Source organism: Leptodactylus fuscus, chromosome 1, assembly GCF_031893055.1.
Source record: "Leptodactylus fuscus isolate aLepFus1 chromosome 1, aLepFus1.hap2, whole genome shotgun sequence".
In the NCBI taxonomy this organism is placed as follows: Eukaryota; Metazoa; Chordata; class Amphibia; order Anura; family Leptodactylidae; genus Leptodactylus; species Leptodactylus fuscus.
Window position 1 is genome coordinate 50,775,843 of NC_134265.1, and position 115,967 is coordinate 50,891,809.

The following is a 115,967-nucleotide window of genomic DNA, read 5'->3' on the forward strand; positions in this document are numbered from 1 at the left end:
CAAGTGCCGGGGTCCACAGAGCCTCTGGGGGCCCCCGGCACTTGCCCGCCCCAGCACTTGCCGGTCCCGATTTCAGCTCATCGGCGTCTGTCGGACGCCGATGAGCAGAATACATACGCGATTAAAGCAGGAGCTGTGACAGCTCAGCTCCTGCTTTAAACGGAGCTGCCCAGCTTCGGCGTGTGTAGGCGCGATGACGTCATCACATCGCGCCTACAATTATGTCAGTGGAGTGAGCAGAGAGAGGAGCGGCGGGGGAGCGATGGAAGAGGTAAGTGTAACTGTTTTGTGTTTAACATTAAGATGGAACATAATGAAGGCACCCATGAAACTGGGGGGCAAATGAAGGGGAGGGGGGGAACGGCATGACACTGGGGCAGATGAAGGGGGTGGGCAGAGAACGGCATGACACTGGGGCAGATGAAGGGGGGAGAGAATGGCATGAGACTGGGGCAGATTAAGGGGGGGGAGAATGGCATGACACTGGGGCAGATGAAGGGGGGGAGAATGGCATGACACTGGGGCAGATGAAGGGGGGCAGGGGAATGGCATGACACTGGGGCAGATGAAGGGGGGTGGGGAGAGAATAGCATGACACTGGGGCAGGTGAAGGGGGGAGAATGGCATAACACTGGTGCAGATGAAGGGGGTGGGGAGAGAATGGCATGACACTGGAGCAGATGAAGGGGTGGGGAGAGAACGGCATGACACTGGGGCAGATGAAGGGGGGGAATGGCATGACACTGGGGCAGATGAAGGGGGGGAACGGCATGACACTGGGGCAGATGAAGGGGGGGGACGGCATGACACTGGGGCAGAATGACATGACACTGAGGAAGATGAAGGGGGGAGAATGGCATGACACTGGGGCAGATGAGGGGGGGAACGGCATGACAATGGGGCAGAGACGGGGGGACATGAAACTGTGGGCAGTTGAAAGGGGGAGAACAGCATGAAACTGGGGACAGAGATGGAGGGGGGACATGAAACTGGGGGCAGAGGAAGGGTGTATATGAAACTGGGGGAGAGATGGGGGGAGGCATATAATTTACGGGTGACTGTAGGAGGATTATACTGTGTGGGAGCACATGAAAAATGAATGAGAATGGGTGGAGTCAACAGAAAAGTAGGCGGGGCTAAATTTGTCCCCTGACTCCCCCTTTCTCTTTTTCAAAAGTTGGGAGGTAATACATAATTGGTATGTCATAAAATAAAGTAGTTTTAAAATGGGGGGGGGGGCAGAAACTTAGGCTGTATGGGGCCCCAAAATTCCTGATGGCGGCCCTGTCTCCATCAGTCCCACAGAGATTTATCCATAGGTTAGGGGATAACACCTTTATGACTGGTGGGGATCCAATCCCAAAAACAGTGTCCAGTTTCCCTGTCCTGATGGAGTGGCGAGCCGAGCAGGCGCCTTGCTATCTCTGGCATTCCCATAGAGAATAAATAGAGAATTTGGGAACATACGTGGCCTGCAGCTCCAACAGAATGAACCCCTGGGACCTGGACCCCTGCTCTCAAGATTAATGGGGGTCCCAGCAGACAAACCGCCATTGATCATGAACTTATTCCCTATCCTATCTATAAGGGATAACTTCAAAACTTGGCTCAACCCAATGTCGTACCTAGAAACCTATGGGCCCTGGATGCAAATTCTGAACGAAGTCCCCTACCCCATCCTTATGTCATATTCTTGATACCGGCAGTCATGTGTAATGTAGCAATGTTATATAAACTTGAATGGGACAGTAAAATGCTACAAAATATGATGACGCTATATACCGGTAAGTAAAGCAAAATAATAATAAGGTACAGGCATAATAAACACAACAATATCATAGTTCAAAAATAATGTAAACAGTGATGTCACAGGACAGGGATAATAAATACAGTGATGTCACAGTACAGGGATAATAAATACAGTGATGTCACAGTATTTAGCCAAAACCAAGAGTGGATTGAGCAGAAGGGAGAAGTATAAGAACTTTCTCTATATTTTCCATTCCTTCTGTAGTCATTCTTGGTTTGGGCTCAAAAAACCCCAACAAAATTTGCAACAAAAAACGCTGCCTTTCCGCAATGTGGGGCTTTAGCCTTAGACCCCACGATGCAGAAACGCAGCTTTCTTTGTTTCAGCTTTTGCTGCAGTTTTCTTGAGCCAAACCCAGGAGTGGCTACAAAAAAAATGTGAGCTCTTCTACTTCTCTCATCTGCTCAATCCACTCCTGGGTTTAAACTCAAAAAGCAAAATGTGCAATGAATAAAGTTGCGTTTCTGCAATGTGGGGCCTCAGCCTTAAGTGGTTAAACAAACAGGGAGGGGGGGCTTCTTTTGTCACCCAATTGGCCCCAATTATGATGTGATTTCAGATTACAGATGGGTTATTATGGCAGAAGGGGTGTAAAAAGAAAAAACCCAAAATTTGGGGAAGTAAAAGGAACAAAAAAAAAAGTTGCTTTCAGAATAGACCGCCGTATATATATAGAAATTCTCCTGCCATTGGGGGCCACACGGTGGCTCAGTGGTTAGCACTGCAGCGCTGGAGTCCTGGTGTTCAAATCCCACCAAGGGCATAAAACCATCTGCAAGGAGTTTGTATGTTCTCCCCGTGTTTGCATGGATTTCCATCCCATATTCCAAAAAAGACATACTGATAGGGAAAAATGTACATTGTGAGCTCTATGTGGGGCTCACAATCTACATTAAAAAAAAAAAAAATTCTCCTGCCATAATACATCCAATATAAAATAAGATAATCCTTTAGTAGTCCCACCATGGGGAAATTTCAGTGTGTTATAGTAGCATAGTAATATAATACAGGAGGAGACACACATAAGCTGAGAAAAATACTAGGAATCCATAGCAGCTAAGGAAGAAAAGAAAGAAGGAAGACTTCAGGATCATTTAGTTCTCTGTGCAGAGTGATCTTCGCTTGGTCTGATGCAGATTAGCCTGACCACGGTTGGGAGGATGGACCTCCGATAGCACTCCTTCTCGCAAACAGTCGGTCACTTACAGTGCTGCCAAGTCCCATCAGGGTCCCATACATGGGGTGGGATTTGTTCTCCTGCATAGAGCTCACCACAGACAGTATCCTTCTGTCACCCACCACCTGTACTGGGTCCAGGGGGCTCCCCAGGACAGAGCTGGCCCTTCTGATCAGCCTGTCAAGTCTATTTCTGTCCCTGGTTGATATACTGCTCTCCCAGCAGGCCACACTGAAAAAGATGGCTGAAGCAACCACAGAGTTGAAAAAGGCCATAAGAAGTGGCCCCCGGACTCCGAAGGCCCTCAGCCTCCTGAGCAGGTAGAGTCTGCTGTGGCCCTTTCTGTGGCACTAGCACTGAGGTGCAACAATGACCCCGATCCACCTACATACTATAATACAGTAGTTTTTTACTGCATGTCACTGCCTGCTCTAGATTTCACATGTGTTTATAGGTCTCATTTATTGCTAAACTGCTACTAACTGGATGAGGGAATCCCTAGAGTACTGTGAGGATGCAGAAAGGAAAACAGGAAGGTGATGGAGGCCGTGTTCACCCCCTCATTTGTCCTGTTTCAGATTTCTACAAAGTGATATCATAGGAAAACACCCACATGTATCATGCAGAGAAGAGCATGGAAAAGGAGTTCTGCATTGTCTCTGTCTACTTGTCTTAGAGACACGGGCTCTGTTATTGACAACACATACTGAGAAAGTCAGTTTCTTGTCAAAGTTCCAACTTTTACAATTTTAAAGGGGTTTTCCAGGCTCAAACTGATTTCCACAGGATAGGCCATCAGTATATGTTCTGTTGGGGTAAATACCCAGACCCCACACAGATCATCTGTTCTAGCCACTAGTAGATGGGGAGCGGTGCAGCATTGCTACTGTATAAGTAATAGGAGCGGTGCAGCAGTCCCTTCCACTGCACAGCAGTTATTGCAGTGCCACTCCTATTACTTGCATAGGAGCGATGCTGCATGTGCTCCCCGCCCACTAGCAGCTTCCGGCACCCCAGACCGAGTCATTTTAACTGTAAGGCCAATGGTATACTTGCACCTAGCCCTATGGTAGTGGGGGCCCCCTTGGGACAGTGAAACAGACGTGTATTTACTGTCTTGCTGTTCCGGGGAATGGGGTCTGTTGCTGCCCCAACTCATCCACGTCCTCCAGACACAGATGAGTTGAATACAATGGTGAAGCAGGGAGCCCTCTGCTTCCTGCTTCACCATTCAGCCCTGTCTCTGCTCCCTATGTCCTGGAGGAGTAGGTGCAAGCTGGTGATGTCATTTACATCGCACCTATTGCTCCCTGAAGAATCTAGGACCAGAGAAGAGTAACAGGGGAGAGAAGGACAGCAGGGGAACGAGGAGAGGTGACTATAAGTTTTGTTTTTTGTTGTTTGCTTTATACAATGGGGGAAAAGTGGGGGGACATGAACCTGTCAGGGCAATCTGGGATGGTGGGGATATGAAAATGTGAGGACAACTGTAGGGGGACATTATAATATCCTGTGGATAGATAATCAGGATGAAAAGTCAGTTTGGGGCTGGAAAACCCTTGTATGGCCATGTTTATATAGTGCAGATTTTTACAGGATGTGATGCTTTTGTTTTATTGTTTTTTTTTTTTATCATAAACCCTTCCCCCCCTCCTTTATCTCTTATTGATGTCCTATATGAAGGATAGGTTATCAGTAAGGAACTGGAATACTCCTCTATAGGGTAAACTATCTTTTAAAAATTGATGACTGATTTATTAGCTTGAGATCAGCTCCTGATGTGCTTTACAGATATTGTCATTGCATTTATTATTCCCATACTGTGACATCACTGTGTGTATTATCCCTGTACTGTGACATCACTGTGTGTATTATCTCTGTACTGTGACATCACTGTGTGTATTATCCCTGTACTGTGACATCACTGTGTGTATTATCCCTGTACTGTGACATCACTGTGTGTATTATCCCTGTACTGTGACATCACTGTGTGTATTATCTCTGTACTGTGACATCACTGTGTATTATCCCTCTACTGTGACATCACTGTGTGTATTATCTCCGTACTGTGACATCACTGTGTATTATCTCTGTACTGTGACATCACTGTGTATTATCTCTGTACTGTGACATCACTGTGTGTATTATCCCTGTACTGTGACATCACTGTGTATTATCTCTGTACTGTGACATCACTGTGTATTATCTGTGTACTGTGACATCACTGTGTATTATCTCTGTACTGTGACATCACTGTGTGTATTATCTCTGTACTGTGACATCACTGTGTGTATTATCTCTGTACTGTGACATCACTGTGTATTATCTCTGTACTGTGACATCACTGTGTGTATTATCTCTGTACTGTGACATCACTGTGTGTATCATCCGTGTACTGTGACATCACTGTGTGTATTATCTCTGTACTGTGACATCACTGTGTGTATCATCCCTGTACTGTGACATCACTGTGTGTATTATCCCTGTACTGTGACATCACTGTGTGTATTATCCCTGTACTGTGACATCACTGTGTGTATTATCCCTGTACTGTGATATCACTGTGTGTATTATCCCTGTACTGTGACATCACTGTGTGTATTATCCCTGTACTGTGACATCACTGTGTATATTACCCCTGCACTGTGACATCACTGTAATAATAACTCTTATAGAGGGGTGTCCCCCAACAGGGCGCATGGACTGGGGCTGTCACAGTACTAGTTGCTGTCATGTCCTTGTCCCTTTTGCTAGACATTAGTACTGAATACGAGAAGTTCTCCTGATTCCTGCCTGAGCCCGGGGTGGCCATGAGATGACGCGAGTTCCAGCGTGCACGGTGCTATAGATGACACCATAAAGTGCCTGCACCCCCCGCACACCGCCTGGCAGGGATTCCCGGGCTACCCGCTTTCATGACTCCATGTCCCCAAACCACCAGGGACTGTCTGACTGGGAGTCTGGCGGGGGCGGGGCCGTGACGTCACGGGGCGGTGACTACCTGAGGACGCTGCTGCTGCTGCTGTTGGGGCTTCTCCTCGCGCTGCTCCCAGTGCACGTTCAATGAGAGTGGGGGAGGGAGCCCCGAGCTGTGTGCAGGAGCCGGATAACGGGAGTAGTGGACTAGTCATCCCGCCCTGGTAACCCGGGAGCTGCTTTGCATGGGTGAGTGCAATTCCTTGAAGTCTTCATTTCTCATGCACTGAGGATGAATGGATGCACAGTTCAGGGTCCTCCTGCACCCACATTATTACTGCTGTGCAACCTCCTTTCCAGCGGTTTGCAGCTGAGAAGCCTTCTCATTAACCCTTTCAGCCTCCTAGGATGCAGGCAGCACTTCTTGCATGGAGGGTTAATCAGGATGGCTGTATTAGAGACCCTGTAAACTTTTGTGTGGGACACCATGTGATGGGGAAGGGGCACTGATTCTGCCCCCTTTCTGCAATTCACTGTCATGCATGCCTGTAAGTGACTTGGGTCCCCTACTCTAAAGTGTTTCCAACCTGTTGGTTTTATGGAGGACAATTGACTTCTTATATATTGAGCGATCACCAATAATCTGACTATGATCACCGGCTGTTAACCCTTTATGCTTCACTTTGTTCCCGATCATAATTTTTAGGCATGATCAGACTTGCATTACTTATATGTATTTGTTAGTTGTGGTTGTGTTTGCAGATATTCCGACCATATTCATCTTTGCTAAGATTTTCATAACTTTCCTGATATGTTTCTATAGTAATAATATTTCACCTTCTGGGGTAAAAGTGAGTTTTGAGCTTGTGTGAATAGTTTGCATGCACATTGAGGACTCCTTGCACTGGACTGCTCTCCTTTCTTCTAGATCTTCTAGGAAAAAGGCAATAAAAGTGCAATCCAGGAGTGATTGTCTCGCCCTGCACTTTTCTCTGCATCCACCAGGGGCAGTAGAGTAGCCTCACATGGTCCTTTGCTGACAGCTGGGACAGAAGTGTGTTTCATCTTCCAGCGGTATATAATTGATGCACACAGCTCAGTATCTGCTGTATACAGTGACATATCCCCCCTGAGTACAGCCGTATGGCCTTGCACTTGAGGATTTATCATAGTTTGAGGATGAGCTCATACTCTTATAGGGCTGTGACCGAAGCCTTGGGCACATCAGACCACCCAGCCACCCATGGAGACCAGAAGAGCTGGGAATGTTACCCGGCCATTGTTCTCTGTTTGTTGTAGTTAATCCTAAACTAGAAAGTAATTGCTGACTTTGTAAAGAAATGTTTCCATTTGCAGTCTGGAGGGTAAACAGTTACTTGTGGAGTTGTGTTTTGTTACTATACAGATATCATGGGATAGATCAGAACTGCAGACCCACCATGGAAGTGTGAACATTGCTTTAGGGTATATTCACACAGCTGAGTTGCTCGGCCATGTGCCGCCTGTGATCCGTGTAAAAGTAATGCACTACATCTTCACCGACCCCATTCACCCACTAAACATAATGGGGGACGTTTAATATTCTGCGCCAAGATGGCCAAGTCCTGTAGCCATCATTCATTTATGTTTTTCATCTATAGAAACCATATTATAAATCGGCCTCCCGATTTTACTCATGGCGACTGTCAGTAGCTATAGGGTATGATCATATATGGCAGATTCGGTGCGGAATTGCCCATTAATCTGTAAAAAATTTGCACATGCAGCAGAAAGAGCCTTACTCACGTGTGTTGAGCTGAATTTTAGTTGCAGAAGTTTCGTGTGTGAATACTCACTTATATGATGTATCATGTGTGGATGTGACATGCAGTATACGGGCCATCGATGCAGTAGTCACTATTGGAGAGTGGAGACTTAATCAAACAATCCTCAGGATAGGCTAGAAATGTCTGACCGCTGAGGCCTCCAGTCAATAGTGCTCTTGCGAGAAACAATTGATCACGTCTGCTGCCGTATCATTCAAGGTCTATGTGAGCATATGCACATGGCGGTATTACATATATATGGACATATACTACTGCACAATAGATTTGTTTAAAGGGGTTAAACGTGGACTTTCAAACATACTTCCTATGGGGGTCCTCTTTCATCAGGGCCACATGACCAGCACCTATATTGTTCCATCTCCTTCCTCCTGTTCAATGTTTACTGCTATTACCTCTATTATGGGGGTTGGCAGACTAGAACATTGATATAATATAGATAATACCAGTGAGTATAGAGGAGGTGACCCTGAGTTGGAACCAGCCTAGAAATGGTGGTTCTGAAGATAAAGACCCCTGAGGAATTGTTCTAAAAAGTTCCCAATAACCCCGTTAAGGGCAGATTCACTATTTAGGATTTGCCCAGAAAGTGCTCCTCTACTTGGCTCACCTCAGTTTTTGCGCTTGGCACATTTTTAGACAGCGGAGCAGGCCAGGAACACCCCAGTCCGACTTATTCGAGAAGTCTACACCGGTCAGGAATTGAGTTCAACTGCATCTGTATTCACAAAAGGCCAGAGCCTATCGGAGAATGAATTATGACTGATATTAAGAATCATCAATCTTAATAAATTCCATCCTGTGTATCTTCAGTCTTATGCATTGTATGTCATATATTATGGAGGCATTGTATGGCAGCATACATTTAGACACCTCACTCATAGCTTTGCAATGTAGTTGCTTTCATCTATATTTCAGCATGTGATGGAATATTGGGTAGCAATGCACTATGCACATTTCTCTGTTCAGGTGGTGTTACCCTTTGACATTGCCTGAATTTTATGGGGCACTTTTATTTTGGAAGGGTTGTTTCTTTCTTTGAAGCCAAGGTTGTCCCATTTATGACTATGGACATACCCATCTTACACCCATAGATAGCTGCACTATAATGTAGATTGTTTGCCTATAAATAGGAAAACCTTCTCCACATCTGTGCAGCATTATGTGGCTCCGAGCTAGCGTTTCCATTTGCAATGACCCAAATCCTTATTGATTTCACAATCTGGCCATTTTACCTTCTCTCCCATATTAAGTAAATGGCACGGTGACATGGAGTTTTCTAGGTGGTGAGTAATGGAGTGCAGTGGGAATATGTCACTTTTTAATATGAAACTTCTGGCTTGAGCTATGGTGTTGTGTTTCTGCGAGAAAGCAGACATCATTTATAATGGCAGGGAATGAAGCGGATATTGTGCTGCTGTCTGTGAGCGCTGCGGGAAATGTTATAGGCCATGCTGTTCTCACTCCATAACTGTAGGTTCCACTTATTCTCTATGTGGAATGTTATGGAGCAGTTAGTATATGGATGGATACTGAAAAGGCTGGTTAATAATGCCCACTTATCAGTCAATACATGAAAACTAAGTGCCTAATGTGATGTAGGACCCCAAGTGTCTGGGTGGGTGGTACATATTAAAGTTACATCTGCACGAATGCCAGGGCTCAAGGTGTCCCATAACAATATTGCCCAAAGCACTGCACTGCCTCCTCCAGCTTGCTATATTCACATAACATGTCTTGGTTTCATTATTGGTGGCATATCTATAGGGTAGGTCTATCTATAGGGTAGGGTATAGGGTCTATCTATAGGGTAGGTCATCAGTGCCTCACTGCCTCCTCCGGTTTGCTATATTCACATAACATGTCTTGGTTTCATTATTGGTGGCCTATCTATAGGGTAGGTCATCAGTATAAGATAAGTGTAGGTCTGACACCTGGCGGCAGCTCTACAAATCATCTAATGCTGGATCTGCACAGTGTACGGAGCCAGCAACCACTTGGACCTTGGAACGAGCACTATAGTGTATAGGATCACCTACTTCCAGCTCTGTACACTGGGCAGATCTGGTGGCAGCACCAGCTGACTGGTGGGGATACCAGATGTCAAATTTCAACCAATATGATATTGACCATAAAGGATAGGCCTCAAGAGCTTTTTATACAGAAATGGTAATAGAAAGATCTATGGAGTGGCCAGATTGACTTGACATAGACTTAGACTTTACAGATGCCTTGGAGGATGTGTAGCTCCATACTTTGGCACATATAACCCTTTCAGTCTTCAGGATCCTCTTATTGAAGTTTTGTCTAACTTACTGCACACTAGTAGATCTGCCCTACTGTGTATATCGCTTATTGGGGCCAACTGTGGAACAAGGCACATACTATGTATCAGGGGTAGGCAACCTTTGGCACTCCATCTGTTGTAATATTACTACTCCCAGCATGCATACTTGCTCTGCTGTTCTTGGAACTCCCATGGAAGTGAATGGAGCATGTTGGGAGTTGTAGTTGCACAGCATCTGGAGAGCCAAAAGTTGCTGATCCCTGAAATAGAAAATAACACCGGCTAGTAATAGATGTACCAGTTATTGAGCAATGGCCACACTGAGGAGATAGAAGCTCAAAAATGGACAAGTGTAAGGATCTGAGCAAGTTTGAAAAGGACCAAACTGTGCTGACTGGACAATTGGGTCAGAGCATCTCTGATGTGGCAGGTCTTGTGGGGGTGTTACTTGTATATACAGTCCTATGAAAAAGTTTGGGCACCCCTATTAATCTTAATCATTTTTAGTTCTAAATATTTTGGTGTTTGCAGCAGCCATTTCAGTTTGATATATCTAATAACTGATGGACACAGTAATATTTCAGGATTGAAATGAGGTTTATTGTACTAACAGAAAATGCGCAATATGCATTAAACCAAAATTTGACCGGTGCAAAAATATGGGCACCTCAACAGAAAAGTGACATTAATATTTAGTAGATCCTCCTTTTGCAAAGATAACAGCCTCTAGTCGCTTCCTGTAGCTTTTAATCAGTTCCTGGATCCTGGATGAAGGTATTTTGGACCATTTCTTTCTACAAAACAATTCAAGTTCAGTTAAGTTTGATGGTCGCCGAACATGGACAGCCCGCTCTCAAATAATCTGAAAACAAAGATTGTTCAACATAGTTGTTCAGGGGAAGGATACAAAACGTTGTCTCAGAGATTTAACCTGTCAGTTTCCACTGTGAGGAACATAGTAAGGAAATGGAAGACCACAGGGACAGTTCTTGTTAAGCCCAGAAGTGGCAGGCCAAGAAAAATATCAGAAAGGCAGAGAAGAAGAATGGTGAGAACAGTCAAGGACAATCCACAGACCACCTCCAAAGAGCTGCAGCATCATCTTGCTGCAGATGGTGTCACTGTGCATCGGTCAACTATACAGCGCACTTTGCACAAATAGAAGCTGTATGGGAGAGTGATGAGAAAGAAGCCGTTTCTGCACGTACGCCACAAATAGAGTTGCCTGAGGTATGAAAAAGCACATTTGGACAAGGCAGCTTCATTTTGGAAACAAAAATTGAGTTGTTTGGTTATAAAAAAAGGCGTTATGCATGGCGTCCAAAAAGAAACAGCATTCCAAGAAAAACACATGCTACCCACTGTAAAATTTGGTGGAGGTTCCATCATGCTTTGGGGCTGTGTGGCCAATGCCGGCATCGGGAATCTTGTTAAAGTTGAGAGTCGCATGGATTCCACTCAGTATCAGCAGATTCTTGAGAATAATGTTCAAGAATCAGTGACGAAGTTGAAGTTACGCTGGGGATGGATATTTCAGCAAGACAATGATCCAAAACACCGCTCCAAATCCTCAGGCATTCATGCAGAGGAACAATTACAATGTTCTGGAATGGCCATCCCAGTCCCCAGACCTGAATATCATTGAACATCTGTGGGATGATTTGAAGCGGGCTGTCCTTGCTCGGCGACCATCAAACTTAACTGAACTTGAATTGTTTGTCCAAAATACCTTTATCCAGGATCCAGGAACTGATTAAAAGCTACAGGAAGCGACTAGAGGCTGTTATCTTTGCAAAAGGAGGATCTACTAAATATTAATGTCACTTTTCTGTTGAGGTGCCCATACTTTTGCACCGGTCAAATTTTGGTTTAATGCATATTGCGCATTTTCTGTTAGTACAATAAACCTCATTTCAATCCTGAAATATTACTGTGTCCATCAGTTATTAGATATATCAAACTGAAATGGCTGTTGCAAATACCAAAATATTTAGAACTAAAAATGATTAAGATTAATAGGGGTGCCCAAACTTTTTCATAGGACTGTAGTGCTTAGTACCAGGGCATAACTTGAGTGGGTACAATCGTATCCAGGCAAGGAGTCGAGGGTGCTGTAAGATATCTCTTTCCAACAGGAGGAGGCCGGTACATTTTCACCAAAGGCAGCAATGACACCAGGACATGTTATGTGAATATAGCTGTCCGGAGGAGGCAGTGCAATGCTCTGAGCAATACTGGGCAATATCAAGTTTTGGGCAACCCCTGTTATCCTTAGGATCAAGATGTGACTGAATAACCATGTTATTATGGTTTATGAAGATCAAGAACTAAAAAAAAATAGTAGAATTTGCCTTTACTAAATTTCTGAGAATTTTCTTTGGGCAATCTCTCTCCTCTGAGCTGTTCCTCCACCAATAAGGCTAGGGCTACATTGCAACTATGGGCGCAACCAAAGTTGTCGTGGCCAAAATAGTCATGTCATCCTGAGACTCCTTCACTTTTGTAAGTTATTAGTGAATGTTGCAACATTGTCGCAAAACCAAAAATTTAGTTTTTCGGCCCTCTGGACACAGTGTGACTCCATTTCCTTTGCATTAGTGAATGAGTCACAGGGCAACACTGTGCAGTGACCTCTTCACTGCTGACCGAGCACAGCGCTGTACATTGTCTGACGGCTGTGCTTGTTACTGCAACTCAGTTAATTAAATGGGACTGAGCTGCTGCATGGCCATGTGACCAAAGGATCTTCAAATACAGGGTAGGCAGTGGTCCTAGATGTTGGACTTTATTGATCAACATCATAGTCCCGGAAAACCCCTTTAATAGTCCAATTTTAGGCAATCTTTGTCAAATGTTTCTTTAAGGGATTTAGATGCAATTGTAATCACATGGAAAATCTGTCCTTCCAAACAGTATGTCATCAGATATATATTTTGATGACTTGATGGAAAGCGGGACTGTACGGAGGAGATGATGAAAGCTTTTTCCACTTGGGTAATATTAGCTGCGGCCATGATGAAGTGCTGCGGCCATTGATTATGTAGCCTGTTAACCCTCTGTCTGCTGGGGCTGTGCTCTGCCAGGACGCTTTCTGATACAGTCATATACAGCTTTTATTGACTTAGTTCCAGATATAGAGATGCTAGTCACGTAGGCTAAGTATCATATGGGTATTGGCTAAAATTAAGCTGGCCATACACATAAGACAGCTGTCGGACGACCTCCCACCTTGTGCTTGTATATTTTAGTGCAAAGGAGAAAAGCCAGACATCCCCTGACAGTGGGAAAACAAAGAATCAGCCATGTTGAATTCCACCATGACCCATTCTTGTTTTCCTAAACCTCTATCAATAGAGGACATCCGACCTCCTCCTAGGTCGCAGATTGTACACATGGGAAAATGGATCCATCTGCCGCCCGTGCCCTCCATGGACCCATTCATTTCCAGCAGTGAAATAAACAGGAACAGGGCCTGTTCTGAATGTTGCCCCTGCCCATGCCCCATCATCCTGATCTCTAATAATACACTGGTGTATTTAAGGCGCCATAAAAAATAATGGGTTAGTCTGCACACTGACAAAGCTGCTTAATTGAATACCAAGTATAGCGCTGTATGTTGCATAATGGCTGATCTTGGTATTGCAACTTGGCCACATTCTTTTGAATGGGACTGAACTGCAAATGGTTTTTGTTTTGTTTTTTTGAACTGTAATTTTTATTGAATGGATTTTTATAAAATACAATATAACAAAAGAGTTGAAAACATAAAAAACATGAACGTGAAGCAATGCACATACTCTCAAGTAGACTGGGAATGTATACACATCACAAAAAACCTGAGAGTGGAAATGAGGGGGTGGGGGAGGAAGGGAAGGGGAAGGAGTCAGAGACCATTCAAAATAGAGTATGCATCCCAAGATGACCATATAGCCTGGAACCCCTCAACAGTATGGTTAAGTGTGGCCGTCAAGTTCTCCATACTACGGACATCCTTAACTCGGGCTACAAGATCAGAACCAGAGGGAGGAGAGGCACTCTTGCATCGGAGAGCAATGAGCGTTTTGGCTGCGGTACAGAGATATAGAAACAATTTAGAGCTCTGTTTACCCAGATGAGCAGGGGGAAGATTGAGGAGATAGATGAGGGGTCTTTAAACATCTGATCTTTGAGGGTCTTGGTTGTCGGAGGGCTGGCAGCATATTAGCCCAGCCCTGCAGATAGATGGGTTATGAATATCTCCTGAGTCATATAGTGTTTTCCCCTTGTGAGTCGGCCCCTCCATTCTTGAGATATTGCTGTACTTGTTTGTATGCAAATCAGTTCTATGGAACAATGAGGATATTGCCGCTTACTGCTTTGGTGCAATAGAAACAGCCTTGTTGCTCCAAATGGCTCATTTCCATCCTGACAAAATATGATGATATATGGCGTCCCCAATGCTGCGAGAGAACTCTCCAGCGCCGCCTCCATCTTCTTCAGAAATGTCCTCTTCATGCGTCTTCTTCTGGCTCAGGCTTCAAACTTCTAGGTTTCGGGCAAAGCCGACTGCGCATGCCCGCCAGCCACAAGAAAATGGGCACTTACAATACTGCGTAAGCGGCCATTTTCTTGTGGCCGGCGGGCAAGTGCAGTCGGCTTTGTCCAGGCCTGAGGCCTAGAAGTTTGAAGCCTGCACCAGAAGAAGACGCGTGAAGACCCCATTCCTGAAGAAGATGGAGGCGGCGCTGGAGAGTTCTCTATCAGCATTGGGGAAGCCCCTAGTGCTGTGTGAGCGCTGGGGCCCGCCCCCAGTGCTGCGAGAGAACTAATTTGCATACCTGCAAAAAATGGGATTTATACCGAACGGCGGCGCGGAGAAGACATCTAAAGTTAGGAGAAAATTAGCCTTTCTTAAGGCTGTTCGGACGTGTTAATGAGAAAAATTGAGTTTTCATGATAGGATCCCTTTAAATATGTCCATATTACTATGTTTAACCATAGGATACCCTATGGCCCATAGAGAGTACCTACAGCGCTGGACCTTGTGTACATAGAAATAGAGAAAATGGCTTTCTCAAAGTATAACTTGTATACATACATAAGACAAGGTCCAATTTTTTTGAGGCAAGTCTGAGGAAAACAATGGCAACAATACAGTATATTTCTGGAATTATTTACTTCTGTTATACATCTCTTCTTCCGTTCTATCAGATGCCATAGATACTTATTATGTTTATAGTCCCTCTGGTTTGTCATTGGCGTGGTCAGTGTCCTGTCACGTCTGTCTCTATAAATTACAAGTGTGACTCCATTGTGTTTTTACCTTTAAAATGCCTTAAAGCTCCGAGTAATAACCTCTGACCTCCGAGTAATAACCTCTGACCTCCGCTACTTCAGGTTAATTCATGCACGAAATAAACAAAGTGCTTTAAAGTAGGGGGCCTGAGGTTTTAAGGGTCACATTTGTGTTTAAAAGTCCCACTTGTCATCCACTAAGTGAAGGCTGTAGTCACACCGGATTAACCCATCATGTACTGAAAAGTGATCAATGGTAAAGTGGAAAATAGTTGTTGACGTATGTAAATGTGCGAGGCCTTTAATACAATGAGGCTATTAATAAGAGCTAGAGGAGCTGTCCATCACAACCTGTCAAGTCTCTGCATTTGTTTCATGGATTTCTTGGAAAGACTGAAAGTGAATGTCCACCCTTGAGAACTGCTTTTTTTTATTTGAATAAGCTCAAATTCTGTTCTTATTCAGCTCTTAAAGGGGTTTCTTGGGACTGAACTATTTATGACCTTTCCTCAGGATAGCCTATCAATATCTGATTGTGGTGGTCCAGTACTCGGGTGAGTACTGTGACCTCTTCACCGAATACCATATCATATTGCATAGGACCTGTGCTTGGTGTTGCAGCTTGGCCCTATTCACTTGAATGGGACTGAGCTGCAACTGTAGCATGTGATTGATAAATGTGATGACATTGGCACAAAGAAGTCCTCGGCACTTACTAAAGCAATTGATCTGTGGGGTCCCATGTAGTGAAACTCCATCGATCAGATATGAATAAATTATGCTACAGGTAGGTCATCAGTATTACAGTCCTAGAGGCAGATTAGGAATGAACCATTAATAATTATACATTGATTTCAATAGACAGTATGACATAAGTTCCCATATCGTCCTTCCCTTCTAGTGGTGACTGCAGACAGCCGCCATATTACATTTTAGCCTATGTCTGTACAAGGATTTGCAGCTCTGGTGCCAACACGGTGGCTCAGTGATTAGCACTACAGCATTGCAGCGCTGGAGCCCTGGGTTTGAATTCCACCAGGAACAACATCTGCAAGGAGTTTGTATGTTCTCCCCGTGTTTGTGTGAATTTCCATCCCATACTCCAAAGACATACTGATAGGGAAAAATGTACATTGTGATCCCAATATGGAGCTCACAATCTACATTTAAAAAAAAAAAAAAAAAAAAAGGATTTGCAGCTCTGCATCAGAAAAACAAGGCGCAGACTGCTATGAAGATGTAGTAAGACATTAATTGGTTTCTAGACCTCCAAATGTCCTCATGATAACAACCAGAGACTTTCAGTCTGTTTGGTTGCCCCACTGTATTATAGGTATGTATCCCACAAGTTCATAGCCTCCGAAAACCTCGGCTCAAGCGCTCTCATCAATGTTTATTTGTTTTTTTACCCATCTCACTTTATGTGACCAGTTCTGACAATGTCTTTTTATTGTTGTCTTTTTGATGTATGCTGTTTTTGGATACCTCCACTATAAAATGTGTCATTATGGGATGCATGCGCTTTTGACCCCACCACTCCCTGCATTCCCCACTATTTTATTGCAGTAGTTTTCACAAGTATTGCATAATATTTTTTTATTAGTAGTTTTACCCCATGCGGCCCTCACATGATGCATGAGTCTATTAATTTGTCAGGGATCTCCCATTGTCTCAGGGTATGTGTCCTTCTCCTCCAGGCCGGGAAATCTGGATTAACATGTACAAATAAATACACCCGCTGATGCAGACTTTTAATGGCTTTGCTATGATGTGCGGAGTGATCTTCAGCTTTTCACATTATGTCAGGGGTTTTATGGCGGTGTTTGCTTTTGTTTTTCTAATGGTGACAGTCATTTCCTTTCTTAGAAAGAGGTTTTCACCATTTTTCCATAAGCGCTTTTAAAACCACATGTGTTTCATGGTAAGTCAGGACATGCATGTGCATAAATTGTACATTTTACAGATGTGACGTTGCCCTTAGGGTGTGTTCACGCAGCGTTTTTTTATACGTTGAATCCTCTCCCTTCCATTGTGTTTTGATAGAAGATGGTGACTGACACTTTATTCATCACATTTGACTACATTTGCGTGGTCTTAGTCCCAGGAACAGCCCTGTGGTTGACCTTATTGGCTGGGTCTAATAAATGTGCTGACCCCTGGCGAAAAGCCAACACTTCCAATATTTCTTGGTCTGACACCAATAGATTTCATAATCAGCTGTTTAACAATCATGGGACACATGGCCTGTTTGCTGCTCAGTCCCGTTCAAGTTAATGGGGAACCAATGTGCAATGTATGATGCTGGGTCAGGTTTTTGGTGAAAAGGTCGCAGTACTCATCCAAACCATGCAGTCATGGGTGTTGGACCCTTGCCAATCTTCAACTGATGGCCTATCCATAATCTTGGAAAGCCCCTTCAGGATGAAGCCCCACGTTGCAAAAACGATTTGTCATGTAGTGTGCAGTACACATCCAGCCTTTTACCTTGTGCGATCTGACCATGTGCACTTGCGTCTTGCACAGATGTGAATTTCCAGTGTATTTTCTTCACCCTTGGCCTGAGCGCTCCTTTATGGACGAGGACCTGTGGGCATTACTACATTCCCTATAATAAATACATATTGATGGATAATCTGTATATTAATAGGAAACAGGTTCCCTACAGGTGGTGTGACTTGTACGCGCCTCCTATACACCTGACTATGTGGACACTTTCTGAGAGCATTGTATATGTACATATCTTTACTGTGGGATCAGCTGGGGTGGAGGCCGTCCGCCTTTCATGTGATACTTAAGTAGACAGACAATCGGCAGGCAGAATCTCCCGCTGACAGGCCAATGAGTGATGGCTGCTGTGTTTGCACTTTTTTCTGACAGTCTGTCGGGAATAGTCATAGAAAATTCCAGCAGGATCGCTCCTTGTAAACTGCACAAACCATTATTGTAAATTGATTTTAGATATTGATTTTGTATAATAAATCAGCTGATTGTTATGATTTCTTCCAAAGTTGTCCAATACTGTATCTTTTAATATAACATATCAATAGCCATGATTTTATTTTTTATATATACGGGCAACCACATCAGGGAATCCCGGTTCTCAATATAGGATGGCTATGGCTCTCTAGCCACAGGGACTGTGTATGGCCATCCAAGATTTGTGCACAAAGCTATAAGAGGCTGAAAGTCAGATGTACCACAATTTTTTGGGATCTATGGAGCCTGGGTTGGTAAGTTGTTAAAATGTTGATAGCCAAATAGAAATGTAATAGGACTGTATTCATTAAAGGGATCTCCTATCATTGAGAATGAATTTTTTGTCCCTAACACGCCGGAATAGCCTTAAGAAAGGCTATTCTTCTCCTACATTTAGATGTCTTCTCCGCGCCAGCGTTCCGTAGAAATACCGTTTTTTGCGAGGCCACAAGAAAAATGGGCGCTTACACAGTAAGTAAGCAGCCGCTTACTTACTGTGTAAGCGGCCATTTTCTTGTGGCATGTGGGCTGCGAGAGAACTCATTTGCATACCAGCGAAAACTGGCTTTTCTACGGAACAGCAGCGCGGAGAAGACATCTAAAGGTAGGAGATGAATAGCCTTTCTTAAGGCTATTCCGACGTGTTAGGGACAAAAAATTCATTCTCAATGATAGGATCCCTTTAAAAGAAGACAGATAAAATTACCTATAAAAAGTTGGTTTAATTCAATTGATCTTGTGATTTAGGCTGATACCCCACGTTGCGGAAACACAGTTTGTTTGTTTTTTCTTGTTGCATTGTTTTGAGCCAAAGTCAGGAGTTGATTGAGCAAAAGGTAGAAGTATAAGAGCTTTCTATATATTTCCTATCCTTTTTGTAACCATTCTTGGATTTGGCTCAAAAAACCGCAGCAAAATCTGCAACAAAAAAAAGCTGTGTTTCCTCGATGTGAGGCCTTGGCCTCAGGGTATGTCCACACATGGCAAAACCCTGGACATAATCTGAGACAGAACTTGCTTTATTTATGGAAATATCACAGATTTCACCATAAACATTGTAAAGGGTGAAATCCATGGTGGATATCGCAAGCGTAAATTAATGTTCTGTGGACAACTGCATCCCCCCCCCCCCCGGCCCCCTGTGTTCTGCGCATGCTTTTAATTCACAGAAGGCTGGTTGCAGCATGGTCGTCTGCTACCGGTCTTATGGTCATCTTTACGTCTCATGCACATGACCACATTATTTATATATATTCCATAGCACAGTGCAGCAATTTTCATCTCTTTCACATAATTTGAGTCTCAGTTTCCAATAGGGGCTCACTATGTTAAGTTCCTGATCTTAGCACTCGTTCACGTCTGTCCCACATGGGGACCCCCTTGAACAGACTAGCGAACACATTGGCAAGCGGTGTGCAGTGAAAGTACACGGACACTATATACTATAATGGGGTCCGTGTGCTTTTCGCACGGTCTCTGCTCGAGTCATGCAGACAGGAAAGTAGATCATGAACTACTTTCCTGTCCGCATGTTCTGTAAAGAAACCGTGCGTAAAGCACACGGACCCCATTATATAGTCTATGGGGTCCGTGTGCTTTCACTGCACACCGCTTGCCAATGCGTTCGGTAGTCCGTTCGGAAGGGTCCTCATGCGGACTCCCCCGAAAGGAATACTGACGCAGATGTGAACGAGACGTAAGTTCACAGGAGGTCAAACTTCATGGACTGGGTTCTGCTGACAGACTCCTTTAACATCATAAAGTAGGTAATAGACTAATATTGAGTGCCTGTGAAAAATGCTGTGTATATATTCTATATTATTTCTGTAGAGTTCTACTTTAGTTTCTCCGTATACTCACATTACTAATTATAAATAATGTCATTCCTCTCTAATTGAAGACGTGATCCCAGGCCAGATCCTGACTAATCCAACATGAGATCACTTCTCTCCATAACACATGAACCCATGCCCATTTTAAAGTGCACTTAAAAACCAGCCTGAGACGGATCAATAACCTCACGCTGACAATAAAAGTAATCACTAACACTTTGTATGTTTGGTTTTGATGACTAGTTTACATTATGGACTTCATTTTGTTACGGCCATCACTTGTTGGCTCGGTTCCTGGGGCTGAGATCTTCTGCTTACTGCACAGAAGTGACAAGAGGGAAATATATACTGCTGTAGATGAGCTGGGACGTCTGGTTGATATATGTATATGTGCAAGATATTTTTATAGAGTACAGTGTGTTACATCCGCACAGACTGTTGGAAAAAAAAGTGCAAGAAAAAAAATGCATCTTTTACACAATGTGTGGCCTTAGCCTTAAAGGGGTTGTACCAGACGTCGGACCCTAAGTGTCCCAGGCGTCGGACCCCCATCCATCTGACACTGGAAGGTCCCCTGAGTGCCCCTTGTCAATGAAGCCCCAGTAGGCTTGCATGACATTTTCTTCATTCACTTCTGTGGGACTACCAGAGATTGCAGTCCTGATAGCCACATAGCAGTGAATGGAGCACCCGTTATACAAGTGCACTGGTGCTTCATTCATATGGAGGAATTTTAGTCCTCTGTTCCCGTGATCCCTAGTGGTCCCAGCAGTCAAACCCCCAGCAATCTATCAGCAATGGCACAGACCCTATTTATGTTTTTCCGTGTAGCTTTTCAGGTTGCAACGTCTTATCTTGGATCCTTCACATTGCCGCTGGGTCAGCTTTTCTCTTTTTTTTTTTTTGTACAGCACGTTGGAATGTGGCGGAGCTATAAAGTCACAATACATTTTTGTTCTTCTCTCTCCATGCATATTTAGCCTATTCTACCTCAGCCAGAAATATTATAATAGTGTCCTAGAGAGGGCTGTGAACTTGGAGCTAGGAATGTCACTTGTAGAGTTAAAACAGGAAACTGCTGGAATTCCCATTCCCATTGTGTCTTCTGTGTACTGAGGGGCTGGGGGTGTTATTGGGCAGTGAATCACCCAGATACGCACTAGTGAGTGTAGACACATTCATCTGAGCAATGTCTAGAGGTGGACATTGACTATTGCATGTCCTTGTCAATTTCTTGCGTGTTCTGTAGGTGAACTAGTCGTTCTTGTATATCACTTGTAGTAATTCTATACAATGTTAATGTATTTCCCAAAACTGCAAATTCAATATACAATATATTGTTTATTTTTACCATTCTGCAATGTATTTTTTTTTTTGTTTTATTGCATTTTTGTGTATATACTTTCAGAAAAACACTGTTGCCAGTTAAAAGTCACTGGTGCATACCCACACTCCTCCCCTACAATGCCATGGGTGGATATTAGGATGCTATACAAGCCCCAAGGCCCTGGTAGTATACATTCAATAGGAAGTCAGTTTACGCCATACAGTATGTAAATCCACTGGAGTACAAGAAAGCATTGCAAAGGGGGCAGCTAACCCTCTATTGCTGAATTTGCATTGCAATTCATAGAGACATGGGCAGCCCCTGGGAATTCCTCTTTGGAAATCCTTATGAAAGTTTTCTATAGAAACTCAACAGTATTTAGAAAAGCAGATGGGGCTTATATTGTAAAGCGTTTTCTGGGATAATTAGAAAGTAACTGGGAGTCAGGAATGGGGTATAATACAGAAAGGAGATGATATTTACCTACCCCTATGCTTAGATGTCTGGCCTCAACAATCACAAGTTGGATACTAGTGATGTATCAGTATCCCGCATGTGACTGGACCATCATTGGCCTCAATCACCTAAGCCCATGCACTTACAACCCTTGCTGTCTAAGGACTTGAGAAAATTGGGGTGCGTCCGCAGCGTCTATTTTCCTGCACTGTGGAGATGGGATTCGCTAGAATCCCATCCACTATACAGTGACCGTAAAACTGCAGCGTTTATGCCATGTAGGGCCCCAGCCTTAAAGGGTTTTCCTTGTATTAGTAACAAGCTATTTGGAATTGTTCAGTACATGGTGGCCTCCCATACTCGGCTGCTTGCAGCCCAGGAAGGCTCCTACAGCAATCGGTGTATGTTCGTTCTGTCTGTTTTATATGTGGGTACCCTCGTAGTATACCACTTTCCTGACCTTGGCTAACCTATCCTGGTCTGAAATGGAAGTCTCTACTCTATAGCCTAATATAGAAGGCCTACATAGTAAATTTGCTCTATTGTTTTATGTTAGAATATTTTGCTGTGCTATAAATAAAGGGGATGTATGATATTAAGCATCTTATTGTTTCCCTTTAGCACAGTATTAACCATTACAACATGTTCCATCTGCTGCTAATATATTCACAGACAAAATATGCTTTATACGCTTTGTAATGACATTTTATTGAATAGTTGCCTTTTTATTTGGAACGTTCCTTCTGAAGGTATTTCCATATTGTGTTTCCAAACCTTTGCCTCCTCTTCCACTGTTGGTGTAGCTGCCGCCTGTCCATCATGGCCTTGTGTGTTCTCTGAGGGTGGTATGCTATGTCCACTTGTTATGATACCCAAGACTCCAGCTAGTGAGAAGACCGCTAATGCCCCTGCCATATATTTAGAGAAGGTGTAGATTTGCACCTCCTGCTGAAGTGAAGGGCGTGACCCATCTGTGATTACAGGATGTTGTTTTTTGGGCCCCGGTGATGATTTGTTTAAATTTGGATCCCAGACTTTGCTTCATTTCCTTTCAACTCTTCCTGACCTGCTAAAGCAATGGTCCACCATGTCAGCTTGTATGGCCTAGTCTCTAATGACTGTGACTGCTTCAAGGGATTGCTCAGCTAAAAAAACTGCTCAGAATGGGTTAAAATAATAGAAGAAGTCATACTCCCCTTGATGATTCCCCACCGCTCATTTACCTTTGTTCTCCAACGCTTTCACTAAGGGATAAAACTTAGAAGTTTTACGTTCATGTAACAAATGTTAGGCAACCTCTTTGACTCAAAAACATGGCTGCTTTCTTCTTCTCCAAAAGTGACCTGGGCTGGACGTATCCAGGAGCCAGGTACATGGGGCACCCAGAAATGGTACAACTAGCACCCTTATTTCTACTGAGGTGTATAAACTTTTGCATTGCTGCGCCATAGTGATTTCTGGAGAGGCCTATGTCCCGTAAAGGGGTGTTCCAGGCTAGGTAATGATACACTCCGCTTAGTAGGGCAAAGGGGGAGGATATGATAATGTGCTGTCCTGACAAGAAGAAGGATGAGGTGTATTGAATTTTTATCCTAAAATCTATTGTCTAGGGGGCAGTTTGATAGCCCTCTTATACATATGTAGATTATTAATGGCATGCACAGAAATTATATATGATCATCATTCACCACCTCCATGAACTCTATCACTTGGCATCCTTGAGTAGATTCCACTCCACTGATTCCAGCACAGTTGGAATTATTTCTCAAACCCCCCCCCCCCCACCACCACCACCATTCCTGAGCAATAATTTTTGTAAGTTTCAGCATCAGATTTACTAATTACACTTTCTACCATGCAGCCAAGGACCTCCCACCTGACAGTCTACAGTCTAATTAGCATATTGAAACTAACCACAGTTGATGCTCAGGAAATGCGAGAAGGTGGTGAACGGTCCTTACGAAGAGTGGATTTTCATGTGCCTGACTGATAAAATTCTCAGCACATTAGAGTACAAACTAATTGGAAGAGATTTTAGAAATCTCATCCTTGTGTTTCAGAAGATCTTCACTAGGTAAGAGAAGTATGATGTGGATTTTCATTGATACTTTGTGGTTATGAAATTATGGGTGAAATTTCCATTAGTCAAAAACCATTTAGAAAATTCAAAAACAACAAGGCTCTGTTCACACAATGGATCCCATTATAAATCTGTAGGGTCAAGCGGGCACTGGTGGTGTCATGTGATCTTCTATCCCATATAGGAGTATGGGAAGAAACCGGAGTACCCAAAGGAAACTCTCCCAAACACGGGGAGACCATACAAGCTCCTTGCAGGGTGTAGACCGGCCGGTATCCGTCCATTGTTATATTCTTGTTTCATAACTTGTGTTCCTGAGTTAGGAAAACATTTTTTGCATAAAAAGTTTAACTCCCCCAAGTCACAATAAAAAGCGATCACGATCTTTAAAATGTAATTGGATCGGACAAGAATTATTGCGGACAGGGAAGCGTTCTTCTAGTGACTTCTACCAGTTTAATTAAATTTTAGGATTTTAGTTTTTCCACTTTCTTTGCCTCAAGCAGCAAAAACAATTGATGCACGGAGCCAGCTGCTCATTCTGTTATAAGGTCTATATTTCTGTTGGCTTTTATGTTGTTTCTTTCCTTTTACAGTCATTGGAAAACAGAATGGGCGCAGTAACTCATGCCGTGCGCTTTATGAACCGAGCTTTTGTAGGATTTGCTGTAAAAATCTTTAAAATGATATAACAAGTCCGAGGCACATACTTATAGAATTACGTAGACATATGTAAAGGATGGCTGTTACAATAATGCCGATTATAAAAGTGTCTGCTGATATAATATAACACCTATGTAATGTGAATATTTTTGGAAATTTTATGACAGGTGAGATCATGATCATGGGGCACCTTGTTGAGCTTTTTAGTGATTGTGTCTCTATAGAGTTCCCATATATGTTTAGTGTTACGTTTTGCTAATGACGGTGTGAACCCCTGGATTACCGCCAGTAGTGAGCGCTCCATGTGAATAAAGCAATGATAGTCATGTTGGGCACCATTACCCGTTATTTCTTTGGGAAAGACTCACCCAATGGTTGGAGCCATAGGAATCAGACGCATTCTCTACCCTATGGTTAGTGGATGTGGCATTCGTGGTAAAACCCCTTTGATCTTCCATTTTCTCGCTGCTTAGTCTGGTCTACATAGGCATCTCTTAGGATATTAAAGGAGTTTTCCTTGTAAGTGATGGGATATTGTTATAATATGCATGGGGGCCTCCAATGCTGGACTCCTAGGTTCAAATCTGACCAAGGACAACATCTGCCTGGAGTACGTATGTCCTTCCATATTTACCTGGCTTTCCTCTAGGTTCTCCAGTTTCCTCCACACTCCAAAGACATACTGATAGGTAGCTTTGGTTCTGAAGGATCAGCAACCCTTCACACCCTCATATGGATCTACTGCAGCACCCTACACAACCATGGTAGCCCTAAAATGGGACAGTGATTGACAATATCTGTGGAATGTATTGGTGCTATACAAAATAAGCCGAACAAATAACGAATAAAATGCCATTACTTACAGACATGGGAAAATTAGACTACCAGGACCACAACCGATCCAAAGAAGTAACAAACTCAAAGCTAGCTAAGCACTATGGTGCACTGGTTGTGTAGGGTGCTGCAGTAGAGCCATGTGAGGGTGGGAAGGGTTGCTGACCCTTCATTGTCCAGGACTCTTAGGTCACTCCCATCATAATTTGATGGCATATTCTAATGTTATGCAACAAAATTAAAGGATGGGAATACCCCTTTAAGTAAAATAACCAAGCAGTTTAATTGGATATATTCCTTGGGAGTGAGGGGTCTTTCTAGGCTATGATGTTAGAACGGTATCCAAAATAAATATCTCTCCGCTTCCCTGGAGCTGTGAATCTTGGATATTGGGCTGACTTTTGTTTTTCAAGGAAGTTGGCAGATTTGAGGCTTTTACACTATCTGATATTATCTAGAGGAAAAAAGTGGGAAGCTTATAAATGTATGGCTTGGCACCCGAACGGAGAATCCCCATGTCCCGTTTCATAGACAGAAAGTCTGTCCAAACGTTCATATCTCTTGTTGATTTTGAAGTGGTAAAGGCAGGAGAGGACATAAAGTAAGTGTGTAAGGTTTATGCTTAGGGCAAAGGACCTAAAAGTCCCTTTTTTACCATGTTATTGCAGAGACTGTGTTCCGTCCCTGACAAGTGACTGAGTGAGTGACTGAGCATGTGTGTCCACCAGCACTCAGATCATTAGGTGGATGTACACATTGCAGTACACTTTGAACACTAGGTGGCACTATATTATATAGGCCAATGTCATAATGTTTCTCCAATCGTTTCTTAACAGCATGCAAATAAGATAAGATAATCCTTTAATAGTCCCAATTTCAGCATGTTACAGCAGCCTAGTAATACAGATACAGGATACTACACAGTAATATATTACGGAAGTAGACACATATATGCTGAGAAGAGAAGATATACTAGGAGTCCATAGCAGATAAGGAACAGAAGAAGAAAGAAGGAAGATGTCATAGTCATATTCATTCAGTTTTCTGTGCAGAGTGATCTTCGCTTGGTCTGATGTAGATTATACAGCCTGATCGCGGTTGGAAGGAAGGACTTGCGATAGCGCTCCTTCTCACACTTGGGGTGAAGCAGACGGTCACTTACAGTGCTGTCAAGTGCCATCAAGGTCCCATACATGGGGTGGGATTTGTTCTCCAGCATGGAGGTCACCACACACAGTATACTTCTGTCACCCACCACCTGTACTGAGTCTAGGGGCTCCCCAGGACAGAGCTGGCCCTTCTGATCAGCCTGTCAAGTCTATTTCTGTCCCTGGTTGATATACTGCTCCCCCAGCAGGCCACACTGGAAAAGATGGCTGAAGCAACCACAGAGTTGAAAAAGGCCCTAAGAAGTGTCCCCTGGACTCCGAAGGCCCTCAGTCTCATAAGCAGGTAGAGTCTGCTTTGGCCCCTTCTGTGCAGCGCCTCCAGGTGATCAGCCCAGTCCAGCTTATTATTGAGGAGCACACCCAGATACTTATAGGTCCTGACTATCTCAATACATGTCCCTTGGATCTCTACCGGGGTCGGAGCACTTCTCCGTTTACTAAAGTCCACCACCATCTCCTTGGTCTTCCCAGCATTAATCCTGAGGTGGTTCTGCTGGCACCATTCAACAAAGTCCTGGTTTAAGTCTCTGTATTCCCTATCGTCGCCATCAGTGATAAGGCCGACTAAAGCAGAGTCATCGGAGTACTTCTGTAAGTAACAGCTGGATGAGTTGTGCCTAAAGTCAGCAGTGTACAGTGTGAAGAGAAATGGGGCAAACATCACTAATTTTTGATAATCTCAATCTCTCTGATGGTGGGATAACCCTTTTACATGTTATATTAGCAATTACTTAAAGGATTTGTGCAGAATTGTATCCTTACGATAGGCCAGACGTATCTGATAAAGGTGGCTGACAGCCCATCCCTGCACATATGAACTGTTCATGGGTATTACCTGCCCCAGTGCTATACAGTGTCCGGAGCCAGAAGCAGACAACACTGTGACCTGCATAGTAGTTGGGTCCATTGCTGCAGCTCAGCTCTCAGATATGCTGCTCTTCCCTTCTAATGTTAGGGCTCATACTAATGGCTCTTGTATTGGGGCACACACAGTCCCTACATCTCCATACTACAGAAGGTAGACATTTTTGCCTATATTATAGCATTCTATGAAGCATGCTTCCATATAGGATCAGAGGTATAGCAAATTACCTTCGTCGCCCCATAGACTTCTATAGGTGTTGTATTACAGCAAAGCGAATGGGGCATTTAGGGTGGAATTATTATATAACAATGACCCCCTAGTTTCTATCTAAAGGTTATTTAGTGGTGTGTAAGCAATGTAGCAGAACTATAATTGTAAGTTGTCGTTCTGAAATACATTATAGCTAAGTAGATAATGGTCGGTTACATCACTATGCTATAATGCCTGTTTCCCATGCCGGCTCGCTCACATATTTCCACCTCCTGGAGCCTTATTGAGTTGAGTGCTGGTAATCGCTTACCCTGTAGCTCGCACGCTTCCTGCTATTACAGGAAAGCTTTCATTGAGGAGGAACTAGCTGTGTCGTGCTCTATGTAATGTACTAATAGGCCATATCTGCGTTCTACCCACCATAAGGTAAGGGTTGTCTTACAGCTGTGAACTATAGGTTAAGTTGTAGACCATCTGTCATATAGCTTTATCGTTGAGTGCAAGGCAGACTATTCACCACTGCGGTAGGTTCTTACCTGTAAGTTAGCTAGGGTAAATTTGGCTGAAATGACTATGGGACCAAGAACAACTTTCACAAAGCAATGATGGTAAGCAGAAAAACTCTGAATATACCCAATGGAGGGGGAAAAGCAACACTTCTAGATGCAACAGTCACAAGAAAGTCAGAGAAACCCAACTTCAGACCACAAACAACTAAAAATGAATGGAAGACGTTGCATGCACACAAAGAATGATTGACTCTATCAATACATAAGCAATGTTTGGACTTGCATGGAGGGCTTTCCATCCAATATGTATGGTGGAGGTCTGACTTTTCCTTTGAGAGGGATAGAAGGATCAGGCAGTTATCTGTTCCCCATTGACTTCAGTGGGGTGTAGTTCCATAATAGAACCTGCTCTATAATCATCGGAACGTAACATTGGACGCCCCTTTGGGAGAGACACAACCTGCACACTAAGTTGCGTGTATGAGGCCTTTGAGTTGCTTTACTGCCCATGTTTGACCATTTATGAAGACGTTGGGGTGCGTCCAAACAGAAGAGTTGGTGGTTTGTCCTTCTGCCTCCAGTGCTCCGGAGATAACTGACAGAGTTTCTGACACCAGCTTATGTCTCTTTCCCCATTCAGAATACACGTATACTTGACTGAAACAGTGTAGCCATGTGCATGGAAGCCAACATCTATCCAATATGTATCCAAGAGGTTTTATGTGTTTTCATGGTGTCTTGTAGGATCTAAAGCTTGAGTATCAATAGGTCTTTGATTTCTCCCTTTTAGAACAAAGTACTTCTTTAGTAAGAACTATAGACCTTTTCCTGTATCTATGGGAGGCAGAAGGTAACGCAGGCTCTGTTGTACCCGCTGGAGTCCTACGTTCACATCTATACTAATCAGTCCATCTCTTTTACTACAGAAAGGAAATCTGATCTGCCGACTTCCATTTCCTTTCCCATTTGCAAAAATAAAATGACTTGGAATGGGACAAAAGTAAATTTTTCAGTTTTTGAAATGTTAAAAGCAGGAGGGAAGCCATAGGGTGTGATGTGCTGCAGCCTGATACACTCTTACAGATGCTTGTGATTACATCCTCCGCAAACCATTGTCGGAAAGCTTCATCCGATTTCCAATGGCTGTCGAGTAGCAGATGTGGAATTAGGTTTCAAACAAAGTGCGTATGTAATAGTTTACATGTGGGTAGAAACACATAACATCAGACTGGTTGTAGGGGAAAATGAACAACATGGCCACTTTATTCCTATTACAAATCAATGCAGAGTCTTACTGCGGGTCTAATCTATAAAACCTGTATGTCTTGTATGATTAACATTAGATACATCAAGTTGTGTACTTTCATGGTAGAAAAGCTAAGCTGCAGTAATCTGACTCGGCACTACACAGAGACAGGACCTATTCTTGTGCTCCATTCTCTGTATTGGTTCTGGTGCCTTTGCTTGCTGTGAACAGCTGATCAGTGAGGTACTGGGTAGTGGACCCCCACCAATCTAATACTGGTGACTTATCTTAAAGGGGTTGTCCAATTTCAGACCAATATTGAGAGACAAATGTTATTGTTTGTATAATGAGAATTTCTGCAATTTTCCAATATACTTTGTGCATCAGTTCTTCATAGTTTTCTAGATCTCTGCTTGCGGTCATTGATTCTGCTTAAACCCAGTGGATAAAAATCATTCTATGTTCATGTGATACACGGTTCACGGTCACGTGATGTGCCATCCGTGGTCATGTGATGAACTCACAGGTGCACAGCTCATTATAGTCACAGCAAAGTAATTATCTGCCCGGTAACTAGCTGTGCACCTGTGTGTTCATCATGTGACCATGTTCGTATATCACATGACCATGGACCGTATATCACATGACCATGTACCGTATATCACATGACCATGGGCCGTATATCACATGACCATGGGCCGTATAACACATGACCATGGGCTGATTTTTATCCACTGGAAGTAAACAATGAGTTGATACAGAAAGTATATTGGAGAATTGTGGAAGTTTTCATTATACAAACATACACATTAGGGAGAGTGTGTGCCTACATAGGCGTACTGAGACTTACAAGTCATTCCTGCTCCGCTAGGGATTCTGGGTAAAAAATATGCAAATCTATTCTCCAGGATGTAATTAGGAGAACAGTCCCTCTGTATGCTGCCCTCTAGAGGGCAGCCTCCTTAACATCATGCATGACTCAGTTAATAAGCCTACTAACCTGATGCGGATTTAATTGCCAAATTAGTATTTCTATTCCAAAAGGAACAGATTCCCAGCTATGGACAGTGCTGTTTTGGCCTATTGGGCCATCCTCAGCATAGCATAGGGATACTGATTTGGTAGAGTGAGAGACTATAGACCAGGGTCAGGGGATAATCATACACATTAGGGAGAGTGTATGATAATGTGTATGATTATCCCCTGACCCTGGTCTATATTCTCTCGCTCTGCCAAATCAGTATCCCTGCGCTATGCTGAGGAGGTCCAAAAGACCGAAACAGCGCTGTCCATAGCTGGGAATCTGTTCCTTTTGGAATAGAAATACTAATTTGGCAATTAAATCCGCATCATGTTAGTAGGCTTATTAACTGAGTCATGCATGATGTTAAGGAGGCTGCCCTCTAGAGGGCGGCACACAGAGTGCACTGTTCTCCTAATTACATCCTGGAGAATAGATTTGCTTATTTTATACAAACAGTAACATTTGTCTCTCAATATTGGTCTAAAACTGGACAACCCCTTTTAGGCAAGTCATCAGTACCAGATTGGTGGGGGGGTCCAATTTCTGCACATAACCTAGCTTCAGACTACATTCACACGAAGTGAATACTGGCTATGTGATGTCAGTGAATGGCGGATTTAGCAGCAGAGAGCACCTCTTCCTCCTCCGCCGTCAAAGGGACATCCAGAGCCTCGGCACCTGCAGGATCAAGAGTGTTAGTGATACCTGACAGGAACACCTCGGGTTCATCTTCGTCAGTGGGCCTCTGGGAGTAGAGGTCGCAATAGTAGTTTCTAACAACTCCCATCACTTCCTGCTTCCCCCTTTGGATGTTGCTGTCCGCATCCCTCATCTCTGTCTCTGGTGTGTGGCCTGCATGGGGTTTCCTGAAAAAGAATGAGTTACGTTTCTCACCCTTCTCCAGGTACTCCACCTTGGAACAGAAGATGACATGCTGAGCTTCTTTCTCAAAGTGCCTCTTGAGGCCCCTCTTGTCATCCGGAAGCATTTCCCTGACGTCCCAGCCGCAGCGTTCGAGGTCCATCAAGGAGCTGAGCTGACGCTGCATCCCCTTCAAGTCCCTCTTGCGCTGTGACGCCTCCTGGCATCCCTTCACCTGGAAGAAATAACGGATTTGGACTTTAACATATTCCCACCAATCAGCGACACTCCTGTAAAAGAAACGGTCATTACGTCAACACAAATAAGCATCCTGAAGTTCCTCCACTGTCTTCTGGTCTTCCTGCATGGCACAATTCAACTTACAGGAGCCTGGGCCAGGAGAAAAACCATGACCGAGAGCACCCTCGAAGAGAATGGTCCCTGTGGTCAGAGAAGAAGCGCCTTACCTGTGTGACTGACCAAGAGGTGAACACAAAGTCAATACTGGAGCGCAGTGAGCCATCTGGGTGGCACCAAATGTAGTTCACTAACTTTAATTTTGTTGGTCTGTTGTCACAGGCCGTGAAAGTATAGGCCATTTTAAGGGATCCCTCCATACACTTAAATGCATGGGGGATCTATGAAAACGGAAGCCCCTCGGATACAAGATGGCCATGAAATATGGACGTTTTTTGCTGCTGTTTTGTACCTCTTTTGTTTGATTCTAGCCTAAGACCACCACCCAATATACTGATACTAATAACTGATTTTACAGTGTTAAAATAGCTTAAATATCTTATATAACATAGGGCGGTATGCATAGTACTATAAACATCAAAGTGGAAAGTTCTTAATTTTTGGAATAAAATTGAAGGCCTTTATTTCGGAACACTAGACAGACCATCACTTTTAGTGTTTATAGCAATGTGGAATATTACCGTACCATGTGTTCAGCATTATCTTGCTCCTTCTTTTAATTTAATACCACAGTAGTTCTCATAGCCAGTAGTATTTAGGAAAAACTCTAAAATTGCCACTTTTTGTAATGAGGTCCAGAGTCGTCTGGTGCGTTGAATATAAATCTGTATCCTTATTGTCTTTTTATACATGCACTTTATTACTTGGCTTCTGAGGTAGGGTACATTATAACTAGCTATAATACGGCTCAGATTTTCAGCAGTACCTATTGTTCGTTCTGCAATGTATAATAAAGTTTAGTGGATAATATTTTTGGACGAGCGGCTTGGTAATGTGTGCTGATCACGCTGTGCACCATTAGGCGGAATGTTTTCGGAGCATTGTTTTGATTGGGTCTTTGTAAACATGGAAAGAATGCTACGTGGAAGTGTTTATAGCCTGGTTTATGGTGAGGGAAGCTTGACTTTCTGATGTTATACCATGGAACATGACCCATATGTGCTTCTTAAAAGCATGGAACAATAAAACAAAGCCAATGTTCTCAGTTTTAATGGAGTTCTTATGAGATCTGTCAATGTTTGTCTGCGTTCCTTTTATTGTATTAATGTCCATAATTGACCATTATCTTAATGGAGGTTGTAAGTCAGAACTAGCCCTAGAAGTTTACTGAATGTCCATATTGTAAGTATTGAGGAGTAAAGTGCATTTACCAATAAAATTTACAAGTCTCTTAGACTAAGACTGTAATGGAGAAGGCCCTTAAACTTAAGCTGTTGTCAGTGTACCTTATTTTGGGGGGTTACTTGAGATTGAGAATGTGCTACCTAAAATTGTATTAGGAAATCTAAGATGCCATATTATAGGTTGGGATATATACTGAGATTTGGATTGTTGTCTACCAGATCATAGGTTTTCAAACCACTGGTGGCGGGTTTAAGTTGTTCACACGGGCTTTGCATTGACTTAATGGGGTTGCCCATATAAACCTAGAGTGTATATGAAACAAAAGTCCTACTTCCTATCCCTGAAGCTCCATTGTACAGCCCTGATCCCCATTCTATCTCGGCTTCAGTTCCCGGCTAGACCGGAAGAAAAGCGGCTCACAAAATCTGAGTTATACAAATATTGAGTCTACTGATTGGTCTCAGTGGTGAAGTCAACCTCGCCACTTCCAGTGTGGTGAGCCCCAGAACTGTAGGGGGTCCACCCCACCATGGCCACTCCTGTGTTTGGTATGATTCATGGAGAACTCCTTTAGGCTAAGGCCCCACATTACAGAAAAGCTACCTTTTTGGTTGCAGATTTTTCTGTGTTTTTTTTTTAGCCAAAGCCAAGGGTGACTACAAAAAGAATGGGGAATGTATAGAAAGCTCTTATACTTCTCCCTTCCTCTCAATTCATTATGTATAGCCTTATACATTACTGAGCTCAGCGTATCCAATCCCTTTTCTCCACGACATAGGCTGAATGAACAGCGACCAAACATCCAATACACTTTAGATGGTCAGCTGGACCCAACTAAATTTGGAGGCATGGCCGATCCTGTTCCTATGTGTATGAATTGTTATAGTCCATACACATCGTGAAGATCTACAAGTCAGTACAAAGTTGAGAGTAGAATAATTTAGTAAGTCATACTATTTATTCAGAGGATGGTTTGGATTTGTAATATATAATTCATAGTATTTTGCTTGGTTGAGTTTCAGATAGCAGTATATGAGCCCCATCTCCATCGGGTTGGCTCCCCAGCGTCTTGACATTTGAGCCTTGTCAGATCTCTCATGGCTTCCTCTTTCCAAACACTCTCACTACCTTCCATGCTTAATTGGATTTTAACACTACTTCCGGCACAGTCATCTGGAAACTATTGAGAAACTTTTTTTTTTGTTTGCATAATTGCTAATTGTGGTTTAGACAGTCGGTAAGGTTTGTTATATCATTGGGACTAAAGAAATCTCATCCCACATTTTGTTTCTACACTCTCATGTGTCTGTATGTGGCTTGTTTTATTAATTGAGTCGGCTGAGTCCTCAGAACCCTGGCTACAGCAACGCTACGTTTCCCTGCAAGGCACTGGAACGTTATGGGAATATCACAATACACTACAAATGTTTCCCTACAGAAGAAAGCCAAACCGGGGGAGATTCACATTGTTATTCTTTTTATTGTTTTGTTAAATTCTGTGCAAAATTCACAATGCATTTCTATGAAGTCTAGGTGACGCTAAATTGTAGCACTGTGGCAGATTTTTTTTTCTTTACGTGGCCTGTACACCAGTTCTGATTCACATGCCATGATAAATAAGCCCCTATACATTTCCCATTCCTTTTATTTTTTGTATATGAAATTGGGCCCAGGGCATGTGTGCCAACAACAAATGGTGACATTGTTGGATACGAACATCTGACTGTTTTGGTGAAGGAAAATTAGTTTCCTAAGGATAAATTCACATGGAGCAAATCAGCATTGGTACAGAAAATACACATTGCTGGAGCTAAATCTGGAGCTAAGGCCTCGTTCACATCTGCGTTGGTATTCTGTCCGAGGGAGTCCACATGAGGACCTCCCCGAACGGAATACCAGATACAACTGCAAGCGGTGTGCTTGTGAAAGCACAGGGACTCCATAGACTATAATGGGGTCCGTGTGCTTGCCGCCAGATCTCCGCAGGGATCATGCGGACAGGAAGTAGTTCACAATCTACTTTCCTGTCCGTATGATTTGTGCGGGCAGCGCACGGCAAGCACACGGACCTCATTATAGTCTATGGGGTCCATGTGCTTTCACTGGCACACCGCTTGCAGTTGCATTCGGTATTCCGTTCAGGGGGTTCCCATGTGGACTCCCCTGGATGGAATACCAATGCAGATGTGAACGAGGCCTAAGAAATGGTCTACTGCCATGGTTTGCAGTATTGACTGGCTAATCTCTGTGTGTAGTTTTTTTTGCACTGAAAGCACAGCAAGATGGCGTCTGCAGCTTCTTTTCCCTATGATACGGTAGTATATGAACTATGGTGTGATTACCTATTGCGACTAATAAGGGACAGCAGAAAGGGTTCCTTCACATTGATATCCCCATTAAAAAGCTTTTTGGACATACCCTTAGGCCCCTTGCAATCGACCATGGTGTGGATCAGTGTGTTATCTGTGTATTTTATGGATAGCACACTGATCCATTCTTTTCTATGGGCCCGTACATATGACCGTGAGTTTTGTGCCCCGTATTTCCGTGGCTCCTATTCTTTTAATGAAAGTAACCCTGGAAGCACGGCGCGTACATGGGCGGCACATGTGAACATCACCGTGTCCCCCATCTGCAGCCCATGCTTTTAGTTCACCGCATAAGTCTTGCAGAATAGCAAAATTTAGTTTTTAACTCCTATGTAAGCAGGATATAGATCGTCTGTCTGTTTCTGCAATATCTAAAGAGCATGACTAATGTTTTGGGGATTTTCATGTTGCTGTGTATTATTTTATAAGCCGAGCATGGCTTGTTCTGTTATACTGGGCTAGTCTGTGTTTTCTATCTGTGAAAATAATAAGAAATGTTGGCTGGAAAAACTCTGCAAGATAAGCGACCTGGATGTATGAGATCTACAGAAAAGGGTCTGGACCTAAGGAGAGGCCACATGAGTGATGTCTCTAAAAACAAAAGATAAAACTGAGCTAACAAAAAACTTTATATTTATGGCTATAGTTGTCTTGGGAAATTGTCAAGGTAGAAATATTGCACTACTTTATTGAGAAATACTTGGCCAGTCAACCAAGTATAAAGCAACAGACCATGTGGAGGTAGAGATTATCATTCTAACCTATGGGACACTGGAAAGCCCAGACCGCGAGTAGAGAGGCTCATTGGATACACAAGCCATTCCCATACAGGGGTATAGCTATATGGGGTGCAGTGGTATCAGTCACTACGGGGCCCTGTGACCCCAATCCTCTGCTACACAAAATGTACTAGTGTCCTAAAAGCGCAAGGTAGGAAGGGGCCAAATCTAGGTTGTGTTTGAGAGGCCCAGCTGTGACACCAGTGAGCAAATCTTCTGCAGGATATCATATGGGAAATGTATACCTCCATGCCCTACCATATCTCCTCTAGTATCCAGGCTGGAGACACCCAACAGAATACTTTGAGCTTTTGAGGTACCTGAACGACAGAGAGCCGGACCACGGTTAAAGGGATTCTATCGTTAAAATGACATTTTTTGTCCCTAACACGTAGGTATAACCTTAAGAAAGGCTATTCTTCTCCTACCTTTAGACGTCTTCTCTGCTCCGCCGTTCCGTAGAAATCCCGTTTTTTTCCTTCAGTATGGAAATGAGGTCTCTTGCAGCACTAGGGGTGGTCCGAGGCCCAAAGACAGAGCCGACTGCACATGTGTAGAAGTTTGACCCCAGCTCAAGAAGAAGACACGGAGAGAGGCCATTCCAGACGAAGATCGAGTCGGCGCTGGAGATTTCTTTTGCAGCATTGGGGACAGCCGCAGTACCGTTTGAGCGCCCTCAGTGCTGCAAGAAAACCGGGATTGCTACCGAACGGTGGCGCGGACAACACATCTAAAGGTAGGAGACAAATCGCCTTTCTTAAGGCTATTCCTACATGTCAGGGACAAAAAATGTCATTTTAATGATAGAATCCCTTTAAAGGCGGAACTCATTGACTAAAATGGGGTCCACTGGATGTCCGCTGTTTCCAAGATAAAAGCAACGGAGAGAAAAGTCCTCCATGCAGGATTTTTCTCTCTGCCAATTTTTGCGATGGGGTCTCTGGCACAGACGTGACCCCATCCTAATACTGTAATCACTTATATACATCATCATTACTTTCACACATAGAACGTTTCGTTCCATTCCACAACTCCTTGTATTATTTATATTGTGAATGTGTATTACATTTTATATTTACATATGCTACAGATTTTTTTGCAATGAAAACAATATGGCAGATACATTGTTCATGCCTGTTATTTTGTGCATTGCAAACATTTTTTTCCCATTTTTGACTTTTTTTTCCCCTCAGCAGGATACTACATACTTAAAGGTCATGCTGATGTAGAAACAGGCTCTTCCATTTAGAGGAAGTCAGTAGGACAAGTTCAGGATAATAGTAGCACGGACGCCGTATGGTTATCTGCATCATCTGCCACATATTTCTTTTATTTGGTGTTGCAGCAAAGCCCATATGTGGAAGCGGTTAAGATCAGTATCGTCCATACAGAAGCATTTAGTGCTAGGACTTAGGCAGGATCCCTTTGTGAATGAGCTCATATGCCAGTGTTTTTATTTTATCCATGCTTTGCCTTGACACATTGCAACGTCCACATCCAGCAATAGGGCAATTGATCGAAACCATCATGTGACCACTGAATGTGAAGTGACACTAGACATCACATTACCACAATATACGTTGCGGGAATCCAATCTGCTGGGAGTTGTAGTCCAGCTAGATAGCATTAAACTATACTTAGCCATTTTTCTAACTTTGCAGATCCGTGAAATGTAATAAACAGAGGAGTTTCCTTACACATTGTTTTTGACGTGCCGTCGGAAAGGAAATCTCTTTTCCATGCCGGCTATGGCTGCGTGCTGTAATACAACCTTTTTAATGAGATGTTTGCAAATGCCATAGCAGTCTGTGTAATCCCCGGATTATCTAGGTAGGCTTCCAATGTGATACGTGGCAGATCTGCCTCTGTTTAATAGGTCATAAGGTAGCGGAGAGGATCGAAGTATTGTGACCTCAGATATATTATGTAAGGGTATAATATAATTCAAGGATTTTGTGGACTGTTTTTGTGTTACAGTTCAGCCTCTTGAGCTGCAGTACCAGACACAACCTATGGTCAAGAGTGGTGCTTTCTCTTACACAGCTGTTTAGAATCACTTTTAACTTCTTTAAATGTTGTTTTTGTTGTGTTGTAGATTGGACCATCCTATAAGCACTTAGATATAGAAAGCCTCTATAGTACAGTTGTTATAGTTATTATTTTCTTTTTTAGGAATGACTGATGAAGCGTTATTTCCGTGACTGACGCTGCGGACATGTTCTGAGTGATGCTAAAGGTAAGATGCTTTAACTAGTAATATTTTTCCTACTACTGACAGGTGTCATTCTGGGGTACACGTAACTTTAAGAGCTGATGTATTACTGTTGGTCTTATCCTTGAAGAACCTTCCAGTATAAAACTGGTGGAAACTAGAGATGAGCGAACACTGTTCGGATCAGCCGTTCCGAACAGCTCCCTTAGAACTGAATGGAAGGACCTGGCACGGCGGCCAGCCGCCGGCAAAGTGTACGTGCCAGGTGCTCCCATTCATTTCTATGGGAGCGTGCTGTTCGGAACGGCTGATCTGAACAGTGTTCGCTCATCTCTAGGGAAAACCATGCGGACCCAGTATAGTCTATGACAGTGATGGCAAACCTTGTAGAGACTGAGTGCCTAAACTGCAACCCAAAACCCACTAATTTATCACAAAGTGCCAACACAGCAATTTAACCTTAATACCGAGCGGATCCAGAATTGTGGTCTGTAATAATATCATTTGTCTGCTAGAAAACAGATACTGTTTGTTTTTAAAAACCTGAATGATAGTGTAAACCTAGTGATAGCTGTGATCCTCTTAGTGGCTGTGAGGGCCCGTTCACACGGGAATAGAGGGGGCTGATTATGGTGCGTAATCCACGTCATAATCCGCCCCCTCACAATGGTGGTCTATGGAGACCGCCAGGCTACTTTTTTCTGTGAGCGGCAACATGCCCTCTCTTCAGGCAGATTCCGCGGCTCGTTGAGCAACCGGAAGCAACCTCCAGAGTCGGCCCATTCATTTGAGCCAACTCCGGAGGAGGAAGCCGCGACTGTCGTGGCAGGCGGGTTTTGACCCGGGAGTCACCCTCGGTGCCAAAATCCACCAATCTGCTCCTGGTGTGAACTTAGCCTGACTGCCCCCTGCACAGGTCACAGAAAACTCTGCTATAGAAGTCAATAAGTTCTGCTCCAGGCTGTTGTGTCTGCAGCCCAGGATCCATCTCCAGGAAACGGCAAGTCACAGGTTATTTTAGGCTTGGTTGGAGTTGTACGATTTTTATTTTTATAAGTAAAGATAGTAAAATGAAAAGAATATCTCGAAAAATTCTTAAAATATATGTTAAACAATAGGTCATTTCCTTTTCGATGCATTCCTTTTCAACCTCGTTATTGATAATAGGAGTAAATATAGGGACTTGTGTAGGGATCACAAAGACAACAATTTTACCACTTAGTCCTGCAAAGCAGCGATGACTTGGATCTGAAATTTCTGGTCATTATTAGTGATATCTGTCGTCCCGTTTAGGCTGGGCCTATGAGACCGTCTGACATCTGAAAAGATAACAATATCCCGCGTCCCGCTGCTTCTATGAACTGTTATTTTAGATCAGAGATTTGCCTGGTAACAGATCAGTCTGTCTACAAGCTCCCGCAGATATCTGTTTAATCCCTCCTAATAAATCTTTGCTATTTTCATGGCCCCAGTTATGTGGAGGCCAAGATTTGGGATAAGGGCAACCCTGGAGCGCCCTGTGTGACAGACAGTGCAAATCATGCATGCCTGACACATCAAAGGCTGCGGAGTGCTGATGTGGGGCAAAGCTTACGAGGTGGGGATTAATGTGTGAGCACAATCTCCCTAACCTAATAACCCCGCACAAAGCAATACCATAGCCTTGTTTGTCCAGCCTCGGATATGGAGCTGCTACGAATGTTCTTTGGCTGCTGTTGTTGAAGGGGATCTTCTCGGGGCGTCCCTTTGTCTTTAGTAACAACACTTACTTGGTGTTTTTTCCATTGCTGTGCTACTTTCGGGTTGGGCACCAAAGGTGTTTCTTGTCACTTTCAAGATATCAAAAATGAAGACAGTAAAGAGGATTTGTGTATATATATATATATATATATATATATATTACGTTTCAATTTTTTTTCCGTCTAAACATGACCCACGTGTGTCAGAGCTTTACGTATTAAAGGGGTTTTCCAGGCTAAAAATATTGGCTACTGAACCTAAGGATAGGTTATCAAAATCAGATTGGGTAGCGCCATCAATCAGTTGTTCTCAGCAGGTGATACCCGGAGAATGGGACAGGAAGCAGACAGCACTGTTCTCAGTGTAGTGGCCAGACCAGGTACTGCAACTCATCTATTGTTCACTTTAGTGGTAGCTGCTTTGACTGAGTTTAGCCACTACATAGGCAACGGAGCTGAGAACAGCTAATTGAAAGGGGTGCCCGATGTCAGAACCCTACCCATCTGATATGGATGGCCTATCTATCCGTAGGGTAGGTCATGATTGTTTGTAGCCCGGAAAATCCCTTTAGACTAAGGCCCTATATAGCGTAAATGCATTGAGAATAACCCCTTTAAGGATGGCTAAACCCAATGGACTGGCCAACCATCTAGTGTGTATGAAGGTGACCTGTCCTTCCTCTGACAGTGGATGCTAATGGGTGGGGGTGGGAGGAATTGGGCTGAATGTTAACATGCCCATTCTCTCTCTCTCTCTCTTTTTTTTTTTGCAGGGGAGTGCCTAAACAGTAGATGTCTGAGATAAAAATCATTGGCCATCTTGGATTTTAGCTTGCCAGCTATGAGTGGCACCCTCTGTTGCAATAAATGTACAACCAGGTTACCAGTTTTTATAAAGTTAGACCTATGTTAGTGCCGGTTCACACCTGCACCTGGTTTCCGCTTTTTGGGTTTCCGTCTTCTGCCCAAGAAACAGCCCGACAGTAGATGGAAACCCAGCAGTCAATGTCTGCCTGTGAGCGTCTTCTGCCTCTCCGTGGCGAAACAGTTTTTTTAACCGGACACAAAGTCCTGCATGTCTGACTTTGTGTCCGATTAAAAAAAAACTGTTTCGCCACGGAGAGGCAGAAGACGCTCATAGGCGGTCATTTTGCAAACCTATTCATGTGGATGGGTTTGAAAACTGACTGCCGGTTTCCGTCTCCTGTCCAATTTCTTGTGCAGAAGACGGAAGCCTACAAAACGGAGACCGGGCGCAGGTGTGAACCCGCCCTTAGTGATCTTCATAGTATGAAAAGGACTTTAATTTATTTATTTAAGGAAATCCTAGTTTCGGCCAAAAAAAAAATTGCATGCACAAATGTTACAATGTTTACATAGCTTTTCTAAGACCAGCCATTAAAGTATTGGGGCTTTTACTACCTGTTCATTTTATGATATTTTTTGTTTATGCTCTTGCAAGCTCTTTGAGTTTTAAATAAGTTTTGGCTTTGTTCGACACAAGTGTTGTGAGTTAAAGTTTCCATTCAGCAATTTTTTTTTTCTAAACTGAAATACTCGTGATGTCTGTGTGCAAAGCCAGGTCTGTTCTAAGTCGAAAAAAGTGCTGAAATTGCACAGAGTGAAAACCATATGTGGAAATAAAACCAACGTTGCATTGTGACAAGGGGCAGGAGTTTATTTCAGTTTCTACTTTCTATAATATACAATCATAGTTTACCTTTTATCTACCGTATAAGTTACTTGTTTGCATTTGTAAGTGGAGAGAATTTGATGTCATACATCTATACATGGTTCATGGTACTCTGTGGAGTATGTCAGTGAGGTCATTGTCCATAGCAGGGACCAGATGGTTCATGTGTGATATCTCAGTACTGGTAATAGTACCATAGACAGACAGTGGAGCTGTCAGTCAAGGCCAAGGAAACTATGGAACCACTAGCAACTTAATTTGCATAGATAAAGTTATATTTCTCTACACTGATCAGGGGTTTTGGGCCATAAAAATGTGTTTGATCATGTGCTTAAGACCCCTACCCAGGCTGTTACCGGTTTAGTAGCCATAAAAGACCTGACAGACCCCCTTTAATGTGCTGTTCTCCACCTCCCTCCTCCTGCGGTAATGACACCAGTATCCGGCTGATGGCGCCAGCTAGGAATCAGATTTTCCAGTTCATGTACACTTCATTATGCAGAGGTTTTTCTATTCGATTCTAGTGGCTAAAGAAGATATTGATTTGCATGGCTCCAAGGAGGTGAACACTTACCAAAGTGTGATGTTTAGCACAGGATTTTGGAGCGCCTAGGACTGTGAAATATGGAATCATAGTGATCCCATGTGCTGACGTAAAAGCTACATGCATATTGCTCTGTCAGTATGGAAAAAATTAGCCAATGTGCCTATGAAGATGAACATTACAAATGCATACCTTCCTTTTAAAGAGGACCTGTCACCATCTCCACCAGCTCCCACATTTAGCATTCTTCAGTAATCCTCACTCCACTGATTCTAGCACATTTAGATTTTTTTCTCTAGCCCCTGCCATTCCCATTTCAATGGGAGCTGGGATCGTATACGCAGCGCTATTTTGCAGCCGTGATTTTGCGGCCGCAAAATAGCGCCGTGTATACGATCCACCCTCCCATTGAAATCAATGGGAGCGTGAACAGCCTGCAAAAGCTCACGCGGCGTAGACGTGCCACATCCCTAAGTCTGAGTACTCAGTATGGTAAATAGGCTCTCTACAGTCAGGTGGGCAGTCCTTGACTGGAGCAGATACACAGGGACCGCCCACCTGACATTAGACTGCATAATTATGCTGAAAGTAACAGAAATTATTGCTCATGAACGGTGGGGGCTAGAGAAAAAATTCCAACTGTGCCAGAATCGGTGCAGCGACACCTATTAAAGGATGCAAAGAGTTGGTGGAGGCGATTAAAGGTCCTGTTTAAAGTGTAGTGCCATGCTTTAGCAATATAGCTTTATGCTCTATCTTAGATAGATAGATAGATAGATAGATAGATAGATAGATAGATAGATAGATAGATCTTTTGGCATCTTGGATAAAGGAGAATCCATATTGCCATACTGTTTAGTTAAGATTGCCATAGCACAAAATTTCCCCCACACCTCCACAGCAGCATTGACGGGAGGGTTCTTCCACCCCCAGGAACAGGAAAAAAGCTTAGAATGTTCCCCAAAGAACTTTACAAGGAGGGGGTTGTTACGGTAGCCATTTTGTGGCCTTATCTGCTCTTTGGAGTAAGTCCTCCTAAGCAAGGCATCCTTGGGAAGATCTCCTGGCCTGTCTTGCTGTGGAGCAGGATCCAGCCATGCATGTGGTCCAGAGGACCTCAAGGATTGGGATCTCCTCTCCTCTAGCCATTCATGGTGGTGCAGCAGTGATGTGTACTCAAGCTGCTCCATGGGGACTCTTGCCCAATAGGATCGGCAGCCTGTAGAGGGTGGGGGGCTTTTATGTACGTTTTCGGGGCCAGTATTAAATTCTTAAAAGTGCCTCTGCCCAGTGTTGGCTGTTTTATGGCCCTGGTGGTGTCTGGTTATTTTCCAGCATGTCTTCCTCTCCAGAGCTATCTGATTCCAAGAGAAATATGGATTCTGGCACGCCCCATAGCCTGGTAAGTCCCTCTTCTGTCTACATGGTGATTTTTAGCGCCAAAGTCTGACTATTATAAACCAATACATCTCGTAATCTCTGCACCTTTCCTGTAACAAGACGCCCGCTGATTAAAATCCCTTTCACTCTTCACACCTTTCATCACTCTTTAATGCACTTCCAAGTCATTTCTCTTCCTTGTCTTCAGTTTTCGGCTTACAGCCCAATTAAACACTTAATTAAGTAGAGAACAATTAACGTTGCCAGAGATGGAAGTCTTTTAACCGTTGCCAGCTGACATAATCTGTGTAGGTGTCTTCTGTTGTGATTTCACATCCTGCCCTTGAGAGGAGCCGAACTTTGGCTCTTGGCTAAGTAATGAAACCTAGAAGCTGTCATCTCTGCTGAACGGCAGGAAAAACCTTACAGAGTCCTTCTTCAAATGGATTTCAGATCTAATGAGGGAGGAAAATGTTATTTCTTATAACTGGCTCCAGAACATCTGTGGAATTGTGCAGGGCTATTATATTGGTGTTTGCAAATGTTTCCATCTCCCCTTTTCTGAGAAACAGGAGTAGGAGGAGAATTAGATCACATTTCCTTCCAAAGCCATAGAAGAAATGGAGGCAATACGTTGCATTTTGCTGTATTACTTTTGGCAGTCACCTTGACGTCCTTGTCCACTTCAGACAATGCCTTCTTATGTCTCCTATTTGCTATAAATGAGGACCCTCTCTATGAATAATAGGCGAGCGGTGAACCAGTTTTAGCCTATACATGGAATAAATTGGTTCTTTGGAAACATTGGGTGCTGACAGCTTTATAGGGTTTGTTCCATACATAATCCACGTCCAATACACCGTCATAGCGTTTTATGGGCCCATAATGTATCTCCATATGCTTTTGATCCCATGCAAACGTATACACGGTTTTCTTTTCTATTCTGCATGAATCTGTTAATAAGAAAAGAAAAAGTTGCCGCTTTCCAATCCCGGCCATATTATGGACAATATTTTTACTTACAGACTATGGAGACTTCATGCATTACATAGATATGTTACACACCATGCCTATCAGTCTGTCATACAGGACAGTATTGACCCCTTATGTCACTGTTAATGGGTACATCAGTATATTATCATTGTAAAATGTGATCCCCTTATTTTGGGGAGAAGATCTATGTCCCATTCAGACCATGTGGTTGACCGTACATGTGCACGGATCGTCGTCTTTCACACGTCTTACAACATTAGGAAATGGAAATGTAGGGAATGATCTCATGGATCCTGGGCAGTTGACAGGGTTAAGCACCAATCCTTCAATTCCCAGCAGGGTAGGTATGTGGTGATGATATCAAGCACCAGAAAACCTTATTAAGCCAAGGCCCCACATTGCAAGCCAGGAGTAGATTGGATGAACACTGTGGCCTCTATTACTTACTACAATCAGCACTTCATGGTGGCTGGGTGGTTAGCACTACAGCCTTGCAGCACTGGAGTCCTGGGTTCGAATCCTTCCAAAGACAACATCTACAAGGAGTTTGTATGTTCTTCCCATGTTTGTGTGGGTTTCCCTCCACTCTCCAAAGACATACTGATAGGGAATGTATATTGTCGGCCCTATATGGAAAAGTGAGCTAATATGCATATCTTTTCCAAATCTACCTGGCGACTCTGCAAGTAGAATCTCTACTTCCCGAGAGCTATATGGACTATTTCTAGTGTATGGACTGAGTCAACACATTACAGGAGATTTTCCCAGCACAGGTCGGCCGCTCTGTTCTTGCCCAGTTGGGGTCTCACTCACTATTTCCTTGATGACTAAGCTTTAGATACTTGAGTAATACGGAAACACTGTTCTTTAGTCTCCATTCAGACCTGATACATAAAAAATATTGATGTCTCTTTATTCCTACAAGGCTTTCCTTATCCAAAGCATAAATATTTGAATTGGCGCAAGGATTGTGTTACGGATAAATGGTTATTGTTGCAAGATGGAAATCTCCTAATCCAAAACAATTAAATGTTACTGTCGAATCAATGTCTGCATTCCAGAGGTGAGGTTATCCCTATTAAGGAGAAAGTTTATTATTACATTGTTAGGTCATATTTCTGTTGCATCTGGCAACGTCCTTCATTACTCATCAGTGTATGAATGGAGCTTCTGGCGGTAGAATTAATGATGTATCTTGGCGGAAGGTTTACTGATGAGTTCTGATTTTAATTTGTTACTTTTTCATTTTTTTGTTGTTTCTGCCTTGTTATATGCATCCTGGGTAGGTGATAGACTCCAGACCTCCCCCTGCTGTGGATATGGAAATTAAGCTGACAGATTCCATATGATTCCTTCAGTGGATCTGCAGCCCCCGGTAATTTAGAACCCCCCATGTATGTGTTATAGTTCTGTCTGAGCATTATCATTAACAAGTAGGGATATATCTATTGAAATGGTCACTAACTTTTCATACAACTTAGTCCCATTTCATAGAGCATGTGATTGTGGATCAAAATGTAATGCACTTCATTTAAAACTATGGCTGTTTTCTGCCTGAAAAACCTCTCTATTGTTCCTACCACTAGGTGTCTCCCTTCTAGCTAATTTACTATTCACTCTTGTTACTAAGGAAGTACGTCCATAGGTACAGTCCATTTTATCTATGTTAGCTCAGTAAGTGTAGGGGGCGGGTCTTTCCTCTCATTGCAAGGTGAATGGGAAAGGGAGGGGGTGTTTCAGCTCACAGACTGCACAGACATGTCTGCAAACTGTTGCTGCGTTCAAAAGACTGAGGATTCTACAAATGTCGCATCTTCCAATGGATGAAAGTCTTCTTGGTACTCGTATCTACTTATGGGTTATTATTCACAGACGGCAACAATACACGAGTCTGCAGAAACCAGGAAGGTAGAGCACTCAACATGAATAATATAAAGGCAACATGAATGTCAATAAAAAAATACATAATTTGATTAAATATAAATTAATAAAAACACCTACAAAACACATAGGATAAGCCATATTACTGTATACAACAAGCAATCAGCTCAAACAGAGATCCGTACAGTAAGTCACCACAGCAAGCAGTCATAAGCCAAGGGTAAGTATACAACTAATGATACCAATTGACATATAAAAGACATATAAAAGACAAATATATATACCCTTCTAGTAGGAGTAAGACAGCCTAGCCTCCTCATGTCACAATAAACTTACTGTACATAAGTAGTTATCATAGTGAGGGATAATGCACGATATATATCTGACTAGTAACTACTATGTCTGAGGGATGTCTAGCCCGGGGGGTATCCTATATTGCAATTGTATAGTTATTCCTGACAGACCAGTATCAGTAATGATTAGGGGAGGAGGCAGGCTGTTCTGTCTGAGTCAGTCGGTGGTTTGGCCTACCAACCCCACAGCCCTGAATATAATCGCTTTCTTGGACCACTCATGTTTAATGGCAGTAATGGTCAGGGATGTGTTATCTTTCTTTCTAATGTACAAGTATCATAGGAGCTAAATGCATTTAAAGGGTTTTTTGGAACTATAAATTTTATGGGTAAGGTTCCATAAGGGACTGTAGCTTTTCAGTATCCTGTTCAATGTTCACCTAGGGACAGTGCTACGGATAGAAAATCAATATTACAATCCTGGAATACCTCTTCAAATGGGTTCCCCACAACAATATTTTCTGATCTATAAATAGGATGGGTTATAAACCTCTGCCGGTGATGGATATGACTGCCAGTGATGGATATGACTGCCGGTCATGGATATGACTGCTGGTCATGGATATGACTGCTGGTGATGGCTATGACTGCAGGTGATGGCTATGACTGCCGGTGATGGATAGGACTGCCGGTGATGGATAGGACTGCCGGTGATGGATAGGACTGCCGGTGATGGCTATGACTGCAGGTGATGGCTATGACTGCTGGTGATGGCTATGACTGCCGGTGATGGCTATGACTGCCGGTGATGGCTATGACTGCCGGTGATGGATAGGAGTGCCGGTGATGGATATGACTGCCGGTGATGGCTATGACTGCCGGTGATGGCTATGACTGCCGGTGATGGATAGGAGTGCCGGTGATGGCTATGACTGCCGGTGATGGCTATGACTGCCGGTGATGGCTATGACTGCCGGTGATGGATAGGAGTGCCGTGATGGATATGACTGCCGGTGATGGTCCTCGTTAATCCATATAATGATCACTTTTATTACTATTTACAATGGCAGAGCAGGGCTCCTATACTTTGTCTTTCCCTATTAAATGGCTTTTTAACCCTTGTAATCTATTTTATGGGCCATCAATAAATCCCAAAACATTTTGATGAGAAACTTGTTTAAGGCCGGGCCCCCACGGGCTGGAAACGCCGCTATTTTCTTTGCGGCGGAGATGCTACGGGTAAAATTGCGGCGTTTTACAGTACTTGCAAAGTGCATGGGATTCATATGAATCCCATCCCCACTTTGCGGAGAAAATCACAGCGTTGCAGTTTTGAAAATCCCAGCATGTCAATTATACCTATGGAAACGCCGGCGGCTTTCCCGTAGATATAATGGTAAGAGAAAGACCGCGGAGGAAAACTCCTTGAACTTTCTCTTCAAAGCGCTGTGGAAAGAACCGCAATGCGTTCACGCTGCGGTTCTTCCTACAGCGCTTTAGCGCTGCGTTTACAGCCCGTGGGGCCTTAGCCTAAAGAAGACCATACATATTGAATTATGGTCAACCTGCCTCTCTTTTGGCCATCAGCTGTCCCTCCCAACCCTTCCATATACGTGTACACCTGGCTCAGAGAGTAAGCCACTACCAGATCTCTCTGGGCACAGTATATCTCCCCTGTTAAATTTCATTTGTCTCTGCAACAATATCTGCTGCCAGGGGAGAGTTGGGAGCAGAAATTACCGGTTTTAGACAACGTTTGTCTAATGTGCATGGTTAGCTTGCAGGTAGTCTGTCGCTAGAATCCAGTATATCAACCAAATAGGTTAGGTTCAGCTGAATCAATATGGACCACCCCTTTAAAGGGCACTACCTCCAATAGGTGGCGCTAGTGTGTGGGCCATTTCCATACTATTCATTACTGCAGCAAATTGTACTTGGTACGTGGGGAATATTCTTGCTGCAGCTCGTAATATTTGTACAGATACTTTATCAGCACTCCATCAATTGTATCATTGATGCACGGGTTTGTATAGTCGCCGTATCTGTCAGGCTGATAAGAGATTGTTTCCTCTGTAGTGAGTTGGATGAGAGCAGAGATGAGGTTCTTGGAGCGCAGTCAACAAGCTGACTCATGGATTTTGTTTGCAGTTATTGTGTCTGCTGCTCGGGAAGCCAGAACATTATCTATCTGGATGAATTCCCTTTGCTGGAAAGGTTATGCCCTTAGTGTTTCTTCTGTGGTTGTGCTGTGTTCTAACTGTGATGTTTAATGGTGCGTTGCTCTTTAACATGTTCTCCAGACATGATATAAGTGCATTACTCCTCTTATACTCCAAAATGGACCTTCTCCAAGATACAATCCGCTGCAGATGTTTGACATCCCAGTATTATTACTATATACTAAATTGGGTCACCACATTGGTATCTTATCCCCTTCCACACCCTTCCTATGACCCCTTTGGTCTATTTGTTTGCTAACAATGCAGTTCTTTACTAACAAAAGAACACAGATTCTCACCGCCAGACTGTGGAGCTTTAAATTAAAATAATTATTTTTACTTATTTTATCATTATTAATATTGTATAATTTTTTTAGATTTATAGTTTGTTACATATTTACTTTCGTAAATTCGAGGGGCTGTGCAGTTTGTCAGCCCATGGTAGTCAGCCATTTATGAAGGAATTGGAATCGGAATTGGGCAGTGGAGAAATGGGGGAGTCTGAGTCGGCCGTAAAAGGGTTGTGACCTATCAGGACTAGGCCCCTTCTCTCCAGGAGCCCAGTTTGGCTATCTCTATGGTATGTATACCATTGATTGACTGTTAATTGTGGGTTAACTATTGCGAGACCCAACCTAAGTTGGTAATTTTGTGACAAAACAGGATTTATGGGACGTGATCGGTATCTGGTCGAGGCCTACGTGTTTCATGGCTATGTTAAGCAGGGCTGTATATAAAGGCAATAAGTATAAGGTCTTCATATCTGCGTTGAAGTCTCATAGTAGGCTCTGTTGCAGATTCCACTTAAAATTGGCAAGGAAGACTTTTCTCTCTGCAGGTCTCAGTATAAAATCGTCGGAAACCAGGCAGACCCCATTATCGTCTATGTGGTCCTTAGGTTTCCACAGGTAATCGCTTTTTAAGTGGATGGGATTTCTGTCTTTCGGGTCCTCATGAGAACCCGAATGATGGAGACCCAAACGTTAGTGTGAACCTAGCGATAGATGAATTGGCTAAATTCTTATTAACAGCCGACATCTTTTTCTACTACTTAACCCCTGCACACACGCACACTCGGCTTGATCTGATTATGTATATGTAAAACTACTTGGAAGAGTAAAGATTTTATGTATGTCTGAATGCTGACGTCCTCTTATCTATACATGGATTGGGTATGAGCTGACCCATGTGGATGGACTTTTGCATTTGCTCTTCCTTGCCGATGACTTTGTGCTGTTTCCATACATGAAAGCCCATCATATATGTGTCAAGGTTTTTCAAGCCATCAATACATTACACTAAACTGGTAGTAGGGCCAAGAGGACCCTTGCGGACCGCAGCTGTCCTTGAGCTGTCCATCACCACTTTGACGCCAGTTGAGGAGACAATGTCCGCAGCTATGCTGCATGTGTTGTATACTACAAGTGTTGTTATGTGATACATTTGTGCAGTGCGTTGCTTTGTTTACATAACTTTGGTGATTCTTGTCCTATAACGTCATAGGATATATGAACCTCTCTCTTTGTAGACATGAAAGGGTAAATCCTTTGTATCTTCCACTGGGGCAGTTACTGACAATCATTGAATTATTAGCCAATTCCACACCTGCCGACCAATGCTGAATGTATACTGTAGCATATGACAAGATGAAAGCTGGAAAAGTACAGACGGCGGGATGGTATGTGGAGAACAATGGATGGCCGACCCTGGGAATCACATTCTAGAAAATGTTAGAAATTCTATTTATCTGTGTATATGTATAGTGTTATGGGAATCCCCAGCCGTCACCAATGTATAATCAGCCCTGAATGCAGAAGACAAGGGTCAGACATATTGGATTTTGGCAGGCCATTTTTATCCAGCTGCACGATGGATCATTTTTGGAAAAATCAGGGGAGAAAAAAGTTGTCAGCTGAACAGTCATTCACATAACAGCTGTTTTATGTGTCTGGCCAGCTTGCATGCCCACTCTTTACAATGAATACGTAAGCTAAAGTTGACCATACGCTATCTGTGGTTATAGGATTCCCATACACATGCATGCCCAATTCTGCCAAACGTGCTTGTATTCTGAAGGAAAGGGCAATAAGCCACCAGACTTTCTTATGCTAGGTTCCAGCATATGCTGGGGTTTCTGTTCTTTGGGTCTGCTTGGGGCCCCCAAAAAATGGAAACCCAATCCACTTAAAAAGGAGTTACCTGTAGAAACCTGTAGTCCCCATAGACTATAATGGGGTCCGCCAACGTTTCCGCCCTAAAAATGTGGAGCTAAAAGTCCTACTTGCAGGACTTTTCTCTCTGCCCATTTCAGACAGAAACCCAGCGGACCCTATTATAGTCTATGGGGTCCATGTGTTTCTGCTTTTTTTAACAGATAGGGTTTCTGTTTTTCAGGTCCCCATCAGGGTGTTAAAATTGAGGGTGTATGATCCCTGTAGGGGAAGAGTTGGGAGGCCCAGATGCACTGTAGGTGGTCGATAGGGTTGGCTCTCCTTGGCCACCTTAAGAAGAGTTTAAAGAGAGCCTACCACTACCAATAACTCCTAAACCAATACATTCAATTAATTGACATGCAGGATTTATGCTTGGGGAATGTCACTTTTTGCTGAAGGTTTTACCCACAGTTTTCAATTTGTACTACATAGATTGCGAGTCCACAAAGAAACCCACACGTGAATTGCAGGAGGAAGACGCTGCAGAAATTTTCGTCTTTGTTGTCTACGTACAATGCTGCGCTAGCCTTATTCCTGAAATTTTTTGGCCAGTTGGACGTTCACTTTTAGCTATTATTTGTCTTTTTTAGAAGTTTATTTATTCAGGCATATTTCTTAAAAATAAATAAAGGGTTTTGTGACTGCTTAATGGTAGAGTTCCTGTTGAAATCTCCCCATAGGAGAGGACACGGTGGATACACCAGTAGGCTGGTTCCAGCGCTGCTTATTTTGGCCGCTCCTATAAAGACCATGTGAAATGAAAGCCACAAATAAAACCGCAGTTGTGTTTGTGCTCTTATTGCTATTGTTTTATTTGACCCTATGTGATCAAACCATATCCTTGAAACATTCCAGCCAGGATCTGCCTTCCTGTTGTGTCACGGATATTTTCTACATAACAAAACACAAAATATACGGTAATTTCATTCTTAAAGGGGTTCTCTAGATATTATAAACTAGATATTCTGAGATAATTGAGGAGGAGGTCCGCTATTTAGAAATCTTTGGGTGTCTTTACATTCTTATACATTATGCACATAGCCCATTTATTTCAATGCAAAGTATGTAATACTGAGGTGGCGCTATAGGCGTTTCTCACTGCTTAGCGTCATCGCTGGACAGTAAGGAACGCCCCCTCATAGTATAGCGCTATGCACAGTACAGTCAGGAGGGGCGTTCCTCACAGACTGTCACGAATGCCCTTCTGACAGTGAAGAGCTACAGTACCGGCACCGATAGCTCTTCACCAGGGACACAGAACGGGAAAGCCAACAGTGCGCTGAATTCAGCACACTGTCTGCTTTCTAGCGGTATATAAATCCACATGTGCCTGAGGACATGAAAGGTCTTCTTTAAACATGGCAGGGTCTACAGAAGCAGGTTTCCTGCCTAGCTTCTTCTCTAGTGCCCATCCAGACAGTGCAGCTGAAATGTTGTGCCAGTACAAAGTGATATTACAGTAGTTTCTGATATTTTTCAATACTGCAATTTATAAATATATGCAGAAAAATGTGACAGGTGGCGTTAATTTTTTTTTCATTTTTTTTTCAACACGTGGAAGAACATTTGTCACAATGTAATTTTCTTAGATAAATTGAGGAAACCAAGCCGGGGTAATGAGCAGCAGCTGTTTCTTGTTTGGTTTTGGATCTTTTGTGAGCCTTTATTGGCCAGACAGAGAAGAATCGCATCATTTTTTTCGGAAAGTGGCGGAATCTTTCATAATAAGGAGTCCGGGGAAGGTTTTCTTCTTACAAGGCACATACTCCTCCGTGTAATATATTTCTCTTATTTTCAAGTGCTTCCTTCAACTTTGGTAGCTACATGTGTATGATAAGTGTTCTAGCTTAAGCCCACAGCTGGGTTCACTTAGGGACGTGTGAGATATCCGACCATCCCTACAACCGATATATTTATAAAATGCGCTAAAGCTGTGCAGATGTGGTAGGGTTACATTTCTTACGCTAGGTTCACACCTGCCACTGTGTTTCCGTTCTTTTCTGAGTGATCTCATTCAAGTCTGTCGTATTTCATCTTTTTTAACTTAAATCACCTGACAAATGAGTAGGGCTTGCAGATGTTGTTCCTGGCAGATCTGAACCCAGGACTCCAGCACTGCAAGGCTGCAGTGCTAACCACTGAGCCACCGTGCTGCCCCTTGGCTTGTAGGACTTTTTCATCTGCCATTTTCCAGGATCTGCATTGGAGATTCCAGACACAGATGTGCACCAAAACTTACTTGTGTGCACCTTCATAACTTAGTTGCAGTAGCCATGAGCACTACTAACATGTATATTTTGGAAAATGCTTGAACAAAAAATTCTATCGTACTTTTTCTTAGAATTCTGCATTATTCTTCCTCTACGGCTCCTGTTGGAAATTTATGACACAGTAGACAATAAGAAACATTTATAATGTGCTTTTCTGACTAATGGACTCAAAGCAAAGGGAGCGTCATGGAGAAAGGAGATAGTGGCTGCCATACAGGGGACCCATTACTCAACACCCTCAAGGGTCAGTTGGTTTACAAGACGCCAATTTACCTATCAATATCTTCTTGACCACTATGAGGTACCATTTCCCTTGCCCGGGGCTTATTCCTACACAGTCTGGCGCTGAGTCGACTTTGTAGGTCTTTGGCTAGGTTCACAGTGGCTTTAAGGTCCACATGGGACATGAAAGATGGAGACCCTGTTCGCTTAAAAATTCTAGTATATAGAGTATACTGGGTTTCTGCCAGTTTTATACTGAAACCAATGGAGGGAAAAGTCCTCTTTGCAAGACTTTTCTCTCTGCTGATGCTAAGCGGAATCTGAAGTCTCCAATGCAGGTGTGAATCCAGCCTTACTCCAGTCTACTCAACCATTACAGATAAGTATTACAATGAATTGTGTAAGGCCCGGTTCACATTTGGGTTTTCGTTTGGGGAGTCTGATTGGGAACCCCCCGAACGGAAACCTGTATGCATCAAAAAGCGATTACCTAAAGAAAACTCACGGACCCCATAGACTATGGGGTCCGTGTGGTTTCCGTGCGAAACATGAGTTAAGAAAAGTGCTGCTTGCAAGACTTTTCTCTCTGCATGTTTCGTGCAGAAACCACACGGACCCAATTATAGTCTATGGGGTCTGCGGTTTTCCCTGATAACTGCTTTTTAATGCGTATAGATTTCCTTTCAGGTGGTCCCCAAGCGGACTTTCTAGAATGGAAGCCCAAACGGTGATGTGAACCGGGCCTGAAATGTTCTTCTCGTTTGATACATCTGAGTATGTAGCTATTGGTGCAATATATAGTGCACGTCTGTCTAGTTCCAAATGTCTCCCAAACACATAATAGTGCTATGTTGGGGGCCTTTAATAGGAGCAGAAACCACAAAGGAAGCCATGCAGAAAATGAAGAATATTCTTAGAACGGGGTAACTTACTGGAAAGTCAATGTGCACGTGAAAAATAAAGATGAAAGGAGAGCCTGACCTAAAGTTTCCTGTATATTGCTAAATGCAAAATCACTGACGGTAAACTTAATACTTTGTCTTCTTGACGACTAATTTGTTTGTAGTAGATATAGCAGTACATAGCAGCAGACGTTCCCACAAGCCCTAGTGACTCATCCGAGGACCTGGTGATTTACCTTCAGTGCCTGACTGACTGAGATTTACTGCCTGTTCTTGAGGACATATGCAGTATCCTTCTTCAACGTCTTTGAGATTTGTCTTTTTTGCAATTGAGGTAAAATGCCTGATTCATCACGATTTAGATTTAGGAGATAATCGCTTGACCCTAGTGTGAACCTACCCTAGGACCAAAATGCACTAAAATAAAGCGCCTAAAGGGAGTCTCACCAGAACCCATTGTATCAACCGAGCCTTAAAGGGATTCTACCATTAAAATCTAAATTTATCTCACTAACATGTAGGAATAGCCATAAGAAAGGCTAGTCTTCTCCTACCTTTAGATGTCTTCTCCGCGCCGCCGTTTAGTAGAAATGCCAGTTTTCGTCAGTATGCAAATGAGTTCTCTCGCAGCACTTGGGGTGTCTCCAATGCTGCAAGAGAACTCTCCAGCGCCGCCTCCATCTTCTACAGGAACAGGGTCTTCATGTGTATTCTTCCGGCGCTGGCGGTCAAACTACTAGGCCTCAGTAAACAGTAAGTAAGCGGCCATTTTCTTGTGGCCTGTGGAAGAAGACGTGCGAAGACCCCGTTCCTGAAGAAGATGGAAGCGGCGCTGGAGAGTTTTCTCGCAGCATTGGGGACGCCCCCAGTACTGTTTGAGTGCTGGGACTGCCCCCAGTGCTGCGAGAGAACTCATTTGCATACCGACTAAAATCGGCATTTCTACCAAACGGCGGCGCGGAGAAGACATCTAAAGGTAGGAGAAGAATAGCCTTTCTTAAGGCTATTCCTACGTGTTAGTGAGAAAAATTTAGATTTTAATGGTAGAATCCCTTTAAATGCTTCATTCACCTGAATCAAATTGTTGACAAAATATTGCTGTCCATGTTCCGGCTATGGATTTGCCGTATAATTTCCAGCCATTTATGGTATTACTTATATTAGATTTGTTGGGGCCTGATCTTGTTGCAAAGAACTGACCACTTTTCCATGGAGTAAAACCATTGCTGCCTTCCTGTGATGTCTCCATTAGCTGTCCATCAGTTACATGTTTTTTAGTAACTCATAAAGACATCATCGGAGATTACTCAGCTTGTAGTGCATTTTTTTCCCTGATATTGTCTGTATATTCAATTTCCATGTTCTGCCAAAGTAATCATATTACATCACGACAGAAGACCTCAATAAGCCGTATGAGCTGCAGTCCTGGGTCTGCTTATTCTTATCGGAGAGATTGAGAGATGTCTGCAGTTTGTGTTCGCCGTGCACTGAGTCATGATTGGCCCCTTAGGATTTCACGGAGTAAATCTTCTAGCTTGTCTGACTGATCACTTCCCCACAGGCGTACAGTTCAGCTATGACTTTATTGCTTAGCAATTGTTAGTCTTTAGTAATAGACAATGATTCAGCGGGACAGAAAAATATCAGTTTCTAGCAAAAAAAACTTCTCTAGTTAAGTTCACAATGTCATCTCTCTACAGCAGTCCTTAACTTATGTGTCATTGTGTCATATAGCTCATCTCTGTCGACAAGTCCCCGGCCATAGAAACTTCCTGCATTCATGGTTGTCTCCTTTGGTAGCCAAGCAAGCCAACAGATGTCACCACTAAAATGGTTGGACAAAATATTGAAAACGGTGCAGAATTTGTAATTATTTATATTTGCAAAATTGTTTACAAATCTAAATAGGGTTATATGTATAGGCAACCCCCTTTAATTATTAACCATGTGTTGCTTCACATATGGTTTCCCATTTAGCAGCTAGGACCTCCAGCACTGAGGCTTCTTATTCCCACCTGTCCCTCCCATGACCTTCTACAAATAAAATATATAGGTCCCATTGCTGAAGACCAGAAGTTTTCTTCATTCTTCTAGAATTTGGATTAGAAGTGTTTGTGACACTCAACCCTTCTGTTTTGTGTCACCCATAATCGGTATGACCTACCCTAAAGTGAAGTATGTTGGTTAACAGTGTTTGTCAAATTCAGTGTCCCCCCCCCCCCGAATTATGTTCGAATCATGTTATCTGTTGAAGATTACTGTAATATTGCACAGGTAATTTTTCATCCAAATCCGTTATTGGCACTGGGGTTTGCTCCATTGGAGATTCTCAATCTTGACCTGGCACGAACCCCTAAGAGCTGCATTGGAGATAGACTATTAAAGAAATATCTGATCTAATGATGATGTGACCCCCACAGAGCCCTGATCTGGGATGACATGAAGAGATGGAAGGATTGGAGCAAGCCTACATCCACAGAAGATCTGTGCTTAGTTCTTCAAGATGTTTGGAAGAACTTCAAAAACTGTCTGCAAGTGTAGCTAGAAGAATTGATGGAAGGCAGTGGCTGCTTGCCTCATATATCATTGTGATTACCGTATATACTCGAGTATAAGCCGACCTGAATATAAGCAGAGTCCCTAATTTTACCACAAAAAAATAGGGAAAACTTATTGACTCGAGTATAAGCCTAGGGGGGGAAATGCAGCAGCTACTGGAAAATTTCAAAAGTTAAAATGGTCAGAGTTTTTGGGTGCAGTAGTTGCTGGGTGCTGGGGAAGGGGAGGGGGTGTTTTGGTTGTCTGTCTGCCCCTTCCCTGAGCTTGAGGACTTTTTTTTTTTTTTTTCTGCTTGACTCGAGTATAAGCCGAGGGGGGCTTTTTCAGCAAAAAAAAACTGTGCTGAAAAATTTGGCTTATACTCGATTATATATGGTACATTTCTCTTTTAACATGGCTTCCAAGGCCTACTAGCTTTTTTAGCCATTGAAGATGATTAAAGATGACGCTCTTCCTCAAACGTAAGCCAGGGATAAAAGCATCCATTCCTGAATGCTGTTGATTTCTTGTAGCGTAAGATTGGTATAAGGACAATTGCTCTTGGTTGTCTCTTTGGAATTGGCTTAACTGGTAACTAAAACTAAACCTTTAACTAAAATTTAACTTTTGGTCCATTTGCATTGGTTTAGTTTCCTATGGGATCTTGTTTTCCATTAACTTTCATTCCACATCAGTGAATCATTCAGTAAAAAACGTAAACCTTGATTCTTTAACTTATGAGGTTTCCCATGTAAACATTGTGGGGAAAAAAGACAGAATGACATCAAGGCTTAAGCGAGGACTACATTGCCACCATCCATATTTGGTAACATTGATTTGACCAAAGAATGTTTGGTCGTTTTCTAAAGCATACCTAAAGTTTCACACAACTTTTTGATTTTCTGACAACATTTACGTCATTAGTAAATATAGTAATATCATTTATCACAATTCTATTTGTATTATTGCTCTAAATATGCCAATCTTGACTGTTGGTGAAATGGTGATGGAAATAATACAGGTAGAATATAATGATCTTGGTGTCATAGGAAAGCTCATTTGTTCTAAATTTTATATAGCCTAAGATATAACTGTATAATGTGACCCCATCCCCTGCCTTAGCTTTCCTACAATATACAGGAGACCATACACCCGTACCTTACTGAGAAATAGTGTACAGATTTTTGCTGGGAGTTTCTATACATTTTAGGTGTTTTTTCTTGGTCCCTCCATACACATGCATGCTTTGCTCCAATAAGCCACTGATAGACTTCTCTGGTGGGGAATTATATCCCTTGCGGTCATAAGAGACCCCTTTTTTCCATGACATATGTCATCAGGTAAGAGTCAGGAGACCCCCACCATCCAAATTAGGTGGTCAATCAAAATCCGAAGGCTAAATTGACCTTAATCTAAGGATTTTGGCTCCCTTAGATGAGTTACCCTCTTTATATCAACAATTTAATACATTGAAATAATTGGTTCTTACTTTTAGTTGGTTATCTTACACTTGATGGGGAATAGATGTTTGAGGAACTTGTCATCAGCAGATACTTGAAGGATACAAAGATGGAGGTTTTTTTCATACCCCACCACCTTCACTAAAGAATGTTTGATCCAGATAAAAGTATACATTTCTTAATAAGACTTGCACAATGACATTCCAGGTCAAATCCTTGCAGGACCCGAGGTTGGAGACTCAACTTTTAAGTGGATGCGTGTTCAAAGACCTTCTATTAAACCGAGAAGATCTTGACTTTGAAAGGTACCCATGACAATAAGTTTGAGGATTAAGGAGGTTAAAGAGTAACCATTAATGAGTCTTGGTTTATGAAGGGTAGACAGAAAAAAGGCTCTATTCATGCCAGGTCCTGACCTTCTGAAAGTTCTCAGGTTAGTTTGTGGGGTTTTCCATGCCTGTGAATTCCTTAACCGTTACACCATGCCAGCCACATCCCTCAAAAAGCCAAAACTTTTTACAGCTACTTGCAAGTTTCTGAGACTGACATAAATTTAATTCTCTGCGTTTCCTAAATATAATTCACTTCTGAAATGAAAGCGAGCTAAATTCTTGTGGTGGAAGGTAATTTAACAACTCCTGGAATTTCAGAAGTAAGAGGGAAAATTTTGGGTCCTTTCTCTTGACTGCTCTATATGTACGACGACTGCTTTTTACTTCAATGAATTAGTCGGTATTATTTAATATATTTGCAATTTTTTATTGCATTATTGTTAAATGCAGATCAAATGGGCAATGAGATTACAAATAAACCAATAAATTGGAATATAATATATTAATATAAAATAATATAATCCATTTAATGGATTATGAGGACAGATAAATGTAAAACTGTTTATGAACATGCAGATTAATAATTCAGAAGATATCGTTATGAGAAATACATTTCTGCCTATTATGTCTAATGTGCATCCAAATTGGGCACAATTTTATTTTTTCCGCTACTCAACAACCAGTTTTGGCAGAACTGTCCGACTAACTTACATGTTTGGGATCATAACAGGCAAGATAGATCTGGATTAAAGTATTTCCAGACATAACTGTAACAATGGTTCCCAAATGCTACTAATAATTTTAGGTTGGAACCGGATTTATTTTTAATATGTAACAAATAAGAGAACAATTCTGTTACATGCGTGCAATATTGTTTGATAATTTGAGAATCCACATCGGATTGTTCCATGGAACCTCCGTGGTCCTATGTAGTTCACAGCCTCTCATATGGTCGGATCCCACTATAGTGATCAACAAACTGTGTTAGGAACCTGGCCAATAAAATTTTATAAAGGGGGTTTTACAGGACTTTCAATATACACCCCAACAATTTATGATCGATAGGAGTTAGACCCCAAATCACTGTTTGACAAAAGGAAGGAACTCCTTTGTTTATCTTGGAACACCTACAATGGGGTGTAGTTACTAATATTGTCCTAAGTTTTAGACAGTGCCAACTTAGACTAGACAGTCTTACGCTTGGTCCACATCTGCTTTTTTTTTTTATTAACCGGATACAAAGTCCTGTATGTCCGACTTTGTGTCCGGTTAAAAAACAAAACAAAAACGGTTTCGCCACGGAGACCAGAAGGTGCTCACGGGCGGACACTTTGCAAACCCATTCAAATGGGCCTGTTCAGATTAAATTGAGCTGAACCCATCGCCTTCAGTCCTTTGTCCAGGATTCTTCTCAATCTACAACCCCTAGATGAATAAAAGGACAGACTCAGCTGTGGTAATGTATAGATTGGGAATCTGAATTCAGGTTAGTGCAGCGTGGCACCCTGAGCCATATGCTGACAATGTGGGAAACGGTTCTGATTTATTACATATAGTGATTTGCTTGTACTTCACTTGGCAGAACATTGTTTGGAATTTTCTGCTTAGAAGGTCATGGTATAAAGCGCCATTTGTTATTAGTTGTGTTACATTATTCAGTAGCTCTTTCTGGTTGAGGCTCGGTAATAAATCTTGTGTTTTTCTTCTTTATTACAAGCACTGCAGACTATGTTTGTGCTGTAGATTTATTTTAATTTCCTAAATCTGGAAATATACCATTAGTAATACTGGGGTTTCATCATTGGCGTCAGGCAAGCGTCATCCCTTGGATAACTTCACCTGTAAGGGCTTCAAGTGTGAATTGTCTTGCTGTTGTTTTGGTAATCCTCCATTCTTTTGGTCTTCCCCATTTGTGTCGGATGGAGTCACGAATGAAAAGGTAATTACAGAAGCTTTTTCTGCTTAGAAACACATTCATTGGAGTCGCTCCTTTGTTATGAAGACAAGAGCGGCTCTTCTGACTTGTGTATACAGAATGAAGCGTAGACCTGATTCAAAGGAACCGAGAACCAAAAAGAAAGCCAAGACTAAATGAAGATGTATGAACTTTTTACTGTCTTTTTCTTCTCGTATTTGCTCACGCTGTGCTGCCGCATCACTGACTATATTCAAAGCCTGGGATGAGACTGTCTGATACCGTTAATAAATACTTTCTTAACATGGTAGTTTGGAGACTTACAAGAAACGTACTTGGAGAGCTGCCATTTGTGCAGACTTTGGGTCTTATAAGTGACCTACATGTTCCCATTGGAACTTATAAATGAATGAATTTTCCAAAACATATCATAAAATAATTAGATGACTTAAGACGTCTCAGACATTGATACGTACAGTAGCCCAGTGACGTACCACAGCATTTGGAAACCCCCTATCACAAGATAAGACAACTCCTCTGGGGTCTTGTAGTTAACGACACATATTTGTGATATGTTTCACTGACTAAGACTCTGTTCACACTACTGATTTTTTTGGCCCATGCTCAACTTTTTGACAGATGTGGAAACTCAGCTTCCATTTCACAGACCCGACTCTTCCATTGAAAGTCAATGGCTTTATGAAAACGAAAATGCCACATCGGTGCTGACCTAGCTGAGAATCTGCACAGTTGTGTTAATATAGCAGTAATGGCATGGTAGTAGATTTTGAGAAGATAAAAAATCTACTTGGGATATTGAATCTTTAGAAGCACAAGGTGGCATTGAGGAAGAAGGTCGGCAGTAATGGTAAGGTAAGTATTAAGCTTTTCTATTAAAAACCACCAAAAGACTCTCCCCTTGATAGGACATAAGCCCTGGTTGTTCCACAGAAGTCAGCAAAAAGTTGTCCTGTGTAACCCTCAAAAGCCATCCCTATCCATGGCTGCCAAGATTACCTTGACTTCTCAGGACCAGTATGTGCATATTTCTAGAAACTGGTTTTGGAGAGCAAATAAATCTGTACATATTAGGGCGCAGCACTGTGGTCCCCTCCTTGTCAGAGTGGCTTCATGAACTCCTACTAATTAGGAGGATGGAAGCTTTGGTCGCGGAGGACCTTGTTGACTCCTCTAAATTTGAGACCCTCTGGCGGCCGTGGATCATATTTCAGGATTCGTCTGAGTTCTCTTCACTTTTTCCTTAAACTCTTTTCAGCTTGTCCCTTTTTGGGGTTTTTCTTTCACTCTTTTTCTTTGTTTTATGTCGTTTGTCTTTCTACGTCCATGTCTCTTGATGTTGTCTGTCTTCCCTTTTGTTTCCTGTCTGTGTGGCGTATTGTCCTACCTCGGCTCTGTGTCTTGTTGGTCCCGCTATTGGGGCCGTGTTGAGTCTGTGGATGCGCCTCCTGTGTTGCCTGGGGTTGTTTGCTCTTGGTGCATGTCCGTCCTATTTGACCCACTTCAGGTGCTGTTCTGTTGTTTCCAGAATATTGGACGTGCCCGTAGTTGGCTTTCTTTTGGTGTTATTGTAATACCCTGTATTTTTCTTTGTTTGATCGTTTGTCCCTTGTTATTTTTCTCTTTCTTTGAAAATTCAATAAAATTCAGTTTACACATAAATCTGTACATATTAGTACAAGTGACCTCTACGTTATCACAGCATTGTACAAGTCTTCAACCAGGTGTAGTGTTAAACTTAAAACTAGGTTCACACTTGCATCGGGCTCTTTGTCGTTCATGTCCGCCAGGAGACCCGAACGACCCATGCTCTAAAACAAAGGTTACCCACGCACTTTGTTTTCTCTCTGCTATTTTTTGGCAAAACCTTCTGTGGAGACGCCAACACAGATGTGAACCTAGCCTAAAAGAGTAACGGTGACAAACTGGGCTATATTTTTTGGGGCATCAGACATCATAGGTTATTTCAGTATTCATTTGTAAGGATTAAGTATTAAGACTTGTGTTAGCATTCATGTTGGGACTTTGAGAACGGATGATCTGTTGAAAGATGAGTAACATGGGGTAAAGGATGGATTGTGGTATAAGCTTTGGGGTACAGGACCCTCATCTGGATATCTATTACCACAGGAGAACACAACAGAAATATCAAAAGAAACCTGTACTTACGTGGAATAAGTGGGTTATGGTTAGATAAAGTCACATTGTCCAATTGTGGAAACCTGAGGATATGATCAGGGAGTCTGTCGTACTGTATGGTAAGAACTCGGAACCTGAGACCAAACATGTAGCACTGGGCTGTGGCCTTCATCTCGCCAAACAGAGGCTGACGAAACAGGTTCATAGTCATTTCCATGGGTCAAATAGTAAAATAATTCAATCCTACCAACTGACTCCAATAACTAAAACTATTAACAGTGATATCATAAATAATATACTAACAATACCCGAATACATAACGTAGTAATAAGGCTAATGCTGGGAAACCATCTTTCATTTAAGGTTTCTTCATGGTAAATGGACATTCCAAATGAAATCTTAAGATATTAGTTTGTTGATGAGGAAAATAAATCATTCTACCTCCTATGTAAGAAGTGCCCACTTTTTGAAGTTTACAGATGACCAAGACTGGACTATTAGGAACCTTATTCCAGCACGGTGTGAGGTCTTCAGAATCAATGACAAGATGTATTAACATCATCATGGCACATGATGAGAAAGGATCCTGTCTTAAGGCATCACGTTCCTTTCCTGGAAACCTGAGCAACTCTGTCATGTGTGTAATATACCATTGCTCCCATGCTGAGCTGAAGCAGATGCTCTTCAGTCCACCGAGTCCTGCTCTCCATCACTAGACTTGTGTGGTTTCTCCAAGTGGCAGGGATTCGTTTCCTTTTCAACACGTACTGAGGTCACAGCAGATACTTATTCCATCAGGGAGAAGGGGGCTTACTCATAAAAGCCTTATGCTACGTCTCTGGTATGAAATAAATCCAGGAATATTGCTTTGTGTGTGATGACCACTCCTGTCCTGGGAAAACAGTAACAGCAGCTTATTGTGGTTTGTGGAAGAAGTTTACAATGTGGAGCGTCAGTGCTGAAAACCACCAGAAAGGCGTCTCGTAGAAGACATGTTGGAGGCCGTGTCTTCTCACTGCAGCATTTGGAAGTCTTGGTTTTAAATGTTCATAATGGTATTAGCCAAAATTACAAGTTGCCTGTCCAATGATTTCCGTTCAAGTATACAGAGACCATGTAAGGCCCGGTTTCCTTTCTTTGTGGGACTTCTGTGGGTGCCACCATTAATGCCACCATAGGAATATGCCTTTAAAGGTCATTTTGGCTATCGGAAAACAGAGGGGGAGAAGCTGAGCCCTATGATATATAGGGTTATAGGATTTGGAGGAGGAATACATAAATTCTTTGAGTCGGATAAGCAGGACTCTTAACATCTCTCCTAGGAGTCCTGTCAGGATTACTCTACTCTTTACTCAGAAATCCAGCTCCAAATCATATATCTATATTTTTGAGTTCAGCTTCTCTCCCTTTATCATATCCAGCCATCGGATAGGGCAGCAGAAGTCACCTGACAGGCATAACTTGTATGGCGGTAATCTGCCCCATATGAGGAGACCAGATTTCCCATTGGGGCCCAAGATCTTCAAGTTTTGCCTCCGTCTATAAGGTTTGGTAGTCTTTTAGTTTGTTTATTAACATTTGACAAATGAGCCAAGGTACTGCTTTGGTTTCTTAAAACAAGTTTTTTTTGGTTGTCTTCCCATTTAATTATTGTGATCCCTCGGGCTCTTGTAGATATTAATACAACTCATCATAGTGTTTGTTTATTCTGTGCTTGTACTATAAACCCTGGGCATTGTAGCCTAGTCCTGACGTGTTCATCCTTTTCATGTCGATGGTGTCAGGGCGATGGGCAAGGACCAAGCATGTTGGGTTTACGTCATTTACAGTGTGAAGAAAGCTTTCTGGCATTGCATTCTTATCAGAAGATTCCCACCCGAAAAAGTAAACACAAACCTTGTTCCTGTGGGTTGTCAGAGCAAATCTGTCCCTGTGTTACTGTAACTTATCTCCTGTTATCTCGTCTTGTGTAATGACACTGATATGTAACTAGCACTGGTACTTGTCAACATTTTACAACAAAGGGTTTTTGTTAAGTTTCTGCTTCAAAATCCAGAACACGTTCAATCCTCAGTCCTGCCCCTTAGTATGTAATTGCTTGGTATGTTAAGCTTTTACGTCTGTTTCGAAGGTTCTTCTTATCATTGTCTTAGGTTTATATTGGGATGCCTGATTGTAAAAGTATACCGCACGTGACGTGTTTTACTGGATAGCTCTGTATGGAATAGCTCAGATGGTTGTGCCATTCAGGAAAACCCTTGTGAAAACGCTGAACAGAGGCCAAAAGAGCACTAATTTAGCCTCAGTATAATGGCAGCCTATGGGGCATGTTTAACATATGCACCAGGAGCGTTTATGGTACAAATGGGAAATGTTCGCTGCAGACACTGTGAAAAGATCTGTATGTTTTTGTAAAAATTGGAAAATGCCAAGAATTGGCTCTTATAGATGGCACTGAGACTTTCAGAAAAGTTTCTGGTGAGACTGCTATCACAAGGTCATAAGAGGTGATCTTCAAGGAATAATTGCACCCCCCGAGATTAGGAGTATGCAGCGACCAAAAGTCCCCCTAAAGTCTCCTTGTGAATGGAGGACCAGTGTTCCTGAAAAGCGCTCCATTGACTTCTATGGAGTTTTCAGGACTCTGATCTCCAGCAGCGCCAGAAGCCCCATAGAAGTCAATGGAGCACTTTTCACACTGGCGCTCCTTTCACAAAGAGCCATTAGGGGGACTTTTGGTCCCCCATCTTCTTGATCACTGGGGGATCCAGCAATTGGACACTTATCCCCTGTCCTGTAGATCGGGAATACGTGTTCCTAATGGCACAAACTCTTTAAAGGGTTTGTATCATTATAATCATAATGCAGTATATCAACCCAGGTCCTTAGGTAGGTTAGGGTCACCTGAATCAAACCTGGGTTTCCATTTGTGAATCGGTGATCCTGTGCCAAGATATTGCTGTTTTTGTCAATATCCAAGTATCTCCCCTCTGGGAACGCAGGACCAGGCTTGGTGAAATTTAACATGCCGAGTTTATGGATCCCAGAGTATACGCCCCTTCTTTACACGACGTGGCTTCACTCCACTACCGGCAATGGCTGATGACACGTTTTTGCAGGTCATTTGCCCCTACCTTAACAAAAAGTTTTGAAACAGTATACAGTGATCGTATATGAAGATATGTTGTATCTCTGGCCATATTAATGACCTCCCCTTTAGTCGATAACTTTGTGTGGTTTCTCTGCAGTAAACAGTAAAGGGATAGTTTGCATTCTCCTTGGAAATGGCAATAATAGCACCCGGGTGAGTATTGTAGCACCTATATGTCATTGTACAGGATGGTCTATGGAGCTGTCATGTATAGCCCTAGTAATATGTTACTGTATTATACACACACTGTCAATGAAGAGTAATGCAGGGGAAAAGTATGATGTAAGTGTGTGTCATGTCTCTGATTCCATCGCCACAGCCCAGAAAGCTGCAATCCACATAAGTCACCGTGTCCATTCACATTACCCAAACCATTGCTGCTGTTACTCTGGAGATGAGGACTAGTGAGGAAAAGTAATATAGACTTCTTAACCCAGTACAAAGAAGTGGTAGGGTCATCCTCTTCTGTCACGCTGTAACTCCTCATAAGAAAACAATATTAATATCATATATTATGAGGTTAAAACTCCTATATTGCTGCCATTATATTCTCCCAGCTTTCTCAAAGTCCGGAACAGCAAATTAAACCAAGTATATAGTAACGGAGCAGGAATTGGATTTCACTTATATGGGGCCTTCTGTGAATGGTGGCAGTAGCAGAGTCACGGCATAAAATACTTGCCATAATGGTGGATATGGCCCCTGGGATTCCAGTTCTGATGAGGATACTCACTCATCGTTGAGGAGGTTTCGTGGCGTTGGACAGACTTGAAGTAGAGAGACATAAAGACATGCAAATAAATTTATTTTTTTGGGCAGCGTGGTGGCTCAGTGGTTAGCACTGCAGCCTTGCAGCGCTGGAGTCCTGGGTTCAAATCCTACCAAGGGCAATAGCTGCAAGGAGTTTGTATGTTCTTCCCGTGTTTGTGTGGGTTTCCTCCGGATACTCTGGTTTCCTCCCACACACCAAAGACATACTGATAGGGAATGTAGATTGTGAGCCCTATATGGGACAGCGCCTGACAATGTCTGTAAAGCACTGTGGAATATGATGGTGCTATACAAGTAAGAATAATAATAAAAAAATGGGGTAGATTTACTTCCAAGACATGTTGAGTAGTCTTTCGCTACTTGTAACTAAAATGTCCATCATGGGATATTCACTTCTATAAGTAGCTCCAAGAAGAGCAAGCAAGCGTGCTGGGACTTGTAGTTCCACAATAGCTGGAGCATGGGGGGTTGTCTAGTCTACCCTTGCATTAGATTAATTGCACCTTTCCAGAATACAGTTGACCTTAGAAGGGACCTAGGATCCTTATTCAGTAGATGAGACTGAGGTATTGAGAACCTATAGCAAAAAGATCCCTTAGGGGATATACGAGTGCCCAACCCTCAGGCTATCTTTAGTCGAATAGGGTTTAACAATGGAGTCCAATTTTTCTTTCAGGGAAAGGGGGTTGTATTTGTGCTTTGAGGGTCTGTCTCTTTCCCAGTTGGACTACTATTAGCTTTCAGACATCTCTGGTATACTCCACATGTTCCTACGTATTGTAATATCACAGTATATATGTCATTGGGGTTAATATTTGACTCTTGTGGATTCCATTCATAGCTGCTTTTTACAATTTTAGAATTGTTTCGATACAATATATGTAAACAAAAAGTTAGGGGGCGTTCACACTACCGTTGGTGTCCGCTCAGCAGTGTCCGGGACAGTAACTGATTATCATTGTCCAAAGTTTTGAAACCTAATACAGTGATCGTATATGATGCCATGTTGTATCTCTGGCCATAGTAATGACCTCCTCTTAAGTCGATAACTTCGGACCATAAAACACCTTCTATATCTTGAGTATACGGTAAAACCTTCAGGAGCTTATCACAAAAATGCTGTTGCTGGAAAGTAAATGACTCCATTTCCAGTACATTGGGGGAAGGACCTTACTACCAGCAGGGTTCAAAGATTATAAGGTGGAGTAGTTTGTGTTCTCAGGGTGAAGGATCTAGGAGTGGGAAGGGTTCGGGTTTCCATATAAGTTGTCTTCTATTAACCTTTGATGTATTCCTGATAGTCTTTACGTATCTATAGGCTCCATGGAGTTACTTAAGGTACAATGTAGACTTTGGTGACACTTTCACCTACGTAATCTCTGCTACAATGTCTGTCTGAACTGTATCTGTGTTTCTGCCTCTCTCCATAGATTTGTGATGTCACCCCGGTGGGCCGTGCCTGGGAGCTCCCTTGGAACATTGAAGCATCATGTTTCACTATGAATGTTAGAACAGAGGATTTCTAAGACACAGGACGGATGAGGAGTGAGCTGCTTCATTGATTCCAAAACCACTGGATTACAAAGCCTCCGCAAGACGGATTTCTTCTTCTTTTTTCCCCCAGGATTCCCAAATTTTCTTCCTTGCATAAAATCTGGTTTATCACTGGTGGTGGGTAGTCGGTGGTCTACACCATGTGTCATGTCATAGTAACATGCCGTTCTATGCTGTGGACCATCCTGAGCATTGTCGTTGCCTTTGGAGAACTTATAGCTTTTATGAGTGAGGACTGGCTGATAGGCAAAGCTAAAAGCACAGATATTGATAACAGGACTGGCGGTCACCATGAGCCTTATCGTCCAACACTGGGCATCTATGGACGTTGCATCAAAGTGCCTAAAGTACAGTACTTCAGAAGAGACCCTCTGTGTGGTCCATATGCGGAGCATTTCAGCGAGATAGCAAGTGGTTTCTGGCAGGCTACAGCTATCTTCCTTGCCGTTGGGATATCCATCCTCTGTATCGTCGCATTCGTCTCAGTGTTTACAATGTGCGTGCAGAGTGTAATGAAAAAAAGTATATTCAATGTGTGCGGGCTGCTACAAGGAATTGCAGGTATGTGATCAATGGATATGACATGTATTTTATGCCTAAATCTAACTATTGCACTGGTCTCCAATCTCTGGCTACACAACGACATCATAAGGAAGTACAACTCCTAATATGCCAACTGGGGAGCCACAGATTGGAGACCTGAAATCTGGATGTGACAACGTTATGCGACACATATGTTTGTAAGGTATTTGCCTCTTTTTCAGCCTTTTCCCATTGATAGTGAGCTTTGGTATTTGCAAGGAAGTTAAATATTGAGTATTGACCCCCAGCTCACCAGGGAGATAGCTATGCTACCTGAGACAAGTATTTGGAAATATGAATTTATATGAAAAGGACCCCCATGTCTACCCGAACCAAGCAGGTGCAACCAATGAAGGTGTTGGATGTTTATAAGATCTTTGCATTCTTGTCCGCCCTCTGAAAGGGAATGTTGTTCTGGTCTTTGTACCTAGTCTACTACGTCGTGATGTATCACCATCTACATACATAGGGCGGGTTATTTTTATTAGCTAGGTTATTACCTGCGATACCTCAAAGGTCACCTTGGTTATTGCATGGCAACGGTTGGTGCATGTCAAGGAACCTGTCAATGTTCACAGACAAACATCTCCTGTGTTATCAGGTTTCTCCCAGAGTCTCTGTAATTGGGTGAATCATGGCAGGTTTACACTGTACTGTAGACGGAGGTTATTATATAGCAGATAATGGCTTGTATTAAATACGTATGTATTGTCAAAAGTTTTATTGCTTTCTACTTACATCAGATTGATCTCTCTGATCGGCCTCTCTCGGATAGATATTTCTGATCAGCCTGTCTCCCGGATCGATCTCTCTGATAGGCCAGTTTCCCGGATCGATCTCTCTGATTGGCCTCTCTCGGATCGATGTCTCTGATCGGCCTCTCTCGGATCGATTTTTCTTTTTTTTTAAAATGTAGATTGTGAGCCCTACATAGAGCTCACAATGTACATTTTTCCCTATCAGTATGTCTTTTTGGAATATGGGATGGAAATCCATGCAAACACGGGGAGAACATACAAACTCCTTGCAGATGGTTTTTTGCCCTTGGCGGGATTTGAACACCAGGACTCCAGCGCTGCAGTGCTAACCACTGAGCCACCGTGTGGCCCCTTCGGATCGATTTTTCTGATCAGCCTGTATCCTGGATCGATCTCTCTGATCGGCCTGTCTCCCAGATTGATCTCTCTGATTGGCCTCTCTCGGATCGATGTCTCTGATCGGCCTCTCTCGGATCGATTTTTCTTTTTTTTTTAAATGTAGATTGTGAGCCCTACATAGAGCTCACAATGTACATTTTTCCCTATCAGTATGTCTTTTTGGAATATGGGATGGAAATCCATGCAAACACGGGGAGAACATACAAACTCCTTGCAGATGGTTTTTTGCCCTTGGCGGGATTTGAACACCAGGACTCCAGCGCTGCAGTGCTAACCACTGAGCCACCGTGTGGCCCCTTCGGATCGATTTTTCTGATCAGCCTGTATCCTGGATCGATCTCTCTGATCGGCCTGTCTCCCAGATTGATCTCTCTGATTGGCCTCTCCCGGATCAATCTCTCTGATCGGCCTGTCTCTCGGATCGATTTCTCTGATCAGTCTTCATCTTGCATCAATCTCTCTGATGGGCCTGTCTGTCAGGTCGATCTCTCTGATCGCCCTGTGTCGGATCGATCTCTCTGTTCAGCCTGTCTCTCTGATCGGCCTGTCTGATCGGCCTGTCTCTCGGATCGATCTCTAATTGACCTGTCTCTCGGATTGAGCGCTCTGATTCACCTGTCTCCCGGATCGATCTCTATGATTGGCCTGTCTCTCGGATCGATCTCTATGATCGGCCTGTCTCTCGGATCGATCTCTATGATCGGCCTGTCTCTCGGATCGATCTCTCTAATCGACCTGTCTCTCGGATTGAGCTCTGATTGACCTGTCTTTCAGATCGATCTCTCTTTAATCAGCCTGTCTCGGTTCGATCAATCGATCTAGCTAAACAGGTGCATTTTTTTTCATATGCACAGTAGTTTTACAGTTTTTATTGCTTTAGTACAAGTAGTTTTTGTGTTTTATTTTTTCTGGAGCAGTTTTCCATGCTTTTTCAAATTGCAGCAATTCTGCCCCTTTTTCTGCATTAAAAAAAACGCTATGGTTTTGTGACAATAATGAAGTTAAGTGATCGCGGCAGCACAGAGTATTTATATTAGGAAAAATTCTCTATGAAAGAATCCTAATCCTGTGTTGTTCTCTCTTTATAAAAGTGTAAAGACAAACATGGCTGGTACACTAGACTGTTTGATCTGTAGACAGGTGCCACCGGGGCTGAAGGAAGCCAGAGGACAAGGAGGAAATGAGATTTGGTGCGGCTCGAGCTGTTGACAGACATGTTTAAATGATAGCAGTTTAGATCTATTTTAGCTCAGGCCTATGGAAATTCATATCGGGGCAGGTGCGCTACACAGCTCTTACCACATGGCACGGCCTAATAAGATTAAGTCCACAAAGGAGCGGGATCTGACATTATCTAGCTGTGAAGAGACATATAACAGGCAGCCACTTTGTCTCCCAAGTCATTTTCTGCTTCTAGTAACATAATTGGCGAGAACTCTGTGGTTTTGCTTCTCACATGTTGACATGTCTTATGAACTCCAGCAATTAGATTGTGACCAATTTGACATGTTGACATTGGTTAGATAGCATTTCAGTTTTCCACAATACAATACAATACAATACAAGCACAAGTTTGTAGGTGAGCCATGTTACTCACATGTGGACTACCGCTGTTTGGCTGATTTTGGGCAGCAAATACAGGTGATGCATGGTAGTCAGTGGCTACTACAGCACAGTGCTACATCGTAGTGGCTCCGCGCACACAGGGCAATTTGCTTTGGAAAATCCTGTCCAAACATCGACCAGATTTCCTGACCTGAACCCACTAAGGACACCAGGACTCCTTGCACTATAGTGATCTATGAGTACCTGTTGGGAGTACAGAGTCTCCCAACTGGGTGCAGGCCAGGAAACCCATCTAATATATGGACTGAATTTACTGGTTCACATTGCCCTGTATGCGAGATGGAAGCATAGTTAAAAAGGGGCCTCAACCCCTCCTTGTGGACCCTTGACCAATTATGCCATAACAGGTTGTTGTAACCTGAGCTCGTAGTTGGCACCACATTTGTATACTTTTTGCTTCCTGCTGGATATACAACGTATAAGGGCGAATTCACACAAGGAAAAATATTTGCAATAATTTTGCCTACCAAAAATTTTTTTACTTAGATGAATGGTACAGACAAAATCTTTCAACTTTATATACGTAGTTATAATATATTGAATATATTATATGTGTCTACTCAGATTTACATTATAAAATGACTGCCATCAGGTTACCATAAAACCTTTTGCTAGATGATTTCGGGTGTAGCCAGGCATCAGCCTCGGAGAAAAGCCCAATGTTTTGCTTTGGTTGCCCCTGCCTGAAGTCTGACCGCAGGGCCACAGCAGACATCTTTTGGCTTCACCCTAGAAGAGAACCCTGTACAATGAACGGAGGTTAATTGGCCTTTATGGGAGAGGAGGAAGAAATCTTGGGGCCACTAATTTGTAATCCGATCACACAATCCCACTGTCAGGATCCTGGCAGCCGCCATCCTATTTATCTAGGTTTCTCTCCCTGAGTAAACACAGCTGAGTGGTAAGATCTCCCATGTGCGAAACACAAAAGTGTTTTCATCCAGACCATTGTGAGACTCTTTGTAGGATTTTCTAAACACTTCACATTCAGGTCCTGAGTCGTTTTTTTTTTTTGTCCGCATTTCACATTATGGAAACAGTTTGTTCTTTGTGTTCCTATGATCCAACAGAAACAGCGTCTGGAAAGTTTTATATTTCACCGATTTATGTCATTTTACTAAATGAAAGGATCTTGTAGATACCAGTAACTGATGAAAGTTCTGCCTAACATGGACGTTCCCAGGATAACCACACCAATAAGACATTGCCCCCATGGAAGCCTCTGCTTTATAGTTCTGTATTGAGCGGCCACACGTGTAATTGTTTGTCTAAGAATTGTCCCCTGACCCCGTCATCACAAGGCAGCTCTAGAGGGAAGATTAGGAGGTCAGATTTGGCATCTGTGTAGTGGAAAGGAAGTCTTAAAAAGATTGAGCCAGGTTTATTAAGGGTAAGTTCAGACGGAGTTTTTTGGACCGGAACCTGAAGCAGAGGCCTCAGGTTCCGGCCCAAAAGACAGGTCGCTGCGACTGAAAGCCAGTGCAGTGCACCGCCATTCAGCCGCACACTCCGCTCTGGATTAGGCCTAATGAATGGGCCTAGTCCGGAGGGGGGAGTTTCTTCAGGCCAAATCGCGAGGCGACTCAGCCTGAAGAATGAACACCTCGCTTCTTTTTTCTGGGAGCCGGAAGAAACGGCTCCCAGAAAAAGCTCGAGTGGCTCCCATTGATTTCAGTGGGAGACGTCTTTTTTTTGTCAGGGTTTTGAGGCAATTACGGCCTCAAAACCCTGACCAAAAAACTCCGTCTGAACTTACCCTTAAGACTGGAATGTAGTAAACCAGTCATGCTTAAAGGGGTTGTCCAGGATATTTTATTATTGCAGCAGGAGGCTGGGGAAGGTGAAAAAAACCCCACTTGTCTGTCTCTGATGTCCCAGTTTGCTGTCCAGTCCCCACGGTGCCTCATGGTTTTTCCGGCAGATGTTCCGCCACATGTAACTGTTGGCGCCAATCAGCGATCTAAGGAAAGGAACCGGGATCTCACCTCTGACTGGAACACCGGAGACAGGTAAGTATGTTTTTTGGGTTTTTTTTTTAACCTTATCTGGCCTCTTGCCACAATAGTAAAATATCCTGGACAACCCCTTTAAGGGCCCGACATATGTAAGACACGCCTAATTTTTCAATAGGCTCCAGCCTCTTAATAACTCGGGCACACACTCGTGCACCAGAATAGAAATCTATGATAGTCAGGAGCTGGTGTAGATTTCATGTATAACTCACAGCACAAAACTGGAGCCAGCTATAATAAATATGTCGGGCCAAGGCGTAAAATAGGGAATGTGTCACATCTTAGGTATAAGAAAGGGCCTTGTGCCAAGAGGCACCACATTGTCACCCATCTACTCCAGATGGGTGTCCATGTCACTGTGGTTTAATAAAGTACTATATCTTGCAATTATGACTCTGGCAACAAAGCCTAATAGTAGACTGGCATCTGTCAGTTCTGTAGGGGTTTTCTCGCAATAGTCATCACATTTACATCACAAATGAGACTGACAGGATAGCGAGCTCACACCTCTACAGAACATTCATAGTGACCCGTCATGACATCACTACTGACAAGAGATGATGTCACAGATTATCTGCTCCCCTCCCCGCACAGAGCATGTCTAGAAATCCCCCATATACCTCAATGAGTTGGCTCCAGACCATTGTTGACTATGACTAAGCTGTAAAGCATATTACTAAACGCTGAGGAGAAGCTCAGGCAAGATGGCCGCCCCATAACCAAAAAATTATCAATTGGAAAATAACAACTGATGTATTTCACTATCTGTTTTTAATAAATACATTGGTGATACGTTCCTTTTATTTTGGGTTGTTACCGTATTTTTCGGACTATAAGACGCACTTTTTTTCCCCAAAATTTGGGGGGAAAAGAAGGGTGCGTCTTATAGGCCGAATGTGGCGCCTGGCACCCGCTCTAATAGAGAGGCAGAAGCCGGCAAGTGATAGACGCCATTACAGGTGCCGGGGCCTGAGACATCGCTGCGCTCCTCTGCCCTGCATGAAGCCAGCAGCGGGAGGAGTGATGCTATTCCTCTCCTCCGTCCCCCCGCCGCTGGCTTCATGCAGGGCAGGGCAGCGATGTCTCAGGCCCCGGCGTCTATCCCTCCCCGGCATCCGCCTCTCTAGTACAGCGGATGCCGGGTCAATAGTCAGTATCGGCGGCCCCTTCTCCCCCGGGGCCGGTCCCCACCGGCCCCGTACCTGTAAAGTTGCAGGCCGGCTCCTGCGCGGCGATATCGCAGGAGCCGACCTGTTCGGGTGACAGCCGGGAGCCTAATGAGGCTCCCAGGCCTGTCACTGCTGTATTAGTATTGCGGCTGGTCTCTATGACCAGCCGTAATACTAATAGACAGAATGTCCCATAGACGGCAATACAGTTGTATTGCCGTCTATGGGACTTGCGATCAACTTGCGATCAACTTGCGATCAACTAAAAAGTACTTCTGGACCCGCAAAAAAAAAAACACTCTATGCATCCCCGTACAGCTGCAGGGTCACCTGTCAATGTGGCCTTGCAGCTGTTGCAAAACTACAACTCCCATATATTAAATATTTTACTAGTTTTTGCTTCAAAATTTTTTTTCCCTATTTTCCTCCTCTAAAACCTAGGTGCCTCTTATAGTCCGAAAAATACGGTATGTCGAAAACCCCTTTCCATATACTCTCCGCAATGGGCATCAGTCTCAGTTACCCGTGGCCAGGTTGGCTGGATGCATTACATATCAGTGGGGTCAAGTGACATGTGTCTAATGTGTATGGCCATCTATAGCAACTACTTATTCTCCATTGAGATAGTGGATTAGCTATGTTATAATGTAGCTTGCACAATCCAGCATTTGCCATCTATCAGCTCTGAGGCCCCAAGCACATGGGCAAATATGACCTGGAAAGTCTATATATTGCCAAATGGGCTGAAGTCACTGAGGTGCCAACATTCATCTGTATGACTAATTTAGGCCGGGGCCCCACGGGACGTAAACATCGCGATTTGCCCGCAGTGGAGACGCTGCGGGAAAAATCGCTGCGTTTTTTCATGCGAATCCCATGCCCACTTTGCAGAATAAAACGCAGTGTGGACACGCTGCAATTTGCAAAGACGTTGCGGCTTTTCAAGTCTCAGCATGTCAATTATATCTATAGAAACTCCGGCTTTCCCGTAGATATAATTGTAACAGAAAGTCCACGGAGAAAAACTCTGTGAACTTTCTCTTCAAAGCGCTGCGGAAAGAACCGCAATGCGATCACGCAGAAAACATACGACACAATGGAGGGCAACATAGGAGGGTCCACCTAGATGACTGGCGGACAATACCGTAACCCTCCTACTAATGGCTTACTGGAGATAACCCCTGAATGTATAAGGTATACATATTCAAGGAAATGATTAGAAATAGGAATATATACACACTGTCCAAATAGGATGCAAAATCTGAGTGGTAGCACACATATAATAAATAGGGTAATGGACAACCCCTAATAAGTAATGGATGTATGCATAAGGGTTACTCCTCTGTTATCTTTCATTGTGTCGTAGGTTTTCTTTTTATTAGTATTCTGATATTCAATAAATATTTTTGCTAATTTTATATAATGTTCTGGTCCCTTGTGTTTTGTTGTTGTATATTTACATTGGTTTTCTCTGGAGACCTTTTTCCTTATTTGTGGGTAAGATTGGTTGGTTTTGCTTATCACTTGATAATCCTGGAAATTCTCTGTAACTGTCCTGTCAGTAAAATAAAGTGGCAGACACCATGCGACAATGCTATTTGAGGAGTTTCTATTGACAATCTGTTCTTCTTCCAGTTGTTTGCTGATTTTATCCTTACTGAAAGCCATACAAGTCCATTGTGCTGAGTGTAAGGATAGATTATTTCTATAGCTGGCCATCCACATGAGATTAATGTTGACTGGCACAGATTTCCATTGATACCTGTGTTGTGTTATACTAAATCTGCCAGACCACAGACACCTCAGCCCTGATCCCCGCCTGCATCTTTTCCTGAAAGGGCCTTGCGCCAAACATGTACCTTAGGGGCTAGTTCACACAGAGTTTTTTGGCAGCAGATTTTGGCGCGGAATCCGCCTGCTAAAACGGCTCCCATTGACTTCAGTGGCAGACGCTCACTTTTTTCCGCCAGCTAGTAACGGAAAAAAGAAGCGAGATGACCTATGTCTCCACGGACCCATGTTCTGCCGTGTGAACATACCCTCATATAAAACTGGTAAGGAGGGAATGAATACTTTGTGTCACTGTATATGGGAGCCGTCCGGCTCTGCCCAATGTCAAATACCCAGTTGGATTTCAGCACATCCATTCTGTTATTATAGATAAGACATACAAGTGGTGTCTAGCTGCGGCTTTCTCCTTATTCACTCAGCCCAAACTAGGGGATGGGGTTGGGAGTGAAAGAGGATATTTCATGTCCTCTGACGTTGGCGGTATTATATACCACTAGAAACTGTGCAGAATTCAGAGCACTGTCAGCTTTGCCGGAGATATCTGTGACGTTTGTTTCGGCACTTTTATCCCTTCACTGTCAGAAGGGCGGTTTTACAGCCCAGCGTCATCGAAACTAACAGCCCCGAGATTTCTGGGACCTGGGTTGCATACTGGCGATGCTGTCAGCTTTCTAGCGGTATGTAATCCCGCTCATCTCCAAGAACATGAAAGGTCCCCTTTACTCACCTATGATACCATCTATACATCAAAATCTTACATTATTCTCGTGAACCCCCTGAACCTTATAATAGCCGGACAACTAGAAATCACTTTCCAATAGTCATCAGGTCAGAGGCAGGATTACAGTGAAAGCTACGCCATTATTACAGGACCACCACATTAACAATAGGGGGATGGTCCCGGTTCTCTACCTGCCCCTCCTTGCTCAATGACCTCTACAAGTCATTGAGCAGGCAAGATGGCTTCCCTCATAACCACGTGCCGAACATAGCATGAAATAATGTAAAAAATCAGCAAAGAGAATAATATCCCGCGCCTGGTTTTAGTTAGTAAAATAAATAAGGTTATACATTCCCTTTAAGAAAATCTTAAGATGCAGATTGTACGTCATTGTGTACTTTAGTGTACAGTTACATAGTTCATAGACATTTTGCCCAGAACACAATCACGGCGCTCTCTCTGTCGGAAAGAATATAGCTGGTGATCAATCAGGTACGATGTGAGCGAGATTCCTAATGCTGGGAACCGTCGCTCGCTTTCCCAGATTTTGCAGAACTTCTGTCAAATATCTGACCTCCGGGCGCGGAAGAAATCATGAATTCGTCAGTTGCAGGATCTAACTTGCACCCTGACACATTTCCATAAAGCCTTCACAGATGTATCAATGACGTATGTACTAAAGAAACCAAATCATTGTGAAAGAGACGACATTCTTCCCGCTCTACGTTGATGTGGTTGCCAAAAAGAATCCAGGTTGCCAACGACATAATTAGGTCGTCATTGTCTAGGTTTCCGTTCCAAGTCACATACGCTATGAATGATCCAGCCATGATAGGAATAGAAGTACCGCCCAATTTATTAAAGTAGCTTAAAGTATTTAGCAAAAATCCTAGTAATTCATTAATAATAATAATTTTAAAAAAAATGCGAATTCCTAAATTTTTATTGGTCTTGGCTGTGTCCTATAAGAAGGTGATGAGATATGTCTATTGGTTTTCCGAATGAAATCTGAGATTATTGCTTCGAATGTTCTACCTCTAACTAGACCTCAAATGGGGAACCCAATAGAACAGCGCCCCTAGTGGTTCATTTCAAATTTAGGTAAAATATTTGTACTTCTTACATGTTATTGCTTAATTTTTTCTTGTGTATCAAGAGACCCCCTGGACATACGCTAATGACAGGGGTGGTCCACTGATATGGTGATTTGCAGAGGAACTTTGCAGCATATATCCCATTCTTCTGTATCACCACCAAAGGGGGAATTAAAGGGGTGTCCCCATCTTATAGGAGATGTTGTCACTAGGTTAACAGTGGGAGACCATGAGAATGTGGATGATGCAGGATTGGTTAATTTTTGTTCTGCACAGCACCTCTCCTGATCACGTGGCTGTGCAGTGAACTGCAGCCAGCACTGTTCGCATGAATCGGACCCCACCGCATATTCTTGCTTAATGGAATAGATGTGTCATTGATGAAGTACTGGCTCGGTGGTGGTCTGAGTACATGGACCCGCACTAGTCAATGTAATCGCTGGATCCTCCATTTATCATGAGAACAGGTCTTTGGCGTGTGGGAGGAAACCCATGCAAAGTCAGGGAGAACATACAAACTCCTTGTAGATGTCCTTGAATGGATTTGAACCTCAGACTCCAATGCTAACCACTGAGCCGCCCTCTTATTGTGCTGGTACAAAACCACTTGGTTATTTCTGCTTGCATGCAAGCCAGCCGAATAAAATGGGTGTACACTGGACCAAAGTTTTGTGATCAGTTGAGGTCCTTGCAATGGACACCCACCAATGGGTAGAAGACAAGACCGCTGTGCAGGGAAAATTAGGAGATCAGGGTTTGTCAGAAGACTTTTAGGCTAAGGCGCCACAGAAGGATCCATAGTGCTAAAACGCTGCGGGGAAAAACCGCGATGGGAACTCTGCGGACTTTCTTTTACAATTATATCTCTGGGGAAACCACTGGCATTTCCATAGGTATGATTGACATGCTACGATTTCAAAATATGTGCCGGTTTTGGAAATCACAGCGTGTCCGCGCTGTGGTTTTTACCAGAAAGTGGGCATGGGATTCACATGAATCCGATCCACTTTGCAATTGCTGTAAAACGCCGTGATTTTTCCTGTGGCGTTTCTGCCACAGGCAAATTGCGGCATTTCCGACCCGTGAAGCACCCGGCCTTAAGCTAAGGCTCCACAGGACGTCCCACAGCAATAAAGCGCTGCTTTCCTCCGTGGACTTTCTGTTACAATTATACCTGTGGGAAAACCACTGGCGTTTCCGGAAACATAATTGACATGCCGCGATTTCTAAAACCGCGCTGGTTTGGAAATTGCGGCGTGTCTGTATTCCAGTTTTTCCTGCAAAGTGGGCATGGGGTTCGCTAAAATCTCATCCACTTTGCCCGTTCTGTAAAATGCTGCTATTTTTCCCGTGGCGTTTCTGCAGTGGGCAAATTGCAGCATTTCCGTCCCGTTGGGCCCCAGCCTCAGGCTTAGGCCTCACGTTGCGGAAACGCAGCTTTAGGTTTTTTCAGTTAGACAATTCCTTTGAGCCACAGGAGACATGGACGTGGTAATCTTTAGTCTGCAGTATATGTGCCCTGCTTTATTTTAGCCATTGCACTGAAGCGGAAAGTCAAGTATTACTCACACCGATGAGTCTGCCGGAGCACTGGGGGTCTGCATATACTCATGGTAACTTTATTTGCTACAGGACAAACCACATGAAGGCGGCCGATTCCCATAGCTTGTGGTTTCTCTGTTATCGCTCCGTGAGTATTTTTACAAGTTCTTGTAGTATAAACTTTCCTTGTACTTTGACAGTTCCGCTGTTGGGAGTTTTATTTTAGCTCGCAGCGCTTTGTTGCGTGTGGAGATCTTGCTCAATGTAAATGTGACTATAAAGAGCGGAGTTGGGGATGGTATTCCTGCTTTGCTGGACAAACATCTATTCATGTGCCCCTTAAGTAACATCAGTGATAAGCCCGGGGTGTCTGCGAGTACAGAAGGATCAAGGAATGTCAACTATCATAAGGTCAGAAGCCGCACTTTCCCGTGTACCTTTTGACCTCTTTGAGGACTTCTATACCCTGTTGAGCAGATATACTGTACTATCCAGATTTACTAATAAAATGAACCAATAATTACACCAAAAAACTGCCATATATGCCTTACATATCTATGAATTGTTTAAATTCTTTTTGTGCCTTGTCCGACAAGGGGACATGGCTGTATATTCAACATTGTGTTTAATCTAAGCCAAAAATTGGTGATGTAGGGCGGACAATGCCAAAGGATTGGTAAATCTGTTGCAGATTTACTATGTATAAGATGCAGACCTGAATGTGTTACTTTACAGTTTAGGGATGAGGCGTCATATTGCGAAAATGCTGCTTTTTTTGTTGCACAGCATGATGGACAGCAACTAATCCATTACTGCATACATCATATACCATATATATATATAGTCACTGATGTGTCAGGGTTATCCCTGCTAAAGCTACAGAATAGTAGACACATTTACCCCACATTGATAGATTGTATAGGCTGGGGCTCATCCTACACTGGGTACAATAGTAACAAAACTTCAGCTAGGAGTAGATCTTCGTTCTCTGCCTGTGTCAGGGCCATATGTTGTTAGATGCGGCCACTTCCCTGCTATCTCCTATACCCGTGATGCCAAATCTATGGCACAGGTGCCAGAGGTGGCACTCAGAGCCCTCTCTTTAGGTACCCTTCCATGGAACAGAGTATACTGTGTGGGGGCCACATGGAACAAATTGTACTGTGTGGGGACCACTGTGCAGCAGATTATTTGTGTGGGGGCCACTGTGGAGCAGATTATACTGTGTGGGGGGCCACTGTGGAGCAGATTGTACTGTGTGGGGGGCCACTGTGGAGCAGATTGTACTGTGTGGGGGCCAGTTTGCATCAGATTATACTGTGTGGGGACCGCTATGGAGCAGATTGTACTGTGTACGGATCACTGTGGAGCTGATTGTATTGTGTGGGGGCCACTGTGGAGCTGATTGTATTGTGTGGGGGGCCATTGTGGAGCAGATTGTACTGTGTGGGGGTCACTGTGAAATAGATTAGACTGTGTGGGGGTCACAATGGAGCAGAAAGCTCTACAAAACCCCATTCGTATGACCATATTTTGCAGGTCTGTAATTGTGTGCAATTGTGGATCCACACATTATTAAGGTTAAATTGCCGTGTTGGCACTTGGTGATAAATTAATGGGTTTAGGGTTGCAGTTTGGGCACTCGGTCTCTAAAAGGTTCACCATCACTGTCCTATACTATATACTGCTATATACTGCTGTGTGTGTGGCCGTGTATTGCCGGCGTATTACGGTCTTAGCATGCCTGTTAAACCCATACAGCAAACTTGGTGCATTCCCTTTGTGTGCGATCAGTTTACACAGAACTGTATGATTCCACCTCGCCGGGCGAGTTTATTAATGCCACATGAGTAATACAATTAGCTGCTGTTTGTCTAGGTGTATTTTTATGGTGTTAGTTGATATAAGCCATGGCCACCCACCAATGCAGTCGGCTTTCCCAAGCTATAAGGTTTAAGGCTTTAATCTCTGTGTTTGTTTTGCAGCATGTCCATGCTGAGCCGTATTCTAACATGGGAGGGATCTCAGAAGAAAATGCTTGGCTTTTAATTTTGATGTGTTTGGGACATTTTATTCTATTTATTTAGATTTGGGAATTATTACTATGCCGATAAGAGATTACATCTTCCCTGGCTCCATGGCGTATCATATTGTGTCTGAAATCCAATTGCTGTACTCTGCTATGTGTCCATGCCAGCCATCTGTTCCATCATCCCCCTGAGGATTCGGCTACATTGGCCTTGTTATCTTCTGCAAGCAAGCAGCTGCTCAAGCATTGTAGACACTTAATGGGTGATCCAAGGGTAAGGGCACAGCTATGGGGAGCTGACATCTTCTGCCATAAGTCCCAGGCCAAATCTGTATTTCTTACACTAGGGTCAGACTTGCATTGGCCTATGTGTTGTACCGGTCTGTAGGAGGACCACAGTAATGGCGGTTACACACGGAGCCCTGCAGATACCATTGACTATAGTGGGGTCTGATGGGTGTTTGTTGTTCTAAAACTGAAACCAGTGGAGTTAAAATTCCTCTTTGCAGACTTTGTCTCCATCTGCGTTGGAGACTCCACCGCAGATACTTCTCCCTACGCTTTTCTGTATCTTTACAGAACAATGGGAATACTGTGGATTTTTCTGATGGAGTTTTAAAAGCTCGATCCGTGTGTCTTGTAGTGTAAACTGCTGCAGATTTTCCATATGGAGTCTGCACTGCAAATTTGCATCAATTCTACTGTATCTGAACGTGGCCTAAGAAATAAGAGCTGTATGAAATGTACAGTCTCCTGACTCCAGATGTGCCACCTTGGTTCACTTGGGCGTGCCTCTTTATTTTAAGGGGAGTCTGTCAAAAGAACCCAGCATATCAACCGAGCCGTGTAGACAGATTGGTTAGGGTCACTTTTATCATACAGTGTTTTCCCCTTTTGAATTGCCGCCTAAGATAGCCAGGTTTTTGCAAATATAAAAATGAGTTGTTTGGAGCAACAAGGGCATTGTCATTGCTCCAAAGAGTTACCTCCTTGGCATCAGCAGAGTCCTCATTGCTCCAAATGGCTCCTTTGCATATTGACAATGGGGGTGATATCTTGACCCCAATTCACAAGGGTAAAACACTACATGAGTCAGGTGACCCTATCTATCTGCACGGCATGCATAGGGACTACACCATGGCCACCTACCTGGAGAGAATACGCCACCCCAAGCACAGACAGACCCTGAGCTGGTACAGACTGAGCGCCCACAACCTAGAGATAGAGACGGGGCGATACAGGCAGACGTACAAGCCACGGGAGAACAGACTGTGCCAGCACTGTGACCAGGGGGCCCTAGAAGACGAGACCCACTTCCTGCTACACTGCACCAAATACTCAGCTGTGAGGGCCGTCTACTACCAAAGACTCTCAGCCCACATCCCAGACTTCATATCTGCAGACGAGAAGAGGAAACTCTACATCCTACTGGGAGAAGAAGAGGCCACTGTGGAGATCGCTGCCCAATACGTGTCCAGCTGTCACCAAACAAGAGGAAGATGAGACTCCACGGACTGTTATATTTATCCCAAAACAACCCGCCCCACCCCACCCCACCCCCACCTCCCCATATAGCAGTCACCAACGAAGAGGAAGATGAGACTCCACGGACTGTTATACCCCAAACCAACCGCCCCACCCCACCTCCCCATATAACGGTCACCAACGACCGCATATTTCCTGCACCAACGAAGAGGAAGATGAGACTCCATGGACTGTTATACCCCAAACCATCCACCCCACCCCCACCATTCACCCACCCGAGTCCAACTCCCCCCCCCACACACACTTTACTAGCTTTGGCAATGCGAAATATCTATTCGGACGTGCCAATAAAGCTTTTTTGATTTGATTTGACTCCCTTTAAGAGGGACAAGAACAGCCATCCCTAATAGCAGCAGAGGCATCAGTGGTGGCATACATGGCCTATCCTCTGTAGTATGCTACAAAAGCAGTGTGAATATGCCCTAAACTCAGGGCCGGCTCCAGGTTTTTATGGGCCCTTGGGCGACAGAGCCTCAGTGGGCCCCATTGTAAAGGAGGCGGGGGAGTTGAGACACTGTGCGTCGCAGATGAAGCGAGTGACGTCATGCAGGAGTGTGGCGTCACCAATGCCATACCTCCCAATTTTTAAAGAGAAGAAAGAGGAGCAAAATGTGCGGCGCGCTCTGCAAATTTGGCTCCACCCACTTTTGTTGATTCCACCCATTCTCATTCATTTATCATGTGCTCCCACACAGTACAATCCTCCTACAGTCACCCGTAAATTATATGTCCCCCCTCCATCTCTCCCCCAGTTTCATATACACCCTTCCTTTGCCCCCAGTTTCATGTCCCCCCCTCCATCTCTGTCCCCAGTTTCATCACGTTCTCCCCCTTCATCTGCCCACAGTTTCATGTCCCCCGTCTCTGCCCCAGTGTCATGCTGTTCTCTCCCCACCCCCTTCATCTGCCCCAGTGTCATGCGTTCCCCCCTCCCCTTCATTTGCCCCCCAGTTTCATTGGGCCCCCTCTATCTTTGTCCCCAGTTTCATGCCGTTCTCTCCCCACCACCTTCATGTTCTCCAGTGTCATGCTGTTCCCCCCCCCCTCCCCTTCATTTGCCCCCCAGTTTCATGGGCCCCCTTATGTTCCACCTTTATATTTAATACAAAACAAACACTTACACTCACCTTCTATCACTCACCTTCCATCGATCCCCCGACGCTCCTCTCTCCAGTCACATACGCGATTAAAGCAGGAGCTGTGAGTTCAGCTCCTGCTTAGCTCCGGCCCGGCTTGCGTGTGTAGGCGTGATGACGTCATCGCGCCTACACACGCAAGCCGGGCCGGAGCTTTAAAGTAGGAGCTGAACTCACAGCTCCTGCTTTAATCGCGTATGTATTCCAGCTCATCGGCGGACGGACGCCGATGAGCTGAAATCGTGACAGGCAAGTGCCGGGGGGCCCCCAGAGGCTCTGTGGGCCCCGGCACTTGCCCGACTATGCCGTGCGCTGATGCCGGCCCTGCCTAAACTACACATATGGCAAACTAGCACAGGTATAGGAAACCTAATGTTACCTTAATATAGAGATGTAAAATAAGATCCCATTAAAGCTCACACTCACCCCTACCTACCCTTTCACCCTCTATGTTTAGTCCTCTCCCCCACCCACCTGTCCCACTAACCCCCTCCCTCCTCCTCCTAACACACATACTATAGGATCGCCCCTGTGTATACATTCTATAGTCTTCTGGTTATATACTCATAGCCTTTTCTTTGTTTTTTAGGTTTTTTCTTTTAGTCTTTTCTATAGAATATGAGGGTGTGATATCTGAAACCTGCACAGTATGGCGGAGATATTACTGAAGGATAGCCTTCAGGAATGTGTGCAGGGCGAAGTATTGTACGTGTGCCCAATGGCGAGATCTGATAAGCCACATACTGCACTTTTATGGGTGTTTTATATACACAGTGTGAATATGTACAGATGAAACAGTTGGTCAGTGAAGGTCTCCAGATCCGGATCTTCATTCATAGCTCCAAACAACTGGGTCTTATAGATTTTCACATAGAATACAAGATTAGATGTTTCTGCTGCCGGCCCATGTAGCGTAATCCATGTGTGCAATCCATATTCTACATTACATAAATCCATATACATACCAAAGACTTACACGGAGTACTTGCAATCCGGTAGCATTAGTCAACTAGCATTTTGTGTTTCACCGGAGGGCAATACCTCTGTATGATGGCAAGCACGGATCCACATCATGAGTATGTGCATGACTTCTTTGGATTGGGCTACGCTGGCATCCTGTTTCCTTTTTTTTTTTTTTTGCAGGAACTATAACTAATATATTTTGCAATAGATTTTGACAGATCCCGCTGTTTGATAATGGGTCCATCCTGTTCCCATTATTTTTACGGGATAGAATACTGCAGCGTGTTACGCTATTCTGGACGCCAAATAACAGCCTTTTCCCAGATCACTAAACAAGAAGTCCAGAAACGATGGCGCATTTCTCCTCTGTACTATCTTGGTATTGAACCCACAAATGGCACATGGAGAGGGGTAACCAGAGCCTCCCAATTGTTCAGTGTTTATTAAAGGTCACATTTCAGAAGTGATTATTCATTACTGGAAGTCTTCCCAATGACATCTGGTCTTGCGGAGAGAATTACATGGGGATCTGTGACTAATAAACCTTACTGACAGTGTAACAAAAGACCATTTCCACAGTTTCACTTCCATTCTACGGCCCTGGTACATGACCAGTCTAATGCTTCTAGGGAGCAAGCCTTGCCTGGGTACTGGCATGTGTATAAGTAAAGATCACCTCAAATCTGGTCACTGTAGTATGGCTGATGTTGGCCATAGTTTGCAATGGAATAGTAAGGTTAGAACGGACTGTGTAGGAGCAGAGGGAGTGTTACAAAAAGTTATTACAAAAAGAAATATATTACAATGGAATCTCCCAAAGTCATAAGGCAAGTATTAGGATTTATTTTTTGTATTCATTTATTTTATTTATTTTTTCTCCAAAGCAACCTTATACGAATATTGTGCGCATGCGCATTAAATACTAGTTCACCAAATACAGTAAGTCAGACAGGCAATATGATGTCTATCGGGGTCTGCAGACCACCCATCACTGGCAAGAAGGATCAAACACACTGGATGCCACCATGGCTGTAGAGTCAGTAGGCCAAACACCAACTCCGACTCCCCAATTTTTCCACACCCTGACGCTCCTTCCAACTCAGACTTCTTTATAAATGGTAGAAAGAGTAAAGATTCTCTAATTCAGCAAAAAATCCATTGATTGAATTCCTATTAAAGTACATAGGTAATAGACTATGTATCTAATCTGAGGCTACATGCGGGCTCAGTGGTTAGCACTGCAGCCCTGCAACGCTGGAGTCCTGAATTCAAATCTCGCCAGGAACAACATCTGCAAGGAGTTTGTATGTTCTCCCCGTGTTTTTGTGGATTTCCTCCTATTCTACAAAGACATACTGATAGGAAAAAAATGTACATTGTGATCCCTATATGGGGCTCACAATGTACATTAAAAGAAAAACTATGTATCTAATTATACAATATTAATAAGTGTGTAATAATCAATTGCTTTATTGTGATGTCGGTAACACTCTTCCGACTACACCCAAAACTGGACCCAACCCCAGCTTTGTAACTCCGACTCCACAGCCCTGGATTTCGCCATACCCGATCTTTTGTTCCTGATAGAAATTATTCACTGAAAGAGGGGTCTGGAAACTGCTTATCAAGCCGTCATTGAAATTGCAAGTTGGAGAGATGATTTAAAGGGGTTGGCCATATCTATCTGCCAAATATTTGTAATGTGCTTTTCTCACACAAGGGACTCAAAGCGCAGAGCGCATTGTGGATTATTGATTATTGGCTTCCGTACAGGCGCTCATCCCCTACACCTACAAGGGTCAGTTGTTTTTATGGGAAGACAATTTACTTATAAGTGTATAGTATTGGTATGTGGGAGGAAACCCATGCAAACAGGAGGAGATCATACAAAGTCCATACAGATGTTTCCCTCGGTCTGATTTGAATCCAGGATCCCAGTACTGCAAGGCAACAATGACATAACATAATGAAGAAAAAAATTATAATATATATATATATATATATATATATATATATACATACATTTATTTATTTATTTTACTGTCCTACTAACTTCACAGCCCTGGGCGTCACTGGACAGTACGAGGACAAGAACTACTTATTCACGCTCCATTGCCATCTCTGTTTGAGCATATTGAGTTTTCCATAACCATTGTTCATTTTTTCATAGCTACCAGCTCTTTGTAGGGTGAACAAGACACACTTGGTTTTGGAAGCGGTGGCGTCCCAGTCACCTGAAACGCTCCAACTAAAGCTTTAGTATGATTTCTCCCCTCATTACAGATTATTGCATGTTACCTAGTATCTGGCCAGAAGACTAGATCTATGCATTGTATGTATGGTGCCAGAAACACCAACCCGTTGCAATTTAATCTGCCATCTGCAGTCACTGTAATGGGATTATCTTCGCAGCTGTAAGGTATTAATATGATATGCAGACTAGTGCTATATTTTAATACATTTTCAACCTGTATACAGAAGGCTGGTGAACCGTGTCTATGAAATGTGTATTTTTTTCCATCACACATGTATACATTGCTGTAAGGTTGATTTCACAGTATGGTTGGAGACAATGTGATCGCTGTGTACATTACACTGGAGGGAAGCCAAGTATGTGTCACTAGGATAGTTCTGGGTTTGTCTCTGTTCCACCCCAGCTAAGCGTGTCAGCCAACCGAGGGGTCATGGATTAGAGCAGTGGTCTTGGCTCCATTTGGGGGGGAAACATGAAGACAGTGTGAAATTGTCTTATGTCTGAGAAGTGACAATATATCATGTAATACTAGTGAAAGGTATTGCTAGGTCTTTGTATTTTACATGCGATTTACAGGTGTAACTAGACGCTCCTGGGCCCCAATACACAATCTATAACAGGGCCCGTACCATGTATTATTTATAATGCTGGGGTCTTAGTATGCTGGGCCCCTTCCAAATTGTCAACTTTCCCCTTACTGGCCAAAGTTAAGGGACTGGTAGTCATATTTTTCTACGTCTTCCAGAAAGAGCGCCACACATGTTTGCATTGCGACTACTTTAAAGTGAATGGAGCTGAGCTGCAATACCAATGACAACCTGCGGACAGATGTGGTGCTCTTTCTGGAATCCTGTAATAGAATCTGAGTATTCTTGAGTTATGTTCTGCGTTTGTAGTTAGGTATGAAAATACCAACCAGTGGTTTACTTCTTAGGTAGGTACAGACCAACCTTTGTAGGTCATTTTCTGGTTTGACACTTTAGTCAGCAGTCGATCAGTGGATATCATAAAGATTTTGCAGTACTAGCACCATAGGCTTATTTGTTGGTTGGAATTGGTTTATATTGTTGGTTTTGCCCATATTAATAGTTCTTTACTCTTGTTTTCTAGGTCTTTTTCTTATACTTGGCCTCATCTTATACCCTGCTGGATGGGGATCTCAGAAGGTGATTGGTTACTGTGGACATTATGCCTCTGCATATAAACTTGGGGATTGTTCCTTGGGATGGGCCTTCTACACGGCTATTGGAGGCACCGTCCTTACCTTCATCTGCGCCGTCTTCTCTGCACAGGCCGAAATTGCCACCTCTAGTGACAAAGTTCAGGAAGAAATCGAAGAGGGCAAGAACCTCATATGTTTGCTTTAATGAGCAGAGACTGAATGGCCATGGAACACTTTAGAGACTTCTTAAAGGGATCATCATGTTTACACGGCCCACGTCTTGCATGGTTGGATGATACACCTTCACGTATGGTCATGCTCCGACTTCTTTGAGTGGAAAAGGGTCCTAAACCAGGAGATGGGACCAGAGATGTGATTGTAGTGCTCAGCACATGGAGATGAAGATTTGTGTATAGTACTTGCCAATGTTCTGATTCTTCAGCTTCCAAAAAGTCACTTTAGAACTGTATTTTCTCCTTGCGTATCAGAAAAGCTAACCGTGTATTTTTTTTTTATTATTATTATTATTTTTTGGACATTTTTTTTCCAGTTTTTCTAATTTGATGCCACTGCTTGTGAAATGTGTGTGCCACTAATCTTGGTGATTGTAAACTGGAAAATTGTACTTTTTTTCACTTGGTTCTTTATGTGGTGCAAGCGAATGTTTAGATACTTATAGGGTTAATATTTTTTTTGGTATGGAGAGAACCACTGTATTAACAATGGGAATACTCTGAATACAGCCATTGGAATTGATCTTTACAGGGGTCTTTAGTATTGGGGTGATGACAACACCCTTATAGATAGCGTCCTTTACCGCAGTATCCCTAGCAGATCGGTCATTGTGGGGGCTGAGCCACTTCACTGAGTATCACTTAATCTTTGGTGTGTTTTATGATATTGACAAAACTTGACTATTTTTAGGAAGCAGAATGGACTATCCTCTTTATCTAGGTTGTCTAGCACGCGACAGCTCCAGCATGCCCACATGTCCAGTGTTAGGCTTCCTTCCCTTCCACCTTCGTTGGAGTTTCCATCAAATTGACTGAAACTTTGATGGATCCAGTTGGACTCCATTGTAAGCCAAAGGGTTCTGTTGGTCACATTCAGGATCTGTTAGAGCATCAAGACAAGCCTTAAAGAATATTTCCATAATTTGCTGCAGGGAGCTTGCACAGGTCCTGCTCTGTAGCCTTTACCTTAAATAGACAAGTTTTAGACTCTATTGAATGTACTAACACCATTTGTGGACACAACGTACGCTATAGAAGGAGTGCAGCATTGACCTAAGCCAACGGCAAGTAATGGATTCCACAAGCTATTTATTTGCTGGGTCTGAAAAGTACACAAGATATATTTCGTTTTGTAGGTAGGGACAAAATATTTTCTATAACTAAATAAAGAAAAAGTTCCGATCTCACCATATAAGTATGTTCCAATCCCCCTGGGTGCACGGCCTTTTACCTCTGGACTGAACGAGGCAATCTTCGTATCTGAATATTCCACCAAAATATAGCAGGTCCGCACTCCTTGGGCTTGGTAAAAAATAACTTTTAATAAGCCATTAAATTAATGGCTTATTAAAAGTTATTTTTTACCAAGCCCAAGGAGTGCGGACCTGCTATATTTTTGGTGGAATTTTCTATAACTGCCTGATAGATATACTAGAAATTGGGGAATGATATCAATCTGGTTAGAAAGTTGGTGACAACAAAGTTAAGTCATGGTGCTTGTCTACTCAAGGGTGCTTGAAGCCCAAGTAGATTGGAGTCGGTCACTTGACCGAGATTCGGTGCAACAGCCGGGGAGACCAAGGAACGAGAGGTTCTGCCTCCCTAGCTGCCCTACGCATGGGTAACAACCAGGGCCCTAGGGGGCTGAGGAGTGTATTAGTTATTAAGCTTAGCCAGTTCAGGGAATAACATAATATCCAAACTAACCTTTCCATTATGGAAGATGGACGCCACAGTCTTAACACACAATATAATCATTCATGTGCCAACTCTAGTAAATGTTTACCGGGATGTTTTGTGGCCTTTAAGCATCGTCATGAATCAGTATTGCTAAAAGCCAAAGCACAACTAAGACTTCCCGCACATAGAGAAAGGAGCCACATAGTATGGCCATTGGTGGATCTTCCATTACGATTCATGCATAGTCTTATAGGAAAAAAGTGTCATTGGGTTATAGAGGTACAGGTTGGCCCCTATAGACTTCTATGGATGCACATCATAGTTCCATATATATCCAGGTTGTACAGTCATAACTTGGCAATGTGCACAAGGCGACTTCACTTTCTATAAGGTCCATTAATAACATATGTAAGAAAAGGTTAACATGACTAATAATGTATTATCACTTTCAATGGCTTTTGTTGCCTTCCTAGAATGTCAAGTTAAACAGTGCTCCATCTGTACATGCTTACACAATATGAAGCTTATGTCTTTGTCTTCGAAATTGCAAATATCTTAATCACATCATAAAACACGGACATCAAGTGTCAACATCTCTGATGTCATCTCAAGATCAAACTAGTTCCCCATGACAGATGGAGCAGAACAATGCCTTGTCTTTATGTTGTGAAACTGTGTTCTAGTAAATCTGTGTACACAAGCCATGTATTGTCTCGTGCCATAAGGTTTCTTCTTTTAACTAATCTGTAGCATACTTAAAAGAGAAAAACTAAAAAAGTTTGGGTCTGTGTAAAAAAAAAAAAAAAAAATGTGCAATACAATATGAAGTATTATGAAGTGGTGGGCTGTAAAGTTCCCCTGTGGCCTAGGTACAGTAGAGGCCTCCATGTTGGGGTGGACATAATGCACGTGGCTAAAGAACTCCGACATGCTGAATCCTTCTTTCATCTGACATATCCCATGGTGGAGAATGAGGAGGACTTCATACACCTTGTAGGCCAGTCCGACCGAAATTAGTGGGTTCGACCAACTTTTCTGGTCCCATGACTATTGATTCGCCTCAATAACTTGCCGCCTCCACTGAGCCTCAGCCACAGGTTCTCCAACAATCTTAAAAAGCTCAATGCAAAACTTTTGTACATATTCTGTAAAATTTTATGAAATGCCACAACCAAAAATTATGCTTTTGATACTGTGAGTTTGGGGTCCTTGGAAATAAGCAAAATGAGACTCTTTATAATAGAAAATAATAATAAAAAAAAAGTCAAATTAAACAGTTGTTGATGTGAGTGTCTGTATTGTTCACTATATTATTTGAGGTCTCAGATGAGTTCTTGTAAGGTTAAATTCACACAACATATGTGTTGCACTGCTGGTGTATATCAGAGGGCTCTAGCCTACTTGCCAATGTGGCCACCTTTTTGACCAAGACGTGTCGAAATCCTGCGGTATATGTTTTTTGTTTTTTTTTTGCAGATGAACACATAGGCCAGGTAGTAGAGACCTCAGGTACAGGGAAGATAACAGTTATAATGGTATTCCAGCAGTAAGGGGAGCAGCGGTGACGGCCTAATAAAAGGGTGAGAGAGGGCTTAGTAGGCTAACACCTGAAATCCAGGACTGTCCAGCTGGATCCAAGACACTGTGAAAAATTGCTGGACATCAATGAAGCCTGTAAAAGTAAAATACCGCCACTGGTTTGTTGATTAAAATACAGACCAGGCCAGTAATTTTGTTCATTGTACAGGAGTTTCCTTGCGTTGCAAAGAGACTTTTGGGCCTTCTAGGGCCTATGTCCTTGGTGCTCCTGCTATTGCTGCTCCCTCTACTATTACACCTCAAGGACCACAAGTGCTGTGATAGCAGTAGACCTAACCGACGTGCCAGAGAAAGAAGTTCTTGGGCTAAAGTAAGAGGACTTTCCTGGACCTCCGACAATGGAGAGATAGGACTCCTAATATGGAGAATGACTGTAAGCCTACCCTTCTATGGAAGCCCCCGGAGTGTATGGCTTGCTGAGATGTGCAGACAATCCCCTGAAACATTCCTCCTACTGTGATATGACTTGTAACCTGAGGAGTTCTGTATCTACAGTAAGTCTATCTGTGCCTGTGCGCTCCTTACTGAGACAGTGCCCTCAATGTGTGGACTTGGACTGGACCTAGAGTAGCTCTGCTTGGCCTGTTGTGGTTGCAGCACAAAGCGCACAACAAAGATCACTCAAAGGGCATGTGGCAGGTTCATGACCATTGCCAATTGGGAGTTTGTGAAAGGTAGTGCTCTAGAAGGCACAATGACCCATGGAAGGACATGGTATAGGTGGTACACACGTGTGGCAGGGGAGACCTACAGGGGTATGGTAGGACATGGCCTACACTCACTTTTATACAACTCAATATATCTGTTGGACGGAAACATCTTTGTCTTTCTTGTGTTCCCCTTATTACAAGCTGTGCATCTTGAGGCTTATCACCTAAATTCCTCTTTCTAAGAGGCCTCTCAGCCATTAAAAGACTCAAGAGGAGTCCGATAACAAACCTCCCACCAGTCCTGACTTCTTGATACAGTAAGTGCCCATCTGATGCTCCTTCAAGAGGGTGTCGGATGGTCCGTTCCATTCCCATGAAAATAGGGCAGGGCCTCTATTTTCAGAAGAGAATAGATTGGAAACCCCCATAGAGGTAAGAGCATCACAGAATGCTCAGAGGACATCTCCCCATGTGCATTCTGCTGCAATCTCGTTCATGTGCATAGGGTCTAATTGCATTTAGCCTTAAAGGGATGTCCCAGGACTTTAATAAGTTGATGGCATATTCTAACAACAGGACACCAATATGAGAGAGGGTTGATTCAAGGAGCAAGAGCCATACTGCACCAGAACTTGCACAGCTGTCTAGTGACTGAGAAAAGTACTGCAAGCTCAATCGTATTTACTTGCATATAGCAGATATATATACCAGCACATCTCAATAACGAAAGATTATGAAGATAATCTGTTTTCCCTTAGCCCAAACAGCGGCACAACATGGGGTATTCCTGCCTCTGTGTACTGTTTAGGACAGGTGGAATAAGTTTAATCAACTAACAAGTCTGACCTCCCCCTCCCCTATATTAGGTCAGAGAGACCTCTCCCCCCCTGTGTTAGTCACAAGAATGATCCATCTACCTTACAGACAGTAAATCTGAAAATAAAGGGAGAGAGCCTTGTGCCGCTGTTTGGGCTAAGGGAAAACAGATTATCTTCATAATCTTTCGTTCCCCCTACGCCAAACAGCGGCACAACATGGGGATCTAGCAAGAAGGTACCCCACTAGGGAGGGAGACCCTGGCAGGCCGCAGCTAAGACGGTCTGACCAAAGGCTACTGCATCGGAGGTGCGCCAGCCAAGTCTATAATGCTTAGCGAACGTGAGGTGAGAGCTCCAGGAAGCTGCACTACATATTTGGTCCACTGAGAGGGAATGCTTTTCTGCGCAGGAAGCAGATATGGCCCTGGTAGTATGGGCCCTTAGGCACTCAGGAACAGGCAAGTCTTGAGTTTGTAAGGAGCCAATGATGGCCTCCTTTATCCATCTGGACAGGATAACTTTGGATGCCTTGTTACCTTTGTTGTGACCAAATATATTTATGAGTAAGTTCTCCGACTTCCGAAAGGGGCTTGTCCGCTCCAAATATATCCGCAAAGCCCTCACCAGGTCCAAGCTATGCAACTTCTCCTCCTGTTCTGAGGTAGGGGAAGGAAAGAAGGAGGGTAGGGATATTACCTGGTTAATGTTATCCGGGGTGGGAACCTTGGGTAGGAACCCGCGGACAAACCGCAATTGAACCCTGTCGGGAAAAAATTGAATATAAGGCTCTGAAGCTGATAGAGCCTGTAGTTCTCCAACCCTTTTGGCAGATGTTATAGCCAATAAAAATGTTACCTTAAGTGTGAGGTATCTTAGGTCCACCTCAGACAAGGGTTCAAAGGGTGGTACACAGAGACCCTGAAGCACAGAGGCTAAGTCCCACTGCGGGACCGGCTGTTGCATAGGAGGGTGGAGCCTAGAGGCCCCTTTCAAAAATTGTTTAACCAGAGGATTCTGGGACAACCGCGTACCTAGATGAGCAGACAGTGCCGACACATGCACCCTCAAAGTGGCCGGGGTTAACCCCTTGTCCAGGCCACCCTGCAGAAATTCCAGAACTGTTTCGATGGACGAATTGTCGGCCTGCCTGTCTATGCACCACTCTTGATAAATCCGAGCAATCCTTTGGTAACTGCGGTTGGTAGAGTCTGCTCTTGAGCTGGCCAATGTCCTCAGGACGGCCTGGGATAATCCTCTGTCTCCACATACGGTGCGGTTAACCTCCAGGCAGTGAGGTTGAACCTGTCCAGGTCCTGGCAGAGCTGACCGTTTAGAGTTACCAGGTTGTGGACTCGTGGAAGCCTCCAGTAGGTCCCTCGACTCATTAACATGAGGTGGGTAAACCATGCCCTTTTTGGCCAGAATGGCATGATCACAATTGCCGATGTCTGGTCCTGCCTGAGTTTCGCCAATACCTTCGGAATCATTGGAATTGGAGGAAAAACATAAACTAGTTTGAACCTCCATGGTATTGACAGGGCATCTATTGCCAAGGGATTGTCCTCCCAGTAGAGGGAGCAAAATACCTCTACCTTGGCATTGTATTGGGTGGCCATCAGGTCCACCTCGGGGAGACCCCATCTCTCCGTGAGATGATGAAATATAGCTGGATCCAGCGACCATTCGCCTCTCGTCGCTAGGCCTCTGCTCAGTTGATCCGCTAGGATGTTGAGCTGCCCTCTGATGTGCACCGCTGACAATTGGGATAAGTTGTCTTCTGCCCAGGTGAAAATGCGGTCTGTCACCTCCATGAGTGAGGGGGACCTGGTTCCCCCCTGTTTGTTGACATAGTGAACCGCCGTTAGGTTGTCTGATCTTACTCTCACCGCCCTTCCCTCTAGGTAAGGGGCAAAGGCTAGGAGGGCGCGGTATATCGCCATCAGCTCGCGCCAGTTGGAGGAACGGGTTCTCTCCAGTTGACTCCAGGTACCTTGGGCTAGGGTCTCCCCCAGATGCGCTCCCCAGCCCGAAAGGGAGGCATCCGTGGTCAACAGGGTCCAGGAAGTCTGGACCGTGGACCTCCCGTCCTTGAGATGAGACCACCAACTCAGTGATCGACGGGCCCTGATGGTTAACTGGATAGGCTTCTGGGACTGTGGTTCCATTCTCTCAGGATCTCGGCTTGAAGAGGGCGCATGTGCCATAACGCCCAGGGAACTGCCTCGATGGTCGCGGACATTAGCCCTAGGACCTTCATTGCTGACCTTATCGTAACCTTCCGGGTTCGGGAAAGGTGTCGTGCCGCTCGACCAATCTTCTCCTTGCGCGGAGAGGGCAGGGAGATCATCATGCTGAGAGAATCTAGTTTGAATCCCAGGAATTGAATCCAGGTGGAAGGAACCAATACTGACTTCTGCCAGTTTACTAGCCAGCCCAGCTCGGTTATGAAAGCCACTGTGATACTCAACTGTGTGGCGAGGGTCTCTCTTGACTGGGCTTTTAGGAGCCAGTCGTCCAGATAAGGGACAATAAATATCCCTTGGAGACGCAGGGCGGCTACGACCGGGGCCACCACCTTGGTGAAGGTGTGGGGGGCTGATGATATACCGAATGGGAGAGCTCTGAACTGAAAATGGCAAAGTTTTCCGCCTAAGCGGACAGCAATTCTTAGGTACCTCCTGTGAAGGGCAAAAATAGGTACATGGAGATAAGCGTCCCTTAGATCCAGGGTGACGAAAAAATTTCCTGGCTGCAGAAAGGGGAGGACCGACTTGATGGTCTCCATACGGAACCGTACTTTGCAGATATACTGATTGAGGTACCTGAGATCTATGATCATGCGCCAACCTCCGGACGCCTTTGGGACCAGGAACACGGGGGAGTAGACTCCTAGACCCTGTTCCTCTATAGGTACCGGTTCCAATGCAGCCTTGTCCACATACTCCTGTATGGACTCCTCCAAATGAAGTTGTTTGGTGCCCTGAAGAGGGCGGGTCCTGATGTATCTGTCTGGAGGCGGTGTAGCGAAGCTGATCTTGTAGCCGCTGTGAATGATGTCGAGGACCCATGGGTCTTTGATATGTCGGGACCACTCTGAGGCGAAAGCGGAAAGGCGACCCCCTACAACCGCGAGCGCGCGGTGCATGGTGGCGTGATAGTCATATGCCTCTTTTTGCCTCCTGGGAGGAGCCCCGACCGCCGCCTCTGGATTGACCTCCCGAGCGCCTCTGGAAGCGACCTCTTGCTGTTCCTCTTGAAGGGCGGTAAGACCGAAAGGAGCGCTGGCCTCTTCCGAATGACTGCGGAAGGCATTTGCCTTTAGAGTCTGCCAACCCCTCCATTATTCTATCAAGCTCCTTCCCAAACAATCTTCCGGCCTCAAAGGGGAGACTGCACAAGGTAAACTTAGAGGCGTTGTCCGCCCGCCAAGGTTTAAGCCATAGAGGCCGTCTTGCGGCCGTAGATAACGCCATGGCTCTAGAGGCTAGTTTAGATTGATAAAAAACGGCCTCGGCAAGGTAATCCACCATGAGACTAATGTCCGATATGGACTCTAGTAACTCGTCCCTGTGGGTTCCTGCGTCTGTGTCCTTGTGCAGGGTGGCTAGGTCAGACCGTAGCTTGGTCACCACTTCCCCTGCAGCAATGCTTACGGAGGCCTGAGCTGAAGAGGCGGCATATATTCTCCTTAGGGATCCCTCCGACCTCCGGTCCATGGGGTCCTGGAGATTGGAACCGTCTTCTGCTGGAAGAACTGTGCGTCTAGACAGTTTAGCAACCGCCATGTCTACTTTCGGAGGCGGTCCCCAGGAACTCAGCTGGCTTTCGGTAATGGGAAAGAGGTTCTTGAATCTCCTGGACGTATTAAACGCCCTCTCTGGCTTCTTCCACTCCGCCTCCATCCTCTTCATTACCTCAGGGACCTGAGAGATCCAGCAGGGCCCTCACCGGACTCAGCCTCTGGTTCCCTGGCCCTGACGATCTTTAGCAGCCTAGGGATCTTCTCAAGCGGGAAGGAAGCCTTTACCGGTTCTTCCGGTTCCTCCTCAGAGGAAACCTGATCAACTATCTGTAGGCCCTCCAAAGACGGGAGGGACAGCTGTGGAGACTCCAATCGAGGTCTCTTGCCTAACTGGGCAATGGAGGTCTCCAGTTTCCTTTTGGCAGTGTGGACAGGGGCCAAGTCCTGTTGGAAAATGAACATTCCATCTCCAAAAATCTTGTGGGCAGAGGGAAGCCTGACATGATCTAGAATCTCTGATAGACGGCTGCACTGGCTTTGGTCTTGATAAAACACAGTGGGCCTACACCAGCAGATGACATGGCTCCCCAAACCATCACTGACTGAGGAAACTTCATTCTAGACCTCAGGCAGCTTGGATTGTGTGCAGAGGCTTCTCCGCTCTTCCTCCAGACTCTAGGACCTTCTAAAGGAAATGCAAAATTTACTTTCTTCTGAAAACACCTTTGACCCTTGAGGAACAGTCCAGAACTTTTTGATGATATTCTAATTGAGATGCTCTAGTAAATCTGCCACATTTATTAAGATGTCAGTGCCTTTTTAATAAACGTTTCGTAAATAACTCCATGTATCACCTCCTTAGACTGGATTAAGATACACCGGTGTTATCTGATGTGGCCACAGGCTGGTAATAGTGGTCAAAGTGTTGTTATGTGGCCCCATGGATACTGTACTTGTTGTACCCTTTAGATGGAGACCTCTTTAAGATGTTTATCTATTTCTATTCAAGACGCTTATGTCTCCCGTATTCAGTAGTTCTTGTCGCCAGAGTCTTCAGTCTTTCAGGTTGGGTATGATTCTACTTCTAGAATATTGAGCAGCAGCCCTTCAAAGCAATGGTCATAGCTCCGGTGCAAAGGACACCATAGAACTTGTTGTGTTTGTTCAGACAGACCACCATTATCTTGAGATAAGAGTCACTGGACCCAAAAATCCTAACAAAAGTGAACAAATTCTCTGGAGAAAAAAAACAAAGAAAAAAAATTCCTTCCTTACTCCAAATGTAGCAATCGGATATCTCCTTGGATCACATCTGTTCTGCTGCATATTACTGGCGATATGTATATATTGTTATTAGCTCCAAAAAGCATCCAAAGCAATATACAGGTGAGACTCTACCTGCTAAAGCCTCTATTGTAGTTATGGGATTCCCATGTTGATAACGTCCAATTTTCACTTATCTTTCCCCACTCCTGTCAATGGCCTTCTCAGCTTAGGCCTTCAGGGGGTGACACATATTACATCCATAAGCAAAGAAACTTCACAGCGGACATGAAACACCATAGGAATAAATATCAATGTATATCGACTCCATAAGAAAAGAAAGACTTTGCATTGTTATGTGATGAAAGTAATCTCAGTAATTTATTCACCACCAGGCGTGTGGTATCACAGTTACAAGAGAAATATCCACAGTATCTCCAAAAAGAGTAACGTCTCAGTCCTGCTACCTTCATCAGACTTGTATAACTTTGTAGGAATGGCATCAGTGCAAATAGAGTGTCACTCGCACCATCTTTCATATGTATATTACTTCCGGATGCTTAGCATTACAACCAGTGGCGTAACTAAAGTCTTGTTGGCCCTGGTGCAAACTTTTGTCCGGAGTTCCCTACCCTCTCCCTACAGCACTACATCTTGATAGTGATGGTGATGGGGCCCCACATAGTATAATATGCTCCACGGTGGCAGCACACACAGTATAATATGCTCCACGGTGGCAGCACACACAGTGTAATATGCTCCGCACAGTGGCCCACCCAGTGTTATAAGATCCCCACAGTGGACCCTACCCAGTATTATGTGCACTCCACAGTGGGTCCCCACAGAGTATTATATGCTCCCAACAGCTCCCCTCCGATTGGGTGCTATTATTATACTCTGGGATCTCTTCAGACCCCAGAGTATAATAATCGGAGGTCCAGGGAAGGAGATTAAAAATAACAAACACTCATACTCACCTTGCCTCACCTTTCCTGGGCATCCTCACTCCATCCTGCTGTCTTCAGGGTCTCTGTCCCTCTTTAGATCCATAATGGAACGTCACACAGTAGGATGTGCCAAAAAATTCTCAGTGTTTTATTCAGTATTCAAGTAGAGTTAAAGTAGTGAAACGTTTTTCGGTACAGTGAAGTACCTTCATCAGACTCTTTGTATAGCTGTAGCACAATGTGCACCATATAGTAAAATGCGATAGTGTAGCCACTGGATTCTCCGCACGTATGCCTGCAGGGTCCGCTGGAGTTAATCAAATTGGTGGTCAGTGGTGAAGACGCGGCACCAAGGGAAAAGCTGTAGCGCTACAGCCTTTTCAACAGCGCTACAGCTTTTCCCTTGGTGCCGCGTCTTCACCACTGACCACCAATTTGATTAACTCCAGCGGACCCTGCAGGCATACGTGCGGAGAATCCAGTGGCTACACTATCGCATTTTACTATATGGTGCACATTGTGCTACAGCTATACAAAGAGTCTGATGAAGGTACTTCACTGTACCGAAAAACGTTTCACTACTTTAACTCTACTTGAATACTGAAAAAAACACTGAGAATTTTTTGGCACATCCTACTGTGTGACGTTCCATTTTTGATGACAAGCAGGGTTGGGACCCTACGCTCACACTAAACCGCATCTCCTACTGCAACCCTCTTACCACTGTCCCTCTTTAGATGTCACAGCTGAGGCCGTAGAGTGCACTGACGTCATGACACCGCTGCGTCCCATGTAACGACTGGAGCCTAATCACAGGCCTCAGTCACATGACTGAAGAGCCCTGGAGAGAATACTGAGTCCAGGAGAGGTGAGTATATGTATTTATTATTTTCTATCACCTCCCCTGGACCGCCATCTATAGGAGAGGGGCCTGACGATATGCCAGGGTCCCTTTCCAATAACTGTATGTATAGTCTGAGAACTAGGCTTTCCCTAACCGCTGTCTTACAGCTTTTTGCATCACCTGCGACTGTGATTGTTACGCCACTGATTACAATGTTACAATAGGGGCTCTTCAGAAGGCAAGTACATACAATAGGTTATTAATATGAGACCAGTGAGGCACACCTTCCCCCCTCCCCCTCATATTAGCAGTTTAAAGAGACAGTAACGTTTGGTTGGATACCAAATACAGCACTGTTCATTATATAACTTCTGTGTTTGGTATTGTAGCTCAGCCCCATTTCCTTGAATGGGACTGAGTTGCACACAGTCCACATGATGAATGAATGTGACATCGCTTACTTGTGAAGCAGAAGCATTGATAACCCAAGCGTGGCTCCTGCTGTGAGCAGCTGATCTGTTGGGGGACCAGGTGTTGGGCTCCCACCGATCAGACTTGATAACTTACCCTAAGGATAGGTCATCCATATAAAATTTGGGAAATTATAATATTGGAAAACCCCTTTTTCGGAGCTCAGGAAGCGAGACGGCCTCTCGGTGGGTTGTCAGAACATGTCCCAATCCAAAAAAGCCCAACTTCCTACTGTCTCCATTCCCTACTACAACAATAACTAATGTAGAAGGAAAAACAAACTTTCCCCTAATGTTCTGTGAGTTTGTGGTTAACCAGTGTGCCTGAGATTCTTTCCCCAGCCTCTCACCGCCGCGTCCAGCTGTGGCTTTAAACTGAGAAATTATTTTTACAGCTCGAGCATTGAGAATGGAAAGTGTGATGATTTCTTTCATAGTCTATTAGATGGTCTGCCGGTGACGTCCCCGGATCACGCCTCTCGTGTCTTGAAGATTTCGTCCACGTTTCACTTTATAGAGAAAATTTCATTCTAAGAGTAAATAGCGTAAATGTGAGTCCGGTTTTCAATAGAATGGAGGATTAAGAGGATAGGGTTTCCCTTTGGGGTAAAGGTCTGTGAGAAGTGCTTGTCATCCATATACAATGTGGCAGTGATTTATAACAGACGCTGAACCCAGCGCTGCAGATATTAATACTTTCCTCCAGGTTCCAAGTGGTAAAGTCGAAAAAAACTAGCTTAGATTTCTGTTTCCTGTGGGGCTCCTGGGCCTCGTAGTAGTGGAGGTCTTTGTGCGGCCCATTGACGGTGGTGGGACAAGAAGAGCAGCTGAGCAATGGGCTGTATGGAAGGTTCCTGGCAGGAATGTGGAAATTGGGAGGTCAAATGTATCTGTTTAATCCTCCAGGAAACCAATCAATGTGCCATGTTATAGCATGTGTCCTGTAATGGGAACCGTGGGGCCTGTCACGCACTCGCTGTGATTTTGTGGTTTTACTGCAAATCCATATCAGGTTATGTTCTAGGATCACATGGCACAGTAGTCACCATGTTATGTCTACTGCGTTATCTGCAGAGCTGATGCTAATAGCAAATGGCGCTGGATTTCAACAGCTCAGATTCGGCGGCGGGGTCACAAAAGTGGTTGTCACTTGTCAAGTCCATACAACCTTTGGCCTGACAAAGCAAGACCTCGTTCACATGTGTTTTTATTATAGTACCAAGGGTCGGAGCTCCATTTTTCTGCTTGAGTTGCTAACTAGGAGAAATCTGTTGGTCAGACACACTGCCGAGGGGGATAAACAGCGGCCATATAACACCCAAAAATCAAGGATCCATGAAGAAGGAAAAAGTCATTTAACTCACGCGTTTCGGGGTAAGAACAAGCAGCCCCTTACTCATAGTGTTTAGCTTATGTATTTCAGGGTAAGAAGAAGCAGCCTCTTACTAATAGTGTTTATTTTATGTGTTTCGGGGTAAGAACAAGCAGCCCCTTACCTATAGCGTTTAGCTTATGCGTTTCGGGGTAAGAACAAGCCTCTCCTTCTTATCCATTGGTAACTGATCAACATACAAGACTGAGATGGTTGGTAAAAAAAACAAAAAAACTTTTGTAATTATATTTGCAAAAATTTTTAACTTTTGTCTACAATTGTAAATCTGCTTCTGTTTAGGGGAAAACCCTTTAATATTATATTTTGTTTTCAGATGATCCATATCCCCGCATCTGAATGAAATCTGCTGTAGGTGACAACATCTCATTAAGAACTATCTTATGGACATCTACTGCTGGAATGATGTTTTTCTTCTACTGATGACATCATCATTCCTTTCTGTGAGGCTTTCCAACAAAGACGTATTTGTATCACAATGTTTGGCTTTCTTGTAAGTCCTAGTAAGACTCCTTTGTATGGTGTATAATTAGATCTTTCTTGTAATCCGTCTTCTGTTCTTTCATATTGTTTAATGGGCTACGATCTTCATTCCTTGGCCATGGTGGAAGTAACAATTATACAGTCAAAAGTTCACTATGATTCCAGCGCATGGATGCTTCTAGAAGTAATTGGTATTTGTACTAATAAGTCACTGAATGCACCATTGTTGGCCTGCGGAGAATGTCCTCTATTGTCATCGTGAAAGGTAAATGAGAGGTGGACCTACAGTATTGTACCCTCCATTCTGTTCTTCTCCAGTAAGAGAGGTGGTGACCTATGGGGTGATCCACATGAATAGGATGGGATTCCTTCCACACACTGTCCCCTGACTTATATATGTAGCCTTAAAAATAATAAAGGAATTATTGCAATTTAAGTGAATTACATTTTCATCGTGCCTGCACTTTTTCAGGTGTGTGTAGAATCCTGCTCCAAACCATTTAGGACAGGGGTCCTCAAACTTTTTAAACAGTGGGCCGGAGGCAGAGCAGGTCGCACAGACATCGGGAGCGGTGCCCTCCAATAGGTAAAGTGAAGTGCGCTCCATGGCCTGGCCCGAGCTCCCCAGGAGCTGCATTATAAATGCACGCCTGCCGGCGTTGTCGGCGGGGCCAGACAGAAGTGCTTGGCGGGCCGCATGTGGCCCTCGGGCTGCAGTTTGAGGACCCCTGATTTAGGGGGTAAAATGTACGGCCATCCAGACCCTTAACATCTCGAAGCCTGTTGGTTGGGGAAGACATGGCATTTTGGAGGCCTCCTAATCAACATGTTGCTGACCACATACCTTCTTTACACTACCTGCTCCCATTGGATGCATTATGTTTGTCCAATAAAACGCCAAGCTCCCTACTCTGCACCCCTCCATAGGTTACACAGAACTGCTCCACATAGAATTATACTCCTTTACTGTCCCCCACACAGTATACTGGCCCCATATTTGTCCCCCACATAGTATACTGGCCCTATATTTTGCACCTCGCACAGTATTCTGGCACCATATTTGTCCCCCACACAGTATACTGGCCCCATATTTATCCTCCAAACAGTATACTGGCCCCATATTTGTCCCCCAAACAGTATACTGGCCCCATATTTTTCCCTCACACAGTATTCAGGCACCATATTTGTTGCTCACACAGTATACCGACCCCATATTTGTCCCCCCACACAGTATACCGACCCCATATTTGTCCCACATAAAGTATACAGGCCACTTTATTTCCACTTTACCGACTCCCACACAGTATATTGCCCCCTATCAGAGGTGTCCGGCAGCAGATTACTCCCCAGTAAGAACACATGTATGATCAGCTGAACTTAGTTTCCATGTGTATCTGGGGTAGGATAAAGACTTGTCAGCCAAATGAGAATTTGGGAAAATGAGAGTCTGTCAGCAGGAAAATCAATATCAAACTATAAATACTATGTTTTAGAGCGGCTTCTACACTTTCCAAAAATGTATTTTTTATTCTGCATTGCAGCTCCATTTTCATAAAAATCTGAATTCTATTTATATGCAAATTAGCTGAAAAGGGCTTTAGGGGCGTGTCTTCAGCTGCTGGGGCTTCACTCTCTGGTCTAAATAATGGCCCCTAACTCCAGACAAAGTGGGAGATGGGACTGATCTGAGCTGCAGTTAGAGGTAGTTAACTTGAGCAATGAATGAAGCCCCAGCAGAAGACACACCCCGAAAGCCATTTTCAGCTAATTTGCATATGAATAAAACAATGATTTTCATGAAGTTGGAGGTGCAATACAGAATAAAAAATACATTCTTGGAAAGTGTAGAGGCCCTACAAGGTACTGCCATTAGTTTGTTTCTGATGTTTCTGCTGACAGACTCTTTTTAAATGAATCTTAACTATTCAATAAATGATGGTGGTATCAATAGTGTAAGAGGCTGCAATAAACTCTGCAATATATCAGATATAAATGATACTTTCTCTGCTTATCTGGCTCTGTTCCTCCTCCCCCTTGTTTATACAAACTGACCTTCACTCTGCAATCTCTGCTTAATATGTGTTACTAGAGTTAGACGGACTAAAGCTCACTGAATTATCAGATTATGGTCATTGAAGTGATCAAGAGGAAAGTGAAGGAAGAAATACCCAGACATAGCAGATATTTATAGAGATGAGTAGGAAGTTTCTATCTGAGCCCAAGTGCTTTACTCATATTGAGTCAGTAGTTTTCCATAATGCCTGTATGATCCTGCTGATGCTTCTTAATAAGAGAGCGCCTCCTAGCAGATAGTCTACACCCACTAGCTCTGACATAACTGACCATTATAGATAGAGCATGCATAGCTGCTACAATGCACAATATACGTCATATAATGGCCAGAAATAATGCTACTTGTGTATACACTGTAAACACTAATACACTAGAAGTATATCATCTAACCTAGCACAGCTTGTTAATAGAGTATACAATATACATGTACTACAAAGCAGGAGTTATGAGTTAACCCTCAGATTACACAATAATCTCTTATGGACTATTGAGCCATACGGCCATTGGAGTGGATGAATGCTACAGCATGTCAATATGGTTTAGCACTGTGGTTGTATATTGTGAAGAGTTTCAAGTGTTCCTGGTTAAGCAGAAGAGGGCAAAAGTATGTGAACCAAGGAAGGACAACTATAGCAGTGCGTGATGCTGCCACCTATAGGGCATTTCAGGGTATAAACCACTAATATAAGTTGGTAGTACTTTTACAGTACAAGCTACTCAAACATATAATGCAACATCTTCTAGTTGTAGCACGTATTACATAACAATGACTTTGGCCTGTCCGACTCGTATACTTTACCTGTTTTGGTTGAGTCTATACTCCAGCCCTATTGGTCCAGATATTATTGGAACAGCTTTTGGGAATATGTCCCCCCCCAGCTCCCTAACACATACCTTCTTAATCTGCCCCCCACCCTGAGCGCTTATGTAAACACACCCTGTAGCTCCTATTGTATGTACTTTAGGCCAGATGTCCTATAGTCAAACATTGGAGGTGAAACCCTAACCCACCCCCTCACTGGAGGAGTTATATGTTAGATTCAGGGGAGTTTAGGGCCCCTGAACACCGGACTGCCCTCCTGAATAATGAAGAGGAGAGATATCAGACTATTCGGGGTACTCCATGATTTATATCCCTGGAGCTTCTTGCATCCTTCCCCACTCACTTTTTCTTTCCCTTCACCCTTTCTGATGTCTTGTGTACCCCCCCCCCCTTCCTATTTGTTTGTAGTTTGTAAATTGACTGTATATGATACCGTTATTTTTACGACGCCTTTGCTTGTTCTCCCCGGCTCACATTTACGCCACTTTCTGATTTCGTATATTTTCATGACCCTGTATTTGTTCAAAAACTTTAATAAAAATTGTATTAAAAAAAAAAAGAATTTGAAAACAACCCCTTTTTTTTGGGGGGGGGGGGGAGGGGGGGGATTTTAGCAAATACCACGTACAATTACAAAAACTAAAAAAAGTGCAATGAATAAGCTTTTACATTTTTTTTTATCTTTATATTTCTAAAGAAGTTTTTCTCAGAGAGTTCATAGCTTGTTGTGTCTAAGGAGAAAGCAAGTAGCAGTTTTCGTCTTGGGCAGATTTGTAGCCAATGACATCATACAATTGGCTATAGAACCACGTTGCAGATTTTGTTGCTTTTTTTTTAGCCAAATCCAGGAGTGGATTAATCAAAAGGTAGAAGTATAGGTATTTCATATATACACTCACCGGCCACTTTATTAGGTACACCATGCTATTAATGGGTTGGACCCCCTTTTGCCTTCAGAACTGCCTCAATTCTTCGTGGCATAGATTCAACAAGGTGCTGGAAGCATTCCTCAGAGATTTTGGTCCATATTGACATGATGGCATCACACAGTTGCCGCAGATTTGTCGGCTGCACATCCATGATGCGAATCTCCCGTTCCACCACATCCCAAAGATGCTCTATTGGATTGAGATCTGGTGACTGTGGAGGCCATTGGAGTACAGTGAACTCATTGTCATGTTCAAGAAACCAGTCTGAGATGATTCCAGCTTTATGACATGGCGCATTATCCTGCTGAAAGTAGCCATCAGATGTTGGGTACATTGTGGTCATAAAGGGATGGACATGGTCAGCAACTATACTCAGGTAGGCTTTGGCGTTGCAACGATGCTCAATTGGTACCAAGGGACCCAAAGAGTGCCAAGAAAATATTCCCCACACCATGACACCACCACCACCAGCCTGAACCGTTGATACAAGGCAGGATGGATCCATGCTTTCATGTTGTTGACGCCAAATTCTGACCCTACCATCCGAATGTCGCAGCAGAAATTGAGACTCATCAGACCAGGCAACGTTTTTCCAATCTTCAATTGTCCAATTTCGATGAGCTTGTGCAAATTGTAGCCTCAGTTTCCTGTTCTTAGCTGAAAGGAGTGGCACCCGGTGTGGTCTTCTGCTGCTGTAGCCCATCTGCCTCAAAGTTCGATGTACTGTGCGTTCAGAGATGCTCTTCTGGCTACCTTGGTTGTAACGGGTGGCTATTTGAGTCACTGTTGCCTTTCTATCAGCTCGAACCAGTCTGGCCATTCTCCTCTGACCTCTGGCATCAACAACGCATTTCCGCCCACAGAACTGCCGCTCACTGGATGTTTTTTCTTTTTCGGACCATTCTCTGTAAACCCTAGAGATGGTTGTGCGTGAAAATCCCAGTAGATCAGCAGTTTCTGAAATACTCAGACCAGCCCTTCTGGCACCAACAACCATGCCACGTTCAAAGGCACTCAAATCACCTTTCTTCCCCATACTGATGCGCGGTTTGAACTGCAGGAGATTGTCTTGACCATGTCTACATGCCTAAATGCACTGAGTTGCCGCCATGTGATTGGCTGATTAGAAATTAAGTGTTAACGAGCAGTTGGACAGGTGTACCTAATAAAGTGGCCGGTGAGTGTATATATCCCATTCCTCTTATAGCCATTTTTGGCTTTGGCTCAAAAGACCGCAACAAAAAAAGATGGCCTAAATGTTTATAGGACTCCTGCAAACAACTCTCTGAAATACCCCCCGAGTTTCTTTGGGCCCACCAAATAAAATGATTCTAGGGCCCGTCCTGCAACGAACCTACCCCATTATTGTATCACTATTGTATTCCAGCCTGGATGCACCAGGGGACCTTTTAATACTCTGATGTTCCAGTCTGGCGATGCCCATAAGTGACCTAGGTGCAAGGTTTAGAGATGGTGTAGGGGCTGACTTGCCCCCTTGGAGTTTATATATAATTTTTTTAAGGCCAAAATGACTAAAAAATAAAAATTTCCACATTCTAGCAAAAAAAAAAAAAAAAAAGACTGATGAGCAAAAAAAAAAAAAAAAGTCTCCATCAAGTACATGCTACTTTTGATAAATTTGGCATGGCTCTAGTTAGGACACATTCTTTTAGGGGGAGACCCCCACCCCAAAATAAGCTGCTTTTCCACTACATGGCACATTTTGGGGAAATCGCAGCATGCTCTGGCCATGGCATTTTTTTTATTTTTTTTTGCCTGAATGCATGTTAAAAAAACGTGTAAAAACTTTCAGGGGTTCTCTAGAGAATTCCCCTCCTCCCCTGCAGGCCTACGTTGTGATAAATATCTATTTTCGGATGTGCTGGGTTTATTTCACATAGGAATAATACTGGCACAATTCAGAGCTTGACCCAATGTCTAATAATTTGGTGTAACAGATACAAAGGAGCCGTCTTTATGTTCCTGTGAATGTGACCCAATTCTGTGCACTATAGGAATAACCACTGGTTTCTGGCCAAAATCCAGAATAACTGATCAGGTGTCTGCTCAGGCTGAAGGTATGAAACTGAAGCCGGAGGATCATTTGACGTGTATGGGGACAGTAGGGTTTTCTTTGTCAGGTAGTTGGAGGAAGTGAAGATTAATTCACAATAGATAAAACTGTGTTACAATCCAGAATGCAAACAACGTCCTTGTGTGCGGAGAGATGGGAAAATTCCTAGATAATCTCTTTATAGGTGTGAAATGTTAACTAAACAAATCAGCAGTTGTGACATGTCTCATAGGAGAGGCCGCCTTGTCCGTCTCACTGGGTTTACGCAGTTATTTTGGGAAGAATACATTTTATGGAAACCATGCACCTTATTGTACAGTAAAGCTTACCATACACATCAGATTAAGATCAGCCAAGACCATAGATTTTATCAGGAGTATCCAACCATCCAAACAGTGGTATAACTACTAATGGTGGGGCCTGGTGGCAAACTTTTCACATGACCGCTGTAGACCGACATCGAAAACCTCCCCCTCCCTAACCTGCATTTCTGCGCTCTCTATTATGCCCCATAGTGGCCCCTGCACACAGTATTATCCCCCATAGTGGCCCCTGCACACAGTATTATGTCCCATAGTGTTACCTGCACACAGTATTATGTCCCATAGTGGCCCCTGCACACAGTATTATCCCCCATAGTGGCCCCTGCATACAGTATTATCCCCCATAGTGGCCCCTGCACACAGTATTATCCCCCATAGTGGCCCCTGCATACAGTATTATCCCCCATAGCGGCCCCTGCACACAGTATTATGTCCCATAGCGGCCCCTGCACACAGTATTATGTCCCATAGTGGCCCCTGCACACACTATTATGTCCCACTGTGAACACCCATGAACAATTATTATACTCTGGGGTCTTTTCAGACCCCAGAGTATAATAATCAGAGACAGAGAGGGGATACCAACATAAAAAACAATGTTACTTACCTATCTCATGTGATGTCAGGGATGTCACAGAAGTAGGCCCGAAGCCTCTCTGGAACACAGAGAGGTAAGTAATAGAGATGAGCGAGTACTGTTCGGATCAGCCGATACGAACAGCACGCTCGCATAGAAATGAATGGACGTAGCCGGCACGCGGGGGGTTAAGCGGCCGGCCGCCGTCAAAGCGGAAGTACCAGGTGCATCTATTCATTTCTATGGAGCGTGCTGTTCTGCGGATCGGCTGATCCGAACAGTACTCGCTCATCTCTAGTAAGTAACATGGATTTTTATGTTCCCTTACCTCTCCCGGGCCTCTGATCATTATACTCAGGGGTTTGAAAAGATCCCGGAGCATAATAATAATAGTGTTTGTGGAGCCTGCTGGGTCACTTATCGATCCCGGCCCCTGCCAGGATCGGTAAGTAAATAGGGCGTGTTACTCCAGCCGGTAATGGCCCATTAAGAGAAAAAAAAAAAGCCCAGCTATGGCACAAACCAGCTAAAGTCATCTGGTTTTTGTTGTAGCCCGGTCTGCTGCGGGATATCCACTATGGAATTCCTATAGCAGATATGTCCTGGGTGTCCCAAACCTTAATATTGGGGGGAACGGAATAAAAAAAAATCAGGAATAAGAAATGATTTAAACATTGGGGTGGGGAGGAGAGAAGTCGCTGCAAGTGCACAAGAAGTGTCCAGCGATGCTAAATGTTTTGGGATATTTCAGGATACAGGCAAAAAAAAAAAAAAATTGAGGGAAGCATCAAAAGTAGATACTTTTTTTTGTAATGGCAAGATTTTTTGAGTCATTTTAGAATAATGTAATACATTTGCAGATCAAAATCATTTCTATTTTAGTGTACTGCACTGTTACCCTTTTACCCTGTCCTAGACATAGTGAAGTCTAAATATAATTTATTTTGGGACATGTGCTCTTTAGCAGCCTCTAGTGGATGTCAGTTGATATACACATAGCATTCATGCACTGTATGTTGTCTATAATACCTACTTATATGACACAGCATTAATGTCTTATACAGGGGTCAGCAACCTTCAGCTCTCCACTGCTGTGAAACTACAACTCCCATCATGCTTCATTCACTTCCATGGATGTTCCATGAACAGCAGAGCAAGTATGCATGCTGGGAGTTGTAGTTTTATAACAGCTGGAGTGCAGAAGGTTGTCTCCCAGTGATGTAACAAAACTCTTGTGCACCCCGCTGCAATCTTTTGTCCAGGACCCTATAACTTATCTTTACAGCGATTTCTTGATAGTGATGGTTATGGGTGCTAAGGAGTTTAATCAACCTTAGTGTGGTTATGGGCCCCTTAAGGCTCCTGCGCCCTGTTACGACTGCATCCTCTCAAGTTACACCCCTGTTGCCTACCCCTGTTTTATACCAAAGTCTGCAGTTATTGGTCCTTCCGATAGTACAAAGGCCTCAGACATTATTTCTGATGGGGGGGTTGGGGTGAAGCTTTAGGATACACATCCCAGCAACGCACAACTCTTTCCTATTGTCTGGTTTCTAGCGTCTAATTTATGTTAGAGAAGTTCTTCAGCACATCTTCTAAAAGACAAGGCTTCATGTGTTACCACTGAGGAGTGCCACTAAGTAAGTGATAAGAGGCAGCCAGGAGAGCAGGAGGAGCAGCCACACAAAAGCGGGAGGGAAACCAGGCAGCAAAAATTTGAAAGTGAGAATATCCGGAGACTTCCCTCGTTCTCATGCATAAACATGTCCAGGGTCAGTGAGATCCCAACAGGACCCCAAGTAATTATATATATATATATATATATATATATATATATATGTGTATGACTGTATATAGCATGTGACATGTAGAGGGAGGCAGATACTGAATGGAATTTGGCGCGGATTTGAGGCAGAACCCGCCTCAAACTCAGCTGCTAATTCGTCCATGTGAACAGCCCCTTAGCCAAATTGTATGTAGACGGGCTAGTCACATGACTGATATTTTTATGGTCCATTCTAATAGACCATTGAAATATTATAGGTAATGTGCTATTTTTGTTCGGTTTCACGAATCCCTCAACACACTGAAATATAAGCAGGATCTGTAAAAATGGCTTCCCCTCAGATGCAAAATTGGCAATGACTATTTAGTTCACTGCCATGGCTTAGTAAATTTAGGCTTAGGGCAGGCTCACACCTGCACCCAGTCTCCGCTTTGTGGGTTTCCATCTTCAGCCCAAGAAACTGGACACAGGAGACGGAAACCTGGCAGTCAGTGTCCGCCTGTGTGTTCTGGTCTCCGCGGCGAAACTGGTTTTCTTTTTAACCGGACACAAAGTTCTGCATGTCCGACTGTGTCCAGTTTAAAAAAAAACAAAAAACCCGGTTTTGCCGAGGACAGGCACAGAACACTCACGGGTGGTCACTTTGCAAACCCATTCAAATGAATGGGTATGAAAACTGACTGTCCAGTTTCTCGGGCAAAGATGGAAACCTGCAAAGTTTAGACTGGGTGCAGATGTGAACCCGACCTTAGGTCCCATGCACATGACTGTGTGCCATTTCAGTGTGGTAGCCAGATTTTTCCTGGCTAGCACACTGACCGATTCCTATGAGCCCGTGCACATGACTGTGTATTCCACATATCAGTGTGTGGGTTGAGAGTCTAGGCCACAAAACTCACGACAGGTCCTATTCCAATCCAGTTTTGCAGCCGTACTTCTCTGGCCCCAATCCATGTGCCGCCCATGCTGTTCAATCACGGTCAGCGGCACACACAAGGTGGTGTGAATACAGTTTTAGACTTATAGAGGCACCAATTTTATGGCATATAGGCAATTTATTAAGTCTGAGGTTTCTTACTCCAGTCTTAAGACCACGACTGGCACAAGGGGCGTCTGAATGATCAAACCTCTTAATAAATTAGGTGCCAGAATGGAAATCTATGCCAGTCAGGGACAGAAAACTGGCATGAGTTAGAATACATTTCTGGGGCCAAGGCTTCCCCACCTGCTCTTCCACATTACACATCTATTCTTGAAAATTGCCAGAGATGTGTTGATAAATTTCCTCCATTTACATTTGAAGAATTTCGTAAGAACTACAGACTCCAACAAAACATGCTAAAAGACTCTCCTTATGTTCTTCCATAGTATAGCTGCCCCAACCTAGTCAAGGTATACAGTAACGTCACGCTCAGACAGAACAGCAGGCAGATTCCCTTTTTTTCGGGAGAAAAATTATATGTAACTTACTGAAAGCAAGTGGCGAGAATTGGCAAGACCGACGACCACGTGGCTTCCTGTCGACAAACCACGACACGTGTTGGTAAATATTAATTTTATTCTATGACACTCTGTGTTAATACAATAAATATACAAAACATCTGAACTACTCAGACATGCAACACAGAGTGGGCGAGAGTACGTTTGTACAGGGCGATGATTTATTTCATTGTGATGGGAGAGCAATATTAGTCATTTACAAAATATACAAACATCCTTCAGATAAATAAAATCCAAGCTTTACAATACAGAAATATTGTAGAGTGCCGACATTCCAGTGTTTAGATTGATATGGTCGCTGTCCAATAAAAGGAGACCCGCTATTAACACCACAGCGACGGAAGCCATATTGTCTACTTAACCAATGCCCCAGTGTCACTAGTTCCTAGTGTAGTGATAGTTAGCGCCTCTGAAATATTGGTTCCATGTACAAAAATATCTACCGCCACTGTGGGCAACCAATGGGCCCGCTGTAATGTATACTGAGAATTAAAATAGTAGTGCAGAAAAACAAAATCATCCGATCCAAATAAAAGTATGGAGTCAGTCGACTGTGCCAGTAGTGAAGGGCAGAATGGAGGATCAGGTATAGAGGTCTCTCTCAGGTCAGATTACTTATCTCAAGGAGCGAGCCTCAGATTTAGCTAGACTTTCATGCAATATGGAGGGTGCATCGATGACACACAGAACTGATCCCCAGTCAGTAGTCAATGTTATCCTAAGGTATAAGACATTGTACATGACGTCCAATCTGTACTCATACGAGTCCACAAGGCAACGGGCATTGGCTGCAGTACACCTGCAGACAAGAGACCAGGATCTCTCTGCTATCCATCACAATACACATCCAGATTTACAACGCAGCTGAATCTGGAGAGTATCTGGCTACAGAGTAGAATACCGCCCTATGATGTGACCAGTTTGGTAATGTGTATGGCCAGCTGTGGAAAGAAAAGGCTAAAGATCCAGAGCGGTCAGACAATATCAGGGTGAGCCTAAAAGGGGTTTCTGGGATCATAAACCTAAACACACACAAAAAAGGAGGGCTAGAAAATAAAAATCCATCTGCCCCCTGTTCCTGCGCTGTATACTGCTGAGAGCGGTCCTGTTGACTTGACATCACAACTACAATTATTCTGTATATAAACTGAGCGGCAGTAATGGCGGCCAGCCTGGCACGGGAAAGAAGGGGAGGGCACAGGCAAGTAGGATTGAATATTTATTTTGTGGCCCTCGCCTGAATTGTACATTTCATTTTATGATCTGTGACAACCCCTTTAAGAAAGGCAAAACATTTGCAGCAATCTGTAGGGGGCGATGACACTTGATCATGGTCAAACATCTTTAGGCTGCAAAATATCCATCAATAGTCTGAACTGGATCCTTGGATAAGATCGCCTGAACTGCCAGAACAAAACAGCCATCATATATAGTGTCGATGGCAATAAGATCCATAAAAGCATCAGTCCTTGCAAATGCATCCTAAGGCTGGCCATACACATAAGAAAGTTGTCAGGTCACCTGATCTTCCCATACACATGCATGCTCAGCCTGACCAAGCAGTACATGTGGAGTCGCTGCAGCCGACCTTCCATTGAAATGAATGGGAGATGATCTGCAGAAACCCGCTATGTTTCCTGCTCCATTTCTCTGTACGAGCGTGTAACCCCATCGATACAATATTAATGGCCTAAGTCTTCAATATTTTTAGCCATAGCTCCTGAAATTCACTGCGTACAATTGTATAGGGTGGACTTTTAGCTCTTGCCCCAATTGTCCACATGTACTTACAGCACAATGCCGTCAATACTGCCAGTGTTGCTCAAGGCTGAATTGTGGGGCTCACTTTATGTTGGGGGGGATAGACCTAATGAAGTTCAAGCTGATAATGAAGAGCATGCGACTGCACCGCAGTTATTATAGAGTGCAAAGGTTATCCTACATTGTTACGCATACTTTGCATAGTTGTTTAATGGATTTGCAATGACCAAGGAAAAAATCTTATGACTAGGTCTGTGTGGCGGTCACCAAAGTTAAAGGGAAAATTGTAACTTCATAACACTTCATGCATTCATCATCATCACAGGGTCTATCCTGAATACACCGGGTGTGAGCCGTACCTCTGCAACAGGACGCTTTATACTGATGGCATGGGATGTTATAATGTATTCCTCCGGCAGTACAGCACATACAACGTACAATAAAAGGGAGAACATTACTTTACCCAGTGTTTCGGTCCTGTGTGCCTAAACATACACAGGACTCTATAAAGACATACATACCAAGGTGCAGCCCTTACTTATAGAGCAAGTGCTCAACACTTCTAATGGCCATTGCCAGAATTATCTATTAATTATATCTCCATGTTCCCCTGTTTTGCTTCTGGCACCGCTCCTATAGAATACACAAGGCTGGAGCGAAGACTAAACAGGTTCCAGGGCCCCTAGCAACA

General features: G+C 43.5%; 1 protein-coding gene across 1 annotated transcript; it reads left to right on the plus strand.

Annotated features, from left to right (window-relative positions):
- The first annotated feature begins 6,059 nt into the window (after nucleotides 1–6,059).
- Nucleotides 6,060–90,682, plus strand: LHFPL2 (LHFPL tetraspan subfamily member 2). Its single transcript, XM_075270338.1, has 4 exons — nucleotides 6,060–6,152; nucleotides 38,262–38,325; nucleotides 68,405–69,089; nucleotides 89,260–90,682. The coding sequence occupies exons 3-4, from the start codon at nucleotides 68,669–68,671 to the stop codon at nucleotides 89,514–89,516; spliced, it is 678 nt and encodes a 225-aa protein (XP_075126439.1). The 5' UTR covers nucleotides 6,060–6,152; nucleotides 38,262–38,325; nucleotides 68,405–68,668; the 3' UTR covers nucleotides 89,517–90,682.
- Nucleotides 90,683–115,967: the final 25,285 nt, after the last annotated feature.

Coding starts and splice junctions, on each gene's coding strand:
- LHFPL2 (XM_075270338.1), top strand. CDS start 68,669: ATGTGTCATGTCATAGTAACATGCCGTTCTATGCTGTGGACCATCCTG. Junction 69,090..89,259: donor GCTGCTACAAGGAATTGCAG/GTATGTGATCAA, acceptor CTTGTTTTCTAG/GTCTTTTTCTTATACTTGGC.